Source organism: Manis pentadactyla, chromosome 6 (assembly GCF_030020395.1).
Source record: "Manis pentadactyla isolate mManPen7 chromosome 6, mManPen7.hap1, whole genome shotgun sequence".
NCBI classification, from domain to species: Eukaryota; Metazoa; Chordata; class Mammalia; order Pholidota; family Manidae; genus Manis; species Manis pentadactyla.
This window is the reverse complement of record NC_080024.1, coordinates 30,317,743-30,431,757: the sequence shown is the minus strand read 5'-3', so window position 1 is coordinate 30,431,757 and position 114,015 is coordinate 30,317,743. Positions and strand designations below refer to the sequence as shown.

General features: G+C 37.7%; 3 protein-coding genes, 1 long non-coding RNA gene and 2 other non-coding genes across 20 annotated transcripts; 4 read left to right on the top strand and 2 right to left on the bottom strand.

The window, feature by feature from the left end:
* Positions 1 to 19,196: 19,196 nt before the first annotated feature.
* Positions 19,197 to 49,833, bottom strand: NDUFS1 (NADH:ubiquinone oxidoreductase core subunit S1). 5 transcript variants are annotated; one of them, XM_036927955.2, is made up of 20 exons: positions 49,607 to 49,765; positions 49,449 to 49,521; positions 47,814 to 47,878; positions 47,185 to 47,276; positions 46,216 to 46,323; positions 41,414 to 41,490; positions 40,707 to 40,788; positions 40,484 to 40,614; positions 39,848 to 40,033; positions 37,556 to 37,690; positions 36,802 to 36,916; positions 35,898 to 36,043; positions 35,434 to 35,562; positions 33,857 to 33,986; positions 30,332 to 30,492; positions 26,908 to 27,062; positions 25,322 to 25,497; positions 24,641 to 24,775; positions 24,479 to 24,551; positions 19,197 to 23,307 (listed from the first exon to the last, which is right to left on the bottom strand). In XM_036927955.2, the coding sequence occupies exons 3-20, from the start codon at positions 47,872 to 47,874 to the stop codon at positions 23,216 to 23,218; spliced, it is 2,184 nt and encodes a 727-aa protein (XP_036783850.1). In that variant the 5' UTR covers positions 47,875 to 47,878; positions 49,449 to 49,521; positions 49,607 to 49,765; the 3' UTR covers positions 19,197 to 23,215. The 5 variants fall into 5 exon arrangements, with proteins under 5 accessions (XP_036783850.1, XP_057359639.1, XP_057359641.1 ...); XM_057503656.1 differs by having other exon boundaries at positions 47,814 to 47,875; XM_057503658.1 differs by lacking the exons at positions 49,449 to 49,521; positions 49,607 to 49,765 and adding an exon at positions 49,830 to 49,833 and having other exon boundaries at positions 47,814 to 47,875.
* A 343-nt stretch (positions 49,834 to 50,176) lies between these two features.
* On the top strand, positions 50,177 to 52,856 carry EEF1B2 (eukaryotic translation elongation factor 1 beta 2). The gene is made up of 6 exons (XM_036927958.2): positions 50,177 to 50,332; positions 50,802 to 50,924; positions 51,558 to 51,684; positions 51,962 to 52,028; positions 52,425 to 52,550; positions 52,657 to 52,856. Exons 1-6 carry the CDS (start codon positions 50,253 to 50,255, stop codon positions 52,809 to 52,811), a joined length of 678 nt encoding a protein of 225 aa, XP_036783853.2. The 5' UTR covers positions 50,177 to 50,252; the 3' UTR covers positions 52,812 to 52,856.
* Positions 51,796 to 51,874, top strand: LOC118933636 (small nucleolar RNA SNORD51). Its single transcript, XR_005033202.1, has one exon. It is a non-coding gene; the product is annotated as a small nucleolar RNA SNORD51 (small nucleolar RNA).
* Positions 52,181 to 52,314, top strand: LOC118933627 (small nucleolar RNA SNORA41). Its single transcript, XR_005033194.1, has one exon. It is a non-coding gene; the product is annotated as a small nucleolar RNA SNORA41 (small nucleolar RNA).
* Positions 52,857 to 59,435: 6,579 nt separating the features above from the next.
* On the bottom strand, positions 59,436 to 104,684 carry CMKLR2 (chemerin chemokine-like receptor 2). Of its 11 annotated transcripts, XM_036927941.2 has the most exons (5): positions 104,494 to 104,683; positions 102,997 to 103,184; positions 100,756 to 100,908; positions 72,386 to 72,454; positions 59,436 to 60,997 (listed from the first exon to the last, which is right to left on the bottom strand). In XM_036927941.2, exon 5 carries the CDS (start codon positions 60,967 to 60,969, stop codon positions 59,902 to 59,904), a length of 1,068 nt encoding a protein of 355 aa, XP_036783836.2. In that variant the 5' UTR covers positions 60,970 to 60,997; positions 72,386 to 72,454; positions 100,756 to 100,908; positions 102,997 to 103,184; positions 104,494 to 104,683; the 3' UTR covers positions 59,436 to 59,901. The 11 variants fall into 11 exon arrangements, with proteins under 11 accessions (XP_036783836.2, XP_036783839.2, XP_057359644.1 ...); XM_036927944.2 differs by lacking the exon at positions 72,386 to 72,454 and having other exon boundaries at positions 104,494 to 104,684; XM_057503661.1 differs by lacking the exons at positions 100,756 to 100,908; positions 102,997 to 103,184; positions 104,494 to 104,683 and adding exons at positions 78,380 to 78,568; positions 79,030 to 79,149 and having other exon boundaries at positions 72,382 to 72,454.
* LOC130684067 (uncharacterized) lies at positions 101,240 to 110,942 on the top strand. Its single transcript, XR_008998200.1, has 2 exons — positions 101,240 to 101,536; positions 110,318 to 110,942. It is a non-coding gene; the product is annotated as an uncharacterized LOC130684067 (long non-coding RNA).
* The last annotated feature ends 3,073 nt before the right edge of the window (positions 110,943 to 114,015 follow it).

Below are 114,015 nucleotides of genomic sequence, written 5' to 3'. Positions count from 1 at the left end.
CATTGGTGTTTCTGTTTTATGCATATAAAACAGTTGGGTGCTGTATGATGTCACAATATGTATTTGCATTTTATTTTATTCTTAAGGGAAAACAGAAAGAAATGCAGGGACAGAATAGACACAATTCTACTAAAAATTATTACCCAATCTTACCCTTCTATTAGCCTGTTGCTGTTTTTGCCCCACCCAGCAAGCCATGGCCTCTAGTCTTGATGTCTCTGGTAGCTCTGCCAGTTAAATCCTACTCTGCTTTGATGACTCATTCAAATCTTGTCCCTGAAGCCTTCTGGTGCCAACCTGAGCCTGCAGTGACCTTATTCTTACTTTAATGCCTTGAGATGTTTCCTAGGGTTTTTTGTTTTTCTGCCTGTGTCCCGCTTGTGTAAGAGGGCTGTAGTGGTAGGAACTCAATCTTCAGTCAGGGCCATCAGGCTTAGAAACTTTGCTCCACCACTTTTCCTGGTAGTGTGACTTTGGACAAGCTATTTAACCTCTCAGTTCCTCATTTGTAAAAACAGAAGTCATGATAGTACCTACCTTATTGTGATGTCTGAGGATTAAATGGCACAGTGCGTGTAAGGCACAAGGAAAGTTCTGCAGCACACAGTGAGTGCTATATAAAGGTCAACTATCCTTTTGGTTGCTTGCCAATAAACACCTTACAGGCAGTATGGCTCAAGGTCAGGAAGTACTGTGTTATTTTTGTTTTGTTTTTAAACACCACCAAGACAGTGGACTTAGCACTAGTCATAAGTTGAATTCAACATAGAAAAAGGTGAAAGAAGACGAGGATTATGGCACACCAAATATCTGCATTAAAACAGAAACAGTTCATTGTGGTTTTTTGCTAGATATTTTTGAAAACAGATAAATTGACAGTTTGCAAGACATAAGTTTAGCTGAGATTTTGGTGGCCTTCAAGTTCAATCAAGGTCCTAAAAAATATAAAATGGGGTACAAGAAAAGTACATGCAGAATACACAACTGGAGAATACTGTGACCAGTTAACAGCCTTTTATTAACCTTTCTAAGGAAAGAAATGCATTTAAATTTCAGTATGAAGTACTGAAGATTTTCCTGGCAATGAGGCATAAAAAGGATTATGAAATATCTTCAGAAAGAGTCATCTCATAAAAGGAATAGTAGATGTTTGACACATGTAATATTTCCTATTTACTTATAGGGCAGGTACTAGTTTATTGTTTTGAAATGTACATCAAGTGTTAAATAGTTAAAAGTATGGGGTTTATATATCAGAAAAGCTACAAGTGAATCCCAACGCTAATATTTACTTACTAGCTATACAAACTGGGGCAAGTTCCCCAGCCTCTCAAACCTTAGTGTCCTCATTCTTAACTGCTTGAACAAGATGATTGATAGGACCATATATAGCATAATACTGGGCACATAACAGTCACTCCATAACTGTCAATTTCTACTTCTCACTGAATTCATAGAAAGTGCCTGGAATCAAAGTAGGACTTTAATTAGAAAACTGAAAAGGAGCCTTGCTCCAGAATCAATTTCTAAAGTATTGAAGAACAAATACCAAGTTAATTAGCCCTATTTACATATTTATTATTTTCTTGCATGAGTTATGTGAGATTTCTTTTTCTGATGAAAGTTATTAATGCTCTCAACTGAAGATTCGATTGTTAAAAATATTGAACTATATATTTTCACAGTACGAACAGGCTCAGCCAACACAAAACCACAAGCGTTTATTCACTTAGCTGGGTGCCAGACTGCAAGGCGTTCCCCTAGCACTGGGCTCTAACAGAAGATGATTACAGGGATCTTCTTACATGGGGGTACTAGCTGATACAGTGGCAAGAGACTTCACCTCAACTCTGTGGCATAGTGTGCTTGAAGCAGGAAACTTAAAAAATCAATCTAGCAGCTTACAACCTGCAAAAAGAATGACATAGAATAGAAAATATCCAGTCTTTGTGGTCAAGTATTACTTCATGAAACAGTCCTCTTCAGCTACATATGCACGTATGTATATTTTTGTGGTGGGTTGGGACAAAAAGTTGAAGAGCTACTGCTATGTATTATAAAACAGGACTTTGTAGTGCCCTGCAGTGGTTGAGTAGTGAGCAAGACAGTCCTTGTCCTTGGCTTCACAGTCTAGATGGAGGATAAAGGTCTGAACTGGCCTGGCTGAAGGCTCTAGGAGGAGTGGAGGCTGAAAGGAACTTGAGACCATTGGACTTTTCATTTCTTTCTTTCTTTCAACTGCTAGCCAAGCTAAACACTGTGGCTAATTTTCTGGCTGATGAGAACATGTGACCCTGGATAGGTTTATCTCATCAAAATGTGGCTTCTTGGTGCAGTTTAGCTTGCCATACCTCAAAAACATGGAGCCAATATGTGGTCAAAAGAATGAAAGAAAAGCTGGAAATATTAGGACTTCCCTGCTTGGAAAAATAACCTGAACAGGGTTGTGATTAAAGTAAATGAAGGAAGTAGATCAGTCTAACATTAAATTGTTTACCCATAAATCAGATAACTTGAATTTCAAGTGAAGTATTTCAGAATAAAAGGAAGTATTTTTTCACACCAAATTCTGACCATATAGAACTTAATTCAAAAGATGGAATTTGTTGGAAAAGCTAACTGGTAACAGTTGAAAACAGGAGGCTCAGCCCAATGTGGTTATAGCCTTCTCTGAAGTATTTATTGAGTGCATGCCAGGCACAGTAATCGATTGGGGAATTAAAACAAAATATAATACACAGTTGTGCACAGGGAGCATACAATCTAGTTGCAAAAATAAATAACATCCAAGAAGCCCTTAGAGAACCAGCAAGGGCTGGCAGTAGGGAAAGGAAGGGGCAGTGTAAGGAGAGAAGGCTGCCTCGGGGTGTTGTCAGACGTCCAGGCCCCGGCTTGCAGCTGGGTGACCCTGGGCTGCTCTCAGAAGCCTGAGCCTCTTCTGCTCCTTAAATCCCATGACAGTGCTTGTGCAGATTCAAGAAGATACATGAAAATCTCTAGCACAGTCCTGGCACATAGAAGATACTAGATCGGTGTTTGTGGAATCTAAATGGAGAGAATTTTTATTGATCTGGGGCAAAGGAAATGGCCTGAGGTAGAGTAGGAGTGAGCATGTCTTCCCTACAGTACAACAGAAGTTGTGTGCAAAAAATGGTGGAGAAAAAAGGCAGAGGGTAGGGACCAATTAAGAGGATTTGAAAGCCAAGCCAAATAGTTAAGAGATAACAGGCAGTAGAGCTATTATTATACTCAGGCATAAAGGATGTTCTGCTATTGAATTATTCAAGGAGTACCTATGAATCATTTAAAGTGTGCTAGATTCTGTGGCTCAGATATTGTGGAAACAGTAGCCCCTGCCCTCAAGTGGCTTAAGTCTGGCAGGAGAAAAGAATTATTGTTTTAGGGATGCTTTATTTTTATACAGACCATACTTTAGAAAATATAAGCTCCATGAAGGCTAGGGTTTTGTTCTTTTTTTTTTTTTTTTGACCTTTGTTCACTTAGCATCTAGAACAGTGCCTAGAATGGTGCATATTAGAATATACTATGTACCACTAATATTTGTTGAATTAATGAATATTTAGATTTTGAATTCTTAAACAGTATAATCTCTTTGAGACTATTAGGAAATTAAGATAGGGCTCTTAGAATGAGAAGCATTCTGGGAAAGCAATGTGGACTTTCTGCCAATCTCATTAAAAGAGTCCAGGATGATCGGTAAATATCTGTACAATTCTAATTATATCAATAACTCTTGAACATTATATTTCAATTGATCTTATTATAATCTAGCTAAAAAAATCTGGGAGTGGTATAATCTACTTGAATTCTTTGGGATTTTTCTGTTCTTTGCTGCTAAAAACATATAAAATGTATGCATATTCTCTTTTTAATGACTAATGTCAATTATTGAAATCTCTGTTAAAAAACAAAAAAATACAATATAAGAGAATAACCTGAAATAAAAAGAAAACTTATAAGAGGAATAAAATATGGTTTGCATTACAGCCTTGTGTGTGGAAACTCTCTAGCATTTCTGAGCAAATACCTTCGAGTTTTCCCTTCCTCCATGTTGTAGGACATGATCAATTATACCATCTGCTCCTCTAGGTAATTTGGCAGCTGTTAATTGACTAACATTGTTCCCTGAGTTTTGCTGTCACCATAGATGGTTCGAGAACGTAAGAACAAAAGATTTGTAAGAAGAGCTTTCATAATACAAGTTTCCTTTAAATTACAAAGCCAGAGAAAAAAAGAAATCAATATTGACCAACTGGGAAGAACTAAATAAATATTTACATACTCATAAATCATTTCAGTTTTCTCAGAGGTTATTCCCATGTTCTCTATATCTAAATGTTTTAAATGTATAAAGTGAAAGAAATGAAGTAATTTAATATCAACAGAATTTATACTTCAAATGGGGAAAGAATGGATCATCTCAGTTTGTGGTAAGATACGCAGATGCTTCCTGTTGCTCTGTCCAGAACGATGTTAACATTAACCTCAGAGGAGGCCGTTAAGCCAGCCTTAAGCTAGATGGTAAGCATGGTTTCTCTCTATGGAGGAGGGAGGCAAGAATTATGTTTCCTAAAATGTATGAGCAGCGAAGTCAGAATAGTTCATACAATAATCACTGATGATGTGATAAATTATCATTCAATCCCTACGGTATGTGTCCATCTCTCTGAAATGAAACTAAGATGAAAATGATAGGGAAACACACTCATGATACGATTCTTAGAAAGCTCATGTAAATACTCCATACAGTCCATTAGTCCTTTTTTTTCCTATTGGAAGAGGGCTTCTATCTTGTCTGAATCAAACTATTTGAATAATGTGTTACTGTGTTCTTTTTATTGCCCACTCTTTATCTTGACATGAGTTCAGGAAACTTGAAATTTTCATTCTTTTAAGCTGTTGAAAGGATTTTTTTATATTAATAATATCACATGCTAACTCCTTAATTTGAAATAAAAGTTAAAAGCAAACTTTAAGGCAACAACCAGAAAAACCCTCCACCATGTACTAAGTTGTCCAAGTTTTCATTTTTGGATTGCATCCATTCATAATATTTGCTTTCAGTAATCTATACTAATGCATCAAAATCATCACAAGATTGAAGCATACAGAGTCCTTCAAAACCCACCAACTCTTCTAAAATTGTCTTAAAGGAAAAATAATTACTAAAAGACAAAGAGTAAGCAGCATAATTGTTACTGTTTCAGCTAAGAATCTTCAAGCACATTGCAAATGCTTTTCATGTTACATAGCAATTAGAAAAACAAGTTCAAGCAAATGAATTGCTTAAGATACACTAGGCCAATTCTAGAAATTACCTCAGGTGCTGTCATTTTTGTAAAGTACAAACTATTCAGATTACCTGCTTACCTCTAATGCCCTCTCTCATGACCTTGACCTGTTTGAAGAATACTGATCAGTTATTTTGTAGAATGTCTCTCATTTTGGATGTGTCTGATGTTTTCTCATGATTAGATAAGGTTTTTGGCAAGAAAATCTCAGACATGATGTGTACCTATGAGGGAGGATATGATGCTGATATGTGCTATGAGTTGTTGGGTAGATCTCTACTGCTACCATAACAAATCACAACTAATCTAGCACCATAAGACAATATCCACTGATTATCTCACAGTGTCTGGAGGCCACAAGTCCAGGCAAAGTATAGCTGGGCTCTCTGCCCAGGGTCTCACAGGCCAAAATAAAAAGATGTCGGCTAGGCTCTCATTCTCACCTGGAGTTTGTGTCCGCTTCCCAGCTCATTAAGATTGTTGGTGAAATTCAGTTTCTTGGTTGTAGGACTAAATACTGTTTTATGGCTGGCTGGCAGCTGGGGATCACTCTCAGTTCCAAGAGGCAACTCTCAAATTCTTCCCAAGTGGCCCCTGCATCTATGAGCGCAGCAACATTTCCCTCTGTTGCAATCTCTCTCACGTTCAAACCTCTGACTTCCAGACCCAAACCTATAATCTCCCTTTCTTACAGTCAGCTGTATCATACGGTATAACCTAATCACAGGATCGAAAGCCATCACATTCACAGCCTGAATAATCACACAAGGCATGAATACCCAAACTGTGAAGGAGAGGGGGATGGAGCGGACATCTTAGAATTCTGTCTACTCCACTAGTGATATTAACCTAAGTTGTTTAAGCTGATGTCTCCTGGGTTTCTCTGCTGTAAAGTTACTGCATTTCCATTTGTAATTTTAAAATATATTGGGGAGATATTTTGAACTATGCAAATATTGTTTCTCCTCAAACTTTCCTGCACTAATTTTAACAATAATCAATAGAACTGTACATTCTCCTCCATTTAGTTATGTATTAGTTTATTTCATCACAGATTCATGAATATATATATATATATATATATATTATTTGGGGAGTTGTAATCCAATACTGTCATTATCTTCTTGATCCAGTTGTTCCAGCTTTGGCCATTGGGAGCTCTTTGAGGTTACCTTCTGTGCCCTTCTGACATGCCCATGTCCTTTTTTGAGCACTTACTTACTTTCTGACACCATAAGATGTTCTAAATCCCTCTTGTATTTTTTCCTGCACCAGCCCTGCAATAAGTCAAGTCACTTTTCCAAGGATAACTCCAGTTTGTTTGTTTTGGTATCATTAATCTACAATTACATGAGGAACATTATGTTTACTAGACTCCTCCCATCACCAAGTCCCCCCCAACAAACCCCATTACAGTCACTGTCCATCAGCGTAGTAAGATGCTGTAGAATCACCACTTGTCTTCTCTGTTGCACAGCCCTCCCCGTGCCCCACACACACATTATACATGCTAATCATAATGCCCCCTTTCTTTCCCCCATGCCCTCCCCCTTATCTCTCCCTTCCCACCCATCCTCCCCGGTCCCTTTTCCTTTGGTAACTGTTAGTCCATTCTTGGGTTCTGTGAGATAACTCCAGTTTTAATCCAGGAGAACTAGAAGTAAATTTGTATTGGCAACAAATTAGTGTCTCTAGTTTAGATGCAGATTCATGAAGTAATAGTTCTCACTTGCTGTCCCAACAAAGTGGCACAAATGTAGTGGCTTAAAACAACACAAATTTATCATCTTACAGTTCTGCAGGTCAGAAGTCCAAAATGGGCTTTACTGGGCTAAAATTAAGGGCCCAGCAGGACTACCTCCCTTCTGGAGGCTCCAGGGGATCATTTGTTTCCTTTCCTTCACTCACGATCCCTTCCTATGTCTTTAAAGCCAGCAGCATAGTTGTTTTCCAGTGTCCTCTGACTCTTGTCTTCCTGCCTTGCTTTTCTTAGGGTTCTTGTGATTATATTGTGCCCACCCAGGTTATCTGGAAAAATCTCCCCATCTCAAGATCCTTAATTTAATCATATCTACAAAATCCCTTTTACCATGTAAAAGAACATTTATAGGTTCAGGGGATTAGGACGTGGACATATTTGGGGGCTATAGTTCTGCTTACCATATTGAATATATTTGGATGAATGGGACAATCAGGTCACATACATCAGGCAAAAGGAAAATATTCCTTTAGTAACAGGCCCTTTTTTACTTTTTCTTCTGAGCCCAGTAAGTTATTTTTAAAATAATTATAGTATATTTGCACATTTGTCTAGATACTCCATAAAAGTTAATGTCATTAATCTTCCACTGGTAGGACATTGATTTCAATTTGTGCTCCATCTGCAGTGAAGAATTCTACTTGATCCATTTGTGTTCTCTTCCTTTATTTGCTTGTCACCAACAGCAGATTTTTACAGGATCATACCCAGCTGTAAAAGCTGATTATCATTTCCCATGATGCATTACTCGCTGGCCAAAGAGCTTGGTTTATATAACATGTATGCATGGTTGAGAATTACATTGCTGGAGCTAAATTTTAAAAAGTGAAATGTTCTCTTTATACCTTGGCTATAACTATGCATTTACTTATTATTCATTTATTTATTGAGCAAATGTTTATTGAATATTTGACTGTGCAAGAGATTGCAATAGATATTGGTGTGACCATTAAGATGTAATAAGTCACGATTCAAAATATGGGATATTGCTTTTAGTATCTTAAACTTAGGGAATAATTCAAGTATCTAATGCATACTTATTTTCTGACAGACTTTCCCATTCTTACTATTTTCAAATAACTAGAAAAAAAATTTTGGATGTTAAGATATTATATGTAAAAATCTATTTAATACTTTCTATTCTGATACTAAACTATAGGTTGGTTGCACACTAATTCACAGGATTTGAGGTATCCATTTTCATTCTTTCTTTTTAAAGGGTAAAATATTAACAACAGCTAACACTTATTAAGCACTTATTCCATCCAGTGCTTTATACTTATTAATTATTTGGTCAATTCTATGAGGCAGGTGTTATTACCGCCATCATCATTCCCCATTTCAATAGGTAATAGTAATAGAGATTACATAGTTGGTAAGTGATAGAGCCAGGATTTACATCTCAGGAACTGATTCCAGAGCTTTCTCCTTTAACACACAAATCAATGTGTACAGTATCACATAGTGTTGCCATTCAGTAAATGGTGTTGAATATGATGATTGCCTCACATCCTGCTCATTTTGATAATTTTTCCCAACTTTGGAATTCATTTGAAAACCTATTATTTCAAGGGATTGTGATATATACAGTGAACAGAAACTTTATCAACAGCCTAAATGCTTCATAGACTTAGTAAATCAAAGTCCTGTTTAGAGCACATAGAGTAACTAGAGCCCAGGACATTGCATACTCAAATTTATCGTTGCTACTGTTGAAAACATCTCTTCAATTTGATGGTATGAGTCAGAGAGTATGTAGCTCCCAGCACAGTTATGCAGATTAAGGTAGAACTATATACTATATCTGTTTCATTGACAATTACTTTTCCATTATTGAGGAAGACTGCTATCAATTTCAGTATTTGCTATGATTTGAATGTTTGTGTCCTCTCAACATTCATATGTTAAATCTTGATGTACAGTGTGATGGTATTAGGAGGGGGTCTTAGGAAGGTGCTTAATCATGAGGGTGGAGCCCTCAGGAATAGGATTAGGCTCTTAGGAAGAGACCCCAGAGAGCTCCCTAGTACCTTTCACCAAGTGAGGACACAGCAAGAGATGAAAATCTGCAACCCAGAAGAGGGACTTTGCAAGAACCCAGCCATACTGGCACCCTGATCTTGGACTTCCGGCCTCCAGATCTGTGAAATACGATTTTTTTGTTGTTTATAAGACACCCAATCTGTGCTAAACAGACTAAAACAGTTACTATTTTTCCAGTTCTTGGAGGAATCCTGAAAGGAAATTGTTGGGTAAATAAATTTTGGCTGCCCAGTGATAGATTCTTAAAAATAATCTTTTATTTTTGATCACGCATCAAAATATTATATTTTATTCATTACATCTAATCAGAAAGAATGTTTTTCATTTTTGCTTGATTTCTAAATTTGAGTACTTAGACATGTTTAATTTATAAGAAACATGTACCTTTTTTTCCCCTTATAGGACACCCAAGTCTAAAATATTTTCATGTTGAAGTTTGTATATATTTCCCAACCTAGTTTAAAAAATATGTAAATCTAGGTAAATTGGAAAGTGGAAAACTAAATTCAATTTATATCTACATTTGTACAAGTCTTTGAAATATGGATATACTCAACAAGAACATTATTCATAATTGAAAGTTCTAGAATAAAATAGAAAATGAAATGTAAGACGTGATTTATGAAGTCCAATAAAATCCAAATCTAAAATACATTCAAAATACATTTATATTATAATTGGAAACTAAGTTTTGTCATCATGTATATGACCATACATGACTAATTTCTACTGAATTGCTAATTACTTAGAAGTGATTTTCATAAATAGAATTGTCTATCAATAATTAAAAAAAAATAGAAGATAGTATCCTGAAGGATCAATAAATTATACAGCATAAGGAAAGGACTACTAGTCAATAAAAGGATGGCTTTTCTACATTTCTGTATTTTCCAAATTTACTGAGAGGCAGTTATTCAACATTTGACAAACAAGATGACCTCAGACATTTTTTGTTTTTCCTCTGGATGATTTGGTTGTTAGCTTCCCCAAGATCAAATTTTAAGACCCTTAAACCATATATTTGAACATAGTTCTCCTAAAGAAGATGTAGGTATTTGTTATTTAGGGGTAAGACAAACTGCTAAAATTGTTTTCTTTTCTTTAGAAAGGACATTAGTCTTAGCTTTGGAAAACTGATGAGTTGCCTTGAAAACTTTGTTCATTAATTTATTCATAAAATATTTATAGTGATCCCAGGGAAGGCAGTATAGTACAGAGAGGACAAGTAGTGACTCTATAGCATCTTACTATGCTGATGGACAGTGACTGCAGTGGGGTGTGGTGGAGGGACTTGGTAATATGGGTGAATGTTGTAATCACAATGTTGCTCATGTGAAACCATCATAACATTGTTTATCAATGATACCTTAATAAAAATAAATGTGCCAGACATATAAATCAAGTATAAAAATCAAATGAATTAATCATATCTGACTTGATTGTTTATAGTTCATGATGCATGATCAAAACCAAAAGTTTCTGTGATATGACTGCCCTTGCACTGTTCACCATGTAAGACTTATTCACTATGTAAGACCTTGTTCACCATGTAAGAACTTGCTTGTTACGCTTCAGAAGATTGGAGACTGTTGAGATATAGACTTGGGGTTGATTAATGACTGTGCATTGAGTCCCCTATACAGAATTTTATTGTTGTTAACAACCATTTGATCAATAAATATGAGAGATGCCCTCTCAAAATAAATAAATAAACAAACAAATAAATAAATGTGCCAGAAAAATATTCATAGTGACACTACTGCTGAAAGCATACTAAGACTTACACAGATGCTCACACACAGTAAGTGGTTGAAAAATTATTGTCTCTGTTAGAGTTTCTGATGCAGTAAAGTACATGTATATGTTTAGTGACCAACAAGATACCAAATTTCAGGTCCTTGTAGGGCCCACAGTTCTTTCCCTGGTCCCTGTATGGGTATCTATCCCTCTATTAGAAATGTTCTTAGTAATACATACGAACAATGTATACGTTCATACTTGTGCCTCAAATCCATAGGTGGTAGATAAAGTAGGTAGTATTAATATCCCCATCTTACAGATGAAAATAAAAAAACCAAAGACTCAGTCTTTAAAATCAGTCTCTGAACTATCATGCCTCAGGCCCAAGGCCCTTTTCGCTTGCAGTTTACATGTCTACCCCTAATTGAATAAGAGAAATGATATGAGGAAAGGACTTGGGTAATTACTCCATCTGCTAAAGGATTAAGATGACTTTCTGGTACTTTTGCTAGTAAAATGTTAAATATATCAAGAGGAAGACTTGCTGTTTCTGACAAAATGCTCCCTCCTCAAAATAAATGATAAATTTTGAGGAGAAGCTTCCTGTTCAAATATACTGCTCTTTGACCACATAATATCATTTCAAAGAATGTGTCTTAACAAATGTACTTAGAAAAGTATGCAAATATTTATGTACAAGAGTATTTATTACTGCATTATCTGTATGAGTAAGAATAGAGAGCATCAAATACCCCATCAACAGGGAGGCAGGATAGCATAGTCGTTAAGAATTGCCTTGATTCCAATCCCACCTCCACCATTTACTAGCTGTGTGATCACAGGCAAACGATCTCACTATGCTTTTACTTTGCCCATCTATAAAGTGGAATTAATGACAGGGTTTGCTTCACTGGGTTGTGATAGTATTTAGAACAGTGCTTAATCCATAATATATGCTCAGTACATCTTAGTTATCATTATTGATGGGAAAATAGAGTAAATTTTGGTAGCCATACACAATTAAATACTAGGCATCTATTTTTAAAAGAGAGTTTTAGGTACTCAACCAGGAGGCAGTCTCTGCTGACTCAGTTTGTCCCCCTCCAATACCCAAGAAAAAACTTAGCAAGACAGGGACTAAATATAATGTGTATATATTAAAGAACAAAGAGCAAATTCTTTTAAGCACTGGTTGAAAAAAGGAATTTCATGTTTTTTTGGGAGGAAGGTGAGAGGCTTTGAAGGAACAAAGAGTGCAAGGAAGGATAAGAGTCATCAATACTTTTGATATATTCATTTGGTAGGTGGGTTCAGGGGAGCAAAAGGGACAAGGGAAAGAATTACGAGCTCTATAGGAAATTGAGTTATCTTTTTGGTCACTAAGCACACACATATGCTTTACTGCGTCAGAAACCCAGCAGTTATATAGTTTCTCAACCATTTATTGTGTGTAATTATGCTGAGTCAGAGGATGAGTCAACTCTGCTCTCTATAAGGGAGGTGCTCACAAGGGAAAAGGGATGACCTCTTTCTGGGCAGCAGGCACAATTTAGGAAAATTCCTTGCCTAGTGCTCTAATCAGTATCTTGGTGCCCAGGAAAAATTAACTATTATTCAGAGGTGTGAGCTCTTGACATGTACTCAACCTTGAGGATGAGGCATAACAATTTGACTTAATGTCAGAATATTCAAGTTTAAGAGCATGTTGGGTACTGCCCAGGGAATAGAATTGAGTAGGCACAGTCCTTGCCTTGTAGCCTTAATTGTAAAGCTATTAAAGATAATAGCAGTTTGCTGTATCAGAAGCAAAGAAGATCCTAATCTCTTCAGTGGTTTGCCTAGCAGAAAGGTTTCTGCCCCCTTTCAGGGTGTTTTTAATTTTCCTTATGAAAATTTCCTTTTCTTGCACAGGGATTCATGAATTAAACCACAAAGCAAGCACCAAATAACCAATTTCAATAAAAAAGTTCACAGTGGCATAAGATGTATACTCTCAAGACTCAAATATATTATTAAAAATGATTAGCTATCACCTTTCTAATAGTCAATAGATTTATAGAGGGTACCATACTTTCCTAAAACCACCCCCTTATATTTGTCTTGATATTCCAGTTTTGGATAAGGATCATTCCAGTTTTACCAAAGGGCAATATATTTTGCATACTGAATCACATGGACCAAAGGGGCAGAATACATGAGAATGCTAATGACAAATGGCACCTCATATATGACTGGGAATGATGTCAGAGGGAAATAATAGGTAAGAACATTAGAGGCAAACCACTAGCGATATAGAGAGCGCAAGAAGTAAGGAGCACATTTCATCTTTCATGGAACAAAAGGTTTGAACATAGAGGACACACACTTTTGGCCAGTAGGGTAAACACAGACAGGGCATAGGTCACAGAGTGAGGACTCACACTGTGAGGAAGGAGTTACTGAGCTTCCCAAGGGGATGCTGCTGCCCAGGGACACACCCCTTTCCCTCCTCATTCCCTCCCGGTTTGCAGATACAAAACAAGACCCATCCCGTGATAGGTGCAGCTGTTTAGCTCCTGCTAATAAGCAAACGCTATTTTCCATTTTTTGCTTTATAGGAATTATAGTTTGGGGAGATTTAGGAAGGCTCATGTTCTATTATTACTTAACTTTATCCACATAATGATATACTTCAGATAAAGACCAGGTTGCTTCCAGTCTTAGAAACAGTCAAGAAAAAATTGGCCTTTTTCTTCTTGGCAGAGAAAACTGAGATCAATGAAATTTAGTCATTCTTTACTGCTTCTAGATTCCCAACATCATCCCAGGACTTTCAGCAGCAAAGTAGGTGTTTCTGTTCTACAGCAGTGAGGCAAGGTCACCCTGCCCCAGGACAATGAGGAAAACCCAGTCTTAGAAGAATTTAAAGATCTCAATAGCCTCAGTTCCTGTCCTAGTTTGCCCTCATGACTTGCCACTTTCTTTTTTTAATTCAGAAAATAATTTATATTAATAATGTATAATACATAGTCTGGCAGGAAAGTTACTTATCCTGCTGAAGAATATAGTAAATCCTGCAAAGTGGAAATGTACTAGGAGATACTGGAAAATTACCATTTGGGTTCCACTATGGAATCCAAACTGATACTAAATATGTTACCTGAAGAACACTGCTTCATTTGGACCTAGTACCTACCCATTCTATAGCAACGCAGGCTGAACAATCTGTAAGCAACCTAACAAAGACTCATTTCCTCCAATAAATAGCCTTATTTATAGAACATCTTATTTAAAGAACATCTCAGTTATATGTGCCAAGGTTCTTGAGCTATATTTAAAAGCTTAGAATTTAAGCCAAAGGAAGGGCATCAACTCTAGCCTATATGATTGGGGACTTACTGACTCTATACTGGATACGAAAGCAATAGAGTTGGGTATGTGGTAAGCAACTGGAAAATAGTTATGGATTAACCGGTATATTACAGAAACTTTGTAATTTATTAAGGTCCATTTTTCTTTTAAACTCTGTATCTCTCTTCTTCTTACTGTGATACACATCATAGGGCCTATGGCAGGAACTTATTGTACCCCAATATCTACCTTTGCGATGGTTCTAATTTTTGGACCCTCCTCCCATGAAGAGGTGGGATGTATGTTTCCTACCCTTGAATCTGAGTGGGCTGAGACTGGCTTGACCAAAGGAGTACAGTGGAAATGATGCTATATAACTTCTGAGGTAAATCCTAAAAAGCTTTGCAGATTCTTCCTAGGTCTCTAGGAATGCTCTTGCTCTTGGAGCCCTGAACTACCCTATAAATACAGCTATACTGAGTCTGTCATGCTGAATAGGCCACATGTAGATGATCTGGAAGTTAATTCTATCTGAACCTGTCCTTCCATCATTCCAGCTCAGGAGCCAAACATGTGAAGATACCACCTAGGGACTGAGGCCTCCAGCCACAGCTGTTTCAGCCCCCGGCTGTTTGAGTCATCTCCAAATATTCCAGTCATCCAGCTGTGGCTTGCAGCTTACAGAACAGAGAAGAGTTGCCCCCATCTCTGCTATGCCCTTTCTGTATTTTGGAGCCAAGAAATTGCATGAGCATAGTAAGGTGGTTGTTTCATACCAGTAAGTTTTGGGGTGGTTTACTACATAGAAAAAGAGAACTAGACTACCTTTTCTTAGAATCTCTTGTATGTTTCAGTTGGGTAGGTGGCTGTCCAGCTAGAAGCTACATTTCTTAGTTCCTCTCTTGCAGGTGAATGTGGATATAAGTCTTACCTATGGTAGGTGATTAGAGTGATGCAATTTCCAAGTCATTAACAGTTAAATGATAAAACGTTATGTGTTTGTCCTCCACTTCCTCTTCCTCACCCACTTCTTGCTGGCTGAGACAGGGGTAATTGGAGCAGCTACCAAGGATCCTTAGATATTCTGAATGGCTGTCACAGGCTGGATTCCCCAGGGAGCACCATGAGCAGTTTAATGGGAAGAATATTTAGGAGTTCCCTGAAAATCAACACCTGTAAGGGAGGGGAAGAAAGCAGGAGTGGGCAGAGATTAAAAACTGAGCTGCAATTCAGGTCCAATAACAGCCTCAGCCAATCCCACAGAGGCTCCAGAGCTTAAATGTCCCTTCAGAATTGCACCTCATTGGGTCTAGATGCCCAGGCCTTTGTACTCCTACACGGATCAGTCACTGGATATGGGACACACAGTCATATGCTTATGCTAGGTTATAATTACAGCATATTAGTTATCTGTTATTGCATAACAAAATAAACTAAAACTTAGAGGCTGAAACCAACAAAAATTTTATTATCTCAGTTTCTGTGTGTCAGGAATCCAGAAGTGTATGAGGCTACAGTTAAGCTCTTGTCTGGGAATAGTCATCTTGACTCAACTGAAGGCCAAATGATTGAGCTCATGCACATCACATGGTTGCCGGTAGGCCTCTTCCTTCCTACATGGGGCTCTCCATAGGCTGCCTAAGTGTCCTCACAGCATGGCAGGCAGAATTTTTTTTTTCTTTCATTGAAGTATCATTGATATACAATCTTATGTTCATTTCAAATGAACACAGTGGTTCGACAGTTATCCGTATTATCAAATCCTCACCCCCTCTACTGCGGTTACTACCTATCAATGTAGAAAGATGTTACAGAATAATTGACTATATTCTCTATGCTGTACTACCATCTCTGTGATGAACTTATATTGTGATTTTGAATTATTGTGTCCCTTTATCCCCTCCCCCTTGCTAACCACTAGTCACTTCCAGTGTCTATGAGTCTACTGTAGCAGGCTGTAATTTCAGGGGGAGAGAGCCCAAGACCAGAAGACACAGTCTTTTTAAAACCTAATCTCAGCAGGGACATCCGTATTCCTTAGAGTTGAATCAGTAAGTCTAGCCCATACTCAAGGAGAGGGAATTCCATAAGGGTGTGAATCATAGCATGTAGGGATCAACAGGGCCATCTTAGAGGCTGCCTATCACTTAGCATGCACACAATTTTGTATCCTGCTATTTCAAGTTTTCATTAACTTAAATGTTTTGTTACATAATCTTCATTTAAACAATATTTTAAAAATTATAAAAGCAATATATTATTGTAAAAACTTTCAATTGTCCAAGTGCTATAAGTGTAAAATCCTTTTCTTTCTGCTATTCCTCACATTAGTTGAACTACCTAGAGGTAGCATTTTTTTTTTGTATCTGCTGAGCTACTTTTCACATATAAACATATGAATAGATACAAACACATATTACTGTATACTGTATGTTCTTAATGTACCTTGGAGCTCTTTCCATGTCAGCATTTAGAGATCTCACTCATTATTTTAAACATCTGTGTATTTCATTTTTTGACTATACCATAAATATTTTAATCAGTTTTCTATTGATGTACATTTAAATTTTGTCTTCTTACAAACGATGTAAATGCACATTCTTATCCATGTCTTAGCAAATTCATGCTGGTATCTTTAGGATAAATTCCTGGGAAGTGAAATTACTGGGTCTAAAAAATGCAGATTTAAAATTTTGATAGATGTAGTACAATATCTGAATGTGTCTGTTTCCCTAGATAATGGCTAACAATGGGTATTAGTGAACTTTAAAATTTAGTCAGGTCCAGCCATGACCACCAGTGTATTATGTACATACCTGCATTTGAATGTTATGACATTACTATAATTAATGTCTACATATTTTATTATACTTTTAGCTTCTTGAGGGCACAAACTATATTTTTCTTTGTAGTCCTAGTACTTAATATTATACTTGACACACAGTAGATACTCTGCAAATATATAATAAATGTTAGAGCTGAATTTAAGGCTTTGAGATGTCACTGAACCAGGAATTAAAAGAGCTGGTTCTAACTACAAGATCTGCCTGTAATATGCTCCTTTTTCTCTGGCCTTCATTTCCACAATTATGAAATGCATGTGTAATACTAGATTTTTTTCTGCAATCCTTTTCAGATCCAAAGCTATATGCTTCTAGGAAGAAAATTAATAAAAGTTAATCATCTATATCTCTTTACATACCAATTAAAATTAGATATTGTAATCACTAGTTCTGGACCATGCACTCATATGCTTTTCAGTGCATTATTTAAACAACATTAAAATGTCAACAGTCCTGCATATCAGTCATAAATAAGTCAATCTTTAACCTTCAAATATTTTCATTGGTTAAAAAACACAAAAAACACTTTAGGCAAGGGTATTTGGTCTGAGATACTTGTTCTCTTAAAATCTAGACGAAGTCTAGTCATAGTTTTCTCATTAACATTCTTATCTCTTGAGCTAAATTAAGTAAGCAAACTAAAGTACTATGCAATGAATAAGGTATTTAAAAATATTGGCTATTAAAAACTATTAGGGAATTACCAGCTATCTTCTTCTTATAAAAAGTGGTTATATAGGAGTATATACACAAATTTTTGTTCCAACAGATCTTCAACAGATTTTTTTCATGTCTATTTGTTTCCAAAAAGTTGAGTCAAAAACCTAAGACATAGCTATACTAAGATAGGATTAAGCTTATAGAATGTCCTAAAAAAGTTTGCCGTACTCATGCAGATCATTAATTTCTGCTTGAACCCTAATTTATACAGCCAAACTGGGCCTTTGGTTAAGAGGGGTTTGCAGTAATTTTGCTAGTAGTATTTTTAAAGTGGTCGTGAATGACTATGTCACTATTAAATAAAAACCTCTTACCACTGCTTTGGTTGCTAAACTACTTTAGTTCCTCTCCTTGGGAGCTTAAATAGTGGTTGGGTAATTTGTTTGGGCAACAATAAGGCTCACAGTTTATATTAGCAAAGGTTTATGTTGGCAAAATAAACCACCTGTCTCCTTTTATGTGCATCAATAGCTCTAACCCTTCTTCAGTACCCTTTCTATCGCCAGCATATAGTTTTCCTTCTTTTAATAGTACCATTTTGTTCATTTTGTTTGGGACTTGTAAAAACTCCATCAAAATAGGCAGAGTTCTACACAGTAAATTAAGTTTCACAACCCTGGTGGATGGTCTGTAGTAACAGTATTTTGCTGATTAGGTTGACTTTGAACAAGTCATTTAATTCATTTGAGCCTTAGAAAAGAAAGGCATTTCTTAGGTGTAACTTGGTGGGAAAATAAGTTCCCAGCCTGGGGCAAATTACCTTTGAAGCTGAAATAAGTCAAAGGGAAAAATAAAGTGGGAGAAGCCCGTTTATTGCTTACAAGCAGTGATCCACTTATGCTTGCCCATCTCTCTTGCCACACAGCTGCAAAAAAGGATGCTCCCCTTTGTAATCACCTATTGATAAGGAGATGGACTTCTCTCCACCCCTTGGAAACACCTATTAATATGGAGATGCACTAAGGCCAGGCAAGAAATTCTGTAAATATTGCAATTTTACCCACATTAGGAAAATACAAGTTGGAGGTTATATTAGGTATAGCTTTTCCTCACAATTAATATTCAAAATTTTTTGCTTGATTCACTTAAAATGGGGGCTTTTTACATTTTAGGATCAAGGACTCCCATGGATGGTTAGCTGCAACCTCCTGAAATTGTCAGCAAAATTTTGAATGTGCATTTTCCTAAAAGGATGGTTCTCTTATTAAGCACACTGAGCATTTACTATGTTTGTCAGGAAACAGGCTAAGAGTTTAACAGGCTTTCTAACTTAATCTTTTTAACAACCCTATTAAGTTGGAGGTAGATACATTACAATCTTTAACAAATAAAAAAATACTACAATTTTTCTAAGTTATTTTTCCAAAATTGAACAAGATCTGTCTGATCTGGCAAGAAATGTTTATAAACAACTCAGCAATAAGTAATAAAAGATGATTATATTCTGGGTATTGTTAATAATGCATAATAATTTTTATTAATATATTCATTATAGTACAATGCACAGTAAATTTGGGGGAATCCTATATGGAGTTCAAGCTTTAAGATTTTTCTTCAACATTTATTCAATTTTTATAGCTGTTCAAAGGTTTTCATTTAAGGCAACATGGGGCAGTAAAAATCTCTCTAAACCCCCTTGCCTTTAGTTTCTAACTCTGTAACCGTGGGCAAGTTATTTGATATTTCTTGGGTCTCAATTAATACCCGTTGTCAGCCGGGTTTTGTGAAAATTAAGACACAAAATACTTAAAGCTTTAATGGCACATATTTAGAAGGTCCTCTTTAAATGGCATTGTTCCACAGTCTTTCCAGCTGGCCTTCTTTGACCAGAGGGACTTGGTCTTGAGCCTTTGTATATGTCCTCACTGTTGACACAGTTTCCTTTTTTCCATTTTATTTTTTTAATTAAAGTATCATTGAAAATACACTCTAATGAAGGTTTCACATGAACAACATTGTGGTTTCAATATTCACCCATATTATCAAGTCCTCACCCCACCCACTGCAGTCATTGTCTATCATAGAAGTAACATGCTATAGGACTCTTTGCTTTGAATCATAATTCCATTAGCCAGGTTATTCTCACCTATGCCTATTTTTCTTCTACCTGTAGGTTTTTCTTCAGAAAGTCTTTCTTTTCCTGGCAGCCATCTATAATATGTATGCTCATAATAACCTTAATATTTAACATTATGTGATTAATAGGTGCCTGAGACAGACTTTCATGTTTACTTTATGTAAAAACCAATGAATTTTATTGAGCACTAATCACCCCAGGCAAAGTATTTTTTACAGAATTACAAATTCAACACATGCTGCCTGGATGGCAGCCCAAAAATCCTGGACCATCTTAGTCATCTGTCACCTCTTCTCCACTTGAACACAATATTTTCTCACCAACAACCCTATGAAGTTTACACCCATTGACTGAAGAGTACCCCGGAAAATACAAAACTGAGAGTGTATGCCCCTGTGTTGTGAGGTCACCAACAGTGCTAAGCAGTAAAGAAAGTAGAGAATGACAGAAAGTTTGTATTGAATTCAAAGACTTTCAGCAGGAATTTATACAATTTCAGACAACTGAGAATTTTAAGCAAAGTACTTTAAGCCAAGTATACAATTTCATGACACACCACTAATGTGGATAAAATAGTTCCTAAAAAGCTGTTAAAAGTGACAAATTTTATGTAATTTTTGAAGATAGAGTATTGATGACATACTATTATTCTAAATATCTTATACTTTGTTTTATCAGGAAAACCACATTCTATAGTTGGGCTAATCTTTAATGAAAGCAGCAAGGAATGAGGATTGCAAAACAAAAGGATTCTGAACAGAGGTTTTGAAAAAAATTTAATATAGCTTTAGATTATAAAATTTTTACTTATTTTGATAACTGAAAATTACAAAACCTGTTAGTTGTATAAAATAATTTAGTTGACCTACTACTGCAGATGGTGTTAATATACTGAATATGGAACATCAAATATCTCAATTTATCTCGAGATGTCCCTCACTTCAAGGGTGTGTCTGTGTGTGTGTGCATGCATGTGTAATCTATTACACAAAGAAAAATGTCAGCTAAATCACCATGACATTATATAAACACCAATTCAAGAGAAAACAGAAAAATGCATTGTCCATCAAGCTTCTCAATGCTAATTCTTAGAAATAACAACCTATAGAATCTCTATTGATAGGAGGGAATTAAGTGCAGCAGTAAAGAACAATGGGCTTTGCACAGTAATCAAGACAATTTGGTACTGGCACAAGAATAGACCCATAGACCAATGGAATAGAGAGTCTAGATATTAACCCACACATGTATGGCCAATTATATATGCTAAGGGAGCCATGCATATACAATGGGGAAATGACAGCCTCTTCAACAACTGGTGTGGGCAAAACTGGACAGCTACATGTAAGAGAATTAAAGTGGATTACTGTCTAACTCCATACACAAAAGTAAACTCAAAACGGATCAAAGACCTGAATATAAGTCATGAAAACATAAAACTCTTAGAAGAAAACATAGGCAAAAATCTCTTGAATATAAACATGAGCAACTTTTTCCTGAACACATGTCCTTGGGCAAGGGAAACAAAAGCAAAAATGAACAAATGGGACTACATCAAGCTAAAAAGCTTCTGTACAGCAAAGGATACCATCAGCAGAACAAAAAGGCATCCTATTGTACGAGAGAATATATTCATAACCAACATATACATTAAGGGGTTAACATCCAAAATATATAAAGAACTCACATGCCTCAACACCCAAGAAGCAAATAACACAATTAAAAAAATAGGCAAAGGATCTGAAAAGACACTTCTACAAAGAAGAAATTTGGATGGCCAACAGGCACATGAAAAGATGCTCCACATTGCTAATCATCAGGGAAATGCAAATTAAAACCACAATGAAATATCACCTCATACCAGTTAGGATGGCCAACACCAAAAATACAAGAAACCACAAATGCTGGCGAGGATGCAGAGAAAGGGGAGCCCTTCTACACTATTGGTGGGAATGTAAATTAGTTCAACCTTTGTGGAAAGCAATATGGAGGTTCCTCAAAAAACTAAAAATAGAAATATCATTTGACTCAGGAATTCCACTCCTAGGAATTTACCCTAAGAAACAAGATCCCTGATTCAAAAAGACATATGCACCCCTATGTTTATTGCAGGACTATTTATAATAGCCAAGAAATGGAAGCAACCTAAGTGTCCATCAGTAGATGAATGGATAAAGAGGTGGTACATATACACAATAGAATTATTATTCAGCCATAAGAAAACAAATCCCATTATTTGCAACAACACGGATGGAGCTAGAGGGTATTATGCTCCGTGAAATAAGCCAGGCAGAGAAAGACAAGTACCAAATTATTTCAACTCGCTTGTGGAGTATAACAAAGCAAAAACTGAAGGAACAAAACAGCAGCAGACTCACAGACACCAGGAGGGTACTAGCAGTTACCAAGGGGTAGGGGGTGGGAAGGGTGGGTGGGGAGGGAGAGAGCAGGGGGTTAAGAGGTATTATGATTAGCACACATAATGTAGGGGGGACACAGGGAAGACAGTATAGCACAAAGAAGACAAGTAGTGACTCTATAGCATCTTACTACGCTGATGGACAGTGACTGTAATGGGATATATGGGAGGACTTGATAATATGGGTGAATGTAGAACCACAAGTGTTGCTCATGTGAAACCTTCATAAGATTGTCTATCAATGATACCTTAATTTAAAAAAAAGAAAAAAAGAACAATGGGCTTTGGAGTCAGAGAGAACTAGACTTGGGTCTGTGACTTTTTGCTATGGCCTTGAGCAAGCTACCTAATATCCCTGCACTTCAGTTGTCATTTCCAACGACCTCATGGGGTTGCTGTAGCAAGGACAAAACAAGGTAATGCATGTAAAACCAGAGTGCTTACCACATGGAGAAAGCTGAATAATCATCTAATAATATTATGACAACTATTAATTATAGTTGTCCAAGATATATATCTGATGTATGATTATATTACTGTACTTTCTCTATTTATCCAGCATGACTGAATGCTTAAATCTTTTCTTTAGCACTAGAAAAAATTGGGTCCTAATAATGGAAGCTCTTCTTATTTCATCCATTTTACAAACATTAAATGATCAATGACTATGAACAAAAATTCATATTTTAAGGATTTTCTTTAAATTTACGGCAAAGATTATCAATACTTTTACATGAAAGAGCATCTATATACGTTTATTAAACTATTTAACAACATTGACACGGAATACATAAATGTTTCTGAAACCTCAAAGTTCTTTGAAAACTGCAATATTGTTTTCAAATAAGCATGGTAGAACCTTAAATATTACATCATTCAGGTTATGTTTTAAAGAGATAAACCTCTGAGAGGTTACTCCAACATAATTGTCAGTTAACCATTTGTAACCATGCAGGATTCCCAGTAGATGTTTCAGCACAGGGATGGCTCCTCCACTGCCTGGGCACCCTCTGTGACAGCTTTGACACATTTGGCCATTGTCTGTGAGGCTCTGCTAATTGAATCTGAAATATATTAATAAATGCATTTTGATAATACAATTTTTTAAAAAGCACATAGTAAAACCTTGTTGCACATATTGAAGAAAACAAAAACAGACTATGAAATTCTATGCAACTATATGTAAATTGTACGAGTACAACCAACAAATTTAGAAGATAAGCTCCTTGTTAGCTAAATACTTTTAGTAGTACTACTGGGAATCATTAAATAACTATATATAGCCATGCAATATGATAGTATGCAATCATTATAAATATTAAAGTATTAAAGATGTAAGGAAAAAAATGTATATAGTGTTACTGAAAAACTGATTACAAAACAGTATGTACTAAAACCCAATGAATTGTGTACTTTATGGGTGAATTTTATGGTATGTGAAATTATTTGAATAAAGCTGGCAGCCCCCTCTCCCCGTTACTAATTAATCGACATTTTTGGTTTAAATGAAAAGTATTTATATCCTTGGACGAATGCCCAAAATGTTAAAAAAAATTAATGTAGTTATTTCTAGGTAGCAGAATCAGTAATTTTTCCTTGCTCTTTTGGGCTTACATACGTATTTTATAATGAATATAACTTCTAAAAAAACCTCTTAAAAATAATCTTAGATACAAACTGTACCAAAAATTGAAAAATATACTCTTACCTGCTTTTAGATAGAAAATTATTTAAAATAATCAATCAACTACCTTGTAACCTATATGTTATACGAAGTGTTAAGATACACAGTAAACAAATTCAAGTAAATCTACATTTCTTAAAAACATCCCTAACAATTTATATCAGAAGCACTGTTTAACATGTTCCACACTTAGGTGTTTTGATTCTTCTATACTGTAATTCTCAGGAAAACCTTCACAGTTGTTTGTCACTTAGAATAAAATTCTCCCTAAATTGCTATACAGCAGTGATTTCACATACAGTAGTAAAATTTTATATTTAAAATCTGTTAACTATTCTTGGATTTTCAAACTGCTTAGTGTCAGAATCAAAAAAAATTTGAGTAAAGCCAGAAAACACAAATTATATTAGTTCTGATGTTTTGAAATCTTCAAAGATTCAAAATATCCAATACTACCACTAACAGGTTAGAATCATAATGCTAAATTAAGTGATCTTACTTATGTCTTCCCACACCTTTCATATTTGGCAGTCATGTTAACAATTGCGTACCTGTCATATAGAAGTCTTTAATGGTTAGCTGAGGTGGAACAAGTGGATCAGCAAGAAGTTGCTGGTTCACAAGCTGCAAAAAAAGAAGTTAAAGATCAAAAATAGTATTGAGAACTAGCACTGTTACCAGTATTGTGAAACTGCATACAGGCAAGTTTTTACCTTGGACAGCTCATTTGCTTGCTGGAAATAATTAGCTCCTTCGACATCATCATATCGAACAAGATTAGGAGAGACTTCTTCCAATCTGTTCCTTACTTGATCCAGAGTATCATATGGAAGAGTTATACCTGCAATCTATAAATATCAGGTACCCCAAAATTGACATAAAGCTTTAATATGTAAAAATTTCAAATAATATATAACTGCAACTATGTTGAAATAATGCAATACCAGTGAAAAAGATCTGGTGTCCATTAGCATAAATAATAAGCAAATGGTTAAGTGGTGAACACAATTGTCAAAAATTCTAATTCATAAACAGCTATCAGTACATTAATTTATCTTTATAAAACAGACTTATGAAATAAATGATTAAACAGACAATGCTATCTATGCTCAATCTGAATGCTTCTGCTAATCTGTTATCAATCACATACAACTGTGTATTATTTTAAATCTCATGCTTCTTTTTATACAGTAAAAAGAGTTAAAAGAAGTGTTTTTAGGCAATAGACAAGTCAAAAATAAAACACCAATTTCAAATCCTCACTTTTTGAACCTTTTCCTACAGGGATTATTCACTCTGTGTTTCAGACTTGCATCTTCCTTGATTTTGAAAATCATTCTGACAAGCTAATATGTCAAATACCCCATTCATAGCATCACTAATATAACAAATACCTCAGAGAGGGCTCTTATAATTTTCCAGTCTTCTCTTGCCAAGCCAGGAGGTGTCACTGCTACTTTAGTCTGCTGAGCTCGGCCCTCAGTATTGACGTAAGTAGCAGACTTCTCTGTGTAAGCAGCCCCTGGGAGAATAACATCAGCTATAGGGGCTCCAACATCACCATGATGTCCTGTGAAAAGTCAGAAAATGACAAACCACATTTTAGTAAAAAACTGATTAGCTTTCATATGTGAACACTGGATATCCTTTTTAAGTCCCATTCTTAAAATTACAGAAGTGTTTTAAAAATTAAAGTGATAGAGCACTCAAGTATTTGAAATAAAATACTCTGAATAGAATACCTGAATATACTTTGAATACTTGAAATAAAATACCTGAAATAAGTCTGCCTTGTCCACAATTCAATTCCTATCCCAAAGAAGATTACTGTTAAAGCATCTGCTGTCTTTTCTCAGATTACTTTTCAAATACACAAATTTGATGTATATTATATACACATATATAAGGGGCAACCAGCTATATTATTTCTTTTGATGATTACAAATCATCATGAAATGCTCAGATGTACATTAGTGAAATTTGGTAAAGTAGACTGAAGTGGTAGAGGAATGAAAAACAGAACAGGAATATGATGGTAATAATAATAATAAAAAAGGCATAAACATAAAATTATAAAAAATAATATACTAAAAGATTGTCACTCAGTAATATTTTAACTAAATTGCTGAAAGAAAAAAGAAATGAGTTAATGACAAAAGTTAAAGAACAATATATGAAGTTTGATCTCATTTGTGTACATGATTGTATATGCACAGGAAAATATACAAAGCATGCATATCAAAATAGTCATCAATGATTCTCTCAAAAGGACTAGGAATGGAATTTAGGTTAATGCATTTTGGTTTAACTTTATCAAAGTAAAAATGTAAAATATTATATAATGCTTTTAAGTGTCATCGTAATAAAAAGCCTATTATAAATTCCTGGTTTTATGTGTAAAATGAAGTGGGAACTTGTATAATGCTTTTCTCTGCAAAATATCCAGGAGTTCTCTGGACTCTATTTATTCCAGGGAAACTTGATTACATTTATAATGAGTGAGAATTCAAGAAAATGAATCAAACACAGAAAGGCCAAAGGAGTACCATAAAGTATAACTCATTAAATGTCCTTTAACACAGGATTCATGATTTTTTTAACTTTTAATACTTTTATTTATTAAAAAAGGACTTCCCCCTGATTATATAATAATGTTAAATATTCTTTGATAAGCTGAATTTTAATGTTACATAATATTCATTGTATAAAAAGGCATAATACAACATTCCTGTTACCAGGGGCATTTAGATTTCTTCTAGTTCTTAATATTAAATCACATCAGCTAATAATTCTTAATATTAATATCAACTATGTAACTAATAAAACCTATGATTTGGTTTAAAGAAATAATTGAGGGAGGTATGATATAGGAAATTCCTGAAAGGAAAATATTCAAGCCACTCAACATGTTGCCATATAGTTTCTTTTCTCCAAAATGTACTATTCTCTTCTGTTTCTGGTGTCACAGGCACTAACTTACCTTGATAAATAATGAAACAATCCTTTGGCAAATCCTGTCGAGTGACACAACCTCCATCTGCTCCCAGGAGAAAAAGCACTTTGGGAGGGTTCTTACGAATTGCTTCCACCCCAGGTTTATAGCCAAGGTCCAAAGCAGCTACTTGGCTTGCAATCCTGTAAAAACAATTATCAATTTTTAGCATACCTACAGTGTTCTCATTATAAAAAAATTAAATGTGACTCTTACAATGATACCTAGTCTCTTTTCTATTCAGTGCTGTCCAACACCTTTTTACCCATTTAAAATAGATGTCAAAACCAGAAACAGCACTTACTGTCTTAAGAATGGCAAAGAAAGAAAGAAGATGCTTAGAACAACACTGTGTCTCTTCATGAGGTAATATTTAATGGAAGAATTCTGGAAACTTTATGCCAACTGCAATTGTCTTATATTGCTTCTTTTTCAAAACAGTAAAGCAAAACACATGCTAAGCCAAGCACAGTCATTAGACAAAAAGCAGATGATTCTGAAAACTAAAACTAAAAGGGAGAAATTAAGATATCCATAAACTGTAATTAATAGAAAACTATAATTAGTACACTGGTGTATATCCTAATGAAATTTTTTCTGTGCACACATATTACTCTTTTTTTTAATTAATTTTTTATTAAGGTATGATTGATATTCACTCTTATGAAGGTTTCACATGAAAAAACAATGTGGTTACTACATTCACCCACATTATCAAGTCCCCACCCACACCCCACTGCAGTCACTGTCCATCATTTCAACAAGTTGCTAGAGATCTACTACTATGTCCCTTCTCCACACATATTACTCTTAAAAGCAGAAAATAATTTTTTAAAGAAATTTCTGGAGTAACTATTTGAACAATTGTAAATCTTTGATACAGTTTACTATTACTAAATTTCTTTCTAGAAATAGTAGTCATTCTGAGGACCTACTGTGTATGGAGCCAACTAGTCTTTACTTATTTGTTAGTAAGGAGGGTCAGGTCAAACTAACTCTCACTGGGTGCTACTGCTGTACCAAACCTTCTGACCAGATATCACAAATTCCTAGGAAAAATTTAACAAAAGAAATGCAAGATTCATATAATGAAAACTATAAAGCAACTTCTGAAAGAAATTAAAGACCTTAATAAATGGAAAAACATCCCGTGTTCACAGATTGAAAGACTTAATACTGTGAAGACAATACTCCCAAATTGATCTATAGATTCAATGCAATCCCTACCAAAACTCACAGCTAAGTTCTTTGCAGAAACACATGAACTGATCCTAAAATTCATATGGAATGCAAAGGACCCTGAATAGCCAAACATCCTAAAAATTAACAAAGTTGCAGACTCATACTTTCCAATCTCAAAACTTAGCTCCTCACCCCACATACAATATTTTGTTCTTAATTTCCCTCTAAGTCTTGAGGTTTCTCTCTCAAAACTGAGCAGATACACTAACTTATGCACCTCATCTTGGAAAACAAACTAAGTATGCCTAAGTTGGCATTTGTGAAAATTATCAGTCAACAAAAAAAACTACAGGGCTAATTAAAATATTCTCCAAGAATTAGAAAATATTCTTTACTTTGAAACAAACTTACTATAAGAAATAAAGAAAAAATTTTTTAATGTGTTTCATGTTCTCAATAAGCATTAAAAGGTATGTCCTAGTACACTACAGTGAACTTTCAAAAAAAATCTTGCAGTAAGCATGAAATGAAATAAAAAAACAAGGTTAGTAAATTAAAAAATTACAACAGTGTTAGCACTCTCCAGAATGAAAACTCATAAAATGACAGAATGTAATTTAAGAAATTTTCTCCAAGGATAAAGAAAAAGGAAGTTAGAAAATTTATGAGGAAAAAAAATAAGAACCTGAAGGCCAACCAATGCATAACAAACAGAAGCTTCTACAGAACAGCAGTAATGTAAAAATAAACCAGTAACTTTTTCTGAACCTAAAATAAATAAATAAATGTCGTTTGAAAATGTAGAGTATCTAATTACATTCCCAGGCAAAGGTAACAACAAGGGTATGTCACCCAGTTATATTCTGGTAGGAATTTTTAACATAAAAAGTAAGGAACCCTAAGGGTGGGCAGGCAGTCAGACACACATAAGATAAATAAAATCATCATCAGAGTTACCATCAGAGACAAAATTCAGGTTAGAGTTTTAAATTTAATCTTCTCTAAAATATTAAGTTAAAAAAGTACTGAGTATTAAAGCAAAAAAGACTGTGATCTTTGTACTTAGCCAAGTGGTTATTTGTTAGAATGGACCAGTACACTGTTCTATATTCAGGTACATTAAAAAAAAAAAAAAAGTTACTCACTTAGATACTCATGTAGAAGGTAAAAAAAAAAAAACCAAAAAATAAAAAACTATGAATAAAAACATGGACACAAAAGTGAATTAAAATTGTGGGTGAAAGGATCTAGAGGTGATCAATGAAAATAATCTCTATTAAAAAATATAAAGTTGTAAAAAATGTTGATGGTATACAATACCAAATTAAACCAATAAAAGGGGAAACATTTAAGAATGTACTTAACACTTTAAGATTTAAAATATTTGCATATCATACTTCAAAAAGTGTTTAGCCTCAATCCTTAAACAAATTTCAAGAATTTGTAAAATAATACTGAAGGTAGAAAGGATTATGTGAAATAGGAAAGCTTATTCACCAAGGTAAAATGGGTACAACCTTTCTAAAACAAGTTGGAAATATGCTTTGAGAACTTCAGAAATATCTATCCCATTTGCCCAAGAAGGAAATGACTAAAAAATTATATTTGATATTAAATAGCCATTAAGATTTATATTATAAAGAATTTCTAATCACAGGAGGAAAATACTATTTGGTAATGAAAATCAATCAAAAAACAAAATTATATACACAGAATTATATACACAGTATTTCAACTGTATGACTAAAACAATATGCACAATATGCACACAGGGAAAAAAAACACCAGAAGAAAGGATGCCAAAATAGCAACAGTAATTATCTGCAGATTGTGGACTAAGGATAATTTCCATTTTCACACATTTTCTTCTCTTTCCAACTCTTCTAAAATAAATTTGCATTATTAATATAGTCAGAAAAAACTTTACTTCAGATGAGCTTTCATGGTAGCTTACATTTTTATCACTTAAAGTGAGAGAACTTGTAATTTTTGAACAAAGGTACACTAATATAATACCGTTTTTCAAGATTCAGCCCTTAATGCTATTTTGGATATTTTTAATATCATTTATTATCTTGGGTTCTTCTCACACAAAATACAAAGGTTTCTATTTGCATCTGCTGAGATGTTGCTAAATATTAAGTTTATAAATCTAAATGTGACAGTGTAACAGGAACACAAACATAAAATTATTTGAATTTTATTGTATATAAACAATTACTCAACATACCTATGAAGGATATTCATAACTTTCCAATCACCAGTAACACCACTACTTGCCCGAATCTTTTGAGCAATGTTGGAAACAGCTGCGAGAATTGCTGCCCCATCGTTTCTTTGGAGTGCAGAACTGCCTAAAATGACCATTGGTTTTTTAGCTGCCTTTAGGACCTATTTTTTAAAAAAAGAACTTTAATTAAAAAATTTATTAAATGTAAACTAAACCTAATCAAATTAGCATCAATGTTGTCCTAAGTTTTAGTTCTAAAACGAATGTCAGTGATTTGCTAGTCAACAGACATACATCCAACCAGATTTAATATAAAACACCTTGCCACTGCTACTGTGAAATGGCTAAATTATAATCAGATAAAACACATTTTCTAAAAGTGAACACTGAGAATGAAAACCCTTCCCAAATATCCTTGGTCAGAATGACTATGAGTAGGTCTCACAGAAACTGGAGAAATGTCCCTAGGGAGATTCAGTTTGTACTGTTTTCAGGAAACCACACTGAAGTACCATGTCTGCTGTCTTCTGTCTAGTTAACATGCCTACAGAAGAAGGAGGAGGCAGGGAAAAGCAATGATCACTAGATCACAATGTAGAATACCTAAAACTTTAAGGGCTTTGCTTTAAGCCATAGTAACTTCCTAAATGACAAAAACTGAGTCATTCAGTTGAGTGCGTCCAAAAGCAAAGGAAATTGCAGATGTGGTGGAGGACGTAAAAATTAGAAGTGAAGTTGTAAACAATACAGCTCATCGTCCTGCCCACTCTCTGTACCATTCTTCAATAGATAGCTGGCTCAAATCAAAGAATCAGCATGAGAATGATACCTGGATACTACAAAGCACAGGACATTCATCACAAGAAACATTTCCCAAGGAAATGTTAAGAGTTCAGAGAAAGTTTTCAAAAAAACTCAAAGGAAATGAAAAACACACACTTTCTCACTTAAAAAAAGACCTCAAAGGCTACACAATGGATTACTGTGCAATAGGAGACTTTCAACACAGAACTCAGGAAAGAACCAGAAGAGAAATAAATTAAAAATGAATACCATTCCAGAGACAAAAAAACAAAATAAAACATGACTTAAATACAAGGAAAAGAAAGATAGCTATAGGAAATTATACAAAACGAACTGAAAAGGAACAAAGGAAAACATGACAGAAAAGATAGAAAAGGGGATCCTATATCTGCATTGTTAAGAGATCTAAATGAAGAGAACAGAGCTAGTAATAGAAAATACATTTAAATCCATTACAGAAGAAAACTTCTCTGAAGAACACTTATCACATTCTAGGGCATGGGGATGGGAAGTAAAGAAAAGAGGGATACCTCTCAATAAATATTTTTTATATTTTTGATCATTGGCATCATGATAATGCTTTTCCTATTCAAAACAAAAAAAAAGTGGAGCCTTGGCTGCTTTGTCCCTTTGCACTTGACCTTCTTGCCTATACCTGAGGCTGTAGGCAAAGAAACCATCATCTTTGGAACCACAGGAGAGGCGCACACGCACGCACACGCACACACACACACACACACACACACACACCACAGGAGAGGCACACACACACACACACACACACACACACACACACACACACACACACCACAGGAGAGGCGCACACACACACACACACACACACACACACACACACACACACACACACACACACACACCACAGGAGAGGCACACACACACACACACACACACACACACACACACACACACACACACACACACACACACAGTGAGCAAATGCACTGAGGATAGGAAAGCAGGAAGGCAGGATCCTTCCTTGATGACATCCTTGGACAACTGCATTACCTGTCAATCCATCTACCTCCAGAACTATTGTTGTGTGAGAAAAAGAAACCCCTTTCATTTTTTTCAACAATCACCACTCCCCTACACATGCACACACAGACACACAAATTCTAAAATAAAGAGAACCTTGCACCTTCAGACTGAAAGGCTCACTAAGTCCCATAAAGAAAAAATAAGAACCACCACTATTAAGACATATTCTGGCGAAGTCACCAATTTCAAGGATAAAGAATCAAGCATCAAGTGTCAAAGAAAAAGTATCTAAAGAAAAATCAGGATAGGGTTGGGGAGAATATGGCTGACACAGCCTTCTCCACAGTAACAAAAGGCAGTGTCTATAAAGTTCAGAGAGGAAAACAAGTGTGAGTCAAGAACTTTACGTCCTGCTCAGGCTCTCTTCAGGAATAGAATAGACATTCTCATGCAAGCAAGGACTCAAGAAATGGTGTACCTACAAGCCCCTCTTAGGAAAAATAATAAAAACTATAAAACCAAGACTGCAATGAAGTGAATGAAAATTAAGAACTCAGTAATGAAAAAAGTCATGTTAAAAGTGTTGCTGAAATTTCTTTTAGGAATAGTAACTCTTGCGGTAAGGAAAATTTCATTTAAGTTTAAAGTTTAATTCTTTCAGTTTCTTTTCCAATAATTTCACGGGAAATTAAACTCTGGTAAATAAAAACAGCATGTATAGTATGACCTCATTTCTGTTTGTTTGCCTATCTAGTCATACAGCTCACTCTCTCTATATATGTATCAAGAGAGATGATTTACTTACTTCCATGTTCTTTTCTATATTGCTGTAAGTTTTTTTTTTTTTTTTTGAGAGGGTATCTGTCATATTTATTGATCATATGGTTGTTAACAACAATAAAATTCTGTATAGGGGACTCAATGCACAATCATTAATCCACCCCAAGCCTAATTCTCAACAGTCTCCAATCTTCTGAAGCATAACGAACAAGTTTTTACATGGTGAACAAGTTCTTACATAGTGAATAAGCTCTTACATGGTGAACAGTGCAAGGGCAGTCATCACAGAAACTTTCGGTTTTGATCACGCACCATGAACTATAAACAATCAGGTCAATTATGATTATTCATTTGATTTTTATACTTGACTTATATGTGAATCCCACATTTCTCCCTTATTATTATTGTTTTTTTTTAATAAAATGCTGAAGTGGTAGGTAGATGCAAGATAAAGGTAGAAAACATAGTTTAGTGCTGTAAGAGGGCAAATGTAGATGATCAGGTGTGTGCCTATAGACTAAGTATTAATCCAAGCTAGACAAGGGCAACAAAACATCCACGGATGCAGAAGATTTCTCTCAAAATGGGGGGTGAGGTTCTAAGTCTCACCTGTGGATCCCCAATTTCTCACCTGATGGCCCCCCTGCGACTGTGCCTGTCTTAGGTTGTTCCTCCCTTGAGGAATCTTACCCGTCTCTGGCTAACCAGTCATCTTCCGGGGCCATACAGGGAAATGTAAAGTTGGCAAGTGAGAGAGAGAAGCAATATTGTTTGAAAAGGTTAGCTTTTTACTTTTTTGCGGATTTATGCCCTGTGGCTTCTATGCCCTATATTGCTGTAAGTTTTAACAGTAATAACATGTCATTATTATGAAAACAGTAACTTTAATAAAAAATAATATTTAAAAATCAACAAGAATAGATACATATAACTTGAAAGTACCTGGCTGAATGGATGGCTACCCAAAGCAATGTCTTGAAGAATTTGAGGGGAATCTCCCAGATGGTCATATCTGTAAGTGAGATCCACTGGGCTGCCTATAAGGGCCACTTTTAAGTCATTATGAAGCCAGCTGAAATAAAATCAAAAAAGTTTTGAGAGCTAAATTCAAATTAGCAGTTACTGGTCTCATCAATGCTCGGTGCTACATCTACTTATATTACAAAATGTTAAAAGCACAAAAGCGCTCACAGAACACTGAACCTGTTACTAACAGATATAATCTGTGTACCCTCCTAAATAGTGTTGCAAAAATACATACCAGGTAATTCAATGAATTAGTTTACTGTGTAAGAATGCTAACTCTAGGCCAACTATGAATTTTAATTTTATAATAAATGACCTACAGTTTTTATTATGCCACATTTGTACAGCAGAGTTTATTATCTCTTAATTATACATTAAGGACATTTAAATATAGTTCATCAAAATATACTACATCATTCATATTTATTCTCTGTAGCAGGGAAGTACGGATCCAGCTCCTCTAAAAATAGTTATAAGTACAGTGACCATATAGTCTAGTTTGTCTGAGACAGTGCTGGTTTTACCTACTATCCTGGAGTCATTAACAACTCCCCGTTTCACTCCTCAGTGTCCCAGTATAAAAGATAAATTATATTGTTGGCCTTTTGCAAGTCTCTAAGATACAAAAAGACAGACAGTCATTCTACAACATAACTGGCCTGTGCTCTTCAAAAAATGGCAGAAGAGGAGACCATGACACAATTTGTCACTCCAAACTGAATTCTGGGCAGGAAAAAAATTATTAGAAAGGAAATTAAGGGAAAACTGGTGAAACCTGAATATAAACAGTAGATTAGATAGTATTATTGTATCAACCACCCCATGCAGTTGAAAATATGCATATAACTTTTGACTCCCCAAAACTTAAGTACTAATAGCCTACTGTTGACTGGAATCCTTACTGATAATAGAAACAATCAATTAACACATTTTGTATGTTAATGTATTTCACACTATATTCTTAAAGTAAGCTAGTAAGCTAGAGACAAGAAAATGTTTTTTCAAATTGTTGCTAAACTTCAAAAATTTTCCATATATTTATTGAAAAAAAGTATGCCTAAAAGTGACCCTGCACAGTTCAAACCTATGTTGTTCAAGGATCAATTGTATTCAGGGATAAAAAGGCATCTTGTCTACAGCTGATTTTCAAATGATTCAGAAATTTGCATTCACACATATATACACATAGATAGGGAATAATAAGGTATGACAAAACGCTAACAGTGGTTAATCTGGGTGAACAGTACACAAAAATGAGTATATTTAAGGCTATTTCAAACATCTTGAATTATTTCAAAATTAAGAAGATAAAATAAAAAGATCAGCGCAGGGGGTTGGGCAGGGTGGGAGGAATGGACCTGTTAGAAATCACCCTCTCATTATCTCTTGGAGTCTTATTCCCACTATTAGGAATAAGCTAAAGTAGACATCTTTCATATATAAAACAGACAACTATTACATAAGTACTTCTAAAACCCTGTATTACGACTAACCTCTTTCGAATTCTAGCATTAAATAGTGGTGCCTCAAAACGTGGATTTGTACCAACCAAAAGGACAACATCTGCCTCTTCCACACCAGCAATTGTAGTATTTAGAAGATAATTGGAACGCAAATCTGTGCTGGAAATACAAAATAGATAATGCAAGTTTCCTTTAAAACTTAACACACAATAATCACAGACTATTCTCATGTCAACAAACCCACGATAATCCCCAAAAATCCTTATTACAGATTCCCAAATTACATTTAAGTTTCAGACATTTATTAATAACTAGATTCTCTAATAGCTCCTGATTTGACTTTGGTCTATATGTGAAAATAAATTGTTGGCTATATGGAAAACCCAAGCTGTTACCTATTAGTCATTGATGCCATAGATGTTTTGGTTTATATCCAACTTGTTAAAAAAAACACACACAAAAAAAAGCCTACACCCTAACTTCACATTTCTCACCCAGCTCCTGCAGTAGGGAAGAGCTCTTCAGTGCACAGAGTGTCAGAGTCCACTCTATTAAGCAAATCTTTGAGCACCACCAGGGCTTCTGCATCCACCAAGCCACCTGCAATTGCTGCCACATCCTTGCCTTGAAAACTCTGAAACTAAAAATGGATGAAAAGGATTATCACCCAGAAACCTTCATTCAGCAAAAACCATCATTATTCAGAAAAATCAAGCCATTTTCATGTACAAAAAAGCAACAAACTTTTGACTAAAAAGTTTTACTTACACCAACTATTAATTAATCTGTAAGTGAGAAGTAGAGACATCTGTGGGGCCAGGACTAGTAACACCAGCTTGGAGGGTAATCATTTGTTTAGGAACAAAGGGGTCTCAAAATGAAGTGTGGAGGCTGAGAACTGTGGAACTATAGTTAAATACAACTTCTTCTGAAGTATCTGCCATTCCCTCAAGCCTTTTATGCATGCTGCTTTCTCTGATAAGAAAGCCATTCTCTCCATTTTTGTTTTGGCAAGCTTGTATTCATTCTCAGACTTTGCCAAAGGGGCCACCTTACCTAGGAAAGCATCCTTAATATGCTAGCCCTGGTAAGGCACCCCTCTTAAGAGCTCTCCCATATATCATTTCCTGCACAACTACACATAGCAGCATACAACAATAATTGACTGATTATGTATCTTTCAACAAGATTGTAGGAAGTAGGGACAATGTGTCTTTAGGGTCTTTATATCCCTACAAGCAGCATGACACCTGGTATATAGTTCTCAATAAACGTCTGCTAAACATAAGGTAATCTTGGTAAGAGGAAAGAAGTAAAGAGACACACATCCCCTTCTAACTACAAAGTTACCCCCTGAAAATCAGATATCACTATTTAGTGTATATTTCAATTTTTTACCATTCCAGCTATACGAGAGAGTGCATCCTCCCAGGAGGTATAGGTTAATAGCCCCTTTTCATTTCTGACCATCGGCTCGGTAAGTCTTTGACGTTTTAGCCCATCATAGGCAAATCTAGATAACAGAAATTACACAATTTGTGGAATCTTGCTAAAAAAGGGAAGCTATAATTTTCAATTTGAAATCTAAAGTAAATTTTATTTAAATACAGTATTAAAGCATCAAGTGTATTAATAAACACCTGGACAGAAATAATTATTTCAGGTTTTTTTGGATATGAACTAATAAATATTTTATGAACATCACTTAAAACTACCATTTAAAACATCTGAGTTCTTAAAATCTATTTTCAGCTACCTGAATTTTAAAACTAAAAAACAAAAGTCTGACAGCTGAAGAAGCCAAATCATTTTTGTTTATAAAACTTGAGTATCTCTAGATATTTTATTAAAACTATGTTGTGTAATCTCTAACTTATATTTAGCTTTTTTCCTCCAGTGAACAAACCAAAATAGATTAAATATCTTAATATAGTTCATTTTCTCCAAAAAATATTTCTTAAAGTTTATATGAAAGCCAGTGATACACATAGGACTACTGATATCAGTTTTGTCCAATTCTCTATATAAACGGTCCAGACCTTAATAGTCTAATTTATTAATTTGAACATATAAAAGATAGTTCTTTAAAATGAAAACTACTAGAAAATTTCCTTTAAATATGGCAAAAGTTAAGGGAAAAAAAAACATGTACCTGGTTTTATCAGAGATCCATTCTTCATTGATGTCCTCATGCATTCTTGGCAAAATCCTCATCACCTCCCCAGTTCTTGTGCTTACCACAATATTACTTCCAACTGCATCCATTATGTCAATGGATTCTGTCTTTCTGAGAAAATAAAGACATGTATGTACTATGTTGATTCTGACAATAAAGTGAAAGTTTCTGTTTCCTGGTTTAACAAAAACAAAAAATGTTTAAAAATTATTTTCCTTTCTCAATTCTAAAAATAACTCAGAGGAATTGCAATAAAAAAAATTACCTCATATTTTAACACATCACCTAAATTCCTAATGCAAAAATGAAGTATTTGTCTTTTAAAAGGCAACTGGAAGGGTTCCAAATGGCCAAATCTGGGAAAATTTGATTATAGAAATTTTAAGAGGAGTGAGATTTCTGGGTATGCCTAATTAAGGAGCTTGACAAATCTTTTTCCCTCCAAAAAAGTAACAATAAAGTTAGACAAAATTAACAAAACAACCAGTTCAGCACTTTGGAAATCTACCAAAGCATACAGCAACATGTGTGCAGAAAAACCGAATTTCCAGTAAGAAAGTGGAAATCAGTGGTGTTCTGGCTTGGATCTGTTCTTACCCCTCCCTCACCACCTTGAATTGGAGGTTCTATCAGAGTAAGGCAAGCTGTGTAGATGGGAGCTTCTTTCCTGCACATGAAGGTTCAGTTTGGAGCAATAAGTAAAGTTTTGTGGAAGTGGTATCTTGGAGATTGTTGTGCCAAAGAGAGCCAAGGTTCTACGAGCCTGAGGCTGCAGTCATCCTCAGGACAAGTACTCCTAGAGGAGACTGTGCATTATGTGCAGCTGTAACGAGAGAGGGCCTACGCTAGTCACAGAGTCCTGGACAACACTGAGACTCAAAGGGACTAGTGTAAGTACAGGCTGAGCACTCTTGAAAACAGTCTGAACTTTGAATTTGCTCCTCTATTCCACAAAAAGACCCACTGGCAGAGGATGGAAGCTTTATTGGCTCATGGTATTTGAGCACAATCATTATCTGACTACTAAGCTATGCAGACATGGGCAATTCCTATGACGTCTTTAGAAATAAAAACAAGAAGATTAAAATATGTTCAAATAACTAAGAAAATCATGTTTACAGAATTAAAGGGTGGTAGAGAAGACAAATAGTGATTCTAAACCATCTTACTATGCTGATGGACAGTGACTGTAATGGGGTATGTGGTGGGGACTTGATAATGGGGGAATCTATTAACCACAGTGTTGCTCATGTAAGTGTATATTAATGATACCAAAAAAAAAAAAGAAAAAAAAGAATTAAAGGGTGGTATGACAACCATGACTGAACAAGTAGAGATTCTAAGTAAGGATACAGAAAGTATAAAACAGAACCAAACAGAAATCGAGTTCAAAAATACAGTAACTTAATAAAAACTTCACTAAAGGGGCTCAACAGCACATTTGAGATGGCAGAAGAATAAATGAACCTGATGATAATTCAATAGAAATTATCCAACATGAAGAACAAAGAGAAACAAAGATCTAAGAAGAATGAAGTGTCTCTGAGACCTGTGGGACAACATCAAGTGTAGCAACCTGTGTTTATGGGAGTCTCAAAGGAGAGGAGAAAGTAACTTTCTGCTTAAACAGTTATGTACTGTTTCACCCTTCTCCAACCCCCAATCCTTTTGAATACCTAAATATGTGGTTTAAAACTTCGAATTTTAAGACACCACCTTATACTCTGGTGGGAGTTTAAAAGTGGAGGGCAATTTGGTATGTTCCTAGAACCTTAACAATATTCAAATTTGTTGCAATTACCTATGTCATTTCTTGGCTTAGAAGAATCAGAAATATACAACAATATTTATCATAGATACGGAATTACAAAGAAATAGAGACAAACTAAATGTTTAATAGTAGGAACTGGTTAAAGAAAGTATGATATATCCACATGGTTGAAAACTTAATGAGAGGAGACTATAAATTTTAAAAATCAAGACAATTTTACTCCTTGGAAGAACAAATGAGAAAAACAGTTTTGAGGTTAAATACTCTGGAATTTATTTCTAAGAAAGCTACAATTAATTTTTCACAGGTTCATATCCTATTTTTCAGTCTAACTGTTTACCTTCCATTAAAAAGGTTTTAACTTAGAGCAAACAAATAAAACCCTAACACAAATTTGAATAATTAGAACTCAGGAAAAAGAAGAATCTGAAATTTTTGTGAACAGTAGCAAATAAAAGGATGAAAGACAAATTGTCAAGAAATACCACAACGAATACCTTGTTTCCCAAGGCCGGGCAGTAAAGGCATAGGGCTTAGAGGTTAGGGCACCTACAGGGCAGATATCAATGATATTCCCAGACAGTTCAGACATGAACATCTTTTCAATGTATGTACCAACTTGCATATCATTTCCTCTGCCTGTTGTTCCCAAATCATCTACTCCTGCAATCTCACTTGCAAATCTGTAAGATAAAAATGTACCAGCAAATGGTCAAATACATTGAAATTATCTCCTTTCCATTTCACGTTCACAAATAAGATAATGATTTTCAAAACACTAAAAAGATAAGTATGTTTGCAATGCTGAGTATAGTCCCTGAATAAAAAATAATTCAATGTTTGCATGTAATTTAATTGAAGTATATAACACACAGACAGAAAGAAAATTGCACAAATCATATAAATAATATCTAGTTTAGCTAGATACAGATCTTGACATTTATAACCAATGGACTGATAATAAATGAAAGTGAACAACTTTATTGGCTTATGCAAAAATTGTTAACAACAACATCCCTCTTCTCCCACCAAAAAAAGTTGCCTTCCTTTCCAGTGTTATTATTTTACCAAATTTTGTGAATACTAAATAAGTATACAAATGATATTCCAGAAGAGAAAGGGAAAAAAATTACCTGATGCAGCGAGTACACTGTATACATCTAGTCATGATGGTCTTTACCAAGGGCCCAATATTCTTATCCTCCACAGCACGTTTCCCTTCTAAAAATCGGCTCCTATCACTTCCAAACATCATGGACTGGTCCTTAAAACAGATTATGAGAAAGGTAATCTAATGCTGTTAATGAAATTAAAACTTGAGACAACCAAAACGATTTATGAAATTAGACCACAAACCTGCAGATCACATTCACCTCCCTGGTCACAAATAGGACAGTCCAGTGGGTGATTTGCTAATAAGAATTCCATCACACCTTCTCTGTATAAAAATTGTAATATATAAATCGCTGGCACTCAAAAACGGTTTATGTATAGGCTATTCAATAACCTTTAGAGATGTATGCTCTCATATTGTTAAATTTTACATTTATTATCAGAAATGCCAATGTAACTATCATACAAGTAGTATTAAACACACAATTTTAAAATGTTTACAGGAGTCTAGAATTTAATATCATTAGAGAACCTAGAAAAGTATTACTTTTAAAACAGAATTAGCAAAAGTTGCTGAACGGTCCTCAGAAAACATTCACAATTCAAAACAAAAACAAAAACAGTCAGTGCCAGTATGGTGCAGTAATATATTGCTGCAATAATCTCAGTTCAATAAGCCTCAGATTCACTGTTCATTACAAGCTGAACTTAATTACTAAACAAAAGTTACCAAATAAGGGATTTTAATACTGATACCACACTCAGCTCAAAATAATAAACATCTGACCTCACCTCCTCTACTATGTACTCACTTCCACTGCTCCTAGAAGCCAAACACAGCAATTTCTTCAGAGTTTGATACTGAATTTCTCATGTGTGGGAAGGTCTTAATACTGAAATGAGAATTTTCTGCTCTAAGAAAAGTTACTATATGAGTAACAATAACATACCTGGCTTTCTTAGATTTCTCTGAGTTTGTCAGGATATTCCAGCCTTTCATTACAGGCATGGCACAGGCAGCTACAACCTGGAATTTCAATGGAAAAATCTGTATTTGTATCTATTTGTAATTTTAAGTAACCTAATATATAGAAACATTATACATAAAAATAAATAAATAAAAACATTACACATTTAAAAACATGCACAGAACAGTGCTAGCACTGTTCTCATATTCATGATAAGATGATCTGGCACTTTATATTTCTCTTAGAAACAAGTAAGACACCCTACTTCTTAATTTTTTTCTAATAATCAATGTAATTTCCTTATAAGAGGCTCTGAAATAGAACATCAATACAGGCATACCTTGATTTATTGTATTTCGTTTTACTCAAAAATTGTACCTACTTGCAGATACTGTTTTGTTTTGTTTTACAAATTAAAGGTTTGTGGCAACCGTGTGTCAAGCTAGTCTACTGGTGCTATTTTTCCAACAGCACTTGTCACTTCATGTCTCTGTGTCATATTTTTATAGTTCTTGCAATATCTCAAACTTTTACCTTACTATTATTGTATTTGTTATGGTTATCTGTGATCAGTGACCTTGGATGTCACTCTTGTAATTCTTTTGGGGCACCATGAACTGTGCCCATAAAACAGTGGACTTAATTCATAAATGTTGTGTGTGCCCTGAGTGTGCTCCACTGATGAGCTGTTCCCCCCCATCTCCTCAGGCCTCCCTATGCCCTGAGACGCAACAACATTAAAATTAGGCCAATTAATAACCTTAGAATTACCAGTGGTCAGTGAAAGGAAGTATTACACATCTCTCACTTTAATCAAAAGCTAGAAATGATTAAGGTTAGTGGGGAAGGCACGTCTAAAGCTAGTCCTCTTGAGCTGGTAGCCAAGTTGTGGATGCAAAGGAAAACTTCTTCAAGGAAATTAAAAGTACTATTCCAATGAATACACTAATGATAAGAATGCAAAAGAGCCTTATTGCTAAGATGGAGAAAGTATTAGCTATCTGGATAGAAGTTCAAAACAGCCACACATTCCTGTAAACCAAGTTATTCCCTTAATCTAGAGCAGGACCCTACCTCTCTTCAATTCTATGGAGGCTCAGAGAGGTGAGGAAGCTGTAGAGGAAAGGTTAGAAGTTAGCACAGGTTGGTTCATGAGGTTTAAGGAAAGAAGCCATAACATAAAAGTACAAGATGAGGCAGCAAGTGCTGATGTAGAAGCTGTAGCAAGTTACCTAAAAGTTCTAGCTAAGATAATTCACGAAGGTGGCTACACTAAACATAAGATTTTTCTATGCAGACAAAACAGCCTTATACTGGAAGAAGATGCCATCTAGGACTTTGATAGCTAGAGAGGGTTAAGTCAAAGCTTCAGAGGACAGGCTGACTCTTCTGTTAGGGGCAAATGAAAATGGTGACTTTCAGTTGAAGCCAGTCCTCACTGACCATTCTGAAAATCATAAGGCCCTTACCAACAGCATTCTTTAATGAACTAGAGCAAATAGTCCTAAAATTCATATGGAACCACAAAAGACCCCGAATAGCCAAAGCAATTGTGAGAAGGAAGAATAAAGCATGGGGGATGGAGGGATTACACTCCCCGACTTCAAGCTCTCCTACAAAGCCACAGTAATCAAGACAATTTCGTAAGGGCACAAGAACAGACCCATAGACCAATGGAACAGACTAGAGAGCCCAGATATAAACCCAACCATATATGGTCAATTAATATATGATAAAGGAACCATGGATATACAACAGGGAAATGACAGCTTCTTCAACAGTTGGTGTTGGCAAAACTGGGCAGCTACATGTAAGAGAATGAAACTGGATCATTGTCTAACCCCATACAGAAAAGTAAACTCAAAATGGATCAAAGACCTGAATGTAAGTCATGAAACCATAAAACACTTACAAGAAAACATAGGAAAAAAATCTCTTAAATATAAACATGAGCAACTTTTTCCTGAATGCATCTCCTCGGGCAAGGGAAACAAAATGAACAAATGGAACTACATCATGCTAAACAGCTTCTGTACAGCAAAGGATACCATCAATAGAACAAAAAGGCATCCTACAGTATGGGAGAATATATTTGTTAATGACATATCTGACAAGGGGTTAACACCCAAAATACATAAAGAACTCACATGCCTCAACACCCAAAAAGCAAATAACATGATTAAAAAATGGGTGGAGGATATGAACAGACACTTCTCAAAAGAAGAAATTCAGATGGCCAAAAGGCACATGAAAAGATGCTCCACATCGGTAATTATCAGAGAAATGCAAATTAAAACCACATTGAGATATCACCTCACACCAGTTAGGACGGACACCATCCAAAAGACAAACAACAACAAATGTTGGCAAGGACGTGGAGAAAGGGGAACCCTCCTACACTGCTGGTGGGAATGTACTTTATTAGTTCAACCATTGTGGAAAGCAGTATAGAGGTTCCTCAAAAAACTAAAAATAGAAATACCATTTGACCCAGGAATTCCACTCTTAGGAATTTACCCTAAGAATGCAGGATCCCAGATTCAAAAAGACATATGCACCCCCATGTTTATCACAGCACTATTTACAATAGCCAAAATATGGAAGCAACCTAAGTGTCCATCAGTAGATGAATGGATAAAGAAAATGTGGCACATATACACAATGGAATATTATTAGCCATAAGAAGGAAACAAATCCTGCCATTTCTAACACGGATGGAACTAGAGGGTATTATGCTCAGTGAAATAAGCCAGGCGGAGTAAGACAAGTACCAAATGATTTCACTCATCTGTGGAGTATAACAGCAAAGCAAAAACTGAAGGAACAAAACAGCAGCAGACTCACAGAACCCAAGAATGAACTAATAGTTACCAAAGGGAAAGGGACTGGGGAGGATGGGTGGGAAGGGAGGGAGGGAGAAGACGAATAAGGGGGCATTACCATTAGCACTCATAATGTAGGGGGCAGGGCATGGGAAACGCAGTAGAGCACAGAGAAGAAAAGTAGTGACTCAATAACATCTTACTACACTGATGGACAGTGACTGTAATGGGGTATATGGTGGGGACTTGATAATGGAGGGAATCTAGTAACCACAATGTTGCTCATGTGATTGTATTTTAATGATACCAAAAAAAGAAGATCAATTAAAAAAATCCTAAGGCCCTTAAGAATTACACTAAATGTACTCTGTTTGTGTTCTACAAATGGAAAACAAAGCCTGGAAGACACCCTATCTGTTTAAAACATGGTTTACTGAATATTTTAAGCCCACTATTGAGACCTAATACTCAGAAAGAGTCCTTTCAAAATATTACTGCTCGTTGACAATAGGCCTGGTCACCCAAGAGCCCTAATGGAGATATAGAACAAGATGAATGTTTTCATGCCTGCTAACACAACATCCATTCTCCATAGATCAAGGAGACTTTTTGACTTTGAAGTCTTATTATTGAAGAAATACATTTGGTTAAGGCTATCGCTGCCACAGATACTGATTCCTCAAATGGATCTGCGCAAAATCAATTGAAAACCTGTAAAGGAGTCACCATTCTAGATGATATCAAGAACTTTTGTGATTCATGGAAGAGGTCAAAATATCAATATGAATAGGAGTTTGGAAGAAGGTTATAATCTCAACCCTCATGGAGGACTAAGGGGTTCAAGACTTCTGTGAAGGAAGTAACTGCAGATGTGGGAGTAAGAGAACTAGAATTAGATGGGGAACCTGAAGACTCAACTGAATTGCTGAATCTTGCAATAAAACTTTAACAGATGAGGAGCTGCTTCGTACGGATGAGCAAAGAAAGGGGTGTCTTGAGATGAAATCTGCTCCTGGTGAAGATGCTGTGATGAGTTTTGAAATGACAATAAGAATTTAGGATACTATGTAAACTTAGTTGATAAAGCAGTGGCAGGGTTTGAGAAGACTGACTCCAATTCTGAAAGAAGTTCTCCTGTTGGAAAAATGCTATCAAAGCATAGCATGCTCCAAAGAAATCTTTTATGAAAGGAAGAGTCAATCCATTGTCTTATTTTAAGAACTTGTCACAGCATCCCAACCTTCAGCAACCACCACTCTGATCAACACTGAGGCAAAACCCTCCACCAGCAAAAAGACTGACTTACTGAAAGCTCAGATGATAGCTTATCTTAGTAATAAATATTTTTTAATTAAGGTATACATTGTTTTCTTAGACATAATGCTATCACACACTTAACAAACAACAATACAGTACATAATTTTATATGTACTTGGAAGCCAAAAAATTAATTTGACTCACTTTATTGTCATTATTTGTTTTATTGTGGTAGTCTGGAATTGAGCCCACGGTATCTCCAAGCTACATCTGTAACTGTTTCGATTAGCAGGCACTACTAAATTAAAATGGCATAAGCCAAAATGAAATTAAACTGAAAGTGAGCTTCTTCACCACAACCCTTTTTTCCAGTGAAAATAACACAGCATAAGACTGGCATGTGCTGCTTGGCAGCTCTGCATCTTAGTTGTATGTCATACAGCCACTTGGAAATAATGACAGCTGTAAGAACTCACTTTCAATTTCTAAATCTGTTACAATTATATCTTGTACTTATAAAGCCACTTTCATTGATATATTTCCATTTTTGAATGAAGAAAATCAATCACACAAAAAATGATTTAATAGATAGAAACAGGGCTAAGTTTCTCCACTACAATAATACTGATTCTAAATAAAGTTTGCCGCAAGATTTAAAGTTTTCTATCTTCTACAGCATGGTGTGGAATTTTAGGTGTCAAGTACCTTAGGAGCTTTCTCAATTTCAACAAGGCACATCCTGCAGTTTCCAGCAACAGACAACCTTTCATGGTAACAGAATCGAGGGATCTGCATGCCAACCTTCTCACAAGCCTAAAACAAAGAAAAAATTTCTGCATTAGAATAAACTGACCTCATCCTTGTCTTGCCTAAAACACAGGCAAAAAAACCCATCCCCCACCTATCTTATTAGTCTAATCTATAAGGGTCTGTATCTTCTTTAATTCTTACTTCATCTCCAAGAGATTTCCCTCTTTCTTTGCTCAATTCCAACCCATCTGCTCTGAAGCTGCCCCATTAAGGATCCTGAACGTACACATACCTTAATGTCAAAGAAACTGGATGAAGTTTCTTCAGACCATACTGATGGCCTGACTCCGCATTTCCACTCTGAACTACTGTCTTCATGAAGACACCCCTTCAAACTCTGTCCAAGTGGTTTCATACCTGGACTTCCTCTTTGCCTAGCTCCCATATCATCAAGTCCCACCCCCCACAATCCCATTGCAATCACTGTCCATCAGCATAGCAAGATGCTAGAGTCATTACTTGTCTGCTAGAATTATTAAAAATAGAAAGGTTATATAAAATGAAAAGCATCAAGCAGGCTCACAACAAATAAAGGCTACCCTTTTCCCAAACTTACTTACATTAACTAATAATTTATTTCTAATAATTTCAAATGTCTTAATGGGTATCTATTTGGAAACCAGAAGTGAAACAAAAGAATTGCCATAGTTCACTAAGAAAACCAGAAACGGATAAATGATAGCTCACTTTGAAATGCCAACATTTCAAATCAAACTTATTTTCATATAATTTTACTATCTACAGTTTTCTTAATGAACGTTTATCAAGGAATCTTAAAAGTTTTAGAAGTATGAAGGAAATAAATTGGTAATTTAAAAAATATCAGAGTATGCACAAAAATAAAGAATTAGAATGTATGCCTACTTGGAGGACGGTAGTTCCTGGTTCCACCATGACAGACTGACCATCAACAAATACTTCAATCAAGTTGCTTGTTGCTGTGGCAGTTGTTCGAACTGACCATCAAAAATATTGAGGTGAAAAATAAATTAACAGAGTTGAATTTATTACAGCAAAGGATAATAGATTAATTAACTCTATCCTACAAGCCTAAAGTCTGTCCTCGTTTTACACTACTCCCCTTTATTCCTCTAGATGCAAACTTTTAAAATATTGAATCAGGAAAAAGCTTTTTCAATCCTGAAGGCCAGACAGAATATGGTTATCTACTTTTAATAGCAGTTTAAGTCAAGACTTTTGATACCACTGAAAATATGCTGATGGAAGATCACTTATCAAAAGCAGAACGACTGCATCTTCCATTTTGGCACTGATGGTCAGTTCCTACTACTTTCTATTCCATGATAATTTCTATAAACTGTTGAAGGTAAAGGTACATTTTGAAAATTCTATTCAACTTGGGTCATTTTTAAAATTTTCACTTAAAACCAATTATGCATTTAGGGTCTTTCAAGAAACATTCCATAGACTTATGAATTTACAAAGATAGAAAGTCTAGTACCCACAAATGCAAATTTAAAAAAAAAACTCACCATATCCTTTAGGAGACTTAGAAAGGCCTACTAAGGCCCTTCTTACAGGTATCCTTAACATACTGCTAGGAATAAAACAAAGAAGCATTATTATTGTAGGGGGAAAAAACCTTAATTACAAACTTTTTGGTAGTATTTTATAGTTTTAAAGCACTTCATATGCACTATTTCACTGAACATTCACAAGTCCTGGTACTGTCCCTCACATTCTAAAGATGAGAATAGTCAGTCTCAGAGAGATTAACTGACTTGTACAATGTCAAGGGCCTCAGAAGGAGAAGCTAGTGTACAAAATTTGGGCCTTTCAGTTCTATGTGAAGGGCAGTTCCGTTGTTGTTTTTAACTATCAACAAATGATCAAACCTAAAACACTACCATATAGTAAAATAAACTGCAAGAATAACAATGAGCTTATCATAAATAGCTGTATAAAATAACACTACCTTTCTGCCTTCATTTCCTATATGCATTCTAATATTCTGTGCTCTGAGCAGTTACCTACTAAATGTTCCTCAGATACTCTCAGTTGGCTCACAAGCCCAAGCCTTTGTAGTATCTGGAGTGCCATTTTCTTTGCTGAGTAAAGATTTGCTATATCTGCTTAGATGCCTGTTCTATTCTCACTGTATGTGAAACTTTATACAAAATACTCTAATTAAAAATTTTGGAGGTTTGATTCTTGAATCTTTCTACCTTCAGTGCCTATCCTCAAGCTGGCACACAGTAAGCTCTAAAACACTGGTTCTTAACCAGGGACAGTTTTGCTTTCCAGGAAATGTCTGTGTTGTCATGAATGCGGGAAAGCTACTGGATTCTAGTGGACAGAGGCCAGGTGAGAATGTTCACATCCCAAAACGCACACGACGGTCCCCTATAATGAAGAATTTTCCAAAGTGTCAAAAGTGCCAAAGTTGAGAAACCCTGCTCTAATATTCAGCTCTACAATCGCTGGATCACTGAAATTAGAGTGGATTATATAAGTAACACCAATTAAAGGTATACATAAGCTAACAGAAAGAAAAGTTATCTTTACTTTTAATTAGAGTATTTTGTATAAAGTTTCACATACCTATTATGATAAATAACAAAATTTCATTAATTCAGATTACAGTAATTCATAAAACTCATTAAATCTGACTTTGTGACAGTGAATTTGCAGACATCGTCTGTCACCTACTAATAATGAGTTGTGTCTGATCCACTATCTTACAGTACGTGCATTAGATCCCAAGAACTTTTAAACAACCTAACTTCTTTATTCGCACTGCAATCTTGGATTAATTTCTTTAAATGTCCTTTTCTTCCGTTTCTTCACCAGTGAAAGGAATTAAAAGTGCTACCTAACTCAGCCAATGAACAAGAACACAAATAAAAATCGGAGGTGTGGACGGTTGCCTTCCCAACAGTGATGCAGGTCTGTGTTAATTTGGGGGAGAATGCTCTGTCTTAGGCCTAAGTCACCTGACATAGGTCCTCTCCCCGGGCCTCCGCTCCAGAAGGGGAATGTCCTGCATTTCCCTTGCAGAGGGAAGGTCATCCACAAGCCTGCATTCAGGCCAGCGCTCCCCGGAGCTTCCTGAACCTTCTCCTCCTTCCTGCTCCATCAGACCAAAGACCAAGGATAACAGTCCTCACCTGCCGGCTCTTGGGATTCCCGAGGCGACGGGGTGCGACGCGGCGAACAGTCAAGGACAAGAGGAGAATGAGGCTCGAGCCAAAAGGAAACAGTCTAGTCAATAAATTAACACCTGTGGCCGAGGTACCTCAGCCTTCTCATCTAAACACAGCCTTACCTACTCCCTGGAGCCGCCGAAGCTGCTCTGCACAGCTCTCTGTTCCTCTCGGACCCCTAAGAGGCCGGGTCGCTCGCCCAATATGGTGGCCTTGGTCAACTCCGGCAGACAGACCTGGAGAACGGAAAGCCAGGAGGGACTGGAAACTCCAGACTCCACAATTTCGCGCTTCGATTAAGTTCGGCAATTTCCGTCAAAGGGACAAGGGCGGGGGCGGATGGCGTTGCTGCCGGGAGAAGTGGGCGGGCGGGGAGGAGGGACGGCTGGGGCCTGCAGTTCCGCCGGTAGTGGTGGTAAGCAGACGCTGAGCGTCTTCGGTCATCTCCGGCGCTTCAAGGGGCGGTTCCTGTAGTCTTCGGGCGCCGTGGAGATACTCATTTAAGAAACACCCCTTTTATTAACTTATTCCCAAATACGAGGAACGGACGGCGGATAATTTGTGTGCTACTTTGTCAGAGACTCCGGTTTTTACGTAGAGGAATAATATTAACGTACTTTGACCTTTAACCTTCGGCCGTGTGCGTCGGAGGGAGACGCCTCCGTCTCTATATAAGGGATTTTCCGGCCTTTTACGGTCTCTTTTCATTTTAAGCAGTCGGTGTGGGCTGGTTTCGCCGATTCTCTTTTCTCCGGAACCGGCGTCACCATGGGTTTTGGGGACCTGAAAAGCTCTGCTGGCCTGCAGGTGCTCAACGACTACCTGGCGGACAAGAGCTACATCGAGGGGTAAGCGGGCAGGCTGGGGCCTGGGGCCGGCCCGGGCCACGTGGCGTGGCCTCCGCTGCTGCTGGAAGAGAGGAAGATCAGCCCCCAGGGCCCTCGCGGGGTTAGAGACTAACAGCGGAAAAGCAGGTTGCTTTCCCCTTAACTTGGTTCAACCAGGTTTTTTGCCTCTTTGCTCATTAGTAAATGTAAGACTGTATGCAGGTCTGTGTTAGAATTTGCAATCCTAGTAGCACAGGTCTACCAACTGAAAGGCGTTCCTCAGGATGGCGCGGAAAACCAGATGGTCCTAGATGTTAAGGGACTTACTTAAAAAAAACAAAACAAAAAAAAAGCACTAAAGCAACTTGGGTAGCACGCTAATATGGGCGAGTTCCCACTAATTAGTTTGATGGATGCAGCGTTTGTCACTTTTTTCCTGGTGTTTGTGGCTTTTCTTTTAAAGGTGTAATTATTTTTGTATTATCGGCAGGTATGTGCCATCACAAGCCGATGTTGCAGTATTTGAAGCGGTCTCCGGCCCCCCGCCAGCTGACTTGTGTCATGCCTTACGGTGGTATAATCACATCAAGTCTTACGAAAAGGAAAAGGCCAGGTTAAATAATTTTTTAATTTGTCTTAAGAATAGACTACCCCCTAAGCTTAAACTCAGGATTTTAACACGACAAAATTGGGTGCAGGCCACTTTAGTTTTGTTGGGATATTGTACGCTAAATTTCTGTGTGACTTTAGAAGGCCCAGAGACTGAAGTGCTCCGTTTTTTCACAGAACAGGTAGAACATGGACAACAGCAATTCAGCTTTTTCCCACACTGCCCTGCCAATGTGCCTGGACCCTGACCTGGGGGGCCCACCTCTGGGGTGAGAGGGTGGCTCATTCATTCAGTCCTTGGCCATTCTTCTGAAACTACCAACAAGGGTGGAAGTTTGGGGAAGTTGGACTCCAGTTCACTAAGAATGGAACTGAGCATACTTAATGAAATCTCAAACAGAAATGTTCATACTGAAAGAGTAAATCATAGTGAGTATTGAATATAACATCTCCCATGCTACTAACGTTTCTTGGGTGAGGAGTTAAACATACAGAAGTATTTACTTGGGAGTATTAAAGGGTAAATTATTAGTACAAGAGGGGTCTATTGAGAAGCAGTGATGAACACAAGTTCTCGTGTAATGTCTGAAAATGACATACCAATCTAATAGTGGTCCAATTTAAAAAATTTTTTAAGCCTGCCAGGAGTGAAGAAAGCTTTGGGCAAGTATGGCCCTGCTAATGTGGAAGATACCACAGGAAGTGGAGCTACAGACAGTAAAGATGACGACGACATTGATCTCTTTGGATCTGATGATGAGGAGGTATGACATAAATTAATGTTTGTCATTGTGCTTAGCACAGGCTGTGTAGTAGCAAAATTGCCTGGATTTGAATCCTGGCTTTACCACTTTATTACCTGCTTTTTAAAAATTCTGTTTACATGATGAATAAAATCAAATCACCATCTTTCGGCTGAGCTCGTGATGGATTTGTTTTTTTCTGATAAAACTGGTTGTTTCTGTGGTGGTCCCACCAACTTTAAGCTGAGAAAATTAGTTATTTAAGCTTTTTGAAATTAGTTATATTTTTTCTTTCCAGGAAAGTGAAGAAGCAAAGAGGCTAAGAGAAGAACGTCTTGCACAGTATGAGTCAAAGAAAGCCAAAAGTAGGTCATTTTATAATTTGTGCTTCTTTAACCTCATGTTATAACAGTGTGAAGAGATTTTTGAAACTTGACCCCCCACCCCAAGTAATTTCCTTCCTACTTGAGTAGGTCCATATTCTGAAACCACCTAAAGAGGTGGTTTTTCATAAAGCTTCCACAGCTACTGGTCTGCAGCTGTTCTTATGGTAGCAGTTGTGGCATTCCTCTGTGGGACATCAACTGTTACACAATTAAATGCCACTTTCTTAGCAAAAGAGAAAGTGGGCCCTATGTGTGACAAACAGAGTATTCTATGGTTTGACTGAGTTGATTCCTTGCAAAACAAAGATTTGTTAAGTGGCTTACACTAAAATGAAAAAATACAATTATTAGAATAATGCTGTTATGTTTTTCTAGAACCTGCACTTGTTGCCAAGTCTTCCATCTTACTAGACGTGAAACCTTGGGATGATGAGACAGACATGGCAAAATTAGAGGAGTGCGTCCGAAGCATTCAAGCAGACGGTTTGGTCTGGGGCTCTTGTGAGTTTAGTCTTTGCTTTTTGAAGTTGCATCTGGAATTGGCATAGTTTAAACCTTTGCCAGTCAACAGGTTTTTTCTAAGATTTTTCCTTATGTTCTTTTTCAGCTAAACTAGTTCCAGTAGGTTATGGAATTAAAAAACTTCAAATACAATGTGTAGTTGAAGATGATAAAGTTGGAACAGATATGCTGGAGGAGAAGATCACTGCTTTTGAGGACTATGTGCAGTCCATGGATGTGGCTGCTTTCAACAAGATCTAAAATCCATCATGGATCATTACACTTCAATAAAAGCTTAAAAGATAATCCTTGGCTCTTGACTGTGTAAATAGGATGGTGGTGTTTACAGCCCTTCTTCCATTTTGAGTGAAGAAATTCAATGTATAGGTGACTCGTAAATAGTATATATTTGGGTCAGCAATTCATACTCAACAGTTCTTAGCCCAAAAGGGGAAAATACCTATTACAAATACTGTGGAAATAGGTAGTTGTTGAGGAGATTATTACAAATAGAGATGGATTTAATCTTAGTACATATTCTGTTCCCATTAGTGATGTCCTTGGCAATGCATGATGCCACCTTTATCCACAATTTTTCACGTTTTCCTATTGGCCTTGTTTTTTTAAAAAAACCAAGATGAACTTTGGTTCAAGTAATCTGAACCTAGCATCTTCTAAGTTGGGGGTTCCAACGTGACTGAAGTCACACAACTACAAACACCTCTGTGTTAAATGTCAGGAGGTGGGGCGTGTAACATTACCAAAGGACATGTAACCCAGAGAAGGTCAGGTGTAAGAGGATTCCCAGGATTTGGTTCAAGTTAACCATTTTGTCAAGGCTGATGCTGCAAATTTAATGTCTCATTACAGTTGAGGTAAAATTTTGTTCTATTGGATGTGTGATTTTTAAATACTATTGTGTCTTGGAAGGGAAGTTACATAGGTAACTGATTCCCAGGCTGTGGTTCATAAACCTGACTTGGGTATGGAGGTGGGGACTAAGTGGGACGTTTGACTTGGATTTGGAAATTTGATCAAACCTGTTGGGATTTTAGGGACTTCAGTTCCTGAGGAAATGCAAGTATATGTACTGAGTGAAGGCAGTTTGTTTAGTCAAGGGACAGTTAAACATTGGAAACAGGTGTGTCTCCGTTTGGGCTGTCTCTAACATTTGATATTTTTACCCCAGTTTTTACAAAAGTGGAGCTTGGAAATAGCTGACCTCTATTTTGTAGTCTGATCTCTGTATCAAAGAGATTAAAATGAGTTTCTCATTTTCTAAAGAAAATTTTATCAGACATGTATGTACTGATGAATAAAATCTTCACAAAGCTGTATTTCACGCATTAGACCCAGTCTAAAATAAAAGATGAAATTTTCAAGTTTGTCAGTATCATGGGAAGCAGCAGAGGGCAGCACTTCCATTTTCCGGAGAACTAGCAAGCCTGGGGATTCTGGAAATGCTATGGAAAGATACAGATGTAGTAACTGGTGAATAGTAGCCAAAAATAATTCACAGTCACTGACATGTTTAAAAGGATTGAGTACTAAACAGTGATGAAAATGGTAATAACTTAACAAAAATTACTAACGACAAACGATTGGCAATTTGGTTAAGAGTAAAGCTAATGGTCAATCATAGCTGTCTTGTAAATTTTAAAATTATAATGAAGCATGTGACATTAAAATCTTGACTCCATGGCCTTGAATAAAAGTATATTTGATGGTATCTCATTTGACATTAAAAAAAATAGATAATACATTAACTCAAAATTCTAATGTTACACAGTGAAGTTTCCACGATACCCCAGGCATCTGGTTCACGTCCATAAAAACCACCAGTGTCACCAGGTGCTTAGGTCGTTCCAGAGCTGGTCTAGGCATACACAAAGACTAACTGTAGCATAAAACCAACTGTTCTGCACCTTGCATTTTGTCCATATAGACTTGGATGTCTTGGAGATTGTATCTTGGATATTCTGAATCAGTACAGAAAAAGCTTTAACTTTGTAACAGTTAAATAATTCATTGTCTCATATATTATGTAACCAAGTCTATTGGATCTTTACGTTTCCAGTTTTTTGCTATTACGAACAATGCTCACATTTGCACATGAGCCAGTATACGGACTGTTTTTGAACCAATGGGCTCAGAAGGCGTATGGATACACACACAAAGATTTTTTTTTTCTGTATCTGGCTTTGGAGTGGAAGACAAAAAATAGGAGGCCACCGTTTCTTGCATGTCCCATAAATGATTACAAACTGAAACCTTATTTTTCATATTCAGCATCCCTAAGAGGGCTGGGCAATGTGAGAATGAAAAATGATTCAGTATCACTACATTAGACTCAAGAGTTGACAAAATTACTAGAGAAGGTGATTCAAACACAAATTGTTCAGTCATTTTGTGATTAAGCAAGTAATACTAAAATTCTGAGGTTCAGAGGCGGCTAGAATTTAAGACAAAAATTTTTTAAAGAAATCCTGACTAAGCTGGGTGGACCTGATCAGTAATTTGTATTTTAAAAAAGACTGAGAGAGAATGCTCCAGGAGGGTGTGAAAGGCAGAATGATAAAGACAGGAATGAAAATACACATTTGGGCGGGAATTAGACCAGTTTGGCTGGATTTTGCAGTGTCTGTTGGGGATTAGATAAAAGTGGGGCCACATTGTAGAGGCATTTTAATTATGTAGTCTGGCTTGTTCTATAAGGGCATGAGGAGCCCTGAAGTTTTTTAAGCCAGAGAAAGACAAGATAAAGGCAGAGCTCTGATCTGGTAATTGTGTCAGTGGAAGCAGGTAAATAAATGTTATAATCCTAACATAAGTGGAAATGACTAAATTAAGACATATAAACACAAATTTTATAAACAATATAATTTTAAAAATAATGGAGACTATAAACACTGAAAAATGTTTAAATTTTCATTCACTATTACTATGGAAAGAAATTTATGGATGAGGACACAAATACAAAGAGTTCCATTGGTGTTTTGGGATATATGTATTGTTTTCCCAGACAAATACAGTCTGACAATGGCAATTATAGTCCTTGGAATAAAAATGTAAAAATACATGCCTCATATACATTGTCTATTTTGGACTTTGTTATAACAGGTGGCCATTTATATATAATTTATATATCACCATTTATTGATGAGGAAACAATTCTGAAAGATGACTTGCTGGATTAAACAACCTGGTGAGAGAAGAGGAACTCAAACCCACGTCTTCCGAGGCCAGTTAATGCACTGGCAATAAAATGAGTAAATTCTTCATTCCTACTTGCAGACGTTTAATCTTACTCTATCAGTGTAACTTGCTCCATACCTCCCACTAATGAGAATGAGAAAGTAATACCATGTAAGAGTAAACTTAAAATGGAAATTGAGACTGATAAACGGACATGGACGGGTAATGGTTGGATGGGTAACAGTGCATTCACAAAATGCCCCAAATGAAAGCCTGTCATTTGGAATGTCATTGGCCTTAATGACAGTAAAGTAAAAATCAAAGGAAAATGTCCACAGACTTCCAAAAATTCATCCCCCACCAAAACTGTGGAGGACTATTGAAGCCAGACGCCAACTTGAATCTTCTATCCTTACTTTGTCCCTATATAACAGGACAATTCTCTTCTGAACATAGCTCATGTTTTCCAACCTCTACATTTGCTCTTGCTGGGCCACCTACCTGAAAAGGCCTCTTTTCCTCACCTGCACTTGTTAAAATTGTACTCATTCTTCAAGATGCACTTCAAATACCTTTTGCAGGAAGTCCTTCATATTCTACTCCTACCTGCCCCCTGCAGCCTCCTCGTACAGAATGTTCTTTTGTTGTACTTATAAACTGTCTTGTCTTAAAGTTCTCTGTGGAGTTTCCTTATTTCTGAATCACCAATGCCCGACCAGAGCTCCCTTATTCCTACAAGATTTTAATGTTCACTCAAGAGAAGGAAAGGATCTAACATTTACTGAGCAGTTACGATGGTAGAAGATGCTAGGAGTTTCACTGAATAAGTGTAATACCAGCTAATATTTATCAAATATTTATAGAGCTAAGAATTGCACTTGATGCTTTACCTGCATCAGCTCATTTACTTTTCTCAATCATCCTATGTGGCAGGTACTTCTATTGTTATCCTCACTTTGCAGACGGGAACGTGACGTCTAGAAATTTCAATTTAGCCAAGGTCACAGAGCCAGGGGAGGAGACTTGGGTTCCCCAATCCTGGGTCCTACACTACTCTGGATCTTCCCTCAAACTGAAAACAAAAAACAAGCTCCTGTTTCTCCTGGGAAGTGCCTATACCAGTTGCTACTTTCTCCAAGTGGATTCCTGTTACATCCCTACTAAGAGCTACTATTAAAGCCACTAAAACTGTGGAGTTCTTAGCCTGGGGTCTAAGGACTTCCCGATATTTTACTTAAAAGCATTTTCCCTGGGTAAAAGCCCAGAAAAATAATTTTCATTAGATTCTCAGATGAATCCAGACTTCCTCCAAGAGCTTAGCAGACCCTCCTTACAATATTTTTCTTCTTGTATACTCCACTCTTCATCAAACATTCAAATATACTGAAATCCCATATACTGAAATGCATCTTGGCATCCCTCACAATATCCATCTACTATGGTTCTGTATACCTCGTAGGTACTAATCTATTTGCAAAAGAGGTAAATGAATAGAGGTTAAAATACTCTTTTAAGTCTAAAAGTGTGACAGATTTGCATCATGAAGAGGTCACTGACTTAAAATAATTTTTTACTAGTCTTAGATGCCTATGTAAATTCAGTTAGAGCAATAGAAGTAGGTGGAATCTATCAATGTATCACATGTGCTTTCTTTTTCCGAAATCATTTTGAGATTGAGCTGGCCTATCTACTCGCAGGGTCAATGTTCTATGTTTACAGCAATCTTATACATACTTGCACATTTCCAGAACTTTCCAAAAACGTTTATTTTTATAATGATATTATGAGGGATTAAAGATGAGAGCACATCTCCATTGAGAGGTTGGGTCTATGTCCCCTCCCCTTTAATCTGAGCTGGTCTGTGATGCTTTGGCCAATAAATACTACGAAGTGATACTGTGTCGATGTTGGGCATAACCTTTAAGAGAACATGAAATTTCCACCTTGATCTCTTGAAGCACTAAGTTGCCATATAAGGAGTGTCTGGCTATGCTGAGGTGTCATGCTGGATAGCTGTGTGAAGAAAGAGGAGATGGACAATATCCACCATTTCATAGATAAGTTTTCACAAATGCCTAAGGTGCCTAACTGGTTTTCTTGGTTTCACTGGAGATGGCTGGTAATTACAGGTATGCTTTGGTTATGTAACTGTACTCCTATTATGTTAATGTGTGTGCGCAATTTAAGTAGTAGCTTAAAACCTATACATGCTGAAGTTACTCTACAAGAAGATATGTCAAAGAAATAATCAATCTTCCCAGGTTTTCTGCCGCCTGCTACTTCTATAGCTTTTCTTCTTCCTTCCTAATTACAACCCTTAAATAGAATTCGTGCCTCATATCAAATTTACCGAGTATCATAATTCTTCCAAGTGGTAAAGATACCTCAAGACAAATGCTGGGCATAGAAGCTACAGGGCATAAATATGCAAAGAAATAAAAAGCTAACCTTTTCAAACAATAAGGCTTCTCTCTCACTTACCAACTTAACATTTCCCTGTATGGCCCCGGAAGATGACTGGTTAGCCAGAGACGGGTAAGTTTCCTCAAGGGAGGAACAACCTAAGACAGGCACAGTCGCAGGGGGGCCATCAGGTGAGAAATTGGGGATCAACAGAGGTGAGGCTTAGAACCTCACCCCCCGTTCTGAGAGAAATCTTCTGCATACGTGGATGTTTTATTGCCCTTGTCTAGCTTGGATTAACACATAGTCTACAGGCACACACCTGATCATCTACATTTGCTCTCTTACAACACTAAACTATGTTTTCTACCTTTATCTTGTATCTACCTACCACTTCAGCATTTTATTAAAAATAATAATAATAAAGAGAGAAATGTGGTATCCACATATAAATCAAGTATAAAAATCAAATGAGTATTCATATTTGAACTGACTGTTTATAGTTCATAATGCATGAGCAAAACCGAAGGTTTCTGTGATGACTGCCCTTGTACTGTTCACCATGTAACTTATTCACTATGTAAGAATTTGTTCCCCATGTAAGAACTTGTTTGTTATGCCTCAGAAGATTGGAGACTGATGAAAATTAGGCTTGGGGTGGATTAATGATTGTGCATTGAGCATCGACTCCCCTATACAGAATTTTATTGTTGTTAACAACCATTTGATCAATAAATATGAGAGATGCCCGCACAAACCAACAAACAAACAAAAAAAAGTACACACTTCCAATGGTAAAATAATAAGTAACCGGGATGTAATGAATATAGTCAAGATATTGTAACAGCTTGGTATGGTGATAGCTGGTACCTAGAATTGTCATGTATATAAATGTTGAATCACTATGTTGTACACCTGAAACTAATGTAATGTAATACTGTGTGTCAACTACCCTTCAATAAAAAATAATTATCTACAAAAAAAAAAAAGAAAGAGGAGGAGAAGAGAAGGGAGAGGTTGGGGGAAGGGGAAAGGGAAGAAGAGGGAAGGGGAGAGAGCCGCTGCTCAGGCAACCCCTAGCCACTCCACCCTCAGCCGTTTGGCTCATCCCAGGTCAGCTGCGACTCAAGACACTGTGAAGCAGAGATGAACTTCCCTTCTGTCCCTTTTTTGAGTTCCTGATTCTCAGAATTGTGACATATAATAATAACAAATTGTTGTTTTAAGCAATTAGATTTGGGGGCTGTTTACTAAGCATTAATAGTTAACTGGAACAATGCTTTAAACTACTATAACCAACTATTACTTTAATTCATAAATGTATATACACAGATTACATGAAATAAAGAAATTAAGGACACATGCTGCATTTTAAGAATGTCAAATAGGTTACTTGTGCAAAATTAAAGTGAGCTTAGACAAACACATTTTAACATTTTTGAAATTAGTTAATCATATACTTAAGATCGAACACCTAAAAGTTATTTAGTTGAAAAATACAGTAACTCATATTATCTCAATAGTGGTGATCAATTCCACTATGGTATAGCAAGAATAATATAGATAATTTAAGTTGCAGGGGGAACAAAGGTAAGATCTGTCCTAATTTTTGTGTCCACACAAAAGTGTGATGCCAATAAATTGACCAAAACAAGATATGGTCAGCTCTGTATCTTGGCACTAAATAATCAGAAATCACCTTGTTAGGGGACCCACACACAAGCCTTACACTGATTTGTGGAATAAGAAGAATTCACTGGACTGTTTCCAGGAGACACACGCTCTTGGTTTCAGAGTTCCTGAGCTGCTCGCTCACTGTGCCAGAACAGCTGACTTCCCACAGCGTGTGCTTGAGTATTTCTGCAACTGAAGCCCGAAAGCGTGCTTGGAACTTCTTACTAATGAGGACATAAAGGATGGGGTTCAAGCAACTATTAAGGAATGCCAAGCCAGTGGAGAGGGGGATTCCGGCCTGCAGCACCTGCTGGAAATAGCTATTGCTGTGAATCGTGAGCTCCCAAATGTTAAACAGGTGATAAGGAGTCCAGCAGATCAAAAAGGCCATAACCACAGCCAGGATGGTCCAGAAATGCTTACTGGAGACCAGGATGCTTCGCCTCTTCACCTTGAAGAAGAGACACAAGTAGCAAATGCTCATTGTCAGCAAGGGAAAGAGGTACCCCAAAATAAACTTCACCCAGGTCAGAACATGATGCCGCATCAGAGTGAGGTCAGGATCATGCTCATGGAAATTGTTATAGCAGAGAGTGTGGTTATTGAACTCCACAGTGTTCCGGAAGTAGAGGGCAGGACCACCCATCAGAGAAGCCAAAAGCCAGACAAATACAACAACAATCTTGGAGTTCCTCAGCGTTCGGTGCTGATGAGATAAGACAGGGTGGAGTAAATGGATATAATGGTCTAGGCTGATTACTGTCAGAAAAAAAACACTGGCAAACATGTTCAACTGGGCAATGAAGGAATTGGCCTTGCACAGCCAGATGCCAAAGGGCCAGTGGAAATTCATGGCCACATAGGAGATGTACAGGGGCAGAAAGAGAAGAAAAATGAAATCTGCAATGGCCAGATTAAGGAACCAGAGAGTGGTGACTGTCTTCCTCCACTTGAACCCTGTGAACCAAACGACAATGGCATTTCCTGGGACTCCCAGAACAAATGCTAGAGAATACGACACCAGGGAGACCCAGTGAACGACTCCTGGGTGGACCTGCTCCTCCAAATCAGACTCTGGGGAGTAATATTCCACGGCGTAGGAGTAGTTCTCAAAGTCTTCAAATAATATTTCCTCTAGATCTTCCATGGTCTTGTCAAGTGGAGAATGAGGATATCTACAGAAGCAAATTTTAAAAGAAATAAAGCAATTTTTAAAAGAAGAACTATTCAGTACACAACATAAGGATAAAAATATGCCATCTGAGGTGCTGGAAATAGTATATTTCTTGGTAGGACTTGTGATTACACTCCAGGTGCCCTCAGTTTTGCTCTCACGTTCCCCAAAGCTGCAAGAATTCATTTTGTGAAGTATTCAGTAAGTGCTAAATTAAAATGACTGATTCTACAAGGGCAATTCCTCTGTTCATAAAGACTGTGGGCTGACTAGAGAGAATCTGACATTCAACAGGCATTTATTAAGTTCTTACTATGTATTATTTTTTTATGAAAGGTGCAAATGAAAACATATTAACACTTATGTGATGATGACTTCGAAATCCTTATTTGTACCCTGAGTTCTTAAGCTCTAGACAGAGTTCCAACTGCTTCTTTAACCCGTCCACCTGGATGCCACAGGCAAGCACTGGAGATTCTGACCCATTGTTTTGCACCCACAGATGTACTGATTCTATGTTTATGAATGCAAACATGTTAATCAGAGCTATAACAATATGGAAGGCTTTTCAACTAAAAGAATCTTTTGGAGTAAACTTGATTATGACCATTTAATTTCATTATTAACTATAGAATGCAATTAAACATTATTTAAGTTTTTAGTTTACTGGAATTCCTTTACTTTGAGTTACTTTGAATTAATCCTTTTCTACATTTACAACAAACAACTTACTAATTACTTTTATTTTATTTCTGTCCATACCAAATTTTACCTACTATCAAAGGAATTTTTCTTTTGTGGCCTTTTTTCCCCCCTATCAAGGTGAGTTTCCCTGGGTTAAGAACTCTTAAATGTCTTTTTCTTAATCAAAAAAAGTTTACTGGTTACAATTTTAGCTTCATCAATTCTATTTTCTAAGACAGAATTCATCAATTCTATTGATTTTTCTAAAATTAATTCTATTTTCTATTAGTATTCAAAATCAAGTACAGAAAGATTAATAGTTGTATTCATTTCATGGAGCTACAATCACTAATGGGGCAAATATTTAAGATTTGGGATTATAGTAGGGTAAAAATGAAGAGGTCAAAACATCTTGTGTTGCCTAGAGGCACCTCACCCTCGATTTGCCTCACAGTGGGTTCATTATCCCACCTAGATTTGTCTGAGGAATCTGGCAGGGCATAATTAAAAAGCAAAAGCAACTCATTAGTGTTCTCTCAATCCCAGACCCAACCAGCTTCTCTATTTTTCAACATTCAGCTCAAAAGACACCTTTTCTTGGAAACATTTCCTGAGATTACCTTTCCCCAGATAATTATAATAACTATTATTATAAATAATAGCCAATATTATTGAAAATTTACTATGTGCCATGCATGTATGATCTAATTTGACCCATGTAAGAATCTTATAAAGTTTGTAAGTAGTACTATTGTTATTGACATTTACAAGAAAGGATACTGAAGCCTGGAGAAGCTTCACACAACCTATTAGAGTCTAAGTCTAATTAGACCCTTCTAATTAGGAGGATCTAAGCTCAGATCTGTTGGACCCAAAGCCCGAGCTCTTAACTACCAAGACATTCCCCTCATACTCTACTTAATTCACTACACTGTCACTGATGTATCTTTAATTTCTTCCCTACCTAATTGTGAACTCATTGAGAGCAATGACTGTCATTTCTGTACCCCACAGTGCCTAGTATAAGTCTTAGCATATCACTGGTGCTTAATGTGTGTTTGGTAAGTGATTGGCTCTGCTATGAATCCTTTTCAGAACCAAATGTAATTTTAATAGCTTAGCTGAGAGTCTGTGAGTTCACCCCTAAGTCAATGTGTCATTTCCAGAATCTCTCTGACCTTGACCCACAGTTCTATCACCAGGATCCTGGCTTCTTCCTTGAGACCAAGTCCTTTCTTCATGTGTCTTATTCCAGTGAGCAGGAACTGGCTTCTTTCTTGCTCCCCTTTTCTTTCAGATCTGGGAAATGACTCTGCCTTCTCCTCTCCTTCTGGTGGCTGATCCTTCTCAGTGTCAAATCCTTTCCAATCTGAAGTCCCCTACTCAGTCTTGTTCGTTTGTTTGTTTTTTTGCTGGTATGCTAGGACACCCTTACCTTCCTGGTGCCTAGGCTATTAGCAATTTTGAAGCCAAATGGCCTAGGTAGTGGTCTAAATAACCTTACAAATCCGTAAGCACTAAGTAGAAAGAACCTCATTACCCAAACACAGAAAGCCCATGGGGGACTCCTAATTGGAACACAACCAGTATGCTGGCCAGGAGTCAGGAGCCTTGCTCTTCCAATGCCTTTACTGAGCCTGCTGGGCCAGAGGGATCACAGTGTCTGCTAAAGGATGCCAACCACTCCTCTTCCCACTTCTCCTGAGGTAGGTAAGGTACTTTGAGGATGAGTGATCTATCTTATCAATTTCAGAATCCCTTCAAACAAAAAAACCAAAAAAACCTGCATCAGAGAGGTTCCCAGTTTTCCAGAAAGCAGTTGAGTTGATTAGATGCAAGAACCAGTTAATTCAGGCTTGGAGGAAGATCTTCAAGAGTTGCTGAATGTCGCCCAGCTGAAGCTTTCATGAGAAACATAAGCTAGGAATTCCCCTATGACTTAGATGTTTCTGTGTGGTGGCAACAGTGAGGAGTAGGAGTAGAATGGAGACAAGAGAAGTAAGACAGAATTCAGCAATTGTCCTACCGAGTCCTTGGGCAGACACAGTTCGCCCTTCGAGACACATTCTTGTTTAGTTATTATATCTAGTTTACACACTGCTTCAAAGTTTCCAGGCACCTCCTGATCTAATTGAGTTTTTAAACCTCATTTAGACCTACCCAAACATCCAGAAATGAACTATATTAGAGGTGCCATAACAAAGAACCCTACACTTAAAGTCTTAGAATTTTAAAATAACCAAAGAAATTTGTGTCTCCCAGCTCTGGAAGTTAGAAGTCTGAAATCAAGGTGTAGGCACAGTTGATTCTTCCTCAGGGCTGTTAGGGAGAATCTGCTCCATGCCTCTTGCCTAGCTTCTGGTGGTTTGCAGGCAAACTTTGGGGTTCCTTGGCTTGTACATTGTGGGGAAGTTGGGGTTCCTATGGCCAGGATCCTCACTGAACTTAACCACTGATGATGTAACTAGCCTGTTGCTAGGCTAACGCTTCCACACCAGTAGGCAATAAGCGATTATTGCACTATACGGAGAGCTAGGCCCAATGCTCTGGGCAGAGGCAGAGATGCTAGTGCTCAACCTGCCACCAGGAGAACAAGCCGGGTGATAAACCCTTTCGCCCCAACAACGTCCTACTGTCATTTCTTTGGTCACGTTGAATCCATAGTGAACTTGCCCGGGGGTGAAACCCATTGGCAGTACATATATGCATCACCTGATATCCACCTTCATCATCATATGGCATTCTTCCTGTGTCTTTGTGTTCAAAGTTCCCCTTTTTATATAGACACCAGCCATACTGAATTAGAACCTACCCTAATAACCTCACTTTAAATTGATGATCTCTGTAAAAATCCTACTTCCAAATAAGATCACACTGTGAGATGCTGGAGGCTAATACTTCCACCTTCTACCTTTTTTTTGGGGGGGCCACAGTTGAACCTATAACATTAACTCAGAGCTGTCAACCACCATTTCTGAATCCTGATCACTCATGCACTCACTGAATATTTATTAAGTGCCTACATCTGTCAGGCACTGTTCTGATTGTTACTCTTCACTAAATAAGACAACTTTCTTCCCTCTTAGATTTTAGATTCTAGCAGGAAGAGATAAACAGTAAGAAAATAAATATAATGAAAAAAAAAAGCAAATCACATAGTATGTAAAAAAGTGGCAAGTACCATAGAAGTGTTAAGTCATGTGGATATTTCAGGCAGGAGTGTTCCAGGGAACAACAAAGTATTCCAGGGAACTTTGCAAAGGGAACAACAGTGCAAAGGCCCTATGCAGACGTGTGTCTAACATATTCCAGGAACAGTAAAGATACCAGTATGTCTAGAACAGAGTGAGCAAAGTGAGCAAGGGACAGAGTAGAAGGAAAGAAGCAACAAGCATGTGGGGGGTCAGATCACATAGATGTTGGTTGTAGCCATTGAACGACACTGGCTTTCACTCCAAGGGAAATGGGAGGCCACTGGAGAATTTTGAGCAGAGGGAAAAAGCAATCTGTTTTATATTATAGATCCTTCTTTCTGTGAATAGTCTGAGAACAGACTGCTGTGTGTAGTGGTGGGTGGTGGGGCAAGCAAGTACAGAGAGGAGAGACCAGTAAGGAGATGACTGCAATGATCCAGGCTTGAGATGAGGGTGCCTTGGATCAGGATGGTAGCAACAGAGATGATGAAAAATGATTGGATTCTAGAGAGTCAATAGGTTTCTTAATGCACCAGATGTGAGAGAAAGAGAGGATTCAAAAATGACCCTTAGACTTTGGGGCCTTCTGTGCCAGAGTCCAAGGCCCTCCACTACCCCTTTTTCGTCTGCTTACTGTCCAGAATATGGATGCCGTGATGAGCCATCATGTACAAGATGGATGAGGAAACCGTGGTTTTTCACAAGGTAGAAGCTTGGGCCCCCAGATGACTTTGTGGAGCAGAGTAGCCCTACTTCTGGGGTCCACTGTGTGAGAAGATATTTCCACTGTGCCTTTGGGCTTTTGCTAAGGCAGGGGAACCTGTATTCTAGCTAATTTAGCTTCTCTAGGCCTTGTCTTTAAGTACTGTGGTGGAGACCTGGCAATGCCTAACTCCTGTTAACAGATGTTATAAGAAACCCTTGAGGTAAGAGCTGCTCCTAACAATGGTCTTGGCTTCCAGAAGCTTCCTGGAAGGGAGAGAGGGGAGTTTCCAACAGGAGGAGGAAGAACCTGACCTCATAAGGGGCATCTCTCTTACCACAGCAAGAGTTGGGGAGCCACTTAAAGAACACCCTTTTAAGCACAGAGACTGAGTATGAGGGAGTTTCTGTATTTGACTCTGGTGGGCTGGTAGGACTCCCACTTCCTAAGGAAATGAGGGGCAGACCTTCAATTGTGATATTAGACCTATACTCTTTTGGCAGAGGTAAAACATCCTGTTCCCTTTATTTTATAATTTAAATGTCCCCAGGTACAGGTAACTTTAATAGGCACAGTATTCCAGGTCAGGGAGACAACAGCATTTGGGTGAACCACAGAGTAGGAGACTTGCCTTCAGTGAATAGCAGCTACTCAGTTCTGACCAACTGTTTCCATGTGAGAAATAAAGACTCAGTATTACCAGAGTTTATGAAGAATGGTTGAATATCTATATATTTTTTAAATGTGAAGAACTTTCAGCTTCTAAACTACTATTTAAAACAAAGCAACTGTGGGCCGTGTTCAACCCAGCTACAAATTTGTGGTCCATGGGGCAGGCAAACTCTTGAACACTTTGAACTTTTCAACAGTGAAGAAGGCTTGTGCTGGCCTCTGTGAATGACATATCTCTTGGTCCCAGGGAGGCAACCACAATTTAATGTTACTCAAGGCCTATCCAGAGACCCTCTCTTTCTGGCAATCAACATAGGAGACTAGCTATAAGAGTTAGGACAACTCTTTTTTTCCTCCAGAAAAAAAAATGCCATGGACAAGTTCCTGACTTTTCTGAGTTTCTGTTATAGGGAAGACCCTGGTAAGAAAAGCAAAATAATGGATCTACATCTAGGACCAGAGCTACTTGGCGCTGTTGACAAGGCCTCTGATTTTTTAGAAGGAATAAATCACACTGATAAATGAGATCTCAGCCTGCTTCCTGCCATCTCTGATTAGAAGGCCCCCTTGTTCCTGTCTCTTTACTGCTCTAATCCCCACAGCTTGGTCTTCCAACTCTTACTTGTCAGCCTGCACTGCCCCCAGATTGAACTCAACCCTGTTGCTAATGCAAAGTATAACTCGGCTGTCAGCCGACCCACGGTCCTCCCTCTGCTTCATTCTCTGATTGGGATAACCAGGTTAACCGCCTAGTTCCTAGTCCTTGCTTCTGGGTTCATTCTGGATTGCTGTACCTCTGGTTCTTTCCAGTCCTCTGGAGAACACTGTAACCTCTGCTACTGCATCTCCATGACTCTGTGCCTTTGCTCTCTCCCACGCTCCATGCTTCTGTGCTCTCACCTTGGTGAGACTACTTACTCACCTACCACCTCATGAGGCACTGCCCCAATGCTAATTCCCATCCCTTATTGCCACCCACGTCTACACCAGTGATTCTCAACCCAGTGTAATTTTTGACAATGTCTAGAAACACTGTTGGTTGTCACACTAGAGGAGTGGAGGAAAAGTAGTAGCATTTAGTGGATAGAGGCCTGAGATGCTCCCAAATATCCTATAATGGACAGCCTCCACAGCAAAGAATGATCTTGCTCCAAAAATCAATGTTGCCAAAGTCAAGAAACTCAGAGGGAGGAGCCAAGATGGCGGCGTGAGTAGAGCAGTGAAAATCTCCTCCCAAAACCATATATATTTTTGAAAATACAACTAATACAACTATTCCTAAAAGAGAGACCAGAAGACACAGGACAACAGCCAGACGACATCTACACCTGCGAGAACCCAGCGCCTCGTGAAGGGGGTAAGATACAAGCCCCGGACCAGCAGGACCCGAGCGCCCCTCCCCCCAGCTCCTGGGACAGGAGTCGGAGCGGGGAGGGAGAGGGTGCCCAGGACTGCTAAACACCCAGCCCTAGTCATCCACACCGGGAGCACAGACACACAGTGCGTGGTGTGCTGGATACTAGGGAAACGGGACAGTAAAACCCATGAGCGATCCCCACAGCCGGCGCCCCTGGGACAAAGAAAAGCAAGTGCTTTTTGAAAGTCTTAAAGGGACAGGGACCCCACAGCTGGATGGAAGTGTCCAGGCACACTCAGCCCAGCAGCTGGGAATCCCGGGTAACTCCAGGTGCCCTAACCCCCTGGGCAGCAGGCAGCTCTGAGGCCCCATGAGCGATAAACAGCCTCCCGCCCGTTCCCCCTTTGGCGTGGCCCCGTCATAGCAGAGCAGAAGCCTGAGGCTGGCCACGCCCGCAGCATCTGGGGAGCTTAACTCCACAGCGGCCAGGCAAGAATCAGAGATCCCGTCTGTGCGCAGCTGCCCAGCACAAGCCACTAGGGGTCGCCATTCTCCCAGGAAAGGAAGGCCAGGAGCAAGTGGAAAGGGTCTTGGTTCTCCCAGCTGACACACACACCAGCTGCCCACAACTACCTCTATCACCATGAAAAGGCAGAATAATTTGATACAAACCAGACTAACCCAGACATCCTCCCCTGAGAAGGAATCTGGGGAGGCAAACCTAACCAAGCTTCCTGAAAAATAATTCAAAATAAAGGTCATAATCATGCTGATGGACCTGCAGAGAAAAATGCAAGAGCTAACCGACACAGTAGAGAGGGAGACTACAGAAATAAAACAATCTCTGGAAGGACTTAAAAGCAGAATGGACGAGATGCAAGAGGCCATTAATGGAACAAAAACCAGAGAACAGGAACGCATAGAGGCTGACACAGAGAGAGATAAAAGGATCTCCAGAAATGAAACAATATTAAGAGAACTGTGTGACCAATCCAAAAGGAACAATATCCGTATTATAGGGGTCCCAGAAGAAGAAGAGAGAGAAAAAGGGATAGAAAGTATATTTCAAGAAATAATTGCTGAAAACTTCCCCAAACTGGGGGAGGAAGTAGTCACTCGAATCACGGAAGCACACAGAACTCGCAACACAAGGGACCCAAGGAGGACAACACCAAGACACATAATAATTAAAATGGCAAAGATCAAGGACAAGGACAGAGTATTAAAGGCAGCTAGAGAGAGGAAAAAGGTCACCTACAAAGGAAAACCCACCAGGCAATCATCAGACTTCTCAACAGAAACCTTACAGGCCAGAAAAGAATGGCATGATATATTTAATGCAATGACAGAGAAGGGCCTTGAACCAAGAATAAATACTGTATCCAGCACGACTATCATTTAAATATGAAGGAGGGATTAAACAATTCCCAGACAAGCAAAAGCTGAGGGAATTTGCCTCCCACAAACCACCTCTACAGGGTATTTTAGAGGGACTGCTCTAAATGGGAGCACTCCTAAGGCTAAATAGACATCACCAGACAAAGTCAAGAAACTCTGAGCTACACACACTGAGCTCAGTCTGCACTCCTTCCTTCTCTTTCCTGCTGCTGAATCTGCTCTCTTACTGTGGGGAACTCTTATCTTGGAGTCCTCGCTTGGCCTGGTCTATTCCATCCCATTACCAACCAATTGTGCTTTAGAGAGGTTGCAAATTGTTGGTCTGTGTGTTTAATTTTGTTGAAAAAGTATTTTAAAATGTTTGATGTAGACACTAATATTTAAACATGGGGAGGTTCCACAAAAAGATTCCAATGGTCACCATCTCCTGATAATTTATATTATCTGTTAATGATGAGCTTGAATGTCAGCAGCTTTTGCTTTCCTTCAGACAGGTATGTACTCTGATTTGCAGTGTTCACCACCACTCCCGAATCGCTCTTTATGATACTGTGCACTCTCTATGATACTGTCAGCACTTAAATTCAATCTTTGCTAACACTGCACCTTATATAAAGTAAGAAATAAAATTGTTCAAAGAATTAAAACTACACACATGTGAGAGAGAACACAAATAAAGTATGGATAATGGAATCTCAAAATAATATCTGCACCCTCAAAGCAAAAAAATGTGCTCTACCAAAAAACTTACTATCTTGCGCATTTCTGCCAATTTAAAGCTTTGAGTCTGTAGAAATGCCTTTTTAAACTTTAAAAAATTGATATGCTGCTGTGTCATCAAACATGTTGTGTTAAACTTACCTGTTTATTCTTGGTGGGTAAGAGAGAAGGGGCAAAAAGAGATACAGAAAGAAAATGTGGGAAAATCTGTCCTCAGTTTAATTATGTGGATATATGTGCATGTACATTTTTTTTTTTTGAGAAGTGATGGAAAAATGTGAGTGAAGACTCAGCAGTGAAACAGGAGGAAATGTCTGGGCAATAGAAAGAAGTCTTATTGGACAATAACCAGAAATGAAGGTGGGGAAGAGGCAGAATGAGGTCTTTAAGCTCAGGTTTACAAGAAACACTGTCATTTATTAAATAGGCAGTCCAACCACCTTGGCTGATGGGAGGCCACACAGCTTTTCAATTTGGAAGAGCACAATAACAATGTCAGGATGAGGCTTTTAGACTTGCCTGAAAAGAGGAAATAGCTACTGTATTTGTCTTAAACTATGTGTGCTGCTGAAAGGCAAGTAAATAATTCTAGCTGAAATAAAGACTACTAAAGATCTACATGATCATAAAATCTTTTGAGTAGCCACTTAAGCAAGTGCCAGGCTATCCTGTAGACATGAACATATGCAAGTACACTCAAGTCTGTTAGAAATGTGTGGAAAATGCCTGGTGTGGAGAAAAGTTCAGAGAACCATCCCTGGAGTGTGTAGCTTGGTTTCCAAAAACTGGAAAGAGGCATATTTACTGTAGGGATTCAGTGGCCATGAGGATCCACGTTGTCACATTGCCACTCAAGTGGCAAATGTCTGGGTCTGGAGCACAGAACTATTCATTGAATTAAGCATATTGGTTTCTGATCTATTCAGATTTAATAGATGGTAAAGCTGAAACTCTTTTCTGAGTAAATAGATTTCACTGCAAGAGTTCTGGCAGAAAGTGTAGCAATTAAATCATCTATAAAACCCAAATGATTTGGGAGAAGGACATCTGGTAGAAATAGGTGTCATTAAACTTTTAAATAAGGCTTTAAATGAGACTTGGCTATGGAGGGAAACATTCTGTTTATCTACCTTGACAAAACACAAAGATTCCTTCTGGCAGAATATTTGGTGAATGTAGAAGGGTTTGATTTAGTTCCATAATGTTGAGTTAGATGGGTTTCCATGGACCACTGCAAAATGTATACCTAACAGAATCTTAAGAAAATTCAGGCTCTAATCTACTTTGAACAGAGAAGAGAATTTAATGTTACTGACCTTTGTCTATGCAGACTGCCTGTGTAGATCGTCCCTTCCTGGTGGAAAAAGAACTCAGGAGCTCAATGTGTCTCCTCTGAAAATCACTGGGGCCATTGAGGGAAAATGTATTTTACTTTTAATCAGATGACAGGAATGAATACAAAGAATGAGTGGACATGAAAGAGAAGCTCTTTGGTGAAAACCACAGATCCATGACCTAGCAAACATATATAGTCAGCAAACTTTATTTTTCAAGGGGTATCTTAGTAAAGAGAGATTTTTGGAAAAGCGTGTGTGTGTGTGTGTGGTTATTCAGAGGCATTGCTCAGTATTTTCCACTAACTATCAAATATAAATTGCATGCCACACCCCAGAGTGTACTCAAGATGTTTGGCACCAGTAGAATGTTTTGCTGCCCTTTGGATGAACAATCCTGCTTGGAAGGCTTTGAGGCATAGCAGTGTCTCTTATAAAGATACCCTGTTTACTCAAAGGAAGCTATGAAGGTTTAAACTGAAACTGAAGGTTGGGTGTGATATTGACAGTTCCTGCTGTTTGGGAGGTGGTAAAGCAATAATTGTCAGATTGCACCTCCCATGCCAAGCCCTGGCATAGCTTACCCTTTAATACAGAAACATCTTGCCTATCTGCATTCCCTTGCCATTTACTGATTAATGCTGTACATTAAAACCAATGACAATACTCCTTGGCCTAATAGAAGAGTGGACGTATTTTGATTCAACTGGAAAAGAGACAAAAAAGGAGGAGAGTTCTGGTAATGAGGGCCTTTGAATGTCATGCTTAAGCATTTGTATTTTATTCCATTGCCAGTTGGGAGCAAATAAAAACACTGAAGCAAGGAGTGGTATCACCGAATCTTTGTTTTTTTAAAGATCATCTGGTAGCAGTTTGGGAGAATGGGAGAATACTGCCACAACTGAAGTCAAAGACGGAAGGGCCCTAGGCAGTGAGAGTGAGAATGGAGATAAAGGAGACCTATCTGAGAGACATTCATTTAGGAAACTAATAGAATCTTTCAGGAAGCTTCGCTAAACTGAATATAATCTTCAGAGTAACTTTCTTAATGAGTTGACATTAAATTCAACCTGAGATAGAAAAGCTAATTTTACACATCAATGTTTTATTCACTTTAAAAGGCAGTGAGGTTGGGAGAGAGTTTTTCTTTTATGAAAAACAAATTGAGTTAAGTGCAAATAAAATGATACCTATTTTCACTCTGCTGGGATCAAAGTCCTTTCATAAAAAGCCCTTGCAGACTGACCTGTATGTCTAACTCCCATGCTGCACTTGGACAGTTTAAGAGAATGCAACTCATTTGAAAAGTCAGTGCCTACTTACGTACCAGTTGTTTTGATGCTCCACCCAGAACTCGGAGTCCTGACTTGTCAAATCTGTATGGCTCTGTCGGTTGCTGGGAGAAAACAGAGCGAATGATTAACCTTAGATCAGGAAGAACCTTTAAGGCTTAATTCCTTTGCAAGAGTTTATGATAATTAATGCACAGGTATAATTTAAGTGTCAGGCAATGAAGTGGTCTATGGGCTCTGGAACCAGATTGTCTGCCTTCAAATCTCAGTCTCCCCTCTTCTTGGCTGTGGAATATTTTATTTATTTATATATTTTTATTTATTTTTTATTTTGGTATCATTAATATACAGTTGCATGAGCAAGACTGTGGTCACTAGATTCCCCCCATTATCAAGTTCCCACCACATAACCCCATTACAGTCACTGTCCATCAGCATAGTAAGATGCTATAGAATCACTACTTGTCTTCTCTGTGCTATACTGCCTTCCCCATGCCCTGCCCCCTACATTATGAGTGCTAATGGTAATGCCCCTTTTTCCTCTTATACCCTCCCTTCCCACCCATCCTTCCCAGTCACTTTCCCTTTGGTAACTGTTAGTCCATTCTTGGGTTCTGTGAATCTGCTGCTGTTTTGTTCCTTCAGTTTTTGCTTTCTTCTTATTCTCCACAGATGAGTGAAATCATTTGGTACTTATCTTTCTCTGCCTGGCTTATTTCACTGAGCATAATACCCTCTAGCTCCATCCATTTTGTTGCAAATGGTAGGATTTGTTTTCTTCTTATGGCTGAATAATATTCCATTGTGTATATGTATCACATCTTCTTTATCCATTCATCTACTGATGGGACACTTAGGTTGCTTCTATGTCTTGGCTTATCATAAATTGTGCTGCGATAAACATAGGGGTGCATATGTCTTTTTGAAACTGGGCTCCTGCATTCTTAGGGTAAATTCCTAGGAGTGGAATTCCTGGGTCAAATGGTATTTCTATTTTGAGTTTTTTGAAGAACCTCCACACTGCTTTCCAATGGTTGAACTAACTTACATTCCCACCAGCAGTGTAGGAGGGTTCCCCTTTCTCCACATCCTCACCTTTTTTGTTTTTTGTCTTTTGGATAGTGGCCATCCTAACTAGTGTGACTGGCTGTGGAATCTTACACAAATCACCTACTACCTAGAAATCTCAGTTTCCCACTTGCAAAATGGGAATAGTAATAGTATTGACTCATAGGGTTGCTGAGATGATCACATAAGGAAATCCTCAAAAAGTGGTTAGCTGAGTACCTGGCACACAGACGTTCAAGAACTGTAGCTATTATTACCAGTTTAAGACTAAAAGCAGTATACACAATGGGGGTAGAAAGTTAGAAGGCAGAAAGAGTGGGATTTCTTTGCAATACTTCAAGAGAAGGGTGAGAAGATTTTAAGCAGAAATTTTAAAATTCATTTTGCTTTGTGGGCTTCATTTTTGAATCACGGTGGTGTTCACACATTGTTAGAATCCTGCTTTCTCCAGACACTTGAGTTGGGGAACCCCATTCTAGTCCCCAGATGCCATTATTATCCCTCTATCTAGCCAAGACTGATGAGAAAATAAAATACCACAACACACTATATTTCTCTTATTTCTCTCTTTTAAAAAGCTGTTTTTCACTTTTGATTAAAGGATATAATCTAGGTCTTTATCTCAGTTTTATATACTCTGAAAAAGCATAACCACCATGACGTTATGTTTCAAAGCCTTGATCACAGCCCTAATCAGTATTCAGTGAAAAGGGATTTCTGTGTATTCAAGTTAAGTTTTTAGCAGGAAGAATGTGGGCACTGAATTTGGAAACCGAGCTGGCACAAGACTTCTGTAACTTTGTTTTTGTAGGGAATATGACTAGATAGCTAATGGACATCTAAAATGTCCCTATATTTTGGGTATCTTCATCCATATAAATGGTCAAAACTAAAGTTTTAATCCTCTTAAATGTCTTCTGGGCAGCATTATGTCTCCTAAAGAACTGATTCTGGAAGCAGCAGCCACAATAGCCTACCTAACAGATTATAAAACTTCTTATGAATAGATATCATCTGTATCTACTTAAAACATTTAAAAAGTTTAAACATGACTATGTTTGTGAGGGTCTAGAATCTTTAACTGTGACCTGAAATCTCTGGAGACAAAGTTATGCTTCCGAAAAGTCAAGGGCACACAGTGGACATTTGTGCTGCTACCATCATATACCTCTGTGTCCTATTTCACCATTACTTTGCACTGATGACAGTGTCTTGGTTCTCAATTACATGCTGTCAATGACATTTATAGAAGTCTGTGGGTGGTTGAGGGTGGGAACTGAATTGACAGTCATTATATTCTTCTTTTAATTTATTTTAAGAGAATTCCTTTTTTTAAAGAAAGAGAAAGCTATTCTCCTAAAGGAGAAGGAACAACAGTCAAGGAACCTGCAGACTATTTTAAACTTGCAGCTATTTCACAGAACAATAATGTTGATCACCCAAAGAGGTAGTAAGCAACTTGGTGAAGGGGGTTTAAAGGAAACCTGTTTTGGTAGCAATAGTAATGTTTTTTCGACACAGCAGCAAAAACAGGAGAGGGGGTGGAGTGGGAAGGGCAACAATTCTTGGACTTCCTTCCATTCATACAAAATTATGCCTGAAATTATATATGCCTTCTATCTCCCCTGGAATGAGGCAGGAGGGCGTATGGGATAAAATGAGGTAGTGGAAGATAGAACAAAGCACAAGTTGAAAGACTTACCCATTGATCATAATCAAACAATTGGGCGCTGGACTCATTATTGTGGATGGTTTAGAGACATTCACCATGAACCCCTTTAATTATTTTATGGTACTGAAAATAAAGTTAGCAACCTCAGGGCTCCACTGAGTCATGGTCAGTCAATATTAGTAGTTTTCTGAGGTCTGCAAAACCAGTTTTGAGAAGACCAGTGAAAACTAAAGCAGTGCAAAGACAGGACACGGGAAACTGAGAGCACTTGAAATGATGTCTCTGTTAGAATGGTAGAAGAAATCAATGAGAAAGGAAGACTTGAGGAGTCTGAGAGCTGTCTTTAGACACTTGAAGATGAGGGAAAAGTAAGGCGTTTACTCAGTGTTGGAGCCAGCACAAAAAAATACTGATGTAATAGCCAGGAAACTTTTGGCTTAGTAGAAGCAAGAACTTAACAGCTGTTAAAATGGAGAATGTTAAAAACCTACCAACCAACAACCGAGCAAACAGATATACTGCTCTGGTGGGCACTAAGGGGGTTCCAGCACAGCCTAAATGGCTGCTTGATTGGAATAGTCTAGAAGGCTTTGATATATCCAGGAAGATGGCCTTAACATCACCCTTTAAAGGCAAGAATCTATGACAACAGGTATTATTTTTAAGCCCTTATTCTCTACTTATTGCTTAGGAAACTGAAGATGAGGAAAATTAAAGTACTTGCAAAAACCATTGAGTTGGCAAGTTGGCAAGTTGTCATGGTTACAGTACTCATCCAAATTTGTAAAAGGCCATGTCCTTAACCATTAAGCACCCGAGGCACAAGAATCCTTTCTCAAGAGTCTTTAAAGCAGTAGAGATTCTGAGAATGATGCTGAATTTATAAAAGGATTCTATTTTTCATTCTAGAGCAGTACCTGTGGCTGAATGAAAAACAAAATAGAAAACAAGCCCCTCTTCCCAGCAAATGAGGATGACTAGATAGGAGGAAGCTCAGAATAACAGAGGAAAAAAGAATGCTCCTTAGTTCTTAGACTCTTTCCCACCTTTCCTCACCCACCTCCACCTCCAGGCCCAGCAGAGCCAGCTTGTGAGAACAGTATTTAACCTTGAACTCCTGTCACAGCTGCATATTAGCCCTGTTCCACAGGTCCACCATTCTACTCCTAAAGTGGTTCTGACTCTGCTGTCAAAATCACTGCAAAATGGGGAAAAGTGAGGAAACAAACTGTGCGACCAGGAGCCTAAACACCTCCCACCCAGCGCATCTTCGCTGGATCTCAGGACATTCAGGCAAATGCATAGTCTTCCCTGCTCCCACACAGGTTATGCCCTCAGCTCCCTTGTGGTCTCTCTAGGTGAACTGGACCACGTATGAATCTGGAGGACTGCCTTTGCCCAAAGGCCTCTCCTGTCCTCCCAGGCCCCACTGTGATTTCTTCTTAGCCTTCTAAAGGCATGGGTACTTACAAGTGGTGCATATCCAGATCCTAGCTGAACACTTCAGGCATAGGACATGGTTGAAAGAGAAAATCAAAAGGGGATTCAAGCTAGAAATTGGTCAATCAATATTAGTAGTTTAACCCAACTTCTAGCTTGGATCAAAACCCTCCAACCAAACCCCAGGGTGAGGCTCTGAGGACTTCATTTTGTCCAGAGCCCTTGAAAGGAACCAGTTCATTATGGGAGCAGGGGCCCTTAGAGGTTAGCATGACCCATGGTCACACCTTGAGTTTTTTTCCCCATGCTCTTCAGTCTTAGTTTGTCATGAAAACAAATGAGAGCTATTTTATCTCAGTACGCTACCTTGAACAGTTTGTGAGCCATCTTTGAACACCTGCACATCTCACTCTAGACATTCAGGGATTCCTTATAGTTATCTCAGCCATGGGAATATTTTCTTGGTGGATTTCCCTCTTTGTCCACCTGAAAGTTCAGACTGTATGACATGAAGCCAAAATTACAGTGAGGCTGTGTCATTCAAGTGCAGGTTCAGATCCTAACTTCCCTTGAAATTTTGACACTGTGTTCAGCATGGATTTTTTTGCATTCATTTTGATTCCTGAGAATTTTGGCACCTGGTATAGTTTTGCTTTAATTGCCTCATTCTAGATCTGCCCTGCCATGACATTTGGCACTATTTAAGTCTATGGGTACAAGGTAGCCTGGTGTGTTGAAAGAGCCCTGGAACTCAGCAGGTGGTTCTAAGTTTTAGTTCTGCCTGTCACTTAGCTGCATGACTTTCAATTGAGCCACTTTCCCACTTGGAACCCCAGGTGCCTTGTTTTAAAAAAAACGGGTGACATTTAGTTTTAAACTTTTATGAGAAACTCGAAGATGGAAGGACAATGTATTCTAACTCTTATACTATTCTCCTCGCCTCCGAGTAACACCAAATCTGGTGTTTTGCACAGAGTAGGCATTCAAAAAATATCTTCTGGTAATTTTTTTTTCTTTTTGGCATGTTGGAACAAAAATATGGACCAAGGCCCAAAACAAAAAGTCTCCACAAATTAAAAACATTTTGCAAATGAAAAAAAAAAATCTCCCCAAACAAGAATATTACCCCTCCCTTATTCTTCCCAGAGAAAATTAATTTGAAATCATTGCTCTTTTTTTTTACATATGGCAAAATCTTTTTGCCTTTTTCTTGTTTCCAAGAAATAGTCTATTCAAATATTTCAGGTTTTGCATGAACCAGACTTGTGTAATCATCCAGCCCTTGGGGACTTCTTTCCATCTAAAGATTCTAGTACCACCCTAATGAATCACATTTCATAAAATGTAACATCTGTGGGAAAAGGTTATAAACATGCAACAGTGCCCAAAACAGCTGTAAAACTGCAGAAGAAACAGAATCTCCACTTCCTAACTAGTTCTTCATATTTAAGTTTGCATAAGTAGAAAGTGGGAAAGCATTTATGCATAGACTCCAAACCCCTTTTTATTTTCTTCTTTTCTTACTTGACTGAGAAAAGAAGGAAGGAAGTTAGGAGGGAGGGAGGAAGGAAGAAATAAAGGGGAGGAGAGAGTGAGGAAGGAAAGGATATTGGTTCAATGGGAAGGCCCATGACTATATTTTAAGAGCTCTTTTTCTTATTTTTATCTCATTTCATATTATGGCATCTTTTCCATTTTACTTTCTGACCAGTCATAGAAATGCAAGGAATGAACAACTTTTGAGGCCTCTTAACTATACTGCTTTGCAACGTGATTCTGGACATAGCAACATACAGTGAAATGATTTTCATTCATTTACTGTCTTTTCTCTGCATTTGATATGACTCACCTTGTCCCAGAAACAGAGGTCTGGGACTTCAGGAAAACAAAAGTGACTTTCCAAAGGTCAGAAAGTATGGTGGTTCTTGAGAAAGAATGGATGTAGGCGTGTATCTGCACTGTCGCTATTGTCTCAGTACTTCAGAGAACTCAAAGCCAAGTGCTTCACCAAACACTCAATCAGGAAATATCCCAGCACCTGTACAAGTAACACAATATACCTTCCTTGAAATATAATGCAAGCAGTTTCTTTCCTGAAAAGGAACTCGGAAGGAACTCAGTAAACAAACCACTTGATACAATACAACTTCTTTCTAAAATTCTACTTTTAGAACAGGTTCCTGTATCTTTTCTGCTTATCACAGAGTTTTCTCTAACAAGGCAAAGTCAGTCAAACCATTTGAAGCCTAAAATCTGGTTCCCTGAAACTATGTTTAATAACTTGTGCATCTAGATACTAAAAGCAAAAAGGCAACAATTCTAGGCTCATCTTTAAAACCACCTAAGAAAAGTCACCTCAACAGTAATCATATATCCTGCGTTGAAGACACTTTGGTCTTCCTTGCATTCAAGGTAACAAAAGTTTGAAGGTTCTGAAAAGAGAAATGCAGAAATGGCCACTGTATTACTTCTAAAAAAACCTAATTCCACCACACTGACCTGAAAAATGGGGCAGAAAGGCAGAGTCCAGAATGTTCTTTAGAAATTACCTGTCTTCTTTCACTTCAGAATTCACTTATTAAGCAGCATCTGCACTGAAGTTTCAGCCAGTTACAGTATGAAGCAAACATCTTCCCTGACAGGTTTTCCTGCTTGCTAATGTGCTGAGGTAGCAGTTCTAGGCCCTGAGTTAGTTTCCTAAGATGGATTTGGTAAGCCTACATTAAAGGGCAATGTAATATGGACTACTGGCTTATACAGTACCCTTTCACCATCCGTAAGGCGATCAACATGATGCCCCCAGGTAGGGGCCCAATCAACCACCTTCACTAGCATTTCCATGGGTGAGCACCATTCGCCAAAGGCATGAAGATTAATGTCCTGTGGTAACCTGTTCCAGTGCTTAGACGTGCTCAGTTTCTGCTTTCTCCTTGACCATGGGTTCAATGTGAGTCAAGAAAGGGAAGTGAATTTTCCCTTGGGTTGTTTTAACGGAACTGGGGGAGGAACGTCCTGCTGTGCTTGAACTGGGCAGACTGCACCTGGGGGCACTGTATTCTTTTCTGAGAATTACGATTCAAGAGGACCGATGATAGAGTACATTCACAAGAATGGTAACAGGATGGAGAGAAAGCACTGAATGAACTGGTATAAGCTATTTATACTGGAAAAGAAAAGACAGGGTAACTTAATTTAAATGCCTCAAGGTCTAGCATGAAGAAAAGGGAGCTCTTATCTGTCCAGAAAATAAAACAATATGAGGGAAAGAGGCATTTTAGTTTAAATATTGAGCATCTACTATATTATATCTGGGCCCTGGAGAAATGGTAGTGAACAGCAGTGAAACCCATGGAGCTCTCATCCTAGTGCAAAGCTGTGTCAGGTGATGGTACCGTTCTTAGACTTGGAGATGTTTTATGAGGCAACCATAAATTGAAGGTTTAGAAGCAGGAAATCAGTAAGTAAACATGAGTGGACTTGAACACGTCTGAAGTTCTGCCAATGCTGGAACTGTTTTGGTCCCTCTAGTGTTATACTTGACACAGTGACAGCTCCTGATTCTTGGCTTAGCCATGGTATTCTATCAACCAATGCATATATGTAGTGCTACCTCTGTTGAGCTTTTTAGAAGGAGGGGGGGCAAGGAGGGTAAAGAGAGAGGACACTATAAAATGTCTTTCATAAGTAATGCACAGTGAAGGGAAACAATGTTTCTTATGTCCCATATTCACCCCAAAGATCTAGTTGCCATTTCTATAACTTTTACGCTTTTTTCAACTTGCCATTGTTAGTTGGGGAATGAGAGTTCTCCCTTTACACACCAATTTCCATTCTTTAATCTCTCTGAAAGTGTAGAGTCAGGGTTGCTAAATCATTGAATTACAGTCTGTTCAAGTGAGATGAGATGTTAGAGAAAATCCAGTTTGGTCCTTTTATTTTCTACATGAGAAAACAGAAAGCAGAACACTTTTAAAGACATGAATACTAAAGACAAAAGCACTAATAACTACTAGGATTTTAGGTAGAACATCTACTTTGGGTCAAGAAAGTTTTATACAGGACTCCTAGAAGTTATAAAGTTAATACTGAAATTTAATTTATTGAATGTATAAAGTAGCTTAGACCCTGCCAAAGCGAGAATGTAAACTAGAAGATATGAAGTTATCTAAAATGTAGCCCAGAGAGACAATGAGATGGAAAATAATAGAAGAAAAGCTAAAAAATGAGTCAAGAGTAAGAAGGTCTAACATAGTACCAAATCAAAGTTTCAGAAGGAATAAAGGCTTGTGTTAACCGGGTGGTTAAAAGTGGGTCCACAATCAGAATCTAGTTTATGTTTGGGTGTTTTATCATATAATAATAGAAGATTATAAAGCAATTCCCATAATATTCCTAATCAGGACAGAGGATGACTGATTGGGGTGTCATTCAATCTGTTGATTCTCAGAGGTGCCAGATGTCCCCTAGAGAGGAAAGATATACTTACTGTCCTGCCTTGATAGCATCCACAGGCCCCAACATCTTTAGCTTAGGAAGAAGGGTCATTTTTGAAAACAGAGTCCCTGTGGTCTTCACCTAAATATGGAATAATTCCTTAAAATAGTAAAACTGGGAGACAAAAAGTCATTCCAGAAAGAAATCAGGACATGAACATAAGATCTTTTGTAAAGTTATCAATCTCTCATATCAGTGGTTTTTGTTATCTGCTCTTCTCCTGTAGTGATTAATAATAAAAACCTTAACATAAAAACACATTTTTGTGGAGCAAAGAATATTGGAAGTTGCGGAGATTTGTGACAAAAGAAGTGGGTAGAGTCAGCTACTGTGGGAGAGTGTTGTGTCTGGGCTGCTGCAGCCCCGCAAGCATAAGAGAAAATGGAAGCTGGTTCAAGCCTGGCTGAGGCTGAATAGTAACAAAATATAAGTGGGATTCCCCCACAGTGCAGTCACTGCCATCTGCTTAACTCTGCTCCTCCTATATTCACATATGAAATAAAAGCCAAAGTAGATCCTTCTTGCAGATGACAATGGGAAAGTAATAGCTCAAAAGCCCGGTGGTGGTGTGTTTCTGGCAATAGGGTACTCTGGGTATTCTTTAAACACTTTTCACTAGAAACCACTAAAAACCCTGGACTGAATGCAAAAATCATCTTTTTGAATGTATGGCTGAGCTGGCAAGAAAGAAAGGAAAATCCTTTGTGGCCTGACTGAAATGCAAAGGAGCAGGAATCCAGAGAAATCTGGTTGGCTGTCCTGTGGCCCATATGACTTTTCCTTTGCTGTTACCACTGTGCAAAGCTCAGAAGGTATAATTTAAGACCTGCAGATTTCCTCAAATGCCTGGAACCAGTAAGTCTCCTAGTTTTTGGTGAGGGTCTGTGTGTGCATGTTGAGAGCACACTTTCAACTCTGCCTTAGCCTTCATTCGTTGCTTGCACAGAGCCTCAAGGTGAGAGGTGAGAGCTTAAGGCCTTTGCAGGTCTTTTCCTGGCAATGCACAGAGCCCTGAGCACAAGAACAACTGTATACATACAGGTGACCTTCCTAAGTCCTAGGTGTATGCCAGAGCTTTTCAAATCCCCTCATTCCCTAGTTTTTCTTTTTAAGCTTTTGCTTAGTCTAATTCTTTCTCCAAACTGGTATCCATCACCTCAGGCAGCTGCAAAGTTAAGGAATTGCCTATAATTGTTTTTGATAAATGCTTATGCGGAAAATGGTTTTCACGCTGGGTGGGCTGAGTTAGGTCAAATAAAGACAGTCTTGCAAGTGAGGTTTTCCAGGGAGCCACTACCAGCCAGGTCATATAATAATTCTCTGGGAATGAAGCTTTGAAGGAACTCCAGCCTCTTTCTGTTCCTTCCGGGGGCTATGGGCGTGCTGGTCTTCACTGTGAATGCAGGTTGTTAGTTTTCAAGAACATCACAGAGCACAAGAGTCCAGGATGGGACTAGAGCAAGTTAAAAATGCCACAAAGTTCACTTCTTTTACTGAGATTGATCTTTTTTTTTCTTTTGTTGTTTTTGTTTTTAATAAACACTCCCTAGATTGTTGTAAGCCTTTGGGTAATTTCCAGAGTTATGAAAAAGTTGATTCTTACCATTTTGCCAGTTTCTTGTTGCTTTTGTGGAGGAGGGAATTTTCTGAGGTCCTTATTTTGCTATTTTTGCTATCACCTGGATAGGGAGTTTAAACAAGTATACTCGGTTCATCTGAAACCCACGTGGTCCAAATAGCCTGGTGTTCTTTTAAAAATTAGGTTTATGCAATCTAAGAAGAGCAATATTTAACCCACTTAATACTTAAACTCCTGTGGAAAAACATGAATTTTTCCACCACCTCCTTTTCCTTCCTCAACTTGCTTTAGCTCTAGAGACTATAGCAGTGAATAAATAAGTAAATGAACAAATCAATCTATCAGTTAAATCTGCGACTCATCAAAGGGTACAAGACGTAACCACAATGGGTATAAAAGGCATGGTGCTGAATCAAAACAGACTACCTCAAAATAAGCAAAACTGACAGGGTCTATTATATCTTACTCTACTCATAACATTAAATCTAGTTTTATATTATCTCATATAAAGTTGTAAATTTTATATTGAAAATTTCCTACATCCTTTAATTTTTATGGGATAGATCTTAGTTTGGGTGGAAAATGAGTCCCACAGAATAGTTTTAACAGTAAATTATTTCCATAAAAGGAAGAAAAGAGAAAGGAGGGATGGAAGGAGGCAGGAGAGAGGAAGATACCCTTGTCAGTTGTCCAGGTGGTAATCACTGACAAATTCTGATAAGAATTTTGACTAATATCTAGCAGAGATAATTATTTTCCATCAGAAAACTTATAACTAGCTCAATTAAAGGACATTAGCTAAAGAAGCCTGTTTGGATATAATCTGAAAAGATTATTGTATCTCATGTCTTTCTTAATTTGTTATAATGAATGAGTCATAATATTTTAAGAGGATTAGGCTGCTTATAATGAGAGTGCTACATTTAAAGCACTAAAGAAGATTTAGTAACAATATAATATAATATGATTATGATACAACATAATATGATGGGATAAGATAATATGATTCTTTCATTTCCTGTTCTCACTAGCAAATTGCCAAAAAAACTAAGAAGCTTTTTATTTTGTTTCATTATTTGTCAGAGAAGATGTGAAGGTTAAGTAGAATCTGGCTACGCATGCACACACACATACATGTACAAATATTGAGTTAAGTTAATTTCATAAATGAGTAATAAAATTGCTATACTAAATCATTTTATCTCTTTATTTCTCTATGACTCTCCTTAATTAATAATAAATATAAAACTAGGCACTCAATTACCATTCTAGCAAAGATTGTACACATCTTTAAAGATTGCTTTATTTGTAGTAATACTTAAACTATTTATTAAAAGCAAATACTACTTTCTTGTAGTATGTCACTAGTTCTTGTGACATTAAGTTTTGAACTTTCAATTGAAAATAGGAAGGTTCTTCAAGATAGCAGGTCTAGTCTCCTGACAAAGTCTTTGTCATAGAAAAACAAATACAAGGACAGTTACAAATTAAAAGAGAAAAGACAAAAACAAATGCAGTATGTGACCACTGATTAGATGCTGATTTTTTTTTACATTTATCTTTTTAAAAAATTAGGGTATAGATATTGATTTTTAAAAGCTATAAAAGTAATTTTGAGGATATTTGGGGGAATCTAAATATAGACTGGATATCATTAAGACATTATTTTTTGTTTTCTTAGTTGTGTTAATAATATTGTTTTGTAGGAGAATGCTCCTTTGTGAGAGTGTCTGATAAAGTCTTGGGGGCTGAAGTTTGCAACATAATTTACAAACACTCAGAAAAAAAAATACATAGTAGTTGTCTAGCTGGGAGTTTATAACCTGATTCTAATCATGAAAAACAGTGGCTGGAAATGCATTGTCCAGATACCCTTTCAAGGAAAAACTTGTCCAAGGTCTTGGGAGAGCCACTAAGAGAGCCTCCACCTAGCAGCCATTCAGGGACTGCAAGTACTGCAAAGAGCCCTCATGCCCTTCTAGAGTGGCTCACCTCCCACCATGACTGAAATAGAAGCAGAAGGCCTGGCCACTTTGGCCCACCTGGGGACAATTCTGAGGGGTCCATTTTAGCTCTGATTCAGAGGTTTACCTAGAGTAGATGATGTTTGTCAGCTCTACCCTGCAGCTCAATTTCTTCTCCTGCCCATCTGCCCCTTTCCACACATGGGTCTTGCTCCTAAGGACAAAATCTAATACATATCTGATCACTAAACTCTGTCTCAGCGTCTTCTAGGAGAACTCAACCTGTCACATGAGATGGATATCAGACAACCTCCAAATGAGGAACACTTCTTTTTAAGTTCTGTTTTCTTAAAAAATGCCAATGTCATCAAAGACAAAGAAAAGCTACAGAAATGTTCCAAATTAAAAGAGACTAAGGAGACAGGACAACTAAATGTAATGTGTGATGCTAGACTGAAGCCTGTACTGGAGAAAAATAAAAGGCCAAAAAGAACATTATTGGATCACTTGACAAAATTGGAATATGCCTTATAGATAATAGTACTGCATCAATTCAAAATTTTATGTAATTGGTAAGTATACAATGGTTATGTAGAATGTCCCTGTTCTTAAGAAATAGACACAAATAGACACTTATGGAAAAGGGGGCATGAAGTATGCAGCTTCCCATACAATGGTTCAGAATGCTACATATACAGAGAGAATATAAAAGTAAATGAGGAAAATTTTAACAATTGGTGAGTGTAGGCAAAGGGGATGTAAGAGAATTCTTTGTATTTTTCTTCCAACTTTTCTGTAAGCCTAAAATTATTTTCAAGTCAGAAGTTAGAGTATATATATATAAATAATTAATAAGTCAACCAGATACAGCAAAATATTAGCAACTGATCTGGACAATAGGTATATAGTTCTGTGAACTGTTCTTTCAACTTCTCTGAATGCTTGAAATTTTTCATAATAAAAAGTTGGAAAGAAAATACCGGCCAGGATATTTGCTGTGGCTTAACTCTTAAATACTTGCAAGACGATACCTTTTCGAGCACTAAGCCTTTATTTCAAGTTGCTGCCCCAAGCTTAATAGTTATTCTATGTGTGATTAACTGAGAGAAACAGTTAAGCATACCAATTAGACTCTTAAAGTTCTCCCCTCTATAAAGTAGAACTCTTTAAGTCATTAATTATTTACCTCCTCACTCTAAGAAACCCCATTTGATATACAGTGTACCTGAGTACCAAAACTTTGTCTTTTTCAATTCTCTGCTGTATCCTTAGTTACTAGAACAATTCCTTAAACATGAAATATGCTTAATAAATATCTGTTGAAAGAATAAGTGAGGTAGACCTAAAATAAATATGTTAATACAGGTTAATAATTTTACCTACTAAACGTCAGCTCCCGTCATTATGGTCAAAATTTAATTTGGTTTTATTTCTTGGGCTTACTTTCTCTTTCTCACTGCAAATTGGAAGGATCAGCATTCTGGAATTATTTCAGCAACCAATAAAGTAATCTGAATGAACCTGAGCTCGAAAATAGTTTGAGCTAGCTGTTGGAGTCCTGGAGGGAGCAACAGAGAGCCTTTCGAATGCAAGCCCTTTAGGGCACTCAGGGGTAGAGAGACCTTGAAGCAAAAAGTGCAGTCCAACTGAGGTCCAGGGAGGGGATGACTCACCACATAGGATAGCAAGACTTTAAATCAGGAGAACAGATGCTCACACACGTGGAGGAATAAAGTCAGATGGCTATAAAGAGCCACATGTCAGAGAAAATAGCTTACATATTACTGAAATGTCAATACTCACTCATTGAGACCAGAAATGAATAAAGCTGCAGGAGACGGATCAGCCAGGAGTCAGAATGCAGAAATCAGGACTAGAACAAGAACCAAGAGGAACCCAAACAGCTGTGGAAATAGGATGCAGTAGCCGGGGGTATCAGTTTTGTCCTATTTGTCCACATGGGGTTGGGCAGAAGTGTTAACTGCAAAACAACTGCCTTCTCATGATCGTGACCTCCTGGCAAACCAATAGAGGCTGGCCGATGGTGCTGGTGACTAAGGGAAGCTCAGTCCGAACTGGCAAGTGTCACCCTGAAACACACTCTGCTGTTGTGTCAGGATCTTTCAGGACACCCTTTATGCTCTGTTTTACTACATTGTACCTACTCTTTCTACCTTCAGCTCAGAATCAGAGAAAGGTGAGCTAAGTATAACCAAGACCTTTCAATTTTTTCATCTTTATTCTCTTGTCCAGCCTCTCCCTTCTCACTTTCCAATCTAGAAAACTGCTTGCTCCCTAGGCAACTTATATTTAAAATTTTCAATATGTAATTAGTTACTTTGCATTGAATAATGAAAAATTATCCTTTTAACTAACAGACCAAGCAAATATCTTAAGTTTTCATTACACATTGAAGTGGAACTTTTAAAAATGAAATCAGTAAAGTAGTCTTAATACAGATATGCCGTAAGACATGATTTATGGTATGTAAGTATCTTGAAAAATATGATTTATAATTGGGTTTTATTTTCAGATATTTTACCTGTTTACAGTGACAGTACTACATAAAAAATGTTTCTTCCATTTTCTTTTTAGATTTATTTTATTAAAAAATAGACACCTATGTTCATTGCAGCATTACTTAAAATAACAAAGATATGGAAGGAACCCAAGTGCCCACCAATATATGAATGGTAAAGAATATGTGGTACATACACAAACTGGAATATTACTCAAGCCGTAAAAAAGAAATCTTGCCATTTGCGACAACATGGATAGACCTAGAGGGTGTCCTGCTAAGGAAAATAAGTCAGATAGAGAAAGACAAATACCATGTCACTTTCCTTATATGTGGGAAGAAAGAGAAAAGAAAGAAATACTCAGCTTTGGACTATACTAAGATTGGCCTATGAAAGGACTTTACTGGCGATGTCAGCAGTGTGGCCAAGAGCCAAGTTAGCCGAAGGGGAGTGTTACTCCAAAACCTGACTAAGTTAGTACACCAAAAAAGCAAAGGCATTAAAATAATAAAAAGGTTTAACTTCTATAATATATCCGTAACTTTGCAGTAAGAAATTCTGCAGGAAGAAACTATTTTACTTTCATTATAAAATTTGTGAGTTTTAGTTCATTATTCTTTTACATTGAATTACATATGAATAAGGGGATCAGAATTTTCTGTGTTTAGGGCTTGTGTGGAAAAATTCTGAATGACTTGGAAATAGACAAAAAAATTCTTGGGTATGCTATCTAGTGTGTCAAATTCTCTCTGCCTGCCACTTTCTTTGAGTAATTTACAACTGTGCAAGTTGTAGACAACTTAGAATAATGTCAATGATCAACAAAATATTAGCAAACTGAATTAAAAAATATATCAAGAGGATCATACATCATGATCAAGTGGGATTCATCCCAGGGATGCAAGGATGGTACAACATTCGAAAATCCATCTCATCCACCACATCAACAAAAAGAAGGACAAAACCCACATGATCACCTCCGTAGATGCTGAAAAAGCATCCAACAAAACTCAACATCCATTCATGATAAAAACTCTCAACAAAATGGGTATAGAGGGCAAGTACCTCAACAAATAAAGGCCATATACGACAAACCCACAGCCAACAACATACTTAACAGCGAGATGCTGAAAGCTTTTCCCCTAAGATCGGAAACAAGACAAGGATGCCAACTCTCCCCGGTTTTATTCAACATAGTACTGGAGGTTCTAGCCATGGCAATCAGACAACACAAAGAAATAAAAGGCATCCAGATAGGTAAGGAAGAAGCCAAACTGTCACTCACTGCAGATGACATGATACGTACATAAAAAACCCTAAAGAATCCACTCCAAAACTACTAGAATTAATATCTGAAATCAGCAAAGTTGCAGGATACAAAATTAATACACAGAAATCTGTTGCATTCCTATACACTAACGATGAACTAGCAGAAAGACAAATCAGGAAAACAATTCCATTTACAATGGCATCAAAAAGAATAAAATACCTAGGAATAAACCTAACCAAGGAAGTGAAAGACCTATACCCTGAAAACTACAAGACACTCTTAAGAGAAATTAAAGAGGACACTAATAAATGGAAATTCATCCCATGCTATTGGGTAGGAAATATTAATATTGTCAAAATGGCCATCCTGCCTAAAGCAATCTACAGATTCAATGCAATCCCCATCGAAATACAAACAGCATTCTTAAACAAACTGGAACAAATAGTTATAAAATTCATATGAAACCACCAAAGACCCCAAATAGCCGAAGCAATCCTGAGAAGGAAGAATAAAGGAGGGGGGATCTCATCTCCCAACTTCAAGCTCTACTACAAAGCCACAATAACCAACACAATTTGGTACTGGCACAAGAACAGACCCATAGACCACTGGAACAGAATAGAGAGTCCATATATTAACCCAAGCATATATGGTCACTTAATATATGATAAAGGAGCCATGGACATACAATGGGGAAATGACAGCCTCTTCAACAGCTGGTGTTGGCAAAACTGGACAGCTACATGCAAGAGAATGAATGTCTAACTCCATACACAAAAGTAAACTCAAAATGGATCAAAGACCTGAATGCAAGTCATGAAACCATGAACTCTTAGAAGAAAACATAAGCAAAACTCTCTTGAATATAAACATGAGCAACTTCTTCATGAACACATCTCCACAGGCTAGGGAAATATAAGCAAAAATGAACAAATGGGACTACATCATGCCAAAAAGCTTCTGTACAGCAAAGGACACCATCAGTAGAACAAAAAGGCATCCTACAGTATGGGAGAATATATTTGTCAATATATCTGACATATCTGACAAGGGCTTAACACCCAAAATATATAAAGAACTCACATGCCTCAACACGCAAAAAGCAAATAACACTATTACAAAAATGGGTAGAGGATATGAACAGACACTTCTCCAAAGAAGAAATTCAGATGGCCAACAGGCACATTAAAAGGTGCTCCACATCGCTAATCATCAGAGAAATGCAAATTAAAACCACAATGAGATATCACCTCACACCAGTTAGGATGGCTACCATCCAAAAGACAAACAACAACAAATGCTGGTGAGGATGTGGAGAAAGGAAAACCCTCCTACACTGCTGGTGGGAATGTAAATTAGTTCAACCATTGTGGAAAGCAGTATGGAGGTTCCTCAAAAAGTTCAAAATAGAAATACCATTTGACCCAGGAATCCCACTTCTAGGAATTTACCCCAAGAATGGAGCAGCCCAGTTTGAAAAAGACAGATGTACCCCTAGTTTATCACAGCACTACTTACAATAGCCAAGAAATGGAAGCAACCTAAGTGTCCATCAGTAGATGAATGGATAAAGAAGATGTGGTATATATACACAATGGAATATTATTCAGCCATACGAAGAAAACAAATCCTACCATTTGCAACAACATGGATGGAGCTAGAGGGTATTATGCTCAGTGAAATAAGCCAGGCGGAGAAAGACAAGTACCAAATGATTTCACTCATATGTGGAGTATAAGAACAAAGAAAAACTGAAGGAACAAAACAGCAGCAGACTCACAGAACCCAAGAATGGGCTAACAGTTACAAAAGGGAAAGGGACTGGGGCGGATGGGTGGAAAGGCAGGGATAAGGGTAAAAAGGGGCATTACGATTAGCACACATAATGTAGGTTGGGGTGAGCCACAGGGAAGGCAGTATAACACATAGAAGACAAGTAGTGATTCTACAGCATCTTACTGTACTGATGGACAGAGACTATAATGGGGTATGTGGTGGGGGCTTGATAATGGAGGGAATCTAGTAACCACAATGTTGCTCATGTAATTGTATATTAATGATACAAAAAAAAAAAAAGAAAAGAAAAGAAAGGGAGACAAAAAAGAAAGAATAATGCCAATGATCCTTGTCCACAGAAATACAATGAATTGTATCTAGTGAATGCAACTGATGATTGCTCTGTGAATAGTAACCACTCTGGCCATTTTGTTGTTGTTTATAAATCCAACATTTTGATGGCCTATGTATACTTTGAATTCTCCTTTTAACCTATTGTAACATCTTACTGATTCTATCATTCATTAGTGAGCTAAATAAAATCTTTGAAACATGTTAATTTTACATTTGTATATGAGTCATTATTTTCCTGTTTAAAAAATTCGTTATTTTAATAGGTCTTCAGTCCAAAAGTGTTGGTCTGGCCTTGGGAGGACAACTCAGAGTGGAGAGAGGGTGTTAGTAAGGTTTTCAAATACATATATGTATATGAAGTTTCTTTCTGGTCCACTCAATTTCCAAAAGCTAAATTTGCCTTCCACTCCTAGGATAATGATGGACCTGAACATCAGGACGGGGGAAGCACTCCCTCGGAAGACTGGAGGGCTAAGTGGAACAACAGACAAGCAGGGAAGGGCTTAAGGAGAACCCTGATACCACCATGAGCTTGGTATTGCCCAAGCGAATTCCTTGGGGATGCCAGACTCTCTTCCCTTCATCCTATCTGTTCCCTTTAAGGACTGTGTGTTGTAAGCCAGGTTCTTCCTAGGACTGTTGGAATCAAGAGACCAACAAGCAAGATTAATATAACTGTTTTGCACAGCCAGAGTATTAACACAGTATTCAAATATGTGCAGCTTCCCTTTTATCTCTCTCTCTCTCTTTTTTTCTTTTTTGCAGTCAGACTGAGGTCACTCTAATGCCTGCAGCAGCTACTCAGAATCAGGGAGCCAAGACAATGTCCTAGCATTCCTCAAACTCCAAAATAACTGGTTTAGCTGTGGCACTTTGCCTGATCTGTGCTGCAGTTTGAAAGCACAGAAGGCTTCTTTGGCTGGAGAACACTATCTGCCAGACAAAGTGCGACAGAGAGAAGTCACAGCAGCCCCCAAAGAAATTCCAGTTATATCTAATTTATAACTGCCCTTGCCTCAATTCTCCCTTGGGATATTTAAATTTATCTACGGTGTTTATGTAAAGTTGAGTTTTATTTCTGCATTCCCCCTTTCTGGTCTTCCGTGTCTGTCTGCTTTCTCGTCATCCTGGTCTCTCCAGTTGTTAAACTTCCCTCTTTCCCACCAGTCCATCCTCACTGCATACTTCAATGTAATCCAGAAACAGTCATAAGCATTTCTGGGCAGTATTTTACGACGGTTAAGAACTGGAGCCCTAGAGTCAGCAGGGCCATTTACTATGTATCTGTGTGGCCTTGGTAAGTTAGCAAAAAGCTCTAAGCCTCAATTGGTCCATCAGTAAAATAGGCATAATAACTATATCCACTTGATTGGTCAGCTCTGAGGGTGAAATGAGACAATTAAGTGAAGTTCAGTGTCTGTTACATCGTCACCTATTACTATCCTAATTTTCTTCTCTATCGCCCATCTCCTGTTTCCTCTTCCCTCTGTTTCTGGTGCACTTCTAGTTCCCACTTTCTTATTTGCAGGTACTACTTCACTTTTTTTCTTCTTAGTCCAACATAGAGACTGACAGTGTTCAGGAAATGCTACTCCAAAATATGGCACCTGGGCGTATTGATTACCTTAAGCTGAAGGACTGTGAGAAACGGCAGGCACAGGACAGACTCTCTGACTTTCCCCGAGGCAGGTTCTAAGACCCTCATATGAGAGGTGCCCCTCTTACACCCTGAAGAAAGGAGCATCCTTATCACCTAAAACAAGGCACTCAGAGGAATTTCAACAAACAATACCTGTGCTACTCTAAACTCACACCCCTTCTGTCCTATTACATTTTTTCCACAATTCTCCACTTTTCATCCTCATTCACAAACACTCAAGTTTAACTGTTTCCTCAAATCTTCATTTCCTTAGGAAGTCTCCTGCATTGTGTAAAACTTACATTAAAAAATATTTGTATGCTTTTCTCTTGTTAACCTGTCTTTTGTTACAGCAGCCCCAGCCCAGAATCTAGAAATATCTTTTCCTCCTCCCCTACAATGGGAAAACTAAGACAGTGGCCACATGTACCATATCATTTTGTCTGGTGACAACTAACTTCGGTTTCTTTATCTGTGATCTGGGAGAAACCCCATCCGTAAACCATTGCAGGGTTGTTGTAAGAACTGTACAAGGTGATGAATGTGTGTAGCACGGTGCCTGGCTCATAGGACTGTAGGATACTGTTAGTATTTTACTTCATGAATCCTCTTATTAGGGTGTATTAAAAAATAATTCACATAACTAACAAATGACTGTTGAAAGGTAGCAAATTCCCAGGCTCCCAGCTAATTTAATGATCACTGACTCTAATCAGAGAGCTTGTTTGATGGTATTATTTGTGATTAATTTAAATAACATTTTGATTTATGTGTCATCCTAAGAGAAAATATCGGCTGAAAGATACCAATGGAAGCAACAAAAAATGGTTTCTTGCTGTCACAGTAAAGCTACATTGTGCTCATTCATTCCTTTCCAAAGGAGGACATTCTGATCCTGTGATAATGTTCTACTAAAGGATTTTATTTATTTTTCATCTAATTACTCATGTAGATGAGTTCATTTCATGTGATGAAGATCAGTACAACATAGCTGGGCTTCTTGCTGTAATCCCACTGACTTAATATATATAATCCAACTGTCTAGAAAATTTATCACTTGTGTTTGAAACAATCTTCTCAACAAGAAAAATCCCAGTTCTTCCAAAGAAGTCCTATTTGGGCATTCTCCTAAGTTTGATTGCTTTAAAAAAATTTAGAAGGTAAAAAATGTCCATTCTTTATGAAATTACTGAAAAGCACTCCATGGATCTGAATAGATTCCATGTGACATGGCTGGAAAAGAGATCCAGTTTTTAAAAATCAAGCTTTTGTTTATTTGAGGCTGAAATAACTGAGTGTGAATATTCTTGTATATATTCTAGTAAAACTTATAACAGAGAGGCCCTTTCTACAATCCTTTTTTTTTCCCTTCTTGTGTTTGGGAGATGTCATTAATACATTTCCGGGAAAATCTGAAAATAATACTTGTATTTGTGGTTGACTAAAATTCCTCCTATGAGACAAGCAGTTTAAGTGTGTGCTTAAGTGTCCCCTTCCCTATTCAATCCCTCAAAAAATAAAAGGCAAACCATGGAGAAATGGCATGTTTTTACATGAAATATCATCCCAGAGCAAGGCATCTATCCCAGACAAAGTATGAAGAACTTAGTTTTACCAGAATTTTATTATCTTCTAAATTTTTCCCATCTCTTGGTTAGTGCCTATAAAGAACTTTATTAGTGTATATTTTGTGTGCATATTAATAATGATAAAAATTACTCCAGAGGTGAATGGTTTTATTTTGAATGGAGTTAATGAAGTGAAAGCCCATATGGGGCAGAATAACAATCAAACAAAAGTCATGTTTAATATTATCAGTACAATTGGATGATAGAATAAATAATTTATAGCAACTTAATATTTTCCATGAGGTAACCAAACAATTGATTTGACAAAGCTCTTATTTGTTGAACTTGCTGGTGTTTTTGGAATTCAAGAGAAAATAACTAGCTCTTCTAAAGGGTAAGCTGTATTTTTAGATGTTGCTTTCCTAAATGAACTCTTCCCTGACCTCCACAAACCTATCCCCAGTCTAAATCAGGGTTCTTGCTCTACATTCTTCACTTACAATTTTTGGTTATGTATCTGAATGCTTATTTGATGAATGTCTCTCTCTTCCAGCAGGCTATAGTTTTGTTGCTCAATAATATGTGCCGACTGGGGGAAAGACTATTAAGTGAGTTTTGATAAAAGACATTCATATCCACAGGCTTCTTTATAACAACTAACATTTGCTTTTGTCTGAGAACACAAAGGTGAGTTTGAGAAGGGAATTTAAGTTCCTAATTATCATCAAATCCATACATTACTGTGTTTAGTTCCTCTTTCTTATTAAAGGTGTTGAAAGAATGTTGTGTACCTAGGAAAGCTAGCCTCACTCTTGAGAGATGTGTTAAATTTGTGCAGCCACATAACTAGACCAAGACTTCTGACTGACAACAGGTCCCATTTCCAGGGAAAGATGAGATTTTCCTCCAAACTACTATCAAGGGTAAGCTACATCATTATAAACTGTATGGCTGTCTGATCATGTGTTGATTATAATTAAAACCAGTTCCCCTAACCACATGCAAAAGGAAACAAATACCAAGCACACCTAATTATATAATAGTGTTTAACACATTATGGGAATACCTAACATTTGCTGAGCACTTGTTAAATACAATAAAATGTGAACTAACTTTACATACATTTTCACATTTAGTTCTCACAACAATCCTGTGAGGTTCTATTATTATTTCCATGAGGCTAGAAGACGTTGGGATAAGTGGTGAAGCCCAGACAAGACTTCTGGGTCTGTATGACTTTGGGGACTTCCTTCTTAACTCTTGTACACACCCTCTCTGTCATAATTATCTGTTAATGTGTTTATCTCCCTTGCTAACCTGTAATATCCTCAGGGGCAAGGATTATGTTTTACTTTTCCTTATGTCTCAAATATAGAGCAGAGTGTAGGAAACACAATAGATGCTCAATTAAAGTTCAGTGAATGAAGGAGGAAGTGCTTTCTCAGTCATCAGAACTAAAGTCTGTTTAGTGGGGTTTCAGTGTTAAATACTGTTAACTATATAATGTATGTAAGTAAAATATACAAATCAAAAAATATATAATATGACTACATATAAAAATATATTTTACTATTTTTATTATATTAGTGATCCATATTTTATATTGAAACATAAGAAATTGCCATTTTGTTAGGTCAGAATGGTCAAGGTCAAATACACTTTCATATGGTACAAACTAACAACAAAAAAACTAGGTCAGCTCTTAGTTATATAACTAAGCACAATGCCCCATTACCAGATTTTTTTTCCACTCAAATAGAGATTTATCATTATAAACCACCAAAGTTTTATGAAATATGAAGCATTTTGAATAAATGTCACAAAAATAAAATAAAAATGTCCTATCTATAAGCACTTGCTTCTAGGTCCAATGACCTAATTTTATAAACAGATTACTTTTCATGCCACTAGGGACAATTCGGTCCTATGAAAATTCAACGCTGCACATATTTATTAGATTTCGCTTGGATTCTCTGTCGTTTCAAACTGCCAAGTTGCATACCTCCTTTCAGAGCCCTTCTCCATGAACTCCTCCCTTTTTAGTACAAACTCTGCCTTTATCCCAAGCCCTGATGCACCCCCTAGTGTTCCTCAAACACTTGTGTAATGCTATTTCATGTGTTTGTAATAATCACTTTCTGTTGAATATTGAGATCTATGGCAACCGATGACATAAAGCATGATTAACTGGTTGAACATGGACATTTCTTTAATACCTTTTTTCTTTTTTGCATAAAGAGAAACACAGAACTAGGACCTCAGAGAGTAACCCTGGAAGCCACTTTAAGCACACATGAGATATACTTTGCTTCTGCATGATTCCTGAGATAAGACTATGACCGCTCCTTACTGAATTATTTGTGTTAAACTCTATGAAATGAATAACTTTCTTGGCTTCACCTTACTTGGACCCTTGTCATCCAGAAACTGCCTTTTTGCCAGGGATGCCGAGGCTTCTGGTGTTTGGTTTTAAGAATGTCCACCTAATCCACTGGTGGGCCTGAATTCTTTTCCTACTCCAGTTTTCAACTTAAAAACTAGGCTCAAAATAAAGTCCACTTGGGAATTTCCTGGTCCCGGATGGGGTTTGCCTGCTTTTGAGTGCAGCTGTATTATTGGAATTGGTTAAATTCTGAAATACTTTATGTAGATGAGCAACACTGGTATTACAGGTTTCCAGGACCAAAGTGAGAACCTCCATGGCAGAGTTCAGTTAGACGTGGATTTCTAGAGAAAAGTGGCCAGCAGTGGTGAAAATTGCACAGCAAAAAATGTAAAATGCTATATAAACATATTTCTATTGTAACATTAAAATTCCCCCAGGTGGCAGTGGACACAAATCATGCAGTATTTAGAGTTTTAATTTAGGAATCACTGGGGTGCCCCCACTGGCTGATGCAGTACCCACTCTGCCTACTACCACATTTGAGAAGAGTTTGTTAATAAAGTATTTCTGGGCCTCCAAGGGTGAATTACATGTGTCTGTATATAAGTTTGCTCCTCTTAGGGCACCAAGCCTCTATCAGGTGCACCACCAGAGCACCTGGGCTACGTTGTCCTGTTGAAGCTGGGATGAGCTTTGGGATGAAATGAGAGTAGTGGGTTGAAGAATTGGCTTCCATTATATATTTTTTGTTAGAGGAGACCCAAAATAGGGCTGCTCGTGCACTGATGTTTTAGGGGAAACAATTCCACATTTCACTTGCATGCTGCATTCTTACCCACCCCTCCTCTCAGAGGTCAAAGGCTGTTTTGGGCTCCTCTTTTCTAGCAAGTTCTTCTATAGGCCCAGGCTTCCACAAGGCTCCTCAGGCCAAGGAAGACTTCTGGTGGGTTCACCCCATCAGTTGCTCATCAAATCCAAATCTTTTCATCTCATTTTAACTCGTGAGGGACGACACCAATACCCACTTCTCTGCCTCACCTCCTCTGTTAACTTGCACACTCCCTTTCTCATTCATCACCCCCCTTTACTGACCTCTATTCTGTAGGTAGGACACACTTTTAAAACTTTTTAGTGTTAACAACTTAATTCTGTCTGCCTGGCAGCACAACTAACTCAAAGCTTACCAAGGTGATATCTTTCCATTAAAATCTTGGTGTCTTCTATCACACCAGCTGAGAGTTCAGTCAATATTTGCTTGACTGCATGTGACATGGACAGGTGGCCTCTTAGTTCATAGTGAACAAATAACCAACCTTCTCCCCCCAAAAATGGAACATAGCAGACTCCCAAATAAATAATCAAAATTTCCAACTTCCATTTTCCTTTGCCTGAACATGCAGGTGAAAACTGAGAGTAAAAGAACACAATACAAAATTTAAACCATTCAAAAAGCCCTTACACAGCTTATTTCTTTGATTTGATAAATTCCTTTATCACAAACCAAGTCTTTATTAGCATGCCTCTTTTAGAGCGTTGTTGTACGCAGTGTCTCACACACTCAAGTTCACGTGGGCTAGTCGGCTGTGTTTGCTGAACAAGGTGCCAAAGAGATCAAGGGTGGATGACTGGCTCTCCCCTAAGTCAGTTTGCTTAAAAGAGAAATTCTTCGCAGACAAAAATAGAGCCCCCTCCCTCCCCACCACCTCACCCATTTAATCCCTACCCTTCTGCCTTCTGACTAATCATTTGGCCAATATCTTCACTTGAATGAAAGGAGGACTGTATATAATTTCTAGCAAAAAGTTTGTACTTGAATCGTGTATACTTTGTTCCTACGGACACATTTTCTTTAACAATGATGGGCACTTTTCCAATTATTTGCTTATCAATGGAATACTTGGAACATACTGTGATAATTGAAGAATATGAAAGAAGAGAATCTGAGTAAGAGACTTTCTCACCAATATTTATTAGGTACCCACTATATGTACTAGGTACCCATTACACACATCACACTGAGCAATGACTTAACCAGCAGAGGTTAAAAAGAGAGGAAGGGGTTGGATTGCTGGAAGGAACCTAGCCCATTAGACTTATTTTAGAGGAAAGGAAAATGAGGTCCAGAGAGATTGCTCTGCCTCAAGCCATATTAGAAACAAGTTAGGGACAGAGTTAGGATTGGAGCTTTGGGGTGACAGGAAAAATCAAAATAACAAGTATAAAGATACCGTACAATCATAGATATGAGGCGTATTTGGAAACTGTCCAATTTAAGAGAATGCTAGGTTAGTAATCTTCATTTAACTAGTTATGTTTTTCCACCTTTTAAATATTTATGCTATCAGTTTTTATTGTGCTCTTGGCCTTTTCTCCTTTCATTAAGAGTTTTATGAGGCAGAAACTTTTCCAAAAGTTAATGCCACCAAAGAAGGTAGGTCAATTAGAACTAAGGAGCCCCCACAAGACTGAAGGGTTTAACTATTGAAAGTAGTGACTTGAAAAAGGTAGATGGGAATTTTCAATATTATAAGGTTTTTAGATTACAAAAGTAATGATCTACTAGAGAAAGTTAGGGGGAAAAAAGTAGAGATATATCACCTGAAGGGAACCAGCATATTCTACTGTGGCACGAAACTTATTTTGAACAAAAGCACCTGAGTTCCTGATATCTTATCCGCCTAAAAATTTTGAGCAGAGGCATTTGAGGTCCCAAAAGAACTCAGTTGTCATATATCCTCTCCCAAAGGAGCAACCAGGGAAGACTGACTCATATCACAGATGAGAAGTCTACATACCACAGCTAAACAGACATTAACATTAAAACTATCATGTTGTCCTTTTATTCTCCTAAGAGCCCATTTGTCTTTCTAAAAAGCCATTTGTTTTCCCAGTAAGAACCCATTCTCCCCTTCCCCTTCCCTTAAGAAGTTAGTTGTTTTCCAGTAATGGCCCTTTCTCCCTTCCCTTTATCTGCCAGGACCGCGTAAAAACCTCAAATTCTACCCATCCCTTTGAGTCACATTATTCTGTGACCTCCCCTATGTATGCTAATAAAAATGTGACTAAATTTTGTGTTTTCTCTTGCTAATGTCTCTTTTGTCAGTTTAACTCACAGGCCTTCCAGAACACAACCTAAGAGGGTGGAGGAAAATTTTTCATTCCTTACACACCAGTAACACACCATAAGCTCACTACCAGCTTAACTCAGCTATTCTCAGTTTTGTAAATTTTCTTCATTTACTTTTCACATAAATATAATCATTGTTGACAGTACAAGCATCCGTCCATGATGCTACACAACTCTCCAAATTATGATTTCCTATTGACTGCAAAATATTTCATTGAGCTGATATCTAAGAAGTTCCCTAACTAGACTCTTACTGTTGAATATTTAGATTTCTCCTGTTTAAAATTATAAATAATTTGGAAGAAAATCTTTGAACATAAGGCTTTTTTCCATTTAAAGTTATTTCCTAGGCTAACTCCAAGTGCTGTACCCTTTGAAAATGGAATATTGGGTTATACATCTCAAGGGGATGACAATTAGTGGTAATGAAACAGAAAATGTACACTTTTTATAAACTAAATGACTTAAGTCTCAGTAAAATCATAAACACCATGAAAACACTTAAAAACCATTTCGTGTCTGGAAGATGTGCAGCCTAATGAGGCTTACTCAGTATGAGGAATTACTTGAACTAGGTAATTTGAGACCTCAAGAAAGGTCCTTTGGCCTTTTTTTACCCCCCTACCAGACAAAAAATACTACAGGATTAATTTAGCAACAAGTTTGTGGAAACCTGGGGAATGAGCTGAAGTGAAAAGGGCCAATTTAGGAGAGCAATTGCTGATGAAAAGTTTTTATCAACCCTTCATTTCGTTTTCATTAGCTTTCATTTGGAGGAAGGATAAACCATCAGGCAAAAAGCAGTTGGTGCTCACAGGTACCCGACTACCAAAGGAGCAATGGCATGAGCTGAACCTCTTCTCCCAGCTGCTTCCCTGCGTTTAGCCATTTGTCCTTCATTAGGAAGCCCAAGTACCAATTATTCTAACAGGCAATTGATTATGAGATTTCAAAAAGGCAGCAGCAAAAGAAAAATGTTTGTTTTGAAGAACCACCAGCTATTCATCTTAAAAAGAGGAAGAAACAACCGAACCACATTATGTAACTCAATTCAGAACTTTTTCCTACCTTGTAATCTAAAGAGGGCAAAATCCATTTTCATCTCAGAGTACCATTTTCTCCTACTAGATTTCTCTACAGTGGGCTTTCCACAAAGGATATTTGATTATTTGATTATATTCTGAGTCATAGTCACTTAAAATCCACATTTATGAGCTATAATTTTCTAGGTAAAAGCTGAGGAAATTACTGAAAGTTCTTTGTGCCCTCCCACTCACCCACCCCAGCAATTCCTTCTGTTCTTTCGGTGTTTTAGATTTAATCAGCAGCCGTGGCAAACCCTGTTGTAATCCTTTCTGAATGTTTTTGGCAGGACCAAAAATATGAATTTGCACACAGAGCTTTTTGTAAACTATCAGGAGTCCTTTTTCTTTTTGGCCAGTTGGTAGTTAGTAACAATTCTGTTTTGTAAATAAATCATCTGCAGGAATCCTCATCAGGTCAGCTGCAAACGTGTCAGTTTGAGGAAAACAAATAAGAAAGCACTTACCAGTTAAGTTACTGTCAGGAGAGGAGTTATTGTGATGTCTGGAAGTAACCTTTCCGCTTCAGAATGAAATGGAGGGTGGTTTTCATAGCGGCTTCGTGGTATACTCTTTTCCCAGCCTCCACTTTTGGCTTTTGTCTGGATTTTGAAATGACACTGTAGAGGAGAATGATGTTGGGTTTCATTTGAATGTGGTTCTTCCCTTCCTCCACCACCCTCCATAAAAATTCATCATATATTCCAGGAGAAAAGTAAGCAGCGAACATACTGCAAAATTAATTCTTTTGCACAGCATGCACGTGAGTGTAACTGAGGTTTGTTTTTTGAATGGAAATCACTGTTATTGCCTGCGGTGCTACAGGCTGAAAAAAGCCGCGAAGGGGGAGGCACCAACCCCTCCTTTGTTTGGGTGGGCTTTTTGCTTTTGAAAAGTTAAGTTAAATTTCATTCCAAGGGTGGAATGAAAAGAACCTTTAGAATGTGAAAGGAGAGCTCTTCAATTGCACAGCAAACTGTAGGACTCATTAGGACAAACATTTCTTTTACTGCATTTCAGCGTATTTCTGATAGTGAAGAACTGAATCACATATTAAAGTATGTCTTTTACTTTTGATTTCTTTACTTAGGGAGGTTGAGAGGGAATTTTCCAGGCTCTGAGGAAATTACAGGCTTGATTTTTATTCCTCCTCTCATTTGTGCTCCAGGCAGATGTGGGCACATCTGTGTACCTGAGGCAGGACTCAGAATTCAGACATTCACAGAATGAGAAATTAAGAATTTAAAGGTAAGCAAGCCTTGATATGGTTAGCTTCCTTCTGCAGGGCTAACTTGATTTTTGTAAGGTCTAACATCAAGTTGATCATTTGATAATTGGAAATTGAACATTATTAGGTCATAAAACATTGTTAGGCTGCTAATTGAACACTGGTCAGTGGGATCCCAGAGAAGCACATGGTTTTGTATTTGCTGTGAAAGACTGAAAGGGGGAGGAATGTACCACCCCAAAGGTGGCTTAAGGATTGTTTTTAACTGATTATTTTTAAGAAACTTCAGACACTAAAGAAACTCTAAAAGCAGAAGTTACCCCTTTTGTAAAGGAAATCTACATTTATAAAGTATATTTACATTTGAAAGAGGACCTGTATCAGGAAGTGAGTTAGTACCGGAGAGAACTTTTTCACCTGGGATATTTGGGTGCCTGGCAGGGCCATCTTTGTTTACCAAACAGTTCCTCACCTTCCAGTGAATTGCCGTCCCCGCTTATGCCCTAGAGCTGTATCTCTTTTTTTAGCTCAGGATGGTATCTAGTCCTCAGTCTTCCGGCCACCTTTTGAGCCTCCTTTGTGGAGCACTATATGTACGGAATTAAAATCGTTCTTTTCTTCTCTTGTTAATCTGTCTTTTTTACAGAAGGGTTTTAACCAAGAACAATGAAAGGTAGAAGGAAAATCATTGTTCCTTCCCTGCAAGACCAAGTCTACAAAATCTAAAGCATAATCCTCACTGTGGGGGGTGAGGATGGGGTGGGAACATACCAGAATGACCTTGGGGGATGGGGTGGGTATGCTTTTCAAACGGCAAATATCCCTCAACCTGTAAGGAGTACTTCTTCCGTATCTGCCCAATCCCTTGGTTCCACAGAAATACCCACCAGTGCTCATTCTGGCATATTTCTTTGCAGTGTTACCTGAGTGTAGATGTGGTCATTGAGGAGGGAGTAGTGGGGCTCTCTGCCGGAGACTCTCCTCGAGTCACCAGTTCTCTGCATCAGTAGTATTAGTATTTAATAGTTAGATGCTGTCTTCTATAATCACAAAAGCAATTTCATCCACAAGACATTCTGGAGAGAATTTCAGTTAGTTCAGTTACATGGTTTTGAGTTGATTTTTTGGTGGTAGAGAGGGAAGCACAGAGCAGCAAAGGATAGAGAAAGAAGACATGACATTTAACAAGCACTTACTATGTGCCAAGTCTAGTGCATAACATAAACCCAGGAAAGTGTAAGCATTTCATTTTTATGTTTTAGCTACCCTCGGAATCAACAGAATTGAAACATATGCTTACTTAGCTTTGAAACTGGTCCAAAAAACTCAAGAACAGTAAACAAAATCTTTAGGCTAATGAGCCCTACAGTTTGCCAGGCATTTGAGGAACTCTCACACGTTCTAAGGCATGCCATCTAGTTGATCCATTATTCAAAAGCAGTTGAAGCTGCAGTGCTCAGATGTGCTAGCGATAACTTACCTGCCACCCCAGATATTCAGTGGGTGCAACGGACATCAGCCAGGCTGTTGGGCGCACTGGTTAAGCTGGTGAGTTAGTTCATTGGAGATCTTTCAAAAGAGCCTCTACTGTCAGTTGCAGAGTTGGGGTTCAGTTACAGGCATTCTGACTCCAAACTCCTGTCTGTAGAGACTTCACCATTAATCTATCTGTCTATAAGAACAGATGTTTCCAGAATTGAGTGAATGGGAGAAAGAGGCAGGAATAATTTCTGCCAGGTAAAAGGATTTAAGATCGTTCCACCACTTTCTACATCGTTCAAGTTCCCTGAAGCCTCTTGTGGTCTGGATTTCAAAGGGTCTCTCAAGAGGCGCGTATGTGCATAAGCAGGTCTGTAGGATCAACTGGGCTCAAACGAGAAGATAACAGTGCCTCTATCATATTGTTTTGGGGAACAGAATATCTCTTATCCTAGAAATAGCTTCTCTGCACTGATGCTTAAAATTTCACTGTTGAAACTGTTCTTTGGAAAAGATGCATTTTAGAGGAGGAATTTTGTGTCAAGCCAGTGAAGTCCTAATAGAGTGGAATGGACAATTTTACGATGGCCATCACCCCTCCCGACCCCAAACCCACCTGAAAAAATTGGAATCAGCATTTTGACCTCCATCTTTTGCTATGGTCAAGGATATTGTTATTCTTTCCTTGAAGCAAACTTGCCCCAGACACCTAAATGCTCTGATGATAGAAAGATCATAAATAGACATTTGGAAGAATACGATAGGGTCATACTGATTTTTGTTAATCATTACTGATCTTTTTGTTATTGTTTATTTTTTAAAAATTAAGCCCTGAACATAACCACTGGAAAACACCTAACACGATATAAGTGGACATTTTCTTTTAAAAAGCTGCTCTGTGAAAAACAGAAAGACTTCACTTCTTTTCAGTTGTTTTCCTCTTGTTCTACTGGCCCTTCTTAGGCCTGTTTCTTCGCGGTAGGAAGGGTCAGAAATTAGACTTCGGAGCCGTAATTGGGTTGAACAGTGAAGCGGGAACTATGGCACGCTTTTCCTAGGCACTGAAACGGACTCAGTCACAGACTTGGGGGCTCTGTGGGGGTCACACTGAGGGGCCTTGCCAACCTTACCGTACAGGGCACCTCTCCAGCCACCTAAACCAAAGAATTCCCAAAGGCCGCTGAAGACAAAGCCTTTTCCGAGGTCTTGTTTTTAATTCTGTAGGGCCACTGCAGGAACTGACTTGAGGGTACTCAGGAAGTCTGTTAGAGGATTTAGCTATACATCTTTTTAATTCAGATACACAAAGCTCTAATGACCTGCGGAAATGTGGGGACAGGCTCCTATTGTTATCTCTAATTTGAATAAACCTTCTCTTTTAATATGCCAAATGCCAAACCAAATGAAAGCTACATGCAAGGATTTAGGTTGATTTTCTTCCCTGCAAATCTCAGATGCTCAGGGCCTGAAGCTTTCAGAGGGCAAAGTAAACACTCACCTTTCAGAAGGTGCCTATGCCGCGCAGCTGCCGGGAAGCGTGCAGGAAAGGCTTCAGGGCTCTGTGCTCTGAATCTTGATGGTTAATTTCTGTGGGAGAACTGGTTGCAGCTACCCTGAGTCTTGAAAAAAGTATTTCCTCTTTTTGTAACCAAGGGAGGTAAATAATCTTTTAACTTACTGCCTTGGAAAAAGAAATGTGGGTTGCCAGTGGTTAAATAAATCTGTTGTATATCACTTAGTCAACAGGCATCTGGGTGACACCATAGTTGGTCCCGATTCAAGAGAAAGAACTGTTCTGGGAGTTCAGGCCACTCCCAATGATTTGCCCTAATTGCACTACTTTTCTTGTTAAACTGCAGATTATGGATATGATGTAAGTGTATCTGGATTTTTCTAAAATGTCATATTTAGGGAAAGAAAAAGGATTGGAGAAGAGAGCATATTCTCTCAACTCTAACAGATTTAACCACTCCTTGGATTTTTCATTAAGAAATTGGTGGCCCGGGGGCGTATTGCAGCCACAGCTGTGATTTGTTTGCATTGAGCTGTGTTTCCTGGAGTTTGAATTAATTTCCATCATTTAAAAATCAGGAGATCTTACACAGCCATTCAGATTATTGTTTCCCCAAGGAAAAAATGGACATATCTGGGTCACAATGGGCCTGCATCACAAATGGATACAGTCGGAGGAGGCCGAGAAGTGGCTGCCCCCAAGACCCCCACCCCCCGCCCACTTTTGGCAGGGCATTGCTTCGCAGTCCCACACCTTTCTCCTCTGCCCTCCTCCCTCTGAGGACATCTTTCTGGGCCGTCCAGGAATTTGCCCTTTTTGACCTTTGTGTCCCTTTAAAAATCTTTTCCTGTTAACTTTCTTCAGTGTAGGAAACTTGAGTGCACAGAGCTGGTAACAATTGGGCAGTCACATTTATTTCATAATGAATTTTAGGTTTGAAGCTTTTGAAATATTTTTTTATTGAGGTATAGTTGATATACAATATTATATTGATTTCAGGTGTACAATATAGTGATTCAGCAATTATCTGCATTATTAAATGCTCACCCCCATAAGTGTAATTACTATGATTATCTCCATTATTAAATGTTCATCCCAACAAGTGTACTATCTGCCAATATATATATGACAATATTATTGACTATATTCTCTGCTGTTCTTTCATCCCTGTGGCTAACTTTTATATATATATATATAATTTTTGGGGTGAGACACATTTAGGAACTGCATTTCTTCCTTTTTTTTTTTTTTTTTTTGCTGTGTATCCTTTTAAATTAAAGTATCATTGATGTACAGTCTTAGGACTAACTTATATATGTAACTGAGGTTTTGTGCCTTTTTATCCCCCTCACCTATAGGTTTTACATTTTTAAAAAATGAATCCTCTATGTTTTCCTAGTAAAACCGGAATGCATTATAAAATATGATTAAATTAACAAAATCAACTTTAACTAGCTTAATTATGAACAGTGGTGTACCAAGAAGGTGCAATGGGGAGCCATCTGTCCAGGTGCAGGCGATAAGGGAGTGTACCGTGTAGGGAATTTAAAAACAATAATAAAGCCAACTGAAGCCCTTCTGCTTTTTGTGTGATCACAATGCGCCAGCAATTCTAAACAAGGTCAGTGATAAAACAATCCTCCCATCAAAAAAATCCTTTGTGGGCTTCTTCTAAACAATTGCTTTGATTAGTGTGAGTTGGAGTTTTATATTTCACATGCACTTTATTTTACAATGTGTTTTAAATGAAAGTTCATTACTTATTTTTATTTTAATTTTTGTTCCTTATTCTTTAGTAGACTGTATTGTTTACATGGAAGTTAATCGAAAAATTCCCTTAGTGTGGCCCCAGTGCCATGCGTGGACTCAGTTCTGCTTGCTTTTGAGATTAAGTTGGTAATGATTCCAAATCACTGGTGCAGTATGTTTCCCCACTGAGATACTGCATATGCCTGTATTAAAACAACAGGTTGGAAATGCGCGCAATGGCGCCTCAATAAAAATGAAGAAACAGAACCTAAGTCATTGCACCTTCTGTACTCCATGCCACCTCTTGGAGTTTTGGGTTATATTTAGAATGTAAAACACTGAAACAAGGGAAAGCTGCAAGGTGAGCTATTTTTTGTTTGGCAAATGTCAATTTTCATCCACAGAGGAATTTTTTTAATGAATATGGATAATATTTTTAAAATTGAAAATCATTTAAAAATGGTTTATTTTAAAATAAGAGACTGATTAAGAAGTAAAAGAATTAGAGCAATGATATGATTCAATAGTTGCCTAAACTGTACCTTATGCAGACAAAGCATTTATATTAAAATTCAGTTATTAATTGCTGATGTAGGTAAGGGAAAGTATCTTTTCCCCCTGACTAAGTGGTCTCCTGTAACAAAAGACAGATAAACAAGAGAAAAGCATACATATTTATGTCATGTAAGTTTAACATGACATGGGGGCCTTCAAAAGGAAATGAAGACTTGAAGAAACAGTTAAACCTAAGTTGTTTTATGCTAGTTTTGATGAAGAGTGGAAAGTCCATGAAAAAAATGTGATAAGACAAAAAAGGATATGAACTAAGAGTAGTAAACTGGGGGAAACAGCAGGCCTGTTTGTGCAAATTCCTCTTGGTGTCTTGGAGATAAGGGTGCTCCTTCCCTTATGGGTGGGTGTATGGGGGGCAGCTTTCATGTGAGGGTTTTATGACCTTCGTCAGGGGAAGATCAGAAAGCCCTTCCTAAGTTTTATGACCTGCTTCAGGAAAAGATCAGAAGGCTCTTCCTGCATATACTGTGTCACAGATTCCTTCAGCTTAAAGTATTCAGTATACAAGGTGCCATATTTTGGGTAGCGTGTCCTAAGCTCTGTCGCTGGACATTTATTTACATGAAATATTATCATAGCAGGCTGTAACCAAGGGATCTGCAGTCAAATTGTTAGAGATAAAAACCTTTGAAGACATAGTTGTTTTTTCTCTTTCTGTACTATAAATATGTATGATTTATTTTGCATAATTTATTTATATTTTATATAAATATATATTTATATAAATAGATATTTATATTTATATATATAGATGTAGGGAATCATATATAGATGAAATCAGTAAATGAAAATTCTCACCATCTGCATTTCTTTTTGCTTCATTTCATGAAATAACTGAAAACAATTTGGTCATATTGAGAAGGGTGGGGCTACTAAAAATTCATCTCCTCCATGTGTTAGCGTACAGGTACACCACTGTCACAACACAGGGACCATCAGGGTAATTAATGTAGGAGAGAAAAAATTTTCCTCTATACTGTTAGGAATCATGTTTGAGGTCTGTGAATTAAACTGACAAAAGACAGATTAATAGGAGAAGAGGTTATTTCACAAGCACACAGGGCTACGCAGAAAATAAGTGAAAACCTAAAGAAGCAATTAGAGCTGGGAACTTATATACCATTTTAACAAAGGGCCTAAAAATTGTGGAGAGTTGCTTAGACAAAGATGGGGTGGGCTATTAGGGTGATACATCTTGGGAAGGTGACTAGGAAATGTGTGGTAGAGGGTTGTTTAGTAAAGGCTTTGGTTTGAATGTTTGTCTCCCCAAAATTCATGTTAATCCTAAGCCCCAAAGGTGATAGAATTAGGAGGTGGGGTCTCTGGGGGGTGTAGTTCATGAGGTGGAGCCCTCATGAATGGGATTCGTGCTCTTCTAAAGGTCCAGAGAACTCCCTCGGCTCTTCTTCTACCACATGAGGACACAGCGAGAAGTCACTGGCTCTGAACCAGGAGGGGGCCCCTCACCAGACGACCATGCTGGCGCCTTGACCCTGGACTTCCCAGTCTCCAGACTGTGAGAAATAAATTTCTATGGTTTATAAGCTACCCAGTCTGTAATATTGTCTTACAGCATCCTGAACAGATTAAGACAATAAGGTTTGTTATGCAGACTGAAGCCAGTTACATCTCTGGTGAAAGGAGTTCATTCTCTTCCTCCTTTTGCTGGTACAGGAGAGGGAGACACCTTTACAAACGGGAAATTTATGTTACCTTCACAAAAAGAAATTTACACCCTGTTTTTAGGCAGAAAGAGAGAGGGCAGAGAGTTTTTCCTGTGTCTGCTGTTTCTTAATTGCCTTTAGCTCAAAATAATACTTATGCCAAAGTGGCGTATTTTGTGGTGGCATACACCGATCCCTTCAGTGACCTCAGGAACTCAGCCAGATGTGTTCAGGTCCACTAGGTTTATTCTCTTGTGTGGGAGCTCTTTGTACCGAATTTCTTTTCCTTTTTTTAAAAATGGTGGTTAAAAAAAACACATAAAATTTACCATCTTAACCATTTTTAAGTATGCAGTTCAGTAGTTCAATATTTACGTTGTCCTGAAATAGATCTCCAGAACTTTTTAATCTAATAAACATGCAATTCTGTGCTCATTAAACAAAAACTCCCAGTTTCATATTGAATTTTTAAAAGAAGTTTCAACTGACAGGTTAGGCAAAGGAAAGACCCCAGGTTAAGTGGCCAGCATGAGGAAGGACAGTGTGAAGGGTGAGGGAACCACCTGCAGAACCAATGTGGGTAAAAAGGACAGTGTAAACAGGTCCTGACAGGGACAGCCTGATGTGCCAGGAGAGGTGGAGGCCCAGGTGGAGTCCCTAGAGTGTCCACCTGGGGCCCAGGCCATTGCTTTGACCATAGTCTTTGAAGATGCTTGTCATCCTTGGACTGAAAGGCCATGGAATGACATGTCAGCTGCTTGTTGAGGCTTTATTTTTCTGCAGTTTGTGTCATGTCATAACACCTTCCACCTACCCATTCAAAGTAACTCTGGAAATACTAACTTTTTTCAATTGAAGAAATGGTGTGCTTATCATAGAAAATTTAGAAAATATAAAAAGCATAAAATAACAATTAAAATCACCCTGAACTCTACCATTTTGAGAAACCAAACCCTTGACATGTTGGCATATTTCTATATTTTAAAAATACTTATGCAAGATTAGGTTGTACTTGCAGTTTTGTAATCCACCCATTTTACTTATACCATGAACATTTTTCCATATCATTCATTATATCTTACTCAAAAACATGTTTACAATGACTGCATAATATCACATCCATGGATGTTCTTCAAGGCATATTTAAAAAGTGGCAACTTTACTGCCATTCTGGAACACAGAGGTTGCAGTGCTATCAAGCCTGTCTTCAAAGCAATTCCTGGTAAATCTTATGCTGAAATAAAGTACTATGAAGCTAGATCCAAAGATAAACACACTGTAAGAATATCAAAGTGAAATATAAAACCTTAACACAGGCTGCAATTTAGACAAATAGAAACAGAATCTGGTATCTGCAATTTAGGTAAATAGAAACAGAATCTGGTGTTATCTGTCAACAAACAAAGTAGAGAGCTTTTCCATAAAATTAAATAATGATGTGATGTGTTATGCACTACATTTGTAGCAGCATAATTACAATAATGAGACATATTTAACATAATGAGACTCTGTGTTTTAAAAATGGTAAATCATGCCAAGCATGCTATTTGGTGTTGCCCAGTTATTAAACCATTTAATATTTCCATTTAAATTTTATGAGGTCCAGGAAGCAAATTGAAGAGAAATTTTTGTTGAATTATAAGCATATTAAATGGAAAAATGAAAGCTTCTCCTGCATCCTCCAGAGTCACTTAGTAACCAAGTTGCAAGTTTATAGCTTCAGTTCCAATCCACTAGCCCTGTCCAATGAACAGATTTATCGTATTTTAAAGCATAATAAAAAGAGCATACTTAATATTTTATTTTCTTTCTTGTCATTTCAGCCATCAAATGGTTGCAATAAATGTCACACTTTGGAAATTGACCTGTGAAAGCCAAACCCAAAACATTGTGGTACCAGTGCACAAAAGGGTGAGAAATGCAAAGAGGAGGGCACTTATGGCCAAAACAGAAAATGGAAATGGCACTGAAGAAATTACAGGTTGTGAGAAAAGGCAGAGTCAGACTGATGAAGGAACATCGCACTCGGAGATATAGGGCCCAGTCCTGAGAAAGGCACTGGCCACACATTTTCCAGAAGACGTCTTTGCTGTCCAGAACAGAGACTCTCAACTTTGAGATTCATTGGCTTGAGTCAGAGGGAGAGGGGGAACCCCCACATACTGACTCCAAAATTTGGGCTTTAGCAGCGCCTGCATTCTAATTCCAGCTTTCTCTCCCAGCTCTGCTGAATGACTTCAGACAAGTTGCTAATGTTCTCAAAGCCCTGGTTGTCTTACCTGGATAATGAGGGTAATGACATTGCCTACGTCAGGGTATTGTTGTGAGGTTTCAGTCAGACAGTTTATGTAAAACCACATAAAAGGTGAAGTCTCGATAAATGTTTGTGTCAATATTAATAATAACTATATAATTATAATAATAAATTATATTATTACATTTATATAATAGATGTTTATGCTATGTTTTTATTTCTCTCCATGAACTGCCCAGTTACACTTTCTGTTACCATCTATTCTCCTTGTAACAGGGACCGTAATTGCCTCCTCAAAGCTCAGTCCTTCCTTCTTATCAGAACCACAATTTTATTTAGGACAGCAATATTCAGATGAAAGAGGGCATTTCCCAGCTTCCACTGAAGCTGAGAATGGCCACTAAAGTCTATGTAGAAAACACTGGCTGGGCCTTTAAGGAAAGCTGGCTCTGCTTTGGAAATAGGCCTCCGGAAGGTCAACAAGGTGACTGAAGCTGCTGCTGGTCTTTTGGAAATTAGAGACGAATGCAAAGGAGAAGTTATAAGAAGTCTAGAATCCTAGAGATCTCAGCCTTGCAATTCCTGAGGCACTGAAGTAATGCCAGTAACCTTCTACTTCCAAACTTACTGTTTCTTGAGAGATATAAATGTTAAGTATTTAGGTCCCTATTACTTGGAGTTTGCTGTTACATGTTGCCAAACCAAACAGTAACTCACATATACCACACCAAATTAAAGTCCTTGAAAAATAATGACAACATCATCATTCAGGATATCATCATAATACAGTCTTATTGTGTAAGGCAACCAGGGTAAGTTTGTTTTTGAAACAAAAACACTTAACTGAGAATATACCTCCCAGTATTCTTGTAAGGACGGAATGAAAAGAAAGCAAGCACATAAATTGACTTGCCTAATATGGTTCCTGACACAAAGTGATTATTTCTTTTAAAGTGGCTCACAACATAAGGCTATCACAAAGGGAAACAAATTAGAGAAAATCTTGCCTTGTCCTTAGAGTAGAAACCAGGAACAATCATTTTAATGTCAACAATCAGTTGACATTCTAAGTTACTTTATTTTCCTAAACTAATTACCTGATGAATTTGTTATTCAGGAGGATTTCAACTCAAAAGTGATTGAGAAAGCATTGCATAAAGGGAAAGCCAGTGGGCTTCCCTCCTGAGACTGATAGCGCAAAAGGAGTGGCCTCTCCTTGCAGAGAGTGCCAGACAACTTGTAATCTGCTGATGCTGTTTCTGGGATAGGACAGAAATCACATAACTGTACCCTGTATCTAAGTTCTGAACAGACTCTGTCGTTGTTCAATGCCTGGGTAGGATGCATGTTCAGTAAATCGCTGCTGTGCCTGTCCTGAGCTCCTGGCTCATCATTTCCTGATTCTCTAGTCTTACTTGCTGGTGCTACAAACCTAGTGTATCACACGTGGAATAGAAATAAACTCGATGGCTGTGTGTGAAGTTTTTGAATGATGGAAACCACAGTATGTGGTGTCCTAATTGACTAATGGGTGACTTTGAACAACTTTCAGATGGACATCCTTGCCAAGGGTCTTGAGGAAAGTCACAGTTCATCTGCTGAGGAGGAGTCTTTTTTATTTGCTCAGTTTGTTTTAGCATCACACTCTTTTTAGTTAAGCTATGAAAGAGCAATCAAATGACAGAGACAGATCCCAGACGATGTATATTTATCTCATCTTAAGTTTAGTCTCACTGAACTTACGAGAGAGGCTTCTCTGAAAATTGTTGGCAGTGTCCTGAGGCATCTTACTGTGCAGCCACAGTGTCCAAGATGATGTGCAAAACACATAAAAGATAAGATTACTGCTTTCCCAGCATTCTGCTCTGCTTATCCAAACTATGACCTAATTTAAGTGGAAGGAAACATTTTATACAGCAGCCATTCTTAGAAATGTCATATATATAGTGTATAATTGGGAATCACATTCTAAAATTATAAATCGTTTTATGACAATGAAAAATGAGCTAACTCTATGCTGTATATAAGAGAAACCCTTAAATCAAAGAGATTATGGTAACTCCACACAATGGAGTTTTCTGCAGATGAAAAAGGAATAAAGAATAGCCCCATATACTGATGTAGAAGGTTCAACAAGATATATTTCATTAGAAAAGATGGGTCCAGAACTGTGTTTAGCATGCTCTTTTTTGAGTAAGACAGGGTATGTGTGCATGTGTATCAGTATATATTGACAAAAATTATTTGCTTGACCCACTACTAGGTTCCCCTGAACCTCATCTCAACAAGGATTCTTCCTTCCAGAATAAAGTTTTATCAAGAATCTTGCTAAGTGAGTTTAAGAGAATCCTCCACAGTGATAAATAGCTAATAAATAGCCTTCCCCAACCACCCAAGAAATCCAAGTAGTTACTAAGCCCTGGGACTGTGGCCCTAGGTCCCATTTCAAGTCCCTAGACCTTGGGTGGGATTATTCACCCTCTCTTGAGGGAGACAACTATGGCAATCATAAAAGAGATCTGCATGACCCAAATAACATCTTCAGACTCAGAAAGAATTGAATGGGAAAAAGCTGGGTGTTTAATCCACTTAGATGGGCTTTGGAAACACCAAGATGGCCTTCTGGCAGCTCCTGTCTCTCTAGTCATTGTGTACAGTTTCCATAGCATGACTCACTATGGAAAGGATAGATTGCAGGACACAGTAGACAGTGATTTGATCCCTTTCCATGGAGGATGGGGGACTCTTACTCAAATAATGTAGCAGGGTTCTTGTTAATTGTCATAAGGAAGTGCCCAGATGAAGCTTCCTTATAAGGTTCAGGAGCCTGATTAAAGTTTGGTCAAGGAATCTTTGTCAGTAACCATATTTGTTTTAAATAATTAAAAGAATAAAATAGAATCAAATAAAGAGAACATAAGGGAAGAAAAATTATCCTCTGTCCTCTTTGGTCTCTGGCTGGCCCTGAGAATTAAGCTGACACAATCTTGACAGATAAACAGGAGAAAAGCATAACATTTTATTAAATTTTTACATGTACATGGGAGCCTTCACAAAAGAATGAAGACTCGAAGTGACCAGAGCAGGAAGGCTTTTAGACAAAGTAACAAGAAATTTGTGAAAAATTGGTAAGACAAAGGGGCTTGGATTCCGGGTAGTAGATGATGAAGATGTAACTAGGAAGATAAGGGATGATGTAACAAGGCTTGTTTGTACAGATTTCTTGGCCCCAAATGCCCCTCCTCTGGGATAAGAGTGTCTTCTCTC

Bases quoted from the DNA above. Each gene is read 5' to 3' on its own strand.
- NDUFS1 (XM_057503658.1), bottom strand. From the start codon at position 47,874: ATGTTAAGGATACCTGTAAGAAGGGCCTTAGTAGGCCTTTCTAAGTCT. The intron at 33,987-35,433 runs GTTAGTCGTAAT...ATTTTATTTCAG, and splicing joins AATGCTAGAATTCGAAAGAG to CTGGCTTCATAATGACTTAA. The intron at 27,063-30,331 runs GTATGTTGAGTA...TTGTTTTTACAG, and splicing joins GTTATGAATATCCTTCATAG to GATTGCAAGCCAAGTAGCTG.
- EEF1B2 (XM_036927958.2), top strand. From the start codon at position 50,253: ATGGGTTTTGGGGACCTGAAAAGCTCTGCTGGCCTGCAGGTGCTCAAC. The intron at 52,029-52,424 runs GTAGGTCATTTT...ATGTTTTTCTAG, and splicing joins TGAGTCAAAGAAAGCCAAAA to AACCTGCACTTGTTGCCAAG. The intron at 52,551-52,656 runs GTGAGTTTAGTC...GTTCTTTTTCAG, and splicing joins CGGTTTGGTCTGGGGCTCTT to CTAAACTAGTTCCAGTAGGT.
- CMKLR2 (XM_036927944.2), bottom strand. From the start codon at position 60,969: ATGGAAGATCTAGAGGAAATATTATTTGAAGACTTTGAGAACTACTCC.